This window comes from Poecile atricapillus, chromosome 9 (assembly GCF_030490865.1).
Source record: "Poecile atricapillus isolate bPoeAtr1 chromosome 9, bPoeAtr1.hap1, whole genome shotgun sequence".
Classification (NCBI taxonomy): Eukaryota; Metazoa; Chordata; class Aves; order Passeriformes; family Paridae; genus Poecile; species Poecile atricapillus.
The window spans coordinates 18704408-18847951 of record NC_081257.1 but is presented as its reverse complement, the minus strand read 5'-3'; the positions used below and the strand labels follow the sequence as shown (position 1 = coordinate 18847951).

The window sequence follows — 143544 nt, the reverse complement described above, 5'->3', positions numbered from 1 at the left end:
TGAGGAGCAGTCATCCCTGCAAGGAGAAATTGTCTCCCCCAGTTCAGCGTGGACAGGACAAGCAGTGAGGAGCTTTGGATCTGGTAAGGGGCGCTGAGGTCAGACTTGCAGGCATGGGGTAAGCCAAGGGATGGGCTGTGAAATCAGCAATGGATGTTTTTTAGAGTTAGGTGAGCATCTGTCAGGGATGGCCTAAGGAGAGTTGATTTTTGCCTCAGGGCAGAGGGATGGATGAGGTGACCTTCCAGCCTGATTTGATAGGATTTAATGCTTGTTGGGAAGGTTTTGTTTTCTTTTTTTCTCCCTAACTTGTAGGTACAGGGAGGAAAAAGCAAGACAGATCTGGTGGATTCTTGAAAGAAACTGTTTTTAATTTAGTCACCAAGAATGATCTGCAGCTGCCAGGGAAATGAAAAGCAGATTATGCAAACTCAAGACTTTCTCTAACAATGGGAGCAGTGTTATTGCAATGCATAAAGGGCTGAACAGAGAATTAGGGGTATCTATCAACTTTAATACATTTAATTTAAAAAGGAACAGGTTGCACCAACAATTTTTTTCCTACTTAATGAGACCCATTCATAAGTAGAATAACAGGATTTGCCTGTCACCCAGAGGAAATCATGGCTTGTGTATTTGTACTTTGGTGCAAAACTTGTGTTGATCGCAGTGATTTAAAACTTCTTCCAGCCCAGCTGCAGTCAGTTTGATGTCAGGATCCTTTCATCTGGAGACAGATGCACCCTTGGTAGAATCCTCAACACGTCTGTCTTTGTTCAGTCTCACAAAGTACCAGCTAAAGATTAAAAATGAAAGTATACATGGATTATTGCGTGTTACTCCTCAGAGATAGCTGCTGTGAGGTAAGATTTGACTTATCTGGTAGCAGATTGCAGAAGAATCTCTGGTGCATATGTGAATTTGGCCTTTGGCATTTCTGTTCTGCCCATGTTGGTGGGTGCTGGTTAGTGTAGGGTCAGGGACCATTGCACAGCACGGGGTGCTCCCCATGTCCTCTTCTACAGGACTGAGAGCACTGAAGAGGGAAAAGGGTTTCTGTGTCTCTTGGATGAGTGTCAGGCTGGAGGCAGGACTTGTGTCCATTCTGGTGTGTGGACAGACAGACACAGGCTGCTTCCACCGAGTTTCCCCTGCCACATTCTCTCATAAGCCTTTCTTTCATCTACCTTGATGGGCAGGCAGAGGGCAGAAAGCCAAGGAGCTCCCAGAGATGGCAGCAGGACCCTCACTGGGCCTTGGGAAGGGCTCTGCTTCTCATGTCTGCTGTACCTCACTCTGCCTGCAAGGAAAATCTCCACACTGGAATTGTGATGGATTCCCACATCTGCCCCGCTGTGTCCTTGGAGCCCTCACACATCATCAAGGAGAAAGTAAGAGCAATGACGTGAGGATAATATTCCCTGGTACAGAAGATGCCTCATTCTGGACCTCCTTGTGTTTTCAAAGATGGGGGAATAGCCTGGCCCTCAATTCACAATTAAATCTGTGCTAATTTTTAATGAAATCTAACAGAGATAGCCAAGCCTGGAGAGAAGGAAGCAACTGACAGAAATAGGTTGCTCCATGAATTAAGTGCTGTTGGGATGTGCAGCATGATGGGATTTGGAAACTGGGACCTTTTATTTACCAGAGCAACTCTTCTGAATGCACGGATGAACGCAAGCAGGTCATCATCAAGGAGGTGACAGTGACAAAGTATTGGTAAGCAAATCTGGGAAAGGAGGGCTCAGAGAGATCAAGTGTAAAAAATTTTGCATTTCTCTAGATACAGAGGTGAGGAAATGAGAAATTTGATCTTTCTATTATAATCGACATAAAGAATTACAGGGCAGCCAAAGGCCACGCAGCTAAACAAAGCTGTTCCCTTTAAGTTTATTTCAAATGTCTCTCTGCTTCAGCACTGTGTCCTTCAAGACCTTCCCTCTGTAATTGCATGTGGCAGCCTCTTTAGAGCTAGGTGCCGACTGCTGCTCCAAAACAGAAACAAAAAATAACAGGCAAGAAAGGGCATTGCAAAGTCCTTCGGAGGGGTGTTGCTCCTTTGTTTCACAGTGGGGTCAGTAAAGGGGGGGTAGGAAATGCCATTTAGTTCAGGGGCACTGCTCTGTTTGGCTTCATGACCGAGCATGGGCCAGCACTCAGCAGCTCAACCCCCATAACCACTCTCCTTCCTTGAGCTTCCACTCCAAACCCTGAGCCTGGGGGCAGCACAGCTGAGCAAGCAAAGGGCATTTGCTGCCCTGCCTCACCTGGCTGCCTGCGCAGCAAAACCGACCTTGAGGCCCAGCAGTGAGGGACCAGAGGCCTCATTCCAGGGGGATTGGCAGCAGCATGGAGCTGATCCCCCATCACTGTAATATCCTGGGCTGGGGGGGAGCCAGTGCAGAGCAAAGAGCCCCCTGAAGCTGTGGGGGGATTGCTGCCCTCCAACAGGAGCCCAGCACGGAGCAGCAAAGGCTCGTCCTGCCTCTGGCACCAGCGCTGAGGGAGATGGGCTGTGCATGGGGAACGCAGAGCAGCGCTCTCCTGCCCTTGTGGCCTCTGTGCCGTGCTCAGACAAGCTCAGACTTTCCCAGGAAGGTGTCAATCTTTTCTTTGTCATCAACAGATGTCTAAAATCCTCTGGCCCTGCATAGGTTGTGCTGATTTGCCCCTGAAATGGGTGCCAGGGAAGCGGCCTGGTGTTGGCAGCTCTGTGCAAGGAGCTCCTGGAGATGTTTGGGCAAGACGAGCTGTGGACTTGTCCCTCCCTTTTTTCCTTACAGTGAAGTGGGTGGGGTGATTTTCTCTCTGCCCCTTTTGTTTTTTCTCTTTCTGAGGCAGACGTGGGAAGAAGGCTCTTTTAGGAATTCTGGTTGCAGCATTCCTTTCTGATGTCATCAGAAATTATTAGAGCTTGCCCAAATAATCCAGTATTAACACAAAGTCAGACAAACTCCCAATATTTCTCTTGGACTTTCTTAATCCTGCTCATTCACTGAAGTTCAGCTTCAATGATTAGCACTGCTCAGCCTAAATCTTGTGTTCCTGAAGTGCTGGAAAGCCCTCAGTGCCAGAGCCTTTTTCTGCTGTTTTCCCAAGTGATTTTTCCCATATTGTACAGCAGGAGGAATGTCATATGAGGATGTTAATCCCTTTTGAGCTGTGCTCTAAACAAGTATGTGCAAAACACAGGAAAAATTAAGCAATACATTATTTTGCATTTAATTTTCCATACCTATTGTCTTGTAGCCCTGGTGGAATGCTTGACATAACACACCTCCACAGCTTGTCCACTGAACATCTGTCAGTCAGTCCTTACATTCGCTTCAGAGAATCCTCAGAGCAGAAAGTAAATTTTCTCAGACTTGCAGAATGTCACTTGCAAAAGAATGAGTCTTTTTCTGTGTTTGCCATGGTGGGAGCAGGACACTGCTGTTCTCATTCCAGTGTTCAGAATGCTGAGTGCTTCCTCATCAAGACAAAACTGTTGAGAGCAACAGCAGAGCAGCATCACTGTCAGTCCTCCGTGTTCCAAACTCAGCCCTGAAGCTCCAATCCTATTGATTTCCTTAACAGAAAGCCATCTTGATATTTTTTCCCCACTATCATCTGGATCATATTCATTGCAGAAATTCCTGCTCTCAGACCTGAAGGATTCTCACTGTCATGCTCCATCTGCTGAACCTGGCTTGTTCTGCATGCCAGCTGCATTGGATTTTCATGTTGGGAAATTCCCATCTCTGTGTCATGAGGCTGCCCTTTGAAAAGGGCTCCCTTTGAAAGGACACAGAGGCACCTGCCAGAGCAGTGCCTCCTTCTGACAGTTGATTTACAGGTTTAATGATTGAGCTTGAGCTTTTTCACTTCACAGATTAAGTTCTTCCCCAGTTGTTTCCAGATCTTTCAAAGATCTGAAAATGCAGCACCAGCTGGAAAGCTCACGTTTGCAGGACTTGTATGTAGGGTTCCTTTTGTTCTGCTGTCTCTTACTGGTGTAACAACCACACACTCTGTGTTGGAGTCCCTTCTAAGATGGGTATTAAAGGCAGGTGGTTCAGAAAGTGTCTGTATCACTTCCAGCCTTCAGGACAGAGCTGTGCAGCTTGCCTATGGTGTCCCAGGATCCCCATCCCTAACTCAGAATATGCGAATCACAATGAAACATTCATTTGGCAGTTCAGGAGCAGGTGCTGCTTTAATGGTTTGCAATAATTCCCATTCACAGAATCACAAAATTATTTGGCCTGGAAAGGACCTTCAAGGATCATCCAGTCAAACCTTCCCTGCCAACCACCTTCCATTATCCCAGGTTGCTCAAAGCATCATCCAGCCTGGCCTTGAACACTTCCAGGGATGGGGCAGCCACAGCTTCTCAGGACAACCTGTGCCAGGGCCTCACCACCCTCACAGGGAAGATTTTCTTCCCAGTATCTGATCTAAATTTAGATTCTTCTGTTTAAAATCTACACTTCCTGATGATTAGTCCCACTTATCTTTCCTGTAGCCTCCTTTAGGCACTGGAAGGGACTTTTTCTTGTATATACATAAATGCCATAGCATGATGAAAACTTCAGGGGGAAGGACTTTTCCACAGACTCCACCCCTTCAGTCTTCATTCAATTCTGTCTTTATCCAGAAAAAGAAAAAAAAAACCCAGATTGGTAAAAACAAAATAGTAAATATGTCCAAAATACTGTAATGTTTCATTTCTCAGGCCTAAAGCACATGTAAGAGTGCAGGGTGAAGGCTGCCCTCGCAGCCCTGGTGGTTCTGATCTGCTGGGGGATCACTGCGGGAACACTGGGCTGGAAGCAGTTGCTGTGGCCCCTTGGTTCCCCTCCCTTCCCTCCATCTCCAGACTGGCTGGATGCCAGCAATTAGAAACTAATTGAGAAGCTTTAAAAATGCATCTCTTCCCCATTCCTTCTGCTCTGTTTAATCCTCTCAGAATCCCAGCAGAATTCTCCACAAGGGATTTTGCACTGTGTTGGTGTTAGTGTCTGCAGTTAAAGCAGGTGTCTCAGCAGAGTGGGGCTCTTTGGGGACCTGGCAGGGACTCACTTTTCTTGCTGTTCCCTCTGCTGCTCTGTCCTCCTGGGTGCTCTCTGTTTTGGCACAAGCTGGGGTGGCACAGCGTGTCCAGGTCCAGTACCTGCATTGTTCTTGGTGGTGGGGAGACCAGGACATGGATCTGTAACGCTGGCAGGCGTTTCTGTGCTTTTCCCTGAGCTCAGTTTAATATTGAAATCTGTTGCTATTGACAGCCTGGGAATTTCCCAGCAGCAGAGAAGGTGGCTTCATCTCCTCACTGTCTTCTGGCAATTTCTGTGCATAATGCCTGGGTTGTTGCCTCCTTTGCCTGGCAGCGAGGAGCCCTGGTCAGTGACCACCACTGTACCCAGCAGTAACCAAACATGCAACACTAGAGCCAGGCAGTGCCTTGGGGAACCAGAGATCCCCCTCTGCTTTATAAGTCTTCCCCCTGACCTGTAAACCATTCATTTCTATTATTTCCAATTATTCCTTAGTTACAGATGTTTATTCCCTGCATCCAGCAGGGAGTGCAAACAGTCATCCACCCCCTCCCTTGCAATTTCTCCCCTGGCTCTGCATCTCCCTCCTGCTCACTCCATCTCCTGGCATCCTCCTGCTTTTGTCTAGGCATTCCAGGTTGCCAAGGAAGGGTCAGAAGTGTGTTGAACCATTGTTTTCATCCTCAGCCTCTGCCAATTCCATGGAGTGTGGGTCAGACCCCACGTTATTGCTGTCACAACTCTTGTGGATTTTGGAAGATTTAGCACAAGGAAGAACTTTTTGAGCACAAGCACTTCAATGCCTGGTAAGTAGGAAACAAGAAACTGCTTTGCCATTTAGACCAAGGTGCTAGCTAGGGGGGAGATGTCTGGAACAGGTTTTGAAAGCACAGAACAGGCATGGCCACCCTCATCCTTGCTCCTCCTGCAGGGTGGCTGCACGGGAGTGCCTCGGATTGTGAGGGATTGTGAGGAAGCAGCTTTGTGTCACTTTGCTTTTTCCCCTGTTTGTTCCAGTTCCCCAGCCCATTTACCAGTGGAGAACCTGTTTGCACGGCTCACCTCTGATAAAGCTCATCAAGAGATTTATGAAAGTAATGTATTAACATCATGGTCTGTCAAGTGTCAATAAGCAGAATAAAGCACTCAGACACTGCAGTTATAGAGAACCAGCAATTAAAGCATTTGATGAAAGTATTTTATGGGGGTATATATTACCATTTGGTTCAATTATTCTGCCATTAAACATTAAGAATAATTGAACCAAATGGTTCCTGATAGAAGGAATACATCTGCTCTGATGAATTCCTGCCAAAAGGCACTTGGAATCTTAGTACAAGCATTTTGTCAACCAAGATAACAGTATTTTTCTCTCCAGCTGAGGGCCTTTTGAAAGCAGGGCTTTTGAATCTTATTTATGACGTATAAATTGGCTAATTTGTTACCAATATCAAACAGCCCATAAGAATCAGGGAGTGTAATAGCTAACAAAATAGTGACAGCTTCATCACTTGCTGACTGCATGGAGTACAATATATGCTCAATTAATAGAGAGAGCAATTATCACAGAAACTGTGAGCAAGAGCTAATTATACAGAAGCCAATCAAAACCAGCCCAAAGCAAGGCAGAATCTATTTCAAGAAACCTGAGATTTATTTTTTTCCTCTTTTTGCTATTTTTGGCTTTTTTTTTTTTTTCTGATTTCCATATTTGCCCCACCTCCACTAGTGAAAAGCAGAGGTGGCACCAACAGGAAGAATAAGTCAGCCAAGTTCCTGTCCATAATGCTGTGGTTCCAATTTCCAAAAGCATAGGTTCCAATTTCTATGTGAAATAGAAAATCACAGTGTTTTGCTGTTTAATCCCATTGCAATTTTGGTGTAACAAGGGATAATAACCAAAACAGAGCTACATCCTCTGCCTAGAGCGTGAGAGACTTGCACCCAGTGACAGATGGGGACAGTTTAAAGGAGATTTAAGAGAAAATAACATAAAGATATGTATTTTGAAAATAAATTCTGTGTTCAAGGGAGTGGGAAGGGAGTGCCCTCTGGGAAGGGCAGCTTTTAATTATAGGATAAATACAGCACTTGGCTTGTTAAATTCCTGATGGTCTCTTAAATACTCAGTGGCTGCTAAAGTGAGAGGTCAATCTGCTGCTTTCACTGAAGCTGAAGGGGAAAAAAATCTATATGAAAACATGGATTTGATTGATTTTCCTTGGCCTTTATTTCCTGTAGCTCTCATACTTTGGGTAATGTTGGTCAGTCTTGGAAATATCCAAAAGTATGAAACTCTGGAGAAATAAAAAAAAAAAAGAAGAAAAAAAAGAAAAATCCCATTAGATGCAAATCATGTGAAAGGCCAAGAATTCTCCCTTGTTTCAAAAACTGAGAATATTTTGAATGATCCTGGTTATATTCAGCAAATTAATAGTCATTCCTGACCATGGGATTATTTAATTTTCCATTAATGGGGGTTTTAATTAGAAACGTTAATCTTTTACGCTATATTTAGAGACCACAAAATTAAAGATAACACAAAAAGAAAATAAAAAAACCAAACAAAAAACCAAAAAAACCCTAAACCATTGGAAATCCATTATCTGGCAGCCACAGGTAGCCTTCTGCTCAATAGAATCCTTTCTAGAATTAGTAAACAAATTGTTTTACTCACAGGTGACTGGAAAAGGGACTTGGATTTTTCCCCTCTGAGGACAATAATCTCCTGTTGAAGTACTGTGGTTGAAGATTTATTTTTGCTTTTGAAGATAAATGACCATTTGGAATGGATGTTATTCACTGAAAGTTAGGAAATAACAGTTTATACTGAAACCAAAGGAATATTGTCCTTGTTTTGATTGACTCAAATGACAAAACATGAGTTTTCCAATGGTAGGGCCAATGCCTTTTTTTTTTTTTTTCCTGGAATTTTTTGCTGTTGTTGTAATTTTGTTTCGATAAAAAGACTTTGGATGCATGAACTGTACTCAGCATATGATGTTACATTTTGGAAGCTGCTCTGTGTCCTTTATTGGAAAAGAAGCTTTTGGGTTCCGAGGGATTTCAGAGAGAGGTGGAGTCAGCAATTTTTTTTCCTCCTTTTTTTTTCTTTTTAATTTTATACTAAAGTTATTCCCTGAATTAGCTGGCTGCAAAACCCTCTAGCTCACAGCCTGCATCTTTGTGTCCATGTACTCTCTGCTTGGTGAAAAACAAGGTTGTTTACCCCTGGAAGTGATCAATGGCTCCTGCAGACCCCAGCTCAGCAAAGACATCCCACAGCAGGAAACCACTTAAGCATGTGCTTTGCTGTAAGCAAAGATGGAAGGGAGCAGTTGTGCTCCATGAACAGCAATGGAGAGGTGCTGATGGGTTTTTTTAGTTCATTTTTATCTCTGAGGGGTTTATTAGACTTCCACCTACTTCCAGCTGTATCATAGCCTGCACCCACAGAGGAGTTCATTGCTCACAGCAGCCAGGAAGAGCACCTTGTCCCCCTGGACCTGGTTCTCAGAGCTGTCACCCAGCACTGCTGCCTTAGGATTAGACCCTGGTGTTATTTTTGCTGTAGAACTGATTCTGGTAAGCTGCACCCCTGGCTTAGTGCTGGGTGGTCTGACCTGCTGGGAGCCCCCTTCAAAGCTGTGCACACTCCCCGTGCTCTGGCACACCTCAGAGCACATCCACAGGGCTCAGTGGCTCTCCCAGCCAGCTGAAAACCTGCTCCAGCTCCTGAGATGACTGGGATTTGGGGGATAGCACTAGTGCTGCCCTGTGCCTGAGCTGGCCACTGTCAGCCCTGGAGTGGCTGATCCTGCTGGCTCTGATGAGGGGGTTCTGGCTGGAGTGGGACCAGAGCTCATGGGCTCACCCCACTGCCATGGCAGGGAAGGAGCTCAGCCCCTTCAGACCTGAGCTCTGCTGTGCCCCTGGGCACCACCAGCAGATACAAAGCTGTGTGGATGGGCAGTGTTGCTCTTAAGAAAGGCACTGGGGTGCTGTGCAGGAGACCTGTCTTTTGTTCGTGGCTCCCAGCCGGTCTCCTGGGGTACTAGGACAAAACCCCTTTTTATTTCTTTGTACCTCAGCTTGCTATCTGTCAAATGACATTGGTTTCTTTTGTAAAACCCAAGGCTGAAGAGTGATATTCCTATTTACTGCTGTATGAAATTCACCATTGTTACCTTATTCAATGTCATTTTTTCCATGATTTAAAAAATACCCTTAGTGGTTGCATTTATTTTCTTCAAACCTTTAGAGCTGTGAAGCCTTTTCAGTTTTTTTGACAGCTATTTAAATCCAGCTTTTTTCAGTTGCTGGTATAAACTTCCAAAGCAGAATAATGTTGGCACACTAAGTTAAATAGTTATTGGATGCTCAATATCTTTGCACTTGCAAGTTCTCCAACAGAACTCCTCTAAACTCCAAAATGAGTTTTTCTCGGTCCATTTATGACTAATCACATTAATCCTCTTCTGTGGGTCTGATGTTGATAATGCAGCATTTCTGTTCTCTTTGTGAGACACAGATTGTCAGAGCAGCAGAGAATGGAATGGATAATAATGCTCCCAAGCATTCAGCCCCCCGCTGTACCTCTGCCAACAGAAATTCCAGGGTTGTCACAATTTGCATGGACTGCGAGGTTTGCAGTGTTGAAAGGATTGGGAAATCCTTCAGCAAAAGCAGAAACAGCTTTTCCCAAGCATTTCTTGCCTTGCCTGGTGCCTGGACACAGCTGTCCAGCAGCATTCAGCAGACAGGAGTGGCCAGGGCTGGCTCCAGGCTCCTCTGCAGGCAAAACCAAAGGAGAGGTGAGACCATAGCAGGGTTTCCTGGGCACAGAAAGGGAAGAAATGCTGTGAGCAGGGAGCAGAAGACATAAGAAGAAGAAGACTGAGTGTTATGGGGAGCTGCTGTAACAGTTCTTTTATTCCTGGTACAGCTCAGAGCTGGTCTTTGCAGCTTTCATAGCTGAGAATTTGCAAAGCAGGGACTGAATTTCATTTCTGATTGAAAATAATATTCCACCTGCACTAGGTGCTTCCCCAGATGGGAAGAACCAGACAGGGCATTTTCCTGCTCAAACCCCAGTTCATTTATCTACCTGCACGTGAGCCTCACTCTCAGCAGGCGTTAAAGCTTTGCTGGGTCAGAGCTAATGTAAAGCTCTAAGTGCTTTCCAACAAGAAGGGAACAGAATTGTTTAGTCCAGACACTCATTAGCACTGCCACCATTTGTCAAGAACATCTTGCAGCTCTCTCTGCTCCATGGTTTGCTCTGTGCATGTTTGATATTCATGTTTCCACAGACGTCCTTTGTCCTGTGGTCAAACCTCTCCCAAGGCTCAGGGCCTTGGCTGTGGGCAGCTGATTCTTTGGGTTGCCTTCTCCTATCAGGACATGAAGATGTATGCCTGATCCAGTCAAGTACTAATCAAGGCTTGAATGACTCCCAGTATCCCTCCTGTTCATTTTGAGTTGGGAATATATCAACCACAGAGCAAAACAGTGTTCCTCAGCAGTGTGTCACAATGATTGGTTGTATGGGTGTCACAGTTCTGCAAGAAATACAGTAAGTTCCGTCCTGTTGTCAGGAGTGCTGCCTCATGGGGAGGCATTTGTAACTAAAACTGTTGCTCATTTGCAGAATCTGTAAGAAGAATGAAACCTTGACTGGAAATACGCTGGAAAGCTGTCATAATAAATTTGACATAATATGCATGACATGGATGGATAGATCATCGTTTGCCAGGCCTGGCAAATAAAACTGGTGTCGTGGAGTCAGAATTACAGGGGGAGAGAAACATTGTTCTACAAGGCATGTTCCAGAGAGGAACCAAATCTGAAACAGCTATATATTTTATTTGTGCTTAAATTGAATAATAAAAAAGGCTTGCTCAGGAATCTTACTGTGCCTGGGAACACACATTGCTTTTCTTGTTCATGTGAACTTCTAAGAAAGTTTCTTACTCAGAAATAGAAGCACCTGCATTCTTTTTAATGTTACTAAAAGATATTTAAGAAGCTGGAGTAAGATACCTAAGAAAGAAAGCAGAGAATCAGCAGTGCATTGTCGTACCAGGGAGAGATTTAGGACAAGTATTTTAAATTTCACTTGAGAAGTCTTGCTCCCATTCTTGGTGCTCTTGAAAATTTCCTGGATGTCTCTGGCAAATTCTTCATTCTCTTTGGCCTGTGTTTTCAAAAGTCATCTCCAGGTTTGGTGTTTGTATTTCCAGCTTCTGGAGGACCTGTGCGAAATACATAAACTGTAAGCAGCAGTTCCACTTTGGAGTTTTGTACCCTACCTTTTATCTGTCTGCGTCTTTCAAACCAGGATTATGTCTTATTATGTGCACATGTAATTTGTAGCCCAAACCAAATCTGAAGAGTTGGATGATATATAGCATTTACAAGTATACACACTCTCACAAAAATACTGCAGTAAAATGGGTAAAAGGCATGAATTTGAATAGCTGGGAATTGCAGCTTGCAAAAAACAGACTAGAATTATGAACTTTATAGTAGAAAATAGCTATTTCCTGCTCTGGAGATTTTAGCAAAATAAATGGAATGCAGTACCACTTCTGGCACATACAGGACTTGATTTTGAAGTGGGCTGTGGTATTTACAATTTGCTTTAAGAAGCAGCTGTGGGTCCATCCCAGCCCCATCCATGACTTCCAGCTGTGAGATTTAGGGCAGCAGTTTTCCAAAGTTCTTAAGTGAACCAGGCTTCAAAGACAAATTTAAACAGTCTGTGTATTTCCTGGGAACAATTGCATCTCACAAGGGTAAGATGGGCTTTCAGCAGGCAGCTCTACGTGAACAGGGACAGCTGGAGGACAGAAAGTATTCTTCCCAGAGGAAGTACAGAAGGTATTCTTCCCTGAGGAAGGGCAGATTAATTTGGGCCCCAACAGTAAGAGATGCAAAATCTAAGCAAGCATGGAAATTGCCCTCATTAAACAGCAAAGCAATTTGCTGAGAACAAACTGCAGCTGATGACATTCGGGGAGAGGTGAGGTCACTCTTGGAGTGTTGAAAGAAGGAAAAGACTTATGGAAATGCTCAGACTCACTCTCTTTTCCCCCCTGGTGCTGGTAAGGAGCCATCAGTGCTGCCCAGCCCAGACAGAAGATCATTAATATTCCTGACTTGTGGCCCTGTGCTGCTTTGACACCAAGGAAAATGAATCAGTAAAAGAAAAGCTTGGTTTTTTCCTGTTGATTTCCACATTAGGGAACACGGTGTGAAAAGCTGTTTTTTTTTACCTTGGAGCAAAATTCTGTGGAAATGTCCAAATGTTCAGACTGTGTGTGCTCCCCTGCTCTGTGACAGGTGTCCACTCAGCTGGGTCAGGGTGGGCAGTGTGAACTCAGAGCTCCTGGCCTTCCTCACCCTCATCCCAAGGGATGAGATCACTTTTCCTGCCACAGAAGGGTCTAGGGGTGATTGTTGGGCTACCAACAAGGAATTGAGCCTGCCCTGGGAGCAGGGACTGTGACAGGAGGCAGCTGGGGACCCAGCAGGGCAAAGTCAGCAGTGTGGGGCTGGGAGGTTGAGTGAGCCACGTTGCTCAGGACATCCCCAAGGCTGCTCTCCCAGCTGCAGAGCTGCCAGCACGGTTGGTCAGGCTCCCTGGAGGGCTCTCCTGGGAGCAGGGTGAGGTGCTGAGGTGGCAGCCAGCCCTGCAGGGACAGCAGGGGCTGAGGATCTGCTGGCTGTCCAGGAGGATGGGGTCCTGCAGGCAGGAGAGAGCTGGGGACCCTTCCCTCCCCCCTGGAGATATGGTGATAGTTTTGGGATTCTGGGGGCTGTCAGCTCTGCCTTGAGTGTTTGGGAGAATGGTGCTGTCACAGGGCACACAGGGAAGGTGTGAGCAGACAAATAGCATGATGGAATTAGGTAGGTCTAGTTTCCACTTCCACACTGTGTCCAGAGTGTTTCCTCAGCCCCGGGGACAGGGAAATGGAGCCCTTGATGTGTGTCTGTCTCTGCCAGGGGAGAGACTGAGCCTTCAGCACACAGGCACCCAGTGCTTTCATGTTATTAATGCCCTGTCTCACCTCGAGTTTAATTATACTCATGGTGCAGCTCAGGACTCAGCTGGGGGAAATCACACCTTTGGAAGGGGATGCAGTCAGGAGTGGGGCTCTGCAGGGTGTGAGGGGCAGGCAAAGCTCTGCAGGATCCACCCCTCACAGCCTCCTTCCTTGTTTGTTTGAGGAAAAAGGATCTGTGTTGGCCATCAGCACCTGCCCAGACCCCAGACACCTGCCTGACAGAAGAAGGCTGACAGGAGAAGTGGATTTACAGCTTTGGAAGGTTTCATGCTGCAGGTCTCTCTCCTTACAAACCAAATTTTTGGTCTTACCAAGGGGACCAGGAAGCAGCCCATTCAGTAACTGTTTGGGAAGCCAGAAGACAGCTCCCCTTGTGCTTGGATAAAGGTCACCATCTCACCCACCAGCACGGCAGACACAGGCTCAGTGACCATGGAAAACTGGGAGAGATAAATGTTTTTGCACTCTCACCAACAAGCTGTCTGTGTGGAGATGAAGGTCACCTTGCAACAACTCAGACCAATTATCTGAAGGAGGTTAGATCTCTGTCCTCTGCCTTTATATTATTCTCATAAACTGCATTTTTGGCATCACTTAGAAGCCAGGAACATATCAAACCCGCATATGTCAAGTGCAATTGACATCAAATACCTTTCATCGAGCCCCAAGCCTCTTGGCGTCTTTTGAGCTCTGCACCCAGGAAAGTGGCTTGTCAGAGATGATTTTTCCAACTGAGGAAGCAAGTAGCATAATGAGACAGTGTAGCTTCAGCAGACACCTTCCAACAAGTTTCCCAACTGCTCAGAAACCAAAACATGAGCCTGAATAGTAATTAGCCCATGAAGAAAGCTGGGGATACAAGGAATGTATCAACTGTATTAGCAATGCATTTGTGGCCCCTCATTACCATTCTCCAGAAGCATTTCTGTCTGCGTTTCCCATTTTCAACAGCCAAGATCTTAGAATTATAGAACAGAAACACAAACCAAAAGTCCAACTGTGTCAAGTGGCACGAGCATGATCAGTGCAGGAAATTACCCAGACGTGCCAGGTGCTGTGCAGATGTGCTCAGCACTCAGGAAAGCCCTCGAGCTGCTCACAGATCTGTTGCTTCTGGGCTTCAGGAGGTATTTGATCTCCATTCAGGATGCCACCTTTCCCAGGCTGGGGCAGCACATGTGGTTAGAGAGAAATGCCCACCAGTTTGTGCACAACATGGATTTGCTCACGAGTAACTTTGTTGGGTTATTTTACATTTCTTCTCCAGAGCAATAGAGGGTGAGCAGCGACCTGGGAACATGAAGCCACCAAATACAAAAATACTGGCAAAGGTGCCAAGGACCTGGTAACGAGGAGCCTTTTCTGATGTCAGCTCTGGTTCCCCAGGTGATGGAACTGCTCTGCTGTACTGAGTTTTGAAGGGTTGCCTGTTACAAAATCTGAACTCAAGAGAGGCAGTTTGAAGAGTTGGATGCTGCTGTAAGGGACTCTCTGGGCCAACTGAATTAAGTCACCCTTGCTCTGGATAGTCATAGGTCTCACAACACCTGAACAACATAGATTACAGGTATTTTCCTTTTTTTCCTTTTATTTCCCAGCCCCCTTTTATTTTTCCTCTGAATTCACATAGTTTCAATATTCCACACTTTAGTTTTATTGCTTCTCTTCTTGTATTCTTAGATAAAGTATCAGGGGAAGAGTATCTTTCTTTCATGGTCATTTTTGAGGTTCTTTATATGGATTTATTTTCTTATTTAAGCCATGACTCAATTCCCCAAGAAGGAAAAAATACTTTCAGGACTCATCTTCTGTATATGATGTTATGAGAAATCAATCATTGCATTATCTTCTCTAATTATCTATTATCTTTATTAGCTTTTATTTTCCAAGATAAAAAATATGTATATTCATAAAAGCTCTTAGTAATGCTGGAAGATAAAGTTGGGAAAGTGAATGAGAATTGACACAATTTTCTGGACATTTTTTCCCCAGTCATTTGTGAAAATATTCATTTATATGAGTCTTCAGAAGAACTTGACTTGGAAGAGTTTTCTGTAAGGGGCAAATATCAGAAAAAATTGTATTAATTTTTAGTAATGGCACACTGGAAGCTGGGCTTCCCCAGAAAAAGTAGATTTAGTAATTAGCAGAGAAATTTGTGGATAGATTGCCTTTGAAACTGCCCAAGCCTTAGGCAAAGTCCAAAATGGCTCTGGCCTGCTCCCACCTTGCAGATGCACACAGAAACACCTTTTTCATCAGCTAACACAGAAACCCTGACTTTCCCCTGCTGCTGTGACCTGTTCATTCATCAAGCCACTAGAAGACACTTTGCCCTTGCCTTTCCCCAGCCATCAAAGGTTCTTTCTTCTCTGCTCTCCTCAAAGCCTAAAACCAGAAAGAAATTATGCATTCTCCCTAATTAATGTGGTGGTTTTTACAGAAATAATTTACATCTCCATGTCCTTCACCGCTGTGAGGTTTCTGTGCTCATTAGGTTGCTCTTTTCCTGTTGGAAATGTTTGGCTGCTGGTTCCAGTGGTGGCCAGCACTGTGCTGTGGAGTCCCAAGGGTGAGATGCTGAATTTCTAGAACTGGTGGAGTCTGGGTTTCTTCTGGGAGGAAAGGAATGGGTTGGCAAAAATCCCAGCCCTGATGCATGTCCAGGGTCACCCAGCACCTCAAACACCACCAGCAATGACTGGGGTGCCTCCCAAGTCCCTGCTGATTATTTAAAAGATTGCTTTTGTATAAAAATAACTTGTAAGATCTGACTCAAGCTGAGAGCTGCTAATAAGATGCCAAAGGAGCAATAGATTAACAGTCTAACACAGAAGTTGTCCCTACTTCATGCTGTTAGCACTGATTCATCAAGGATTGAGGTGGTAGAGCTGTAGGTCCTTTTCAGATGTGCTCAAAGCCCTTTTTCCCAGGGGATGAGAGGTGTGTCCCCTGCCCTGATACAAAATCTACAGTAAAAACCACACATTTCCTGCATCAGCCATTAAATGATCAGCGCTGTTTAAGCAACAGTTGCGTTCTGAAATTCTCCTTCAAGGACTTGTTGGATCAGTTATGTTAAAATTGCAGAGCAATAGTGTCTGTAATAGACTTGTGCTGGGAGAGTAACTTGCCCTACTAAATGTATTCATAGAAAGCTACAGCTGTAGGTTTTGCTTTTATACAGGTCAAGCAGGGGGAATCACTGCTGAATCAATGTACCTAACTCCTCCAACGCCCAAATTTACAAAGAATACATTCCTTCTAAAATTTCTATCTGCTTTTTCTTGATTCAGTCTCACCAGAGCAAATTCACATAAGGTGAGCCTCTAAAGGGACTGATTTTCTGCTCCCCTTGACTGCACAAGATATTCAAAAATTAATGAAAAAGTGACACTCGTCTGGCTTCCAGGGCATCACATTTATGTCTGCATAAATTCTCCCAGGTCAGCTCAAAACCAGTTCAGGGTTAAAATCTCATCTAGTCACCTAGATTAAAAACTAATTTCTCTAAAGTATATCCTATATTAGAGCCTTTTCATGCAAATAAATAGCCAAGGGCCTCATTCTCTCCTTCTCTATTAGTTGTGCATGTCATGAATTTGAACAGAACATTTTGTCCTGTACTCTAATTACATGCATTATAAAGAAAAATCTATTCCTTGCATACATATTATTAGGAGCAGTTCGGAGGCACCATTCCATCAGGGTGGCCGTCATGGTGGCTCATCCTGATATTGACACTTTAATCATTTTGTTTCATAGGAGATTAAAAGTCATGTGATGGCTGCTCCTCTGTGGAGCAGCCAGCGAAGCCAATTGGAGTCAATCTGTGCCTAAATGCCTTTTCTGCTCTGAAAACAGACTTGCAGTTTACAAAATATATTAGGTAATTATCATTGGCTATGAAAGAATGATAAAAAAAATTACTGGCCTGATGGCAGAGTAAATAGGGCTACTGTTAAAAAAAATAAAATAAAATAATGCTCTTGTTGCTCACAGCTGTGCTGCAGCACATGAGGACTAACTTAGTTCTTTCCTAATGTATTCATGTGCATGATCATTAGCAGCTTCAATTCCCTTCACTTTATCTCACTGGAGGAGGATGGAGCAATTGATACACCAGACAGCCACCTAACAACTATTGCAATTAAAGTTGCCTTTTATCAAAGGAAAGCATCACCTCCTTGAAAAGATGCTGAGAATTTCAATAAACATAGCAAAATATTAGACCTCTACCCTTTATTTGGGTTTACAACAGCCTGAATTAACTTGCTGAGCCAAGATGTGATTTAGCCTCTGTCTTTCAAGATGCAGCTTGGGAATAAAGAGTGTTAAGCTCTATCCATTTTTGGCTTCTCAGTGTGAGACACGATACAAGGGGTTTTTAGAGAACTGGATCATGTTCTCCAAAGATCAGTCCCCTCCAAACCATCACATGTGGGGCACCATAGATCTCCTGTTGCCTGAAAAAATGTTGATTAGAATGAAATCCCAATGGATCCTTCACCTCCCGAAGGACAGGATTGTATGTAGCATCTGAAATTCAGTGTGAAGGTAGCTCCAGGGTGAATGTGAATAACTGAACCTGCAGAAGGTGATATGGGAGGGCTGCCAGTGTCTGTGATATACAACCTGTCTGTCTACATAGCTGTTGATTGAATTTATTTTTAGTCTGGGACAGCACAAGAACCTGGTTACTTTATTTTTATTTTTTTTTTAAATCACTCAATTTAGTCTTTTTCTCTAGTATGTTTCAGACATGATAAATACCCTGTATCTTCCAATGATGACCTTAAAAGTTGAGCAAGATCAATAACTGTCCACCAAGAAATTTGTAACTTGACTCCCTTGAGTGCTTTTCCTTCGATGGAGCATCTTGAAAAGTGTAAACTAGTGTTCAGTAACTGCCTTGTTACCGTGAGAGTGTTGTATTTGAGGCCACAGATTAAGAAAAAAAAAAACCCCAAACCAATAATTGATAAAATATCTTGTCTCTGGCTGAAATTCCTCTTGGAATGGATAAAACATAAATATTTTTACCTTAAATTCCTCTTGGTGCGGTGCCAAGGTACATTTCAGAACAGAAAGGGGAATCAGAAGTGTTGAAGATTTTCACTGTGAGGGTTCATGGGGTTTTTTTGTCGTGCAGTGTCAGGTATGGATGATCCAGGGAGGCTCCTGTCCCTGTGTGTCAGCACTTGTTGTCTCTCTGAAGCCATGCTTAGCAAAGCCCACAGGAGCTGGGGAGAAGGTTTTATTGCACACTGAATGTCTTCCTGCTGGAAGAAATATTCTGCCTGCAGCTCCCAAGTATTAACCTTTCACTTGGCTAAATCAGCCAGAATTGCCTCTGTGCTGTCAATGTTTGCACACAGGAGCAGTAATTATGAGAGCAGGATCATTCCTTCTCTCTAGCAGAGTGCAGTCCTTGAGTAAATGAATTGTGATTGGGAAACAATTGGATGGTGGAGATGTTTCTAAGGAGAGCACCTTATTGGCATTATTTTCAAACTAACAGGACACATCCTTGCAGTGCAAACATTGCTTTCTTTTGCAAATGTGAAAGAGTTATTACTTACTGCTCGGTGAGAGGACAGACCTGCCACTGAGATAATGGCAACTTAGTGTTTTATTGTGAATCTTTCCACACAGACTCGCTGATGTTTATGATAGCAATTGCATAGACAACCCATTCTTCATTTCCAGTATAACTAAATTACAAGTGACAGCAATATAAAGCATGATATTTAATTGCCTCAATGAACATTGACTTCCTTGAGCACGTATTATGCACTCCCTGGCTGGCACTCTCGAGGGGTATGTGTCATTCTGAGGAGCTGCGTTTTGGGGTTCCCAGCTTGAGTCACTGGCAAGAGCCCTGACCTTCTGGAAATGCCTGTCCTGAAAGACTGGGTAAATGCTTTAAAATGAAGTCTTTTGTGGAAGGATTTGGATGCTTTCTCTATTCCCATCTCCCAGGCTGTCTGTACTTGGTGAAACCTTGGCAGGCACCAGCAAAGGGGAGCAGGCGGCGTCCCTCAAGCAGGTTTGTGAGAGCTGTTCTCCTGCTCACTGCTGCACATCCTGGTGGTGAATCCCAGGGTAGCCTGCGAATTGGGAATGTGGGGAAAGCAAAACAAAGCAAAACCAGCTAGAGGAGATGAGGAACTCTGTTGTAGGAGGTTTACAGGAGCAAATCAGCCAAGCATCTGCCACTGATTCTGTGAGAGGGTCAGAGGTTCCCTTCCCAGAGCCATTGATTTGGGCTCTGTGGAAGACCACACTGCTCCTTCAAGGATTCCCTTCTCTGAGAGCAATTCCAAGTAGCCAAAAGCACGTATAAGTGCTAAGAAATACATTTGGAAGTTTAGAAATACATTTGACCTTCTTAACCTGGAGGTCTGGGGATGCCTCTGACAATAATAATCTGCCTGTCATATCTGCAATCAGTGCAGCCAACTCCATTTTACAAATACCTCTGTAAGTCAATAAATCAGACATATCTCTTATTCATCCCAGACCCTTTAAGTCCTTCTGCAAGGAGAAATTCTCAGTATTTGGGAGCCCAAAGCATAATAAAGCCTTCAGCTGTTTTCTTTATGAACTGGAAATTACTGGAGCTATAACTTTTAAGAGAGCACTGAATTAGCTGATGTCCTAAATTATTTAAAATAATATAAAGTGTAGTGCCAGTAATTATTTTCAAATTTAAAATGACACTTTTAGAGAATGTGTTGATGATGTCTTATGTTCAGGCTGTGCATGGCATGTACCTAACACTGAGCAGTTTTAAAATTTTCAGTGGGTTCACTAAATGAATTCTAGTGTGTGTTTCTCTCTAACTATACCTGATACAAATATCTGATGTCTGTTAATCTATATCAGATAAAAACAGAAAAAAATATCTTGATTGGAAAATATTCCTATGCCAGCTTGTCCACCAAGACCTCATTAACTCTGGATACATGGTAGCCCATTTTGGCAGGTGGATATATAAGATGATTTTATTTCAAGAGTACAGAGTTCTGCAAACGTCCTCTAAGATTTGTCTGCCCTAGAGACTGAGTTAGTTTTTGATTGATTTCTAGAATTCCTGAGTTAAAGATGCTTTAAACTGATAAACCCAGTTTGTACAAACACTTGAGATCCTATTAGACACAGATGTAAAACACAAATAGTTTTAGGCTGACTGATTTGGTTTTATTGTTCACAGATTTCTACATGGAAGGGATTTGTCCTCTGCTGCATATGTGCTTGTTTCAGAGAGAACAATTTACTTCTGGCAGAATTGCTGTAGCCCTTTTTGTGTTTACTAGTGTGAAGTCCAGTCTGAGGACAGGTGAAGTGCCCAGCACTCATTATTGGAGTTACACAGTTCACCAGTGCACTGTGAAAACATTGGATGGCACTAGGAGTGCACATATTTTGTCATGAGAATGAGGCATCTAAAATCTCCTGTGTCACAGACAGTGTTCTGTTCTGACTGATGCCTTGCAGCTTTCAGACTTATTTCAGTATTTTGTAATTCAATTCTCTGGCTACTGTGTTTTCTTTTTGATTCAAAACAGGAAAGGTTAGAAAGTGGGTGGAAATTGCAAGCAGTCTGTGGGAAGAAAAATGTAGGATTTTTTTATCAGTTGGATGTAGATCCACTGATTTGTTTGATTCCTTTGGTTTAGTCAAGGTTGGGCATATCTGCTGAGGACATGTTGCTAGAATGCAAACCAAATTCACACTACAGAGATTCGTATCCAGAGAGATGTGGGCTGAGTGTGTCTGTGACAAATGTTGTCATGAGGAGGAGAAACAGAAGGAATGCACTGTGTCTGAATTCCATGAGTCTTCAAAGAGTGTTTTGACCCCAATGCTGTTTTCTTCTCCTTTTTTTGTGCTCAAAAGAACTTCATGTTTCTGCAAGAAATAATCTTAGAGAGACGAATGGATTCAACCTACTACTGAGATTTTCATCTCCACGTTCTACAGAGCAAAGAGATCATCCAGCTGCTACTCAGGAAAGTTTCTTTGATGTAAAAACTACCTGGCTAAACCTCTAAACCTGTATTTGGAGCAGTGTTGCAGGGTTTTGTCCTCAGCATTTCCCCCACTCTGAAAGTGGGGCTGCCTTAGTTGGTTTGTGGAATTAACTAAAATTAACTTTTTTTGGCAGCTGTGATGCTTCATGCCTCACTTGGCTCAGCTGCAATGTGCATGTCAGAGGCATGGTGAGGGGGAAAGCCTGGCAGAGAGACGTTGGAGGATTCATTCTTCCTTCAAATCCATCAGGCGATAAAAGATCCACATTTTTTTATGACTATCATTGGTGTGAATCTTCACATCAATAACACATTAATATTGGATGTAAGCCATGCACTGTAGGCCAGAGGTGCAGGCAGGTTATTTTTTACAGCAGAGCAATCTTGACTCTGGTTAAGTGACTGTCTGGGCTGGGTTTGAGCATCCCGAGGACAGTGCAGAGCAGCAGTTTGCTGGCAGAGTCTGATTCTGTGCATTCAGAGCCTTGGTTTCACAGTCTCAATCCTGGCAGCCCCTAGTAATTCTGCATCTGGGAAACCTCTCTCATTTTTCTTCAAGATACCAGTACCTTCAAGCAGAGAAATACACTCAGATTGGAAAACGTTATTCGTGGAAGGAACCTGCACTATACATTATCTTCTTATTGAGGAGGTAGGCCTATATTTGGTGCTGGCTAAAGCCTCTTTAAATAGACAGCAAAGGTTTCTCTTGTCATGGAGGGACATTTAGGTGTTGCTGAAACACACTTGCAGGCTTGCTGTGAGCTGAGAGGGACACTTTGGGCTAATTCTGGGGGAGAGATGTTTACGGCATCTTTGCTCTCCCTGACCAGCACAACAGATCTCAGTGTAATAAAAGCTGCCCACAGAGATGCTCCCACCACTGATCTTGGTGGGATTCTTGTCCAGTGGCCGAGTGACAAACTGGCAATGAAGAATTTTATCATCATTGTCATGGTTCTGCTTCAAGATTTATAAAGCCTTAGCTCTAGACAGACACTCAGCCCTGGCTGATGTCACTTGGCATTTATTTCTCAACATTTTCATCTGCTTGAGGACTTAAAACACTAAAATGATTTGTTCTTTGAAGTACTGACAGACTTGGTCAGGAAATCATGGCCCACACCCTAAACCCCCTCTGTGTGCCATTGCCAGTGCAGTTCTGCAGGTTATATTTTCTAAAGGTGCATCTTGGGAATGTGTTAATGCCATCATCAGAGCTCATCATAATTGGGTGTGAGTTTTGGGGGGGTTTGGTAGTTTTCAGGACCTTCTGCCAAGGCCAGAGTCCCATGGGGTGGAGTGACGTGGAAAAGCTCACAGCCTGCAGGGTCCTGTCCAAAAGGCAGAGCAAACAGGAGAGCAGAGCACAGGCACAAGGAGGCTTAACCACCTGCTAGCAGCTGGGTAACAGCAGAGCTGCAATAAAATCCCTCTTCTACTCCACTGTCCAGCCAAACCCAGCCTTCATTTCTCTGTCTCTGCACCCCAAGCTCTTTTGATATATCAGTCAGAAAAAAGCTGCTTCTTACACCCCATTTTTCTGTTAGCCTTAGTGAAAAATCACATCACACAGTTACACCTTTTGTTCACCCCCACTTTCATTTCCAGAAGAAGTAATCTTCCATCCTTAACAGAGTTAATATTTTTGCTGATGTGTTGTGGCAAGAGCCCTGACAAAACCAATTTCTTCATGTAGACCTTGAGTATAGGCTTAATGCATGTCGTGCATTGTAGGATGTGGCAACAGGTTTGATTAGCCATGACCGCTTCTCTGGGGAGCCTGTTCCACCCTCTGGATGAAAAACCTTTTCCTAATATCCAGCCTGAACCTGCCCTGACACAGCTTCATCCTGTTCCCTTGGCTCCTGTCCTGGTCTCCAGATCAGTCCCTGATCCTCCACTCCCCCTTCTGAGGAAGATGTAGTCTGATCCTTGGGACAGAATCTGGATTCTGTGAAACTTTAGGTGTGGATATGAAAGCTAGAGGTGTGGATATGAAAGCTGGAGGTGTGGATATGAAAGCTGGAGGTGTGGAAGATCCAGTGCAAAGGCTGTAAAGGAGAAGTGGAGCTTCATCAGAATAAGGCAACAGCTATGACCTGAAATCCTGGTGATTAAAGATTAATGAAGCACACTTGCTTCATTAGAAATGAAAAGGCTAAAAATTCTTACTTCTTGTTTCTTGTTTTGCTTGTTGCTTTTAGTGAAGCCAGTGGGAATTGTTCTAAATAACAGTGAGCAGCCCCAGTGTCACTGCTGCCTCCTTGGCACTGCATCATTGTCTTTGCTCTAGGGGCTCTCAGAGGACACAGGTTTTGCTGGCCACTCGGTCACTTTGATTTGTTACCCCTTAGCTGGGATCTCAGTTTCAGCTCCCAGAAGTGAGAAAGATATTTTTAAAGGTGGTATACAAGCAAATTTTGTTGGTATTTAAATATGCATGTAATTTTGACAGGGCTTTGGAAAATTTTGCTGTAGCTTACAAGTGTTATAACTTTAAAATGCCAACCTGACTGTAATTATAATGCCCCTTTCTCATGTAAGCAGCAGAGGAAAATAATTCAATTTAATAAAATCACTCACTGTTTAAACAAACGGGGGAGTAATTAAATGTAATGGATACTGTGGTTTCTGTACCAGTCTGTGGAGTCTCTAATGAAATCTGCAACTCCATCGTGAAGCCATGACAGAGTAAAAATGAAAAAAGAATAGAACAGTAGTCATTACTTTTGTGATCTTCAACAGAAATGTGCTCTGCTCCATCTGCTAGTTCTGCAGCTGTGGTTAACTAATAAACAGTATTCCCAGCGCTGCACTAACTGCATCTGATGTGGCTGGTGCACAAACAAAGATGTCTTGGCAGAATAAGGTGCTTTATGATTTGTTAAAGAAGAGCAGCCTTGTCAGTTTTAGATTCAATGGAAGCAAAGGGGAAAGTTTTGCCTTTGACATATGGAAAAATAAACAAGCCAAAAAACATTTTACTCACAATTTTCTGAAACGGTAAAACATAATATAGAGTCATAATAAGAACGTGCTTGAGGCTATGAAGGACTAACATCGGCTTTAAGAGCACCCACAAGCTCTGGTTTTCATTTTCCTTTCCATTTCCAGTGGCTCTATAGGTAAAACTAAAGACACCCCTGAAATGCTTCAGAAAATTCTCAACTTACTCCAAAACCTTTGCCTTGGGTGTCTCAGTGCTGGCAGAGAGGCCCCTGTGATCTGAAGGAAACAGAGCTGCCTTTAGCCTGTTTCCCTCTTGCTCCACACTTACAGCCTCAGAGCAGCTCCCAAAATCGTGATGCCTGTGTCCAGGAGCCTTGCTGAACTGCACACGTGAAGACCGCTGAAGGGAAAACTTCAAAAGGTAAGTTCTCTGCTACAGTGCTTCTCACAATGTCAAAATTTCTAAAGAAGTGACTATTTCTCAGAGATTTTACCTCCCCCACAGCCTTCACAGGAATCCCAAGTAACATATTATTGTAAAGTAGAATCTCTTTTCTGTTGGATCAGCTGTGTATTCTGTAGTTTAACCTTAATTCACAAAGTTTAAAACATTTGCATGTCTTGGTTCAGGGACACACCAGAAAATGCAGGTGCAAGGTTTCTCTTACTCTTGTGCAGGGATTGATATGGTTGGTTTCAAAAGTTAATTACTCTGTTGTTGTCACAGAGTTGTGCCTGAAGCATCACTGAGATTTTCTCCTCACTGGCAGATAATGTTTTGCCAAAGTGGCTGTGAGTCATGCTGGCAGCCACAGTGTTGGTTCAAGCCTGGCACAGGGTTTGAAATGCTGCTCTTTGAAATGAAAAGGAAAATGCTTCTCATACAAAACTTCTTTGTCTGAAATACTGCAGTGCTGGCAATAGGAAAACAAGGAGATGTAATTCTGCTGTCCCTTGCATTCGTTCTTCAGCCATACAAGCCCAGAGAGAGAGGATTTATGTAAGACCTAGTCTAAATGGAGATTTTGGTATTTCTTCTGAGAAAGAATGATTGTTGTCATCCTTAGAAACCAAAGCATTTACTCTGACCTAGCTACATAATGAGGCATGAATAAATATTTGTTAGTACCTGACAGAAGTGAATAAGTGGCCTTTACTGCTTTTTGTGGAAGAGGTCTAACTAAAACAGGGGACAGTGAGTGACTGAGGGAAAAGGAGGTTCTGGTGCTGGCTGTGATTGCTACACCAGCCTCAGGGCATCTGTGTCCCTCCCTGGTTGTCCGGGGCAGGACTGCCTTGAGAAAACTCTGCTGCTTTCCCTCCCGAATGCTTCATTAATCTCCAAGCCTTCAGCTGCTTACACCTGATTTTTTTTGCCTTTATGAATAGCTTTATTCAGCTCAGTGAGCCAAGACAAGTTTAGGACCCAGACCGCAGCTCTTGGGCTCTCTCTGGGTGCACAGAGCAGAGATCCCCACCAGCAGACCCTGCCTGAGGTGACAGGGCCTTAACAAATACAGATGACATTGAAATTCTGAAATTAGGAGGCAGATGGGGAGAGCTGTGTCTATAGCAAAAATAAAAAGGCAAGCTGAGACATGTTTATATTTATCCATATATAAATACCAAGATGTAAATGTATATAGATGCATGCAGCACAAGCCCACGCAGACAGTCACGTCTGGCCTCAGTTAGTTTGTAAATTGTAAGTGAACCTCAGGAGGGCCCAGCTCCTTGGTGATGGACATCCAGCAAATTCACATCAGATGAACACACAGCCCAGAGCCTTTCTTGGGACACAAAATGGAAAAGCTGAGAAAAGGAGACTGGTCCTCCTTCTCTTATGAGTTTCTCTCTTTTGATCTGTCAAATGTAAAATTACAGCTCCTCCAATTCACTTAAAGCTACCCCACAGATGAGGGTGCATTTTTGCTCCATGTGGCTCCTCTGCAGCTGTCATCTGTGCCACCCCAAAACACATCTCAGAGGATCCAGCCTTGTGTTTGTAAACAACACAGTGATAAAGCTAAACTGGAGGAATGCACAAATGAACTGTGTTCTCTTCAGCCGGGAGCTTGCTAATAACTTTCTAAAATTGTGCTCCGGCATTAATTGAATTCATAAATCCCAATCACATCCAAAGCATAACTACTGTATGCCAGAGGCTCACTTCAGTTCTTAATCACACTCTTCTGGGGAATTTTCTTGCTGCTTCTTCCTTCCCTCAGGAGCGGCCATATTTATTATTGCAGTTCAAATACCTGGAGATATTTCAGTTGAAAAGCCATATAACATCTCTCTAAGCATGTCAATACGTGTTCAGCTTAATATGAATGTCTGTACCATTCCCACTGGAGAAAAGTAAAAAAATGTCAGGAAAATATATTTAACTTGTTTCTGCACAGAAGGCTGAAGATATCTTGTACCTAAAGAATATTTAAATTCTGTTTTGTTAAGACAGGATACTTACATTATGCAGTGGAGCATCCAGGAGGTTATAGTCTCCACTAGACAATTTGCCAGACAAGAAAGATGGCTTAGTTGCAGTGTTGACAGCTTTATTCTTGTGGCTTTGGCAGAAAAATAGGCAAAAAGATTGCAGAGGCGGCAGGATAGAATACAACATGTAAGTTCAGAAAAATATTAACTGGTTGTAAAATGAGTGGGTGGATGCACTAAAGGCGGTGGCATTTCAGTTATGTAACAACTTATTGCAACATTTTTATGGCCAAATTATGCTCTTTTTCTGTACTGTAATTTTGCATCTGCTGCCCAGCTCTGGTGGAGAGGGATGAAATGTTTATTTGGAAGAGGAAAAGGGCAGTAGCAATTCATCATATTCCCCTGGATCATCCCATTGGTCTCAATGAAGATCCCCCTGAGAATTGTATTGCATTTCTAATATATTATACACTCTGATTTTACAGATCTGCTTTTATTTCCTAGAGCAGACACTTGAATAAAGCCCCTGCAAACACCCCTGACCTGAGTGTGGGTTTAGGAGCTGTAATGTGGATGCTGAATGTTGGGCACAGCAGGAGAGTGGACATGCCAATGTGGTCTCCACAGGGAAAACCAGGGGTTAATATCATCAGAATATCATCATCTTTCCTGCTGATGAAGACCAGGCAGCCTGATGCACCTCCACAGGCACATTCTTGGGCCATGCCATTCTCCTGAGCACAACAGAGCCAATTCCCTCCAGAGCCAGAGCAAATTCAGAGGTGTGTGTAGTGGTGTTGCACTGAAGGGTTCATTCTCTCATTCCACATGTGGCTCTAACCCAGCTGTTCTCAGCAGAGCCTCGTGCACATCATGAGGGACCTCCCTGGCACCACGGTCTCTATTCCAAAGAGCATTATTCTAGAATAAAAGGAAAGAAAATAAATGTGATTGCTCCCACTTCATAACTGGGAAGTGATACACATTTTCCTTTTCTTCTCCTTTTCACAAGTGTGGAGGCTTTTAGTGGAGGGCCCTTGGAGCAGCTGTAAAACTTTATGGGGAAAACTGTTTTGTCTGTTCTTCAGCTGGGGCCCCCAGAGGTGAATTTTATACACTGAATAAACAGGATCTTGGAGCACTCCATAGCCCAGTCTGCTGCGTTGTGCAATATCCAGAGGAATAATCTCTACAACCTTGGAATGAGTCTAAGTTGTTACTCCAAGTCCAAGATTTCAAGAGCCACCAGTACCAGTCCAGTCCCTTGCACCTGTCTTGGTCCCCTGGACCTTAATCTTTAGCTTCTCAGTGCATCCAGTCTGATTCTCTCAAGAACTGCCCTGGAAAAATATTTCCTGGGATAAATTAAATAGGAAAGGTTTTCCAAATAAGAAAAAATATATATGTGATTTGGAGGGGGATAATGGTGAGATAATTCAGAGTTTTGTAACTTAATTTTAAGAATTCCTTTACAATTGGATCACAGAGGTAAGTGTGGCAAACCTGAAGACCTTAGACAAGAGCAGGGGTTTAATCAGCAGGTTGCAGACATTCCTAAATCCAACAGGTGACTGCTTAGACAATCTCCTCAAAGATGTCATGTTTTTCTGTCTCAAGGATTCAAAGGTTATGTGGGAATTTATTATGGCAGGCATAGGTAAGAAATAATGGAAGAGCCAAGGCTCAGTGACCAACACAGGAGAAAATACAACCACCACCACCACGGGAAAAAGTGAACGAAATATAAACTAGGAGACCAGGGACAATTTATACTAAAACCTGAAGACTGATGAAGAAAGAAACTAAAACAGAAGCTTGAAAATTGTCAGCAGAGTAAGAGAAGATAGCAAAAACAATTCCTACAACTAGAGAGAAGGGTCTGTCTGCTTTGATGTCTTCCCTATAGCTGAGTTCCCAGGAGGGTGGGAGGCCTGCTGAGGAGACAGCTGATGGGGGATAGCTGTCTAGAAAATAGCTTAATTTTTCCCTGTGGAAAACATGGAGCTTTTTCTGCAAAACCAAAACATTTTTACAATTCAGAGAGACGAAATATTTCCAGTGTACTTTCAGTGGAAGAATTTTGGTGGGTTTGAGATAATTTTTTTGTTAAGAAAAGTCATACAAAAATGTTTTCCAAAAAATATTGACACAGCTCCTCTGGGAGCTGAGCTACTGACAGTAAATAGTGAGAAGGCAGCACAGTTCTCAAGGAGAAAGAGCACCAAAGGTCATTTTCCTGGTGCCAATCTCACTGATATCTTTGCAGCCAACCACCTGAACCAGGATTTTCTTGATTACCACTAGAATTTTATAGCCTGGATCAAACTTATTTACTGAGCTCTTCTCTGTGTTTTCTACACTAGTCTTTGCTGGTTTGGACATATTTCCATTGCATGAACATTTTATTTCCCATTTTTACCAGTATGCTGTGTGCAGTTTGGCTTACAGAAACTTGTTTTTTCAATAAAACATCTATGGAATGTTATTACCAGGCATTTAATGGAGCATTTTTACAGTGATGGAGTTTTGTCAGAAAAACAGCAATTGATTATGTCTGTGTGTAAACCTGATGGGTGTAAATACTTCTGCCCTGTCACAAAATAAAAAGAGCATTTGAACTTCTCTGTGAGGTAAACTACTCACAACAATGGATATTTTAGCAGATACATGAGCTTCAATTTCTCCATAAAAACTTCAGAAAACTTTCAGGGAATATTGGACATTTTTTCCCCTCCATTCATCTTCATGCAGCTCGAGTGCTTGCTGTGCAGTTGGTACAGCTTTTTTAGCAGTGTTCAAGACCAATTCCCATGGGACCATTTTTCCTTCAATTATTCTGTGGGTGTCCAAAGCAAAAGAGGAAAAAAACATTTTATAACCAGTGAAGGAAGCTGTGACAGAAGTACTTCTTTTCAGGTGTTATTGTGTGAGCTCGGGGATTTCACTTTTTATTCCTGTGCCTTACAAAGATTTGTTCCTTTACATGTAACTGGGACAGGTGTGCACTGCACCTCCCCTAGCTACAGTAACAGGATATGAAAAAAAACATGACAGGATAAAGTATGCTCGTGGGAGTAATTTGCCTAGCTATGCCCTAATCTAAATGAGGTTAACTGGATCTTTCATGAATTTACAGCTATTCTGAAGCTGTAAATTCTGAGATTCTGAAATTATGAGATACTCAAGGAACAGAGTAAATCCAAACAAGAAAATCTTTAGAAGCCCCCATGTGGGTCAGAAGCTTAGGCCTGCTCCCCATTCATTAAATACTTTGGTATTTAGTCTCCATATTGTAAAAATATGTGAAATAAGCAAATAAATTACACTGTAGTGTATGTTCAGAAATTTCTACATAGAGCAACACAGCACATCAGTGGAAATTGTGTATTTGTGGCTTTTCTGTACAGATATTCAGTACCTTTCTCATGTCTGCAATGGTTTTAAAGCCTAGATTTGGTTTAAAAATCCTCCAACGTTGTGCAGAGATTTCTGTGTTTTCCATGGGCCCCACCCACTGAAAGTGCTCTGCTCAGAATGTCTCTGGGTTTATCCCTCTTTTGTCTTTTTTTCTGTTTTTTTGCCTTTTTTTCTGTCATGTTATCAGCCATACCTGACATGGTTAAACCAGGATTGTCATGAAAAAAAGGCACCAGGTAAAGAGTATTTTGGGAAAAGTGGAAAGCAATGGAGGAGAGCAAAAAAAAAGGGGGTAAAAATCTTTTCTGTGCAATTCTTTCCAGGATTGTTCACTCAGAATCCTGGGGCACTGTTGCCGTGTTCGCTGCATTTTTATAGACAAAAGAGGTGATTGCACTGTGAGCTCTACAGCACTGGGAGGGTGGAGAGCTTTGGTTTCTGGGCTGTTTGTGATCCCAGCTCACGACTCAGGGGAGGCATTTTTGCTCCAATGACCTCTAAGCTGCCTTTAGTTTATTGATTGGCTAATAGGGAAAATTGATTTTTAACTAACTCACCAGTTTTTAGACCTGAACACAGTTGTCACTTCCAGTAAGGGTACTTTACTCCATCATATAAGTTGTCTCAGTCATCAATTCATTCTGGGTGCTGCAAAAGGCAGGGATGTGCCAAGAGGTTTGGCAAGGAGCCCAGACAGAGAAGACATAGCCCAGAAGAGTCCATAGATAAAATGTGTTTAATATTATGTTACGCCTGTCATACATGCTCTGGCATTGGCAGAAAGCAGCTGGCTGTGCCTCAGGGGCAGTAGGCTGAAAATAAGGAAATTCAGGGATGATCAGGGAAAGATACCAGGGGATACCAGGGATTACCAGAGCAAGAATACTGGGGAGATGTTTCTGAAGTGAAGTGTCTCACTTGCAGGTCAGACATTCCTGCCCTGAGACCTTTACAGCTGAAGTGGATAGGTAGCTGGGGATGAAATAAACAGAAATATTGGTCTGAACTGGACTTATTCCAATTTTAATATCAACAAGCTGAACTGAAAGATTTCACAGGTAGAACTGTTGCATCATATTTCATAAATGTCCTCTTGCAAGATCCAAGTTCAAGGGTTCCAAGTCTCAATTCCCTCCTTTTTCTCATCTCACCTTGGGAAGTGCCAGCCAACCTGAAGAACAGTGTGACTGACACTATTTTGGTTTCTTGTCGTTGTTTTGTTTTCTTTAAAAAAAATAATTAAAGAAAACAAAGAGTAATTTTGACTTCATCTGAAATAACCAGTTTGCCCAAAGCAGTGGATTTTTTATCTTCAGGCTGTTTAATCAAAACAAATCATTACATTTTGCAGGAAAAAATGTAATCTTGAAATAGAAAATGAAGGAGCATCAGAAATGACAAAATGAGACATGAGAAGAGCAAAGTGAAATGCATTCCATTTTTAAGAAAAACACTAGAACTGAAGATTCAAAAATTTTCAGTAACAACTTTTCTCTTTGTTAAATTGAAAATATTTCTCTGTGTCAGACCAAACTGGTGAGTAGCTTTGTGCCCTCCATTCAAACTCATTTGAAAGAAATTTTCATTTTCCAAGTGAATTTAATATATGCAATTCTTCTTTATCTGCTTCTAGGTTCAGTGTATAAACATTAATGTGTTTTAATTAACATAATGACACAAATAGCTTGGATGATTTGATTGAAGTGACTTGGTTGTTAGGATAATAGCAAACTTTGCTGGGAAGGATGCTGCTACTCTGATAAGTTCATGGAGCAGCAGCTGTGCAAAGCAACCATTTGGCATCATAAATATCCTAATTTGCAGGACCCCATCTCATATCTGGGTGTTAAAATGTTGAAATCTGTATATGATCTGGAACATACTATCACTGGATGTTAGTATGGAAATTAAAGGTTAAATTCTGCAAAAAGTTCCTTGAAATGAACAGTAAAATGTGAGTGGATGTACCAGGAACTAAAACAACAAGTACTGATTTGGGATATCCATATCCTGTAAGTGTGACTTATCTGGTGTGGCACCTCACAGATCCACAACCAGAAAGATCCCTGGGCCCTCCATCCTGGTTCAGATACTTTTGTTCCAAGCACAGACATTTCCTGACAAACAATTTTGGACAGATTTTTTCCCCCAGTACATCTGAGCTATGTCTCTGCTCGTGACAAACAAGACTGTGAGCTGACAAAAGCCAGTCTGGTGCAGTGCAACCTGGTGCCACAGATGAAAAGCAGCAGATGAAAACATCTGAATTTAATGAAATTCCTTCAGCAGGAGAACTGGGTGTCATGCAAAGATGCTGCTGGGGAAGATGGGATGTTTGAGCCTCAGTTCACGCTGGCAATGTCAGAGGGTCACAGAGATCATGGTCTAGAGAAAGGATCACGACACCTTTTCATTTATACATTGGCACATGCTGAAATTTTCATTCTTGTGTGTTTCTTTCTCCTCTTTCTTGGTCTGTCAGCTTCACAGAATTCAAATTTAAACATCCTATTGAGCTCACAGCTAGACTGCTGTTCTTCAAGAGATGGAAAGTAGAGAAAGCAACAAAGCTCTGAAGTATTCTCCTGGCTTTGGACCACATCCTAGCCTATAATTTGTGAACACAGGGGCCTGCAAATGAAGAAAAATCATATAGCAAATGTCTACAGGTAGGATGTGGTTCTATATTTACTTATAGCTGTTCTCAAATATACATGCTGGTCTCCATCATGTAAAGTGTGTAGCTCAGTGTAGCTGGCAGCATGGCAAATTTTAAAGGATGCTTTTCATTGAAAGCTGTTGATTTTGATTATATATCACAAATTTTGCTGTTGTTATATACTCTGCAGTATTCTCTGGGGGCTGTGTGGGACTGCAAATGTGTTACAAGAACGTTAAAAAGTAATGTCTTACAATTGTGTCACACAAAGGAAAACTCCAACTCATTTGCTGATAATTCTGAGAATATGTTACCTCTGAAATTGGGCATAAATGCACCTGCAATCTGCACACTTTTAGTGCTCCCTTACTCTGCAGGAATCTCTTATTTCACTGGGACTACTTGAGAATGATAACACTGATCCCTGGGTGAGGAAAAGAGCCTGATTTTACTCTGAAATATAAACATTGACCTCATCACTCCTAGATCATGCTGTAGACAGATGTGAGTTTACTAAAGGGAAGCAAACATCCAGCCCAAGACGTTCCTTTTAATCTCTCATCTACATTTCTTTCTTGCTTTTCTCTGATGTTTAAGGGTGTTTTATGCTCTTTGTGTGAAGTGTTGCCCCCTGTCAGAAGCAATCAGACATGTAATAGACTGTGGACAACTCAGCTTAGCTCATTTCTCAAGCCTCCAAAAGGCATCAAAAACCTGCTTTTTAAAAGATGTGGTGTTTACTTGCTGGTTTAGTTTGTTCTCAATAATTCATTACCTACTAATGTCTGGTGGTTTTGGTTTTTTTTTATCTTGCTTATTCTCAGTGGAGAGAGTTGGATGTTGTCTGAAGGCAATGGTTACTGTGAAGATGTGGAATAAAGACCCCATAATGGTTTAAACATTAAGGCCTGGAGTTTCAGATTTGGAGGTTTGCCACATCATTCTTTTATTTTCAGTGAAGAATATCTCTATTAAATCCATCTAAATACTCAAATGAGGAAAAAATAAATTCTTTTCTTAGACAAATATTCTTGATTTGTGATGTTTATTAGAGTTTTACGTTGAGTTTGGGTCTGCAACTTCACTTAAAGGTGCTAAATGCCATGAACTGTCTGAAGCATTACCCATGTGCTTTCTGTTAGGGGATCATCACTGTTTATTTTGTCATGTAAAGGGAAGAACAGTTTAAAATTGCATTTTACGAAAGATCATTGAACAATTTTAGTCAGGATCACTGATTAACTGGATGGTCTGCTCTTCTGAGCTCTGGTTAGTACTGACTTGAAGTTTATATAGTTCTAGGCTCTGGATCAGTATGCAAAAGTCAGAGATTTAGAAATATTCACCTAACCATGCCTATATTACACCAACCCAGCCTACATTCCTGGTGAGATCCCTGCCTTTCTCCATGGCCCAGGCCTGGGTGTAGTTTATAATAGAAATGCTGTTAAATAATTTATGTTATTTTGACCTCACCAATTTGGTAGTGTTGACTGTGCAGCATAGCTGAGCTATCAGTAAATGCTGTCCTCATACTCATATTGAAAATACATGTGTGTGTGTATACACAAGTATTTTTATTCTATGTTCTGCTTATACATGCTGTGTTTCTCATATTTTGCTCATTCCTTTCTGTTAATTATATGGCTGTTGCATTTTAGTGAACTTGTGTTTTGGCATCTTTTACAGGAACACATTTTTTTTGAGCAGTTCTTTCTCTAAAGGTTAGAACCCCTAAATCTTATTTTTCATGCCCAGTGTTCTGAATTCAGATGTACAGAGGAATACATCTCTGCTGGAGAAACACTTTAGCCATGATTTTCAGTTTTCACCTTTCTATTATTTGTCTGTTCTCATTGACACTCAGAGTCATGGCTGAAATATCTGGCATAAACAGAACAGCAGCCCCCCTGAAGTCTTTATCTTTGTTGTCTCTTTCTACCTTCAGCATTTTGATCGAGCCAGTTTATGCGTCCTGAAGGCAGAAATCCCTTATGGAAACACTTCACTTCAGCTCAGTCATAATAGGTATTGATAAAACCTCTTTTTGCCTCTCCCAGGACTCCAAGAGCCCCTGCCATTACCCAGCAGCATCTGCACGAGTTCCCCTCTCCACCACATCTGGGGTTATGCATAATGCAGGAGTGGAGCTGTGCCTGGGCTGGGTCTGCACAGGGACCCCACAGGAGCCCAGGGCAGCCCTGGGAGCCCATTAAGCAGCTGCCTGCCTTACCACTTCACAAACATTTTAGGAGGCTTTAATATCCTGAAATTAAACCTCTCTTGCTGCTCGCTGTTCTCCAAGAAACTCAACCTCGGTGGAAAATCCAAAAAAACCGCAAGTTGCAGGAATCTCCTTTCCCTGGAGCAGGAAATCTCTGTATCTGTGTAGCTCTGGAGAGTTTTGTAGGCTCACTTTTACTGGTGCTACATCAGCACTTCCCCCCTTTTGTGTTTTTGTTGTTCTAGTCTGGCATTCAAGCACTTCCTCCAGCAGATTAATTACACAGTAAATATCAAAGAGATTCCTCTAAATCCAAAGTGCATGGTTTAACCTAAAGTGAATATATAACATTCCTGCTGCATTTCTTTCTGTATACAGATGTGCTTCCCACTCAGGTTTTCAGTAGGTATAGTTTTATTTGTCATGTCAGTGCAATATTTGGACTGGGCAAAGTATATTTAGACCTTCAAGTCCAAGGTTTTTGTTACACAAGATGTAATAACATCAAAGCAACTTACACAAGAAGAACTTCACTGGATTCCTCTCTGGAGAGTAAAGGGTGCCAGGAAGTGGTTTCAGTCTGATTTAGTGAAAGGTCATACTTGTTCTTTTCTGACAAACAGAGATTTAAACTCAGTACAGAAAATTATCTCTGTTGCTCATATTAAAAACTTTTCTGTCAGAGGATGTCATGAAATCTAAATGAAAACCCAGACCACCAAAGACTGGAGCTGCAAACTGAAACAAACATCTGCTAGAACTGAAAGGACTGCTCCCATCACCTTGTCTGCAAGAACCTGTTCTCTCCTTTATTTTGAAGCCATGCATGAACCTCAAAAACAAGTCTCCCATGATTGCCCCCAAAGAGAATCTGTCTGTTTGAAGGCTGGCACGTTTTGGTTATCTGTAAACTGTGGGAGTGAACTCACAGACCCTCAAAACTCTTTATTTTCCCATTCTTCTGCAAACCATGGCCCCAGTTCAGGGTATTGACTTTGGTTTGATTTGACACAGAATTAAAGGGTGGCCAGAACAGACCAGACAATACCATCAGGTCTGCAGAAACATCATCATTAACCAAATTCCAGTTTGGCAAAATCTGCTTATTCCCCTATGGGGTCCTTGTTTCCCCCTGGAGTGTGTCTGGAGCTCACAAGATCACAGTCCTCATGCCAAATGCTTTCTGCCTCACGTAGCACCCCCTGTAACTCTTTTTTCTTGTGCCACAGGAATGCAGCTGCTCATTAATGAAACAGCTGCATTGTGGGTGAAGGGGAAGATTGCTCTGATACCACAGTGCTGAAGTTCAAGTGATATAAAGAGAGATCTTCCTGATTTACCATGCCACACAAGAGGGCAAAACCTGAAGGATTTGTTTGTAGGGGTTTGTTTCTGACACGGAAGAGCCACAGTCTTAAAATAATAAAAGTGAGTCTTGCCAAACAACCTCTAGATGGCTCTTGAGGCTTGCTTTGTCAATTAGCAAGCATGTGAAACACGTCTGCATCAGTCTAGAAAAAAATAAATTCCTATTAATCCATTACTTCTTGCAGAAGATGAAACCCTGGAGTTTTGTGCACCCAGTGGGAAAGCTTCCCTCGGTTTTATCAAAAGTAGCAAGACCCCCTCAGCTGAAGAAAGGAAAAATGTTTGTTGTCTTTCCACCCAGAAAGTCACAATTGTGGATTCCACCTGGGAATATTCTGCTGTAGTTGCTTCATATTTATTCCCTCAGGTGTGCAAATTACCACTTTTGATTTAAGCTTCTCAGCTAAAAAAAAAAAAAAAAAAAAAAAACTGCCACCTATTTCCCTAAGCAGAACTGCTTGGAATTTACCTGGTTTTCAGAAATTCTGTTTAGAGGAGTACATCCCTTTTTCATATTGCAAAGAGCATCTGGTGTTTATTGCTGGTTCACAAAGGAGTGGGGAAGTAGGGTGAGGAGGGAAGGAGGAAAAACCTGTTCACAGTTTTGAGGCAAATCACATCATATCAATCCATGCTTCATCTGAAACAAATCCTGAGTTACTTGCTGCTCAAAGTATTACTGAGCAGATCATATTGATACTTGTGATATTTGTAATCCAAAGGGCCACAAATCAAGCTGGGGGGTAAAATCTGTTAGGGACTTGGACCTCTCAGACAAGAAAACATTTGTACCCAAAAGTGCAATGCACTACTGAGAGCTCACATGCCTCCTACAGAGTCTGCTCCAGAAAAGGAATTAGATATTTCTATAAGCCAGAAGTGACAAGAGTTAGATACTTAACTTCACTACTAACTACTTTTAATTAATTTCTCTTCTGGATCAAAATTTCATCATTAAAATTCTAGGGCAGAGCAAATATTTCTTCCTCCCCTAACCAGATAAATGGTCAAAATATTGGAAAAAAAAAAACAAAAAACAACCAAACTTGCACGGATATTTAACATTTCCTTGGAAAACTTATAGTGCTTTCAAGACAGAAGTTAAAGGATGGTGCCTGCAATGAAAATATGTGTGCTTCTTCCCTTATGTAATTAGAAATGATACACTGTTTAATAACACACTGAGGTACTCCAGAACTAAGAAACAATGGGTTGCACTAACATTAATCAAGTACCACGCAGCAAAGGATTCAATGCATTCTTTGTTGCAAAGGTTAATATCTCAGTGGGTTTTAAATTAAGAAAACCTGTAAAATATTTATAAGGTTAAATACAATACAGAAGTGACCAGCAGAGACAGTTACAGTAATTTCCTATAGTTTTGGGGGAAAATATTTTTTAAAAAGTCTTTATATGTGAAATGTTCCACTTCAGTCAGAGGGACAGATCTTTGGCTGCCACTCAGCTGCTGTCCACAGTGATGGCATGTGCCTCTGACAATAATGAGGGACACACTTTTCCCCAGTGTACCTATACATTGTTTGGCACAAAATCCACATACAGGACTCTTCTTTTTTGTAAAACTTTTGAAAGGAGGGCTGTTTTTGAACAAAGAAGGATGCAGCACCACCAAACAGCCTGTGTCTGTTGTTATTTAGGGCTGAATATGCTGAACATAAGGAAACACCACAAAACATACTGATAAACTCTGATTCTGATCAAACTCATAATCTGCATGTATTTTTTGAGATATGCTTGTTCTGGATTATCTCCCAGTGTGAATACTACCCAAGCCAAGATGGGAGCAGCTATCTGTGCTTTAAACTGAAATTCATGTTGACATCAATATTTTGGCTTTATCTAAAAAGCATTGTGCCTTGCTAAAGCATGAGTTTCATTCTTTAAACAGCATACAGGATTAGCCAGCAGATGCTCACCGAGAACAGAATCTCTTTTTTTCAAACACTGGGAGAACTGTGTGCCTGGGACCAATTTATAGAAATTCACTCCACCAGAACAATTTTTTATAGGCTATATAAATAGGTATGGAAAAAAAACCCAAAAAAACAACCTCATGTAACTGCAGAGCAATAACATGACCTGCAGACTACAAGGTAATTAAATTTGAGGCTACCAAGTACAGTGTTCAAGGAATAATTTACCTCGTGGTGTGGGGAGCTGAGATGTTCTGATGTTTCTTGCTAATGCAAAATGAATAAGCACTGGGAGCTCCAACCTGCCAGGGCTAAGGAATTAAGGAGTTCCCTACCTGTATCTTTCACTCCTGAACACTTGTGATGACAATCCAATTTGGAAAGCAGCAATAACCATGTGGTAACTGTCTTTAAGAGGCACTTACTATGTCATTTTATGGTCAGTGAAATGATGGTGTAACTGATTTGAGGCAAACTGCCTTCATTGGGTGGCTGTCACCTCCACAGAGACCCCAGCACATTTTGGTGCTCATTGGTACAACTGGTTCCTGCCTTGAGCCAGGTGTAAGGGAAATGTGAAGAGCTGTTTGATAAAGGATTTAGACAAGATTTAGGCTGTGCTGTTAATTTCTAGGTGAGTAACCCAATCTCTTCCTCTCATTGCCCTCGGAAAAAAGATACTGGAAGCGAGAGTTTTAGAACATAAAGATGTGCTCCCACAAAAGGAGGAGCTGGATCAACATAGATAAATCACTCCATTTGGCAAAAGATACTTCTTGTTTTTTCACTTCTGACTTGCCTCTGGTCAGGGCTGAACGGAGAGATGATTCCAGTTAAGGTAAAATGAGGATGAAGGTGATTACACTGATTTGTTGCAATGTGCTCCTAACTCAACTACATTTCATTGATTAACTGACAATTTAAATAAACAGCAGTGCAAGCAGATGTATTTAAATAGGAAGTGTTTTTTTAAACTTAAAAATGTGGATTCTTTTTGATTGTAAATTGCTGATACCATATGTTTGCTCTGGCTACAGCAGTTGGTGCTGAAGTCACTGCTTTATGTCCACAAAACAGATGAAGTGATGTTGACTTTGACACCTGGACTCAAGAACAGCCAGTGGCCAGGTTTTTTACTCTTCCCCAAACTCAGTGAGACTTAAATGAGTTTTAAGTGCTCTGCTGGCTGCAGGTGTTTCCTGTAACTGGGGCAATGGATTTTTTAGCTTTTTCATTGTTTATGTCTTTGTCAATGTGTCCCTGAGAACAGATGAGAGCATTCAGAGCACTTCACTCCATGCAATCCTAAGGATACACTTAAGGGAGTGCTCATGAACTCCTCCCTGAAGATGAAGTGGGGCCTCTGCACATTGCAATTATTAATCTTCCACAGCTGGATGGTTTCTGCTCCAGCTTTGAACTATCACTCAGCTGTGCTGGTGGAGGCTGAGTGCCTTTCCCTAAACCTTGCAGCTGTAAATGTCAAGAATCTATAAGCCCAGGCTGCAATCTGCGGTTACTTGACAACTCTTACAATTAAAACTCAAAATAATTTTGATGTAAGTGTATCAGAAGCTCCTATGCTGAATGAGAGTATCCTTATTAGTAAAGTCAGGCAGCCTGCATTCTGAGACCTGTTCCTAGAGTCTATTTAAAAACTGGCATTTCCAATCCTATCAGTTCAAGTTCAATGATAGCTGGACATGAGCATGTGTGAGTTCCTCTTGTCATGGAAAACAATATAGAGAACTCCTCAAGGAAAAACCGACCCTCATTTCACTGTGCAGGATGCACAGAAGCACTGAAAAACCTAAAAATACTGATTGAATTGTTGCAAGGGTGCATTTCTTCTAGTCTCCTGGCAAACATGTAAACAGTGTTGTGAGAAACAAAACCCGTATTTCCAGAGGCACTAAGCTGTTCCTCAGTGTCCAGTGACAGAAACTTGACACATACTTTATATATATCTATATATAAAAAATAGAAATGTGTACATCATATCTTTTTAATCTGATGTTTGAAATTTCAAGATTTTTTTTGGTAGTGCTTGTAGAAAAATCCAGCAGCTGGCCAGCTGTCTCAGCAATGTTCTGAAGATTCCCAGCTGATACTGGAAAGGTGGGACAAAGGGAGGTTAAAGCAATGTGAAATTGCATTGCATCCCACTGGTTCCCTGGTTTCTGTTTGAGGCTACATATTGAAAGAAAAAAACATTGTTTTCTTCCTTTCCTGAAATGGGAATTTTTTTCATTTACTTCTGATTTACAGCTTAGAGGCACAGATGAGCCTGGAGCAGCCTCCTGATTAGTGGAGTTCCACAGATGAGCCTGGGAAGTTGCACCAGGGCAGAGATCAATCCCATCAAGGGGGACAGGTCTGCCAATGCTCTTTGCTTAATTTAATTTGACTAAATGAAAGTGAATTTGGGCCACTGGACAAAAAGAAAAGGAATGTTATGGCAAGGGAAGAGACACTAATTTCCTCCCCAGGAATACCAGGTCTAATTTCCTCCCCAGTAACATCACTTCTAAACATGGTGTCAGGGATGGAAAGATTCAGCAGGAGACAAAGGTAACAGAGGGTCACTTGGACAGGGTGAACTGGACACTCCTCCTGCTGCAGGGCTGCTCTGTGGGCTGTAATTTCCATCCCTCCTTTCTTTTTCTATCCCCATCCTCTGGCCCAGCTGGCAGGCACTGGCAGCATGCCAGAGGGCTGGTTCTTCCCTCCCTGGGGTCAGCACAAAATGCTTCCTCTACACAAACAAGGGCAGGTCCAGCCTCCTGAGTGAGTTGTGCTCCCTGCAGAGCTGGTCCTGCTCCAATTGCAGAGGCAATGCTGCCACACACATCTCCCTGCCCCCTCTTTCTTTTTTTTTTGTTTTGAAAAATGACAATGAATTCACACAAACCCTCAATTACAAAAGATTATGGGCTTCAATTTAGTGTGTGCTGTAAAGTTGTATTAAACGATCAAATGCTAATGAGGAGAAAGGCTCTTCTGCAGAAATAAGGAATTAGCATAAATTAATAGAGTTCCATATGTGCAAGTTTTATGGGGTAACAAAGTATCTCATCATAAAAGCATAAATATTTAATTCTTGTTGGGGCCAATACACAGCATTACAGTCAGCGCAGAAATCTGAATTAAAGCGTGGGAGGGAGCAAAGTGCTACCCCATGCAGGTTCACAGGGAGGTCACTGTCATGACTCTGCTGTTCTTTTCCTCTATTTTCCAGCTTCACAGTTTGAAGTCAGGTCCAAATGGCAAAGCAACATATGCACAGCCTTGTCTGCAGTCTGGGGAGTCCTTTGTTGGCTTCTCTTGGTGCGTTACCAAGTTCCTCAGCTCTACCCAAGAGTTTATCTGCTGGTTAACACTGGATCTTCCTGCTCCTACAGCTGAGAAAAGGCTTCAGAGGCATTTCCATGCTGCTTTTACAGCACCTTCCCTAACCATGTGGAAAAGAGCTGCTGCAGGTATAAATTGAGTTGAATTTGTGATTTACATTCAGCCTTACAGTGTATTTCACATTAATGCCGAGAATGAGTTGCTATAATTAAGATTAATTTTCCTGAGGTAAAAAGCAAGTTCAGTCCTATCTGTTACCTTCCAGAGCAGCTGTGGCACTGATTAGCTTAGGCTGCTCCAGCCACGCTCTGCACACACAGGGAAGGGTCTTTGTGCTGCTGTAATAAACATATGGGACTCCTGGGCTGGATTTTTCTTGTACAACCTGGTTTGTGGGACTCAGGAGAAAAGCATGTTCCAGTCCTGCTGTATTTCTCATGTTCTAGTGTTGCACTGCTAGAGGCATCTCTCTTCAACAGTGCAGGTGTGTCCATGGTGTGTGTTTAGTGTGTTTACTTTCTCTCCTACAATTGTCTAAACAGGTAGGTGTCTAAAGGGGCAAGTTCATTTTTACCCATAAATAACTATAGCTGTATTCAATATTTGTATATATGGATTTTGCTGTGTTCTACAACTAGGTGAAACTTTAATTCTAATCTGAAACTGCACATGTGAGTACCTGAATGCTTGATACTTGAGATAGATAATTGTGGTTTTGAGAGGAGTTTCATCTGATTATCATCTTACATTTTCCAGTAGAAATATGCAGCAAATTATTTAAATCCATGACCACAGACAGATAAGTCACCTTCCAAGTATTTTAAGTCATTAGGTCTTAATCATTTTGTTAATGGGGTTTTTACCAGTTTCCTATATGCTGGGCTTCAGGAAATAAGGGTTTTTCCTAAGTGTACCATTTTGAATTCACTTCTTCATTAATATGGTACTCCAGGGCAGGAATCCCATTAGGTTAAAGGCAAACTGGAGACTTGTCCAGCAGGGAGAAAAGGCAGTTTCTTTTGGAGCACAGTGCTGTTGTATAATTGGTGGTTATGGACCTGAAATTCCCACTCAAACCTCTCTGCTCTGGTGCATATTACATCAAGGAGAGCTAGTTTTCAGTGGCCTTAGAGATAAATTCTGGTATTTCTGGTGGTAACACAGGAAACAGCTTCTGCCTGATGGTATTTTGATTGATCTAAGTTGCTGTTCTTGGCTTCAAAGGAGGAACTGGTTTTGACTTAGCAGAAGAGAAGCCAGCTCTGATATTAATGCTGGTCAGACCATGTGTACCTGCTCACTGCCTGTTGGTTTTCTACTTCGATTTTGCCTTTTTTGAACCAGCCCTGGGCCAGGAATGTCGGTGCTGTGTCAGTGATAGCACAGTGATCTCATCATGGCCTGAATACACAGAGGTCTGGGAGAGCACGTTTGTCTTTGGGGATTTGAGATGAACTTGCTGCCAACAGACTGGTCATGTTTGCATCTTCGCCTTGCACCAGCTGAAACTAATTCAAATTAGTCCCTTTTGAGAATCATTATGTCAAGAGATCTGTCTGGATTGCCGAGCCTGGGGGGGCTCAGGAAATGCCAGTCCTGTTTGGAGCACGCTCCCGACACTTGGTGACTTTCTGCCAGGTTACGTGTTCGACAGCTGTTCTGGGGTGTGTGCTCCCAGCCACTGGCCTGACAACCATCATGAAGCCAATTACAGTCACAGGCAATTAATGTTCCCCTCCTCAGGTTCTCGTGGAAATGATAGCATAATGCAGAGGATCAGCGTGAAATCTGTGACCTTTGGAAACAGAAGCCTGAGACGGGAGCTGGGCTTGCATCTACGTCAACTGTGTCCAATTAAGCTCTTAAGGCATGGCAAGGGAGATGGAAAATTATATGTTTCGTAAAAGCAACGCAAACAATTTTTCCTCTCACTCCCAAACACAATAGCTTCCAGTTGACCTGAAAATACCAGCCCTTTCCCCACGCTCTCCCTGCATCAGTTACTCAAATCTCGTGGTTAGTCTCCTCTAACAACAGCTGCAAATTGATACAGATTTCCTGTGTTGTGCACAGGCCTGAGCCCATCCCGTTCCTCCTGCTCTGACCCGTGTGCAGGCAGCTCTGCAGGGCCAGCTCCTCCCATGGTGCAAATCAATGTGAAGCCACTGAAATGGAGAGAGATGTTTATCTGCTACCTTTGAGCTCCTTGCCCAACACAGATTTCAGCCTAACAAGGGAAGAGAAGATCCTTCCCAGGGTGATACAGCCAATTAACGTGTGTACAGCTATCCCAGGGTGGGGTTTTCTGGGGTTCTACACTCTAGAGAGAGATTGAAAACAATGAGAACTTTTAGTTTGATTTCTGGGTGACATGACTTCAACATTAGTTTTCTCCTCCTTCCCAGCTGCACCAAAATCAGGGATGTTATTCTAGCTCAAGCTGAAGTAGAGGCATCCCTTTCTGCCCTGGCTGGGTCATGGTTTTTCTATTTGCCTCTGTTTATGTGTGTGAATGGCCCCTTTCTGGAGTGGACAGGAGCAGAATTGATGTGCAGAGGTTTACCATACAGAAAGCCAACAAAGAAGTTTTAGCAAAAAACTTGGAATTCAGGGAATTGATAGCAAAGAAATTGTGTGACAGCAACACCTAGAGTTCAGATGTTTCATCTGCTTTACTCCAGATGCAGAGAATTTTTTACTTACTTTGAGAAGAGCAGGAAGCTGCTATGAAGCAAACTGGGATTTTAGGCCAAAATATTTTTCAGGATGACTGGTCTAAAATTATGTTGTCTGGATAAAGCATTCTGGAGCCTTGCCTGTGTAGTTTTAAGGTTTTTCCCACCAGGTCTCACAAAAAAAAAATGCAAACTGAGGAAACAGAAATTTCAAAATATTTTCTAAATTTCACAGCTTTCAGTTCAGCTCTGCTACTCTTAAGAATGATGGTTTTAATTTGTTGGGTTGGGTTTTTTTATTGCTTAGCATTTATCATAGGATATGTTAAATATCCTATCCTTAAATTAACCTCTGGATTGTCAGGACATAAAATACCAGGATGAGCCTTGCAAAGTAGATATTTCTGTACTGTTATCAGGATCTTCTTGAACATGAGTGTGTATTTTTGGGAGGAATCTCTGGGGTTACATAGTTTAACCTTCCCAAAAGCTTTTCCTGTGGTGTGTAAGGCTTTGCCTGCCCAGTGCAGGAGGTTTGTGGTGCTTTAGGCTTCAGGATGAGGCTGTCTAAGCCAAATGCAGAGTTGGTTGGCTGCTTCTAGCAGCCTTATGCTGAAATATTTCTCCTCTTTAATAATACAAGTGATTCCATGAGAAGGAGCCTGAACTATCAGAAAGGTCTGTTCAAGTGCCATGTGTGTGGAGGCTCACTGCAGGGTGATACATGACCCAAAAGAGACTGCCAAGAAATCCTCCCTGCACAATTCCACAAATTCAGGGCACAGGGAAGCATTTTCCCTTAAACCCAAGTGCATCCTAATTTGGCAAGCGAGTTTTGTGCTGATGATAACTGAGAAGGGGACTGAGTGAGGAAGGGAAGTTTATTTTTGTGTGCCCACAATGCTGTGATCAATGAGGTTGCAGATATTTGGAGCATGGATATTCCCACTGGAACAAGACTGGAGGCTGCTTGGTGCCCTTGGGCCACAGATGTTTGGTCCTGGTGTTGATGTCCAATATGTCCAGCTATCGAGGCAGATGGTGAGCAGCAAAATATTCCTGAACTTTTGGAAATATACCACCCTGGAGCCCAGCTAGGGAGACAGCTGAAATTGGAAAATAATGTAACAGAATATTTTATTTTTCACAAAAGATTTAAGGCTGGGAAGACTGCCATTTCTGGAAGGGCACTTTGGCTGACTTCCCCATGTTCTGCACTGCTTTGCAATGACCCTCGCTTTGCACCCCCTTCCTCTTCTAGACTGAGACAGCTTTGCACTTCATTTTGTACACTTATACACACTCACAAGCCAGCAGCCACTGATACAGACCTTGTAGCCTTATTAAATGAAAAAGTTTAGTGAAGAACTTAGCTGAGTCTTTCTACAGCAAAGGACAAAAAATAACTTTCTGCCAGAGTGAAATGTCTGCTTTCTTTGAGGTGTCCATTCAGCCAGGGGTCCATCTGTCCTCTCTCCAGCTGCAGAGGAGAAAAAAGACAAGGGAAGAACTGTAAGAACCTTGATTCATCAGAAGACTCAAAGATTTTATTTAGTTCATGAAACTGCATGGAAATCAACAGGATTTGGTTTCCATTTATTGATAGGAAAACTGTGGGTTGCCAGTATACTAAATTTTTACCTCACAATTTTCTTCAGGGCAAACATGATGGCATTTTAATACACTTATTTGTTTTGTAATTAATAGCTTTCTGGAGGGATTATTGGAGCAGTACAAGCACACTGCAATAAAACACCTCCTAGTTTCTAGAAGACGATGAAACACTCTGCTCAGAACAGATGTTTAAATATTTTACCTCTGGAGTTTAGATTTGTTAGTTTTCCCTGCAGGACAGACTTCTCCTGAGACAGAGAATTATTGCTTGAGGGGTCACACAACTGGTTTGGAATGTGTCTTAGACCTTTTTCACCTGGAACTGCAGTATTGTTTTTAAGTTTTACAGACTTTTCAAAAAATTATTCTAGAGATAATATAAACATGCACATCCATTAGATATTAGCACAGTTATGAGCTACATTTAAGCAGACCAGTGCCTTCAAAGTGCATCCTGAACATTAAAATTTTATTTGGGGCACACTGATATACATATAACTGGACTTGCTTATTTGTATCTGGGAAGGTGTTGCTGACACGAAAGGTGTTGTTTAAATAAAAGATAGAACATATAAAATTCCTGCTTTATGTTCAATGTAAACCAAATAGTTGCTAACTGCAATGACTATCAGCTATTCTTGCTACTTATTGTAATGCACAGAAGTGCTTTGCATTAAAGGATATGCTCAGTCCACTACAGAGGGATTTACATGTCTATGGAAACTTCCAATAAAAGTTAATATGCATTTGTAAAAATCAGTTTGCATAGGGATGAGACTATATTTTGAGCCTTCACCATCTGCTCTGTCCTCTAATGATGAGCCCAGCATCATAATATTCAAAATCCACTTCTTCAAATACAGCTCTACCTGAATTTCTCCTCTGTAGAGGAACTTGCCTCTGTCTTGTTTACTGAGAGCAAGGTACCCTGAACAACACTGAGAGCTGCTGTTTTTCCTTGCTGCTCTGATCCCAGGGAGCCCAAGAACTGTTGATGCAGTTGCAATATCAAAATTTAAGCATAGTGTCCCTCAAAAATGGAGCATGAATATTCACAGAGCTGCGTGTTTAAGAGCTGTGTTATGAGCAGGGCTCTGTTAATGATGTGTATTTTGCTCTGACGCTGTCAGCCTCTTTTCTTTACAGAATTACAGAACCTGCTCTGTTTTGCTGTGATTCTGATGATAATATAAGTTTAATGGCCAACTTGAAAGGGTTAGAAAGGGGAGGTTTGTTTAGCTCCTGAAACATTATAGCCTGATATTGCTGCCTGATGCCGCGCGAGAAGCAAGATCTGAGCGGCATCGTTAAAGCGCCTGCGACTAACACACAGTGACAGAAATGTTTAAATATGTATGCACACGTCAGAGAGAGCTCATCTCATTTTTACCTCTCACTCGGGATTTTATCAAGGGTGGCAAAATTGTCGGGAGGGAACAATAGTGAAAAGCAGAGCTGAAGCGAGGCAGGTGTTTGTAGAGCTCTCCCAGAGGTGCAGCGTTCCCTGCTCCCCTTGGTGAGGCAGCGCTGCAGAATGTGGGATTGCTCGAAGAGGGAAGTGTATTTTTGATGTGTTCAGAGCTGTCTGGAGGCTGTTATCTGTCATGCTGACACAGACAGAGTGATCTCCCAGAGCTGCACCGAGCACCTTTCCGAGCACATCGCTCCTGTCCCACTCAGTGATGCTGCACTTACGAGAAGTCTGGTGCTGTTCCTCCCCCCTTGCAGTGGGTTTAGGAAATGTGGAGATGAGAAACGAGGAGTAGGTGGCTCAAAGTTGCTTTGAATTTCCTGTTTGCATTTCCACTGTGAGTCCCCCCTGACCCTAGCCAAAGCAAGTGTATCACTGAAAATCTCAGGAGCACAAGTTCAGGCTGGAACAGTGGGGATTGAAGAGGTAGATGGCACATTGCATGCAAAGAAGGTGCTACTACTTTTTAATCTTCTTTTCTTTGCCTCATCTGTTAATCCAAAGGAAGCAAAGTCTCCCAGCCCTGTCCCCTGTAGGGACATGGTGATGGATTCCCAGTGACTTCCCCCAGGACTGCAGGGGAGCAAAAGCAGCCAGTGGTCAGTAAAGCTGCTCAGGTGAGTGAGAGCTCTCCAGCCAAGAACACCCAATCTCCTCTTGATTTCTGTCCCCTGGGTGTCTGCTGGATGCAGAGACCACCCTGCCAACTGCCTGGTTTGGAAATTAAATATTCAAGCCAAGAATTTTCTGAGAGCGCTAAGGGATTTAGACACACACTTTGCATTAATTTTAATGGACAATCCACCTAAATTACCTGCTGTGCTTGGGAGTGTCTCAGCTTGAGGTTTTATTTATTATTTATTGAATATTTCCTGAGTAAACAGAACTTAGTAGCACAAAGATGATCTGGCAGGAAGAACAGTCTTAAAATGTAAGCTATTATTCATGCAATTATACTGCATCACTCATTCTTTTTTATTATTGTTTGTATTACTGTAGCACCTTGAGCCCCACAATAGAGACAAAAGTCTCTCCATCTCAGCTTCTGTTTGAACACACATTAGGAGCCAAACCCCATCCTAAGAGCTTCCAATTTAAATGGATAAGGAAAAACAAACTGTGAGAAAGGCAAGTGTGGAATGAAAAAGTTTGCTTGTCCAAGGTCATCCAACAGATTGTCAGCAGAAACAGACCTAAACCCCAGGTATCTTAAACTCTTTGGACAGTTATACTCCACTTCTTCTCTTCTTCTTCAAATAAATCAGGCATGCACTAAGTCCTGCTCTCTTTCTTTTTTGCCTCTTCAGCCTTCTCATTCCCAAATCAGTTTCATTTTGGCAGGCCTAACATTACAGGGAAGAAATATGTGCAGGTTCACAACACAAAACTCACATGTTGTTGGATTTCCTTAACTGGACCCATGGAAACAGAGAGCAGCCTGACAGTTTTATAAGTCATAAATCTTTTAGCGACCTCCGCAAAGAACCAAATAAAGAATGAAATCCCAAAAATACAGCATAACAAATATGAATACTACATTCAATTTGGATCTAGTTAGTGGTTTAATTGTTTCATTCTCACCCATTATGCTGGTGTGGGGAGACTGGGTGTCATCTCTTCCTTCCTGACAGAACTTTTGTTGTTCTTACAGAATCCCCTTTACGAACAATGTCCTCCTCAATCAGGCAGTGAAACTCTTGGGGGAGAGGCCATTAACAGAGGCAGGAGGAATTGCTCCCTATACTGTCTTACAGGGCAGTCAGAAAAGAAAAATCATCCTTCCTGAGGCTCTTGCCTGCTGGTTCCTACCAAGAGAGCCCTAACCTGTTTCTGGCTGTGTGGATATATGCTGCACGTCAAGGTTTACCGTGCCTCTGGTGCTCCATGTGCAATGAGTGCCCTGCCTGGTTATCGACCTCCCTTTGCAAATGGAGCCCTGCTGAGGAGGGGGAATCCTGCCTTGTGTCCCCTCACCCCTCACAGTGCTGCTGGACGTGGGCTTCATCCTTTTCCCAGGTAGCTCAGTGACAAAGCAACTCGGCACATCCCCGTGTCACAGAGGAGGCCGTGGGCTGGGCACCTCTGCAGGCACAGCCTGGGTAAGGAACAGAGCTAAAAAGCAGGCTCAGAACGAGTGTGCAGGAACCTTTTTCTCATTTACTTGTATTTATTCCTTCTTCTGCATTCACCAGTGCAGATGTGACTGTATTTGCCCAGGATGTGCCTCAGCAGGGTGGTGATTTGGCTGCCACAATGTCAATTGAGTAACGCTAGCACATGGGCCAGGAGCCTTGTGCTCCTCCAGGGTAAAGATGTGTTCTCCCTTCTGTACAACACCCCTGTGTAAATAAAAGTTGCACATGGGCTTTTTCCTGCTCACTGGATAATGTACTCCAGGAAACAGAGGTGGTCTAATTTCTCTCTTAGGTTTCTGACAACAGTCTTCTTTGGGAATTTTCTGTGAGCTCTGTCCAAGCCTTTCTCGTGGCCACAAAGGGCATCTGTACTTGGGGAGAGCTGTGCATTACCTTCCAAGTGCAGCACAGAGCCCTTTAACCCATCCTTTTGCTGCAGGGCTGAATGAAAGGACACTCTCAAAACCTTCCTTCCATCAGCCACCTGCAGCTACAGAGTTTTCAGGGCTTTGGCTAGTGCTTTCTGATGTTATCCATTAGGAATCATGAATAACTGCCTGCTGGAGAGGTCAGATGTAATTCTTTTCACATCCACGTGCCAGAGACAAGTGCACATCAACACAGTTATTTTCTATTTCCCTCTCTGCAGATCTTGGCTGGATAGTTGAACATGTAATTCTTTGGCATCATTTGCGTGTATGTGTGCCAGGGTAAGATTTGGTACCTGAAGTTGCTTTGTTCTGTCCACTCTTTCCACACATCCTCCTGCTGTGGGATGGCACTCACCCCGTTTCATTAGCTGTGAGTGTGTTACATCTCTCAAGGAAAGGGGTGAGGTGCAGCTCTCCTGCCTCCTGACTTTGTTGTTTATTTCTAGGAAGACAATGTATTTTTAATTTCAGTTTTAAGAAGAGATGATTCATAGAAAACCTGTTTATACATCAGTGTGGAGCTGGAGGAACTAAATTAGGTAGAAAAGCTGGAAGAGAAGGACAGAAGAAAAACATTGCTGGAGGAAAAGAGCTTCCAGAGGCAAACCAGGCTCTTCCACCCCTTGGTAAGGCAGACCATAACCCTAATAAGCCATTTCTGAAGCCTCTTTTGCTTTCAGCTGACCCCTACTGTCTCTACCCTGCAGGAGACACAAAAGCTGAGGGTGTTATTACTATTCCTGAAGGCACTGGGAAATCTCAGTGCCGCACTGCAGAAACTTAATAATATATTTCCAAATATCAGTCACTGAGATCTCATTAAAGTCATTCTTTCCCAGGTCTCCACCCCATTTTCTATCAAATAGTTATTTCTTGAATTGAACAATTAATAAGTAATGGTCAGATCTGTGCTGATCTCATAATACTCCGTAAACTTTTGAAGACTATTTCAATTTATATTTCAACAGTGCCTTGGGAGAAGGTTTGGTCCTGCATAGAGACAATCTTTGGAAATGAGCAGAGTTTCATCATCAGGCAATTAAATCAGGTGACCAGCGAGAGGCAGGAAAAGGACAGAGGCTGAAAGAAGTAATAATGGCTCAAATCAAACTAATTCAACCTGGGAACTTTGCAGAACTTCTGCTGGATTAAATCTGCAGACCCCAGAAATCTGGCAGAGCTATAAGTGTTTAAAAAACCCTTCAATGCCTGCCCCTGGTGCAGGTCAGAGGAGACATGCAGGAGCAGTTCAGAAAAAAAGCTTTTTGAATAGGAGAAGTCCATAAGCTAATTAAATACTTCCAACAGTCACTTTGCTTTATCCTACAATGGATCAGCAGGAACAGGGATAACCTGAGAGCCAAAGTGCAGTGCTGGGCTCCCACCCTCCTCTCCAGCTTGCCCTCCCTGATGGCTCAGAGACAGCCTGGCTTTCAGCTCTGCTGCCAGTCTCCCTCTCTGGGGACTCTAACGATGTCCAAAAGCAGTCCCAAATCCCCAAGTTTACTTTGCTGCTTTTCCAGAATAATCCCTCATTCCTCATGGGGATGTTCCCATTCCCTAAGACTGGTGGAACCCCACAACACCTGCCAGCAACAGCTGTGCCCCTTCCAGGACAGGCTTGAGGACACAGAGGAAGGAATCCTGAGCCAGAGCATCCTGTGGGCACCTACTGCCTCACCAGCCCAGATTTCTGCCCAGTTTTACACAGGGAGAGATGCAAAATAATTGCACTGAAATGCCCACTGAACTTCTGCCTTTTCAAACAGCAGCTCAGTATTCAGGGAACCTCAGCATGAGGAATGGAACACTCTTTCCTGCTGTCTTTTTTTTTTTATTTTTTCCTGGCTGTCCCCAGGAAGAACCCATGTCACAGGGATAATCTCTCTCCCTTGGTAAGAGAATAATGTTTGGTGTCATTTCTCTCATATGCCCTGCAGGAAGCAAGAGCAGGATTTGACTCAGATAAAAGTCTCAAATGACCCTTGTAAAAGCAGGGAACCATGCTGGCTTTCAGAGTAAGAGCAGGATGGATAAAGTGCGTGTCAATACACCAGGTCCATGGATTTCAATATTTCTCTCTGGCTTACAAATCACTTTTCAGGTAGGCTCAGCACTCTGGTATAGGACAGAAATCACAGTGAGGTCATAGAAGCCAGCAATTACGAAACCCCTCTGAACTCCTGGATGGAAACACCTACTCCTTTTAAAATGTGGATGCTCAGAATGCCCTGGGTGGACGTCCTGTTTCACTTCATTGCTCTGCAGTACACAGGAGACAAAATATTGCTTTGTGTGAAATGTCTCTTTTGGAGGCTTTGTGTACCAGGAGGTGACCATCCCCAAATACTCTGGGTTTAAAAATTAACCCCTCCTGGTTTGTGTGTGCATGTGTTTGCTGTTTCTTTTACATGGAATGGAGAGATGTCTGTGCTTAATTCAAATCTCACATTGAGCCTGAGACAGGAGACATAAATCCTTTACCAGTGATAAAGAAGCCAAAATAAATGGAGTTCTAGAGAGAATACCCTGGGACTGAGGTGAGAGTGGGGCAAGGTTCACTGCTGGGACTGCTGGCCCACAGCATAAATTATGAAAGCTGTGCTCTTCCTCTACCACACACTAGATCCCACATTCTTTTTATTGTGTCCATTGTTCTCTTCATATCTTGTCCTGCCCTATATTTTTTCCTTTTTTCTAAAGCCTTGCTAAAAAAAAATTCTCAATTTTATAAGGGAAAGCAATATATGACAGTTCTATTCCAACCATTATCTCCCAAAATAAATTAGAAAAAAAATGCCTCCCTTCTGTCACACAGCAACTTCCAAACAGTTCCTAACAGCAGACAGAGTCCATAAATCATTCCTAAATTGCCTATCAGGCCACAGTTGGGCTTTTATCTCTAAAATAAAGTAGGGAGAATATATAAGGTCTATAAAGTTTAAGGACACAGTATTTACCATTGGTAATTAAAACCCAAGTGCTCTACAGCCAGCACGCTGCCACAGTGGACTCCAGGCTGATGGGAATGGGCACGGCTCCATTAGGCACAACGAGGCAAATCACATTAATTTTAGCTGAAGATTTGTCCCTTACACATCTTATTTTGCTACCAAAAGACCAGGTGGTTCTTTCCTTCCTTGCATTCTATAATCCCAAATTGATTTCAGTGGGAATACTTGAGTTACAAGGTACTGCTCAGCGTGAGTGGGGATGGTTGTACCCAGGGCCTTTGTGTGCAATAGATTTGTTTTTGAAGCCTATAAAAACAGACATTTTTCTTTACATATTCTCTTCAAGGACTATAGTGCAAATAGTTATAACTCTTCACACCATTTGCTGTTCTTTTATTTCAGTGATAATGGCAGCAAACAGAAATAGTCCTAATCATGGCATGAGATGGTGCAATTGTCTTCCTCAGGCATTCACCCCACAAAAGGGTTAAGAGAGTGTGGTGATCCCTGTCCCTTGCTGGGACACATAGCGTGCTAATGTTGGATTTCTGAAGTCACACTGCTCTGTCAGCTCTCTCCCTGTCAAGCAGGTGCCGAGTGAAAAGTTATTCAAGGATGGTGTTATGTACCCTTCATGAATTATGCATCTTAAACAAACTTACACGATCTGAAGCACTCAAGTGGAAGCCTTTTAGCTGCAAGCAGGCCACTGGAGAGCTTAGCTACAGATCTCCAATAATGGTTTAAAGCAGCTCTCTGTAGTACACTGCTCCCCTTCCCTCTTGGACTCACTGGCCCATGCTTCACTCTGTTGGCTTCTGCAGCTGCAATGGGGCTTCTGAAATCCCTGTAGGAAAAGTCCATCTCAAAACATCTTCAGTGGTTAAAAAGGCTGTGTGGCTTTGTCTTCTGATGGGCTTGGGGGAGAGGTGCTGCCTTGGCTCAGTTGTACTTTGAAAGACTGAAAAGGAGAGACAAATTCTGCCAAGGTCACTGTTTTCTTTCCCTTTCATGAAAAGATAATGAATGTTGTTTTAATATTTGCTTTCAGTGAAAGAGAATCTTGCTGTGTCTTCATTGCAGCTCTGAGCTGCAATGAAGGAAATATACTGTGTCACCTAATCAGCCTGTGACAATATTACCTGGCACTAATTAATTGCTTCCTCTTCAGAATGGATTACTTGGGTGCAAGATATGGCATTTCATTTCTGATCCTCTGATGATGTTAATGTGGTGGGAAGATGGGTGGACTGCCTACTTGCACTCCATAAATCACAGATTTTCAGCACCTGATGATCCTCAAGCAGAGAGAAAATTTAACTTTTATTTCTTTAATTCAATTTGGCTTTGTCACTCTGTGAAGCCAGGCTGGAAGAGGGCTGCTTTACCTGGACACTAAGTTATGGTTTCATTGTGGATACACCAGCAAACTTGCATTGGATGAGGGTTTATTCCACTCAGAGCTCCTCAGCCTGATATAAGGCGCTGCACAGAGAGCAGCAGCACACAGAGCAGGACCTCATAGTACAGCTTACTTCAGCCTGGCTGCAGGAGCTCCAGCCTCTGGGATTCAGGCTGTGCTGGTGTTAATCCTTCATCTGGCTTCTCCTTTAGTTCTCTTGAATTTCTTCATCCCTCTGTGCAGAGAACAGCAACACCTGCTAACCCAGGACACAGTTCATCCCAGCTGTCCCCACCCTGTGCAGTCACAGGAACTTTGCTGCTGAATTCTCGGGGGTAGAAGCAAGTCCACACTGATCCCACAGTGGCAACGTTACAGCTGCTGCCTCCAGAAGAAGCCTGGGGTGGACAATCCCTTCTCCTCAGGTGTTGGTGTTGTGATCTGAGATTTGACCAAAATCCCCCTGCTCCTGATCACCCTCTGCCCTATAAAGGCTAAAAAGAGTGGGGCCAATTTCCTTTTGCTTTCAGGTGCCTTCTCTGACCTGGGGTCTGTCATTGTTTGTGTCTTCTGGCCCTGCTTCTTCCTGCACAACGGAGCAAGAGACAAATCCTGGTGTAAAAGGTCAGATTTTAGTTTGGTTCAGTGGTGCTGTGGTTGAAGTTCTTTGGGGTCCATGTGGCTTTCAGTGGTGAGCAGTCAAGAACCCTTAGGGAGTGGCTTCCTTGGAGGAGCAGCTTTGTGGGGTCTTGAGAATACAAGTTGGAGATGTGAAACTTCATGCAAGCAGCTTTGCATATGTCTGGGAATAGAGATGTGTTCAGAATAATTCTAGTCTTTCATCACTACCTTTGAGGAACTGGTATTAGTTGGTTAAATTGTTGCATAGACTTTTTGAAGGAGCATCATTTCTATCTTGTTGAGTGTTTTGTGAACAAAATCTTCATGGGTTGTTTTGAAATTAACATGTAGTTTAAAAAAACTTTTTTCCAGACAGTGCTTTTGTTGTTGTAAAACCATAGAGCAAAGGAAAATATCCATTTTCTTTAATGGCTTGTGTTGCAGTGTGTAATTTCCACATTTTGTGCTGTGTCTGAGATGAGGTTTGTGTAAATCTGACAAAAAAGCAAGAAGGAAAAACAAGTTGAGATGCCTTAGTGCAAAAAGAATTACTTGGTTAAATCTTGCAAAACACATTGTTACTACTTACAAAATATACAAAATATTTGTACATCTACTTGTAGGGACTTTGTACTGTGCTCTGTAACAGGACTTCAGAGTAAGCAAGGCTTGTCAGCCCCTGTGAGAAAGATTTGTCTTTGGGAATCCTGGTAAAGAAAGTGGGTTTGTGTTTGAGTTTCTGCCTCCTGTATCCAACATCTGAGTGCTTGGGTCAGAGCTGAGGGGCAGGTTAGGTGGAGCAGGGCAGCAAAACAAGATTGATGAGGCCAAGGTGAGTAATTTCAAAGGATGGTGCTACAGCTCAGAATTTTAGGGTTCTGGTTTGAGAAACAAACGTTTTGGAAAACAGGATTCACTTCTTATGCTGTAAATTTGCTGGACTGGATTTGTGCTTTCCCCTTTATCCTCAGGGAGATGCAGTACTGCACTTAAAAACTGGCATTACTTATGAAAATCACAACTTATTCCCTGCCTGTGTGCACATTTAACAGACTTGTTTTTGTTTTGGGGGTCAAGGATTTTTTGGGTGCTGCACCCACAAGTGTGATGGGGACTGCTGCATTTCTGGTATAATTAACCTTTGTTATTGCAGTCTTGACTGAAGGGCATGAAGAAATTGTCTAAATGTTTATAATGAGAGTGCTGAGTGGCTGAGGAAATGCATTCTTCCACTTGCTTAACTGCATATCCAGCCTTTATGGGAACACAACTTAAAATGAAACTTTCAACAGCTTGAACAACAGTGAACGACATGGAGAGAATTCAGGTTATGGGACTCAAGATGTACCACTTTCCTCTGCATTTATTCAGTAAATCTGAGCTGGTCCAGCTGGCCAAGCAAGGGTTCCATTGCCAGCGTGTCCTTAAGAGGGGAGTGAGCTTTATTAAGTATGAATATTTTTTAAAAGAGTCAGAAGAACAAAGGAGCTCAGTTTGACCCTGTGAGATCCCCCTTTAATCAGAGCTTTGATCAGCCTTTTCCCCACAGAGCTGGAGAACATCCTCCCTGGCATGCAAGCAGGCTCCTTTTGGACTGGAGCACAGCACAGACACCCAGGGAGCAGCTGCTCTGGGGGCTCTCACTGCACCAGCTCTGCCCTTTGCTCACCCTCATTGCCATTTCTGAGCATTCACATCCTCAGACAAGGATTACAGCTGTAAAATATGTGTGAACCAAACCATTTGGATAATGAGCCTGCGAGTAGAATCCAGAGGAGTTTTTGAAATGGATTTGAAAAGTCTGATTTTCTCAACAGCAGTGGTAGTAAAAATACAAGTAAGAATTTTGGAAAGCAATTACTGCAATTATTTAAGAGTGGCAGTAAATTGGCAAGCCTTGACTTTTCTGAAAGGAATCTGCTACCCATATTGTTTACTTATAGGAGGGGGAGAGAAAGCAATGGCAGTGTTTGTCATTGTGTGACTTGGCCTCGATGTCCCTCACTGACTCCCCCACTGCTCACAGTTGTTCTGCTTTGACATTTTGCCTTGGATGCTGTTCATATCTGCTTAGCACTGGACACTTATTCAAAGGTTAAAGTCATTTCTCCAGCTGCACTTTGACCAAATTCTGTTTGGAGGCTCCAGGAGCCAGACTGTGGCCAGAGCCCCTGGTGGAATGTTTGCACCCAGGTGGGAAGCTCAGCAAACGATGGCTTTGCTGAGACCACAATTTGACCTTTTAGCTGAAAACATCGTATCTGTTCTTATTTCATCCAGCTCGTGTTCCCAGAGCTAGTTAAGTCATTATGGCAGACGTTAGAAAGCCAACCTACAGCTAAATCATCACATCAAATAAAGGGAAATTGCAATTATATAATGAAATTAAACCCCAGTCCCCGGTTACCTGGCTAATCCCATGGAACAGTGTGGGGCTGTTCCTCCCATCTCCCTTGGACATTACTGAGAGTAAGTCTGTGGTATTCTTCTGAGTGTTTCATTGGGCTTTTTCCTTCAGATAAAATTCTAATTTAAAACCAGCTATTCTAGGTTTATATGGTAAGAAAAAAAACACAAAAAAACAAATGTATCCATAAGACTGAAAAATTATTCTTAATTGTCACAAAAGGGTTTAAGTAAATTTTATTTAGTGTCCCTGGTCTAACTTGGAAGCCCTCAGTAAAACCATTCCAAAGTACCTTGTAAAACTAACTCACTGAATTGCATTAAATCTCTGAATAGAAAGTCTTATACAGAATTAGACTGGATTTAATTGAGCTTACCTTAATTCACTTTGGAAACAAAAATCAAATTATTGCTCTTTTAGTCATGAATAATGATCCCTACAAAAAAAGTAAATATGATTCAACAAATTCATTTTACGGTGTTGTCTACTTTTAATTTGGATACATTTCCCCAGTTTTGCTGCATAGACAAGCTCTACACCAAGCTGAATTTTGAATAAATCAGAAGTTATTTCATAATTTCAAGATTCAGGAAGACAAACACAGCTGACCTGAGTTATGCACGTTGGCTCTTGCATGGAGCAGGAGTTTGATCCAAATGGCCTTAAAAAAATCAGTCCCTCTCCAAAATACTGGTGTAACTGAATACACTGTGCTGTTTTTATTCCCTGTCAACTTATTTTTAGAGCAGAATTTTTTTAATGGGGTTCTTAATATTTATATTCAGGTAAAGGTAACTTTTTCTGTGTTTTCAGAATCTTTTTATTTTTAATAGAGGGATAGAAAACACATATTTATGGGGCTAAACTGGCATTCTATCATGTGATGTTAATAGCTCATCTAGGTTTTTACAGTCCTGAACTTTGTTTTAAATTTAAACAAACTTGATCTGTCAGAATAAATCTGTTTCATTATATATAATGTTTGAGCCTTAGCTTTATTTGGCTTGTACAAATAAAAAACCGAAAAAAATTTTGATAAGACCTTTAAAGTGCTCTGGGGATAACATAGTCCATTTAAATCAATAGGAAAAGAGACAGAAAATCTGGTTTCTAGAGGTTTTGGATTTACAAGAACCCTTAGGGAAGAATTTTTGGTAGTACTGTGTTGCTGAATTACAGAAGCGCTTTATAAATCTCAGCTGTTATCTCCAGTAAAGTCTCCCAGATGCTGGGTCTGATTTACCCAGACTGGCTGGATTTTACATGGATATTCCATGGACATTTCCTAGGAAAGCTGCTGAGCCCTGCCCTGCTTCACAGGGTCTCCTGGAAGGTGATGACTTTGAGTTGCTGCTTCCCAGCTGGGCTGCCTTCATATCCTCTGTCTAAACCTTTAAGCCTCTTCAGAGCTACACTGCTTACCCCTGTCAGGCACTGAAACCGTGGTTATTTGAGGTAGAAACCTGCTTCCCCTTCACCCCAACACAGAGATGTCCTTGGGTGTCAGCCCAGGCCAACTTTCACCTGGACAAGACCCTGCAATGCCCCCAGACTCACCAGTGCCACAGGACCTGCCAGGTAAATGTCAAAGTTGAACAACACCATTAGCATTTCACTGAAACACTTCGTAAGAACTAGAGAGAAATAATTAGGTTGACTTTCAGGTCTTTTGTTACTGTCTGCAAAATGACTTGGGTTGAAATGTCAGATATTGGTTGCAAACAAAAACAAAAAAAATGCCAGTTTGGGACCATGTGAGTTCTTCCTGGGGGTGCACAGTGCTTGAAGGAGGCAGAGCAAACTTTCTGTTGAAACCTGTAGCCCAATCCTTTAACCAGAACCATTCCAATTTTGTGACCTTTGAGAAAGGAGCCATCTTAAACAATACATGGAGAAATCAAGAAACCAAAGAGGACATAATTTCCTTTACTCTGTTGAAAATTATCCTTCTGTGCATCCTAGAGGATCTGGCTTGTAGGGAACCAGCCTTCTCCAACCTCCCCCTAGAAAAATCATTAAATGGTGGCTGAATGAAATAAGACACTTGATTTTTACCAGCTGAGAATTCTTTAGAGGAAGGAGAAATCTGTACTTACAATAGTCTTCCCACCAGACCTCATTTATTCCTCTCAGGGCGCACCACACCCATTTTTAGATGCATTGAGCTGATTGTCTATTTTTTAATTGCATCAGTAATATTTTATATGTGCTGAAGCAGTATTAAAATTTTAATTATTTCAACAAGCTAGTAATTTATTTTCTACCTAGCAGACAGACAGTCTCTCATGCATAAGAGTAGACAAGAAGAGTGAGAGATGCTGTATTGGACACACTTTAAGAATAAAGCACCTTCTGCAGTCCTGGAGGGTGAAGAACAGACACTTGGATGTAGTCATTGTGGTTTATTGATCCTATTAACATTATCTTGTGGTAAAATCAATGCTGGAGTTTGTCTTGCAGGAGACATGTAAATGAGAAGATGAAAAAGCATGCCAAGGCAAATGGTTTCCTGATGGAAAAAGAGATATGAAAGGAAATAATGGGAGGAAAGGGTGTGCTGGGCAAAGATAGCACTTGGGGATGGGGGAGTGAGCACAGGACCTTGCCAGGAGCTGCCCTCAGGGACGGGATGTGCACCTTGCAATTGAAATGTGCTGTGTCTGGTGAATCCCTCAGTCACACAGAGCAGTGAGAAAACCCAAAGATCTTGGACAGAAGAGACAAAAATATGAAAGGAAAATCTTGGGAATACCTTGCACTCCTTTAGAAAGGTTTTAAAGGACTTTTACAATCAGATTTTTAAGCAACTGAAATTGCAGCATTAACTTGGAATAGTTTGTTGGTTTTTTTCCCGTTGCAATTATTGAATCTTTTCTTTCTTAATATGACCAACTCTTTGCAATCACCATGAATTCATACAGTCATTTGACTGAAGGATGCTGCATTTTTAAAGGGAGCTTTAAGAACTCTAAAGGAGTACAGGATGTACCCAGGAAATGAGATCTGGAGGTAGCTCTAACAGCATCTTTACCTTTGTGTGTGGCTGCAGTAGGGCAGCATCACTCACAGACACCAGTGAAGGCTCAGGGATGCTCCCAAGCTGACAGGGCCAAAATAAATCTGTGTTCTGTGACAGCTGAGACTGAACATAATGAAACACCAGCATCCTCTACATTCATTTGGAGCAAATGGTGGTTTCTTTCTTTCAGAAGTTTGGGAGTTTTGTTCTTCACACACCAAGAAGTCCACCTCAATAACAATGTGCTCTTAATGGCCAATTAGTGAGTTTCCAAGCCACAATCCATATTACAGAATGACAAATTAGAAGTTTGGTGTGAGATCATTTTCCTTCTGCAGTACATTTAAATTAGTGTGGCTTCATTTGCTGGGCAGCTTGGTCAGATGAGCTGTCTTTGCATGAGTGAATGTATAACCATGTTGGTTTTTTTAAAGTTCATTTGATCTGTGAAATATGAACTTATCCAATTCTCTGCTCTACCAGTTCAGCCAGGTTATTAATGAAAGTTTAAATAATATTTCTGTTAGAAATTTCGGTGATGACACACAAGCTGTACATTAAATCCTCATCCTCCCAAGTACCTCTCATCAATATTTATCAAACCAGTACCTAAAAAAGAACCAAGGAAGAAGAGAAAAGTGCCCTGTCCCTGACAGCAACCAGGTACAAATGGTTAAGAACACAACAATGGGCAGGTCTAGGTGTTTTCTGATGGCTTTGGGCCAACCCTGTGTTAGGGTTTCACCAAACTGGCATCTGCACCTTTAGGAGAAAACCTGTCAGTGAGTTCCCTCTTCCCCTTTTGAATCAATTTATGTTTTTGATCTTTAAAATAGATTTTTGTCAGAAAGTTTTGAGGACATGTTCCTTAGGGTTATATTTATTTTGGTTACTTTCATACCTGCTCCCTGGTAAATCATCAGGTTCTCTAGAGTTCCTGCTTTTATGAGAAATAGGGAACAATCTTTCCTGCCTGGCTTTGATTCACCATTCATTTTAGATTTATATTGTCTCCTCACTCACTCACTTTAATTTTAGTACATAAGCAAGGAAACTCTTGTGCAGACATCCTGCCTGTGGCTCCTGGAGATGCTGATGGTCTCCAGGGTGTGTATTTAGGACCTGGAGCTGCATCCTGTTGATCCTGGAGCAAACCCTGTGCTCTGAACCTGAACCCCAGCAGGATGAGGCCATAAGCACATCTGTGTTTCAGCATCCTTCCAATATAAGACCCTCAAAACCCATCATCCAAATACCCCCCAATGACTAAACAAACAGATCTTGACTCATTAGTAAGCACAGACCTCATTGCCAGTTTAACATGAGGAGCAATTTAATTGGGACCTAGACTGCTTTGTGTAGCTTCGTTAATGTAATTGAGTAATGCATATTGATTTTTCATGGGGCCCAAATCTTCTTTTCTTCATCTTGTCTAAGGAAGCCTGTTAAGGAATTATTAATCACATTATAATTGCTTTAAGATCTATGCTCTAATTAAAACCATAAATTCTTTATTACATCTTTATTTTAATTAGACATCCAGAAAGACAATAATTTTTACAAGAAAACTCGTGCAGTCAAATTACCCCACTCAGCAATGCTTCAAAGGGTCTGTGCTTAGGACACACAGACTCCAATAGGACTTTGTAAATGAAGACATGCACGATTCCAGTCATAATCAGAGTTAGCTGTCCCCTGAATATAATTAAGTAACTTTACAAAAAGATCTTCTCTATGCAACAAAACTGGGTTCATCCACAGGAGTCAGACTTTACTTTTTCTTCTATTTTTTCTTTTGTCTTTCAAAAATGTAGGCTCTGAGAAGCATGTTCTGAAATTTTAAGAGCCTAATGAAAGGTTTAAAATATAATCCCACTGTAATGAAAATAAGCTTATTATCATAACCTCCTTCTGGTATTTTCTTTTGGGTGTCTTTGTTCCAGCTGTGATAGGTATTCTTTAGTTGCCAGAAGGAATTAAAAATAAGCATATTTCCTCATCTATGTGGAAGGACCTGGTATTTCCCTCATTTATGTTGGGAAACTAAATCCTGGAGATCAGAGTCTAGCCTAGAATTGGTGTGGTTGATTTTATGGTTTTTGAACTGTGGATCCTATGTGTCTTTTTTAGTAGAATTTGAAAATTCTTGAAAAGCAGACTCTTTCACTGTTGTTTGTTCTTTGGGTCTTTTTGTTTGTTTTTGTTTGGTTTTTCTAAAGATGAAAGTTATCTCTGTAATGTGAAATAGTACTTGAAACAGTAGTTTGAAATACTTGCTTGTCCAGAATTTACTTGGTTTGGAGTCCAGAACCAAGGTTAAAGACTCATGAGTTATGAGGTTAAAGACTCATATTCAAACATTTCTGAATATCCAGGCATGATTGAGAGTTCACCTTTATTCCAACTGGGGATAAAGTGCCTCAAAGGGTTCAAAATATTCACAGAGAAAGCCTTTTGCATTCCCCATTTGAAGGTGGTTTTGTGCCAGAAATCTTTATCCCAATTTTGCACTCTCTACCTGCCATGGGTGATTTGGTCATGACCAAATTTCTGCAGCCAGAAGAACCTGTGCCAAACAAAACATGCTTTCATCCATATTTATGGAGAAATATGCTGGTTCATTCCTTATTGCAAGGCAGATTTTCCACCGTGGCTGTGAGCAAAGCACCAGGTGTAAACTGCAGTGATGTGCTTGTAGCAGCAATGAATGGCCATAACCCATTTTCCTTGAAGGATCTGGAGTGTCTCCTTTCAAATCCCAGAGCAGCACTTCAGAGTGTGTTGCTATTTAGGCTGACAAGATCTGACTGAAAAGCCAGCTCAGAGCCTGGCAGTTGGTAAATGGTGAAAAGAAATAGCTTTATTTGCCACTAACTCCCCCACTCATCACCGGGGGAAGTCGAAGCACACAGACAGTGCACTGCCAGACACATCACTTGTCAGGTAATGTCTTAATGGTCACTTGATGCTCGTTCAGAATAGATGCAGTGAGGTGCTGCTGGAGGTTTAGTGACAGTGGCAATGAGATGTGACCCCCACCGGTGCTGCACTGCCTGCCCAGCTCAGTGGTGCCTGAGATAAATTCAGGGGCTGCAGCCCCAAGATGCTCTGTTGTGAGCTCAGACACAGAAAGAGGGACTCACAAATATTCTTGTACTGTCTCTCCTCTCTTCTGCCTTCCTTTTTGAACACCTATCACTGTTTCCCAGCGTTTTTTACACTTCTGTGTGGCTATAGCTTTAATTTAACCTCTGCTTATTTGTGGATTAAACTGCTGATGGCTTTCTCACCTCTAAGGCATGGCAGATGATGACAGAATAAACGAGGTTTAGGTGCCTCATCCTCAAAGCATTGCCTCTACCTGGAACCTGACACCAAAGCCATTGTCATGGGGACCTTTCCCTTTGTTTTAGTGCTTTTTGAATCAGGAAAGCTTGATACGGTGGAGGAAAAACATATGAATGGAAATGTTTGAAAAATGTGTACAAATTCCCTAGAAACACCTGACCTGGCAATGCATAGAGCCTCAGAAGGCTGACAGCATCAGCTTCCATCTGAGTGAGAATGAAATTCTGGGGGTGGAAGGATGCAGGAAAGCCTCGACTTGAGCTGCAGAGGACTGCCTGGCACAGGTAGGAGAGCAAATAGACCTAACAGCCTTTCCAGGAGAGCTCTCCTCTGCCTCAAACCTTGCTTTGTGAAGTTTGCAAGATAAATCTGCCCTGGCTCCCTCTTTAAAGAGTGGGAACATGATGGGGTTTCTTTTTTCAGACTTGAGTTCTGAGGTTTTGCTGAAAGCAGCTCAGCAAGTCTTCAGTAGGAATTAAGCAGACTGACTACAGGGCTGGGAGGATGTTTTAAATGCTTGGGTAGGGGAGTGAGTGCAGTAGTGAGTTGAGCTGCAGTAGGGAGTGATGTGCATCACCCAGAACCCAGTTTCAGCTCCACGTCCTCTGTGAGGGAAGGTTTGCTGAATATCTGTTTTTATTGTGGCTCCAAAGAACAGAATGTTCCATTGTCTGTAGCTTGTTCTCCTCAAACTTCTTCTAGCTTCAGTTATACAAGTAGGGGTATTGTAATTTATGAGCCTGGGTTTAATGAGATTTTTTCCCCTAAAAAAGGTCTAAGAAGGACAAGGTTTATCTTAGAGGCTGCTAACAAGCAGAGCCAAAAGGCTGAGGATGGAAAATATTAAATATCCTTAATTAGTATATTAAAATTTATTAATAGTAGCTGATTTGTAGAGACCAAAATACAAGTTGTTATGTTCCTAAGTAATTTCTCTGCTCTGATCCATGCATCCCAAATCCACCCTGTTTGCCCCCAGCCTTGTGGGATCTGTAGAAATAATCTTTGTGCAGCTGCATCCACCTGTCCTGTGATCCTTCAAAGTGGTGACTTCAGACACCCTCCCCACAGCCATGAGTGGAGATTTTAGGGTGATTTAAAATGTACCTTTCCACTCCCACAGAGTTACACTGGCTTCCAAACCCCTGACCTTGAGCAATAGCCAAAACATCCCCTCTCCCCTCCAGTTTTCTTCAGCAGGAGCCAACTTCCTTTGCCATTAGAGCTGGTTAAGCCTTCAGGGACATGAGAGTTTCTGTATTTCTTGGGAACAGTGAGACAGGGCTGAGGAAGGAATGGACTGAAGACATTTTCCCTCCATTATTACAGCTCCTGTCTGCACTATGGATCTTTATTGCACAATCTCTTCTTGTTCTGCATTCAAAATGTCTCCACAGATGTGGATGCAAATTCCACACATTACAGCAGTGTCGGGTGTTTAATATGAACAGAGAAAGCCAAGTGAAAATTGAAATCTTCAGTCCTTCAGGCATCCATTCCAGCAGCGAAACTGCTAACTGTTACAAATGCCTGTTGACAGTGCAGCTGAATTCCAGGTTTATTCCAGCAAAGAGGCAGGAGTTTTATGGCTTCTGAGAACACCCCAAAGGCTGCTTGTGGTGGCACAGCTTGATTAATATGGATTAGGAAAAACCTGGGAAGCCCCTGCTCCACCCAGCTGCAGCTGGCAGCTTTGGCTGAGGGTGGGGGCACCCAGATCATGGTGCCAACTGCTCACACAAGGTAATTTTACCTTCCCACTGATTGTCCTCAGCACCAACAGTGGGACACAGTCAGTGTGGCACTCGGGGATTAAATTGTACAGGAAGTTGTTTTAAGTGGTGTTTCTTACCTCTGTGCCAGGGAGCTTTACAAATCCTCCTCCTCACCCCTGCCATCTCCCTTCCCACCCTCTGCCTGCTGTGTGCTTTTCTCCTGATCTGACACCTGATCAGAGGCAGAATCTGCCCCTTCCTTTCTGTGTTTGCCCCTAGTGAGGCAGTAGAGGAGATGGTGAATGTTGCTCTGGTGGTGCCTTGGGGCTCCCAGCACCAGTGCAGGAGCTGCTGTGGTGATGCTCAGGACACTCAGGTACCTGCAGGGAAAGCTGTTTGTCTGTCCAGCCTGCTGTCTCCTGCACTGGAAGAGCTGTTTTAGCTGTGAAACCCCAGAATTGAGCACTCTGTGTGTGAACAAGCCCTCAGCTGTCAGTCTGGGGGGGCTTGAGATCCGTAACTACCCAATAATTTTATCACTGCCGAGGATGGGCTGCTCTGTGGAGACTGTGCTCTAGCTGAGTGAGTAACATCCAGTAAAGGCAGCGAGAGCAAGAGGCAGCCAGAGTGCAGCAAGCGTTTGGCCCATCAATTACCCCCAATTCCTCATCCAGAAAGATTAAAGGCTGTTTGTTTGCAGTTATGTGTAATGTCATGCTCTGTTTGTCATCTTATGAGCTCTCCTGGGATCACAAGACAGGCCTGAATGCTACAGTGCCACCTTTCAGAAAACAGCCTACTAAAACTAATTAATAGTGCACCCTAGTTAACACATGCAAACTTGGCATTATTAGTCTAATTAAAAGGATTTTAACAATCCCAGTTTCCTTCTCTCTCCTCCGCACAAATTCCAGCATATGCAAGTCAAGTAAATTAAACCCATTAATCACCATTGGTGCAAATGATATAGGTGCTTGTAATGCAGGCTGTCTCTGAAGAGAGGCACTAACAGACCTCGTTATGTTTAATTTCACTCCTTAGCAAAGGATAATAAATACAAATTGTAACATCACAATAAAATATTTAATTATTCACGAGTTTGGTAAGAAACATAATTAGCTCACTGGTATGTGTCTTCATTTGGGTGATAATGGATCCAATTTAGGAGCTTAACCATTGCTTGGGTAAAGGCTGAAAATGTGAGGTTTGCCAGGACATTATTGATTAAACACTGAGAGAATGAGCCCATTCCCACAATCTCCATTACCTCCTGTGGACAGAGCTGTGTGGACATCCCAGCTCAAAAGTCTGGAAATATGCCCCAGAAACTTGGAATTCTCCTGTCTGTGTACAGGTTTGGGTTGATGTGTTTAGTTTTGGACAGATAAGCAAAGCCAAGGGCTGATGATGTTTCCACAGATGATATTGGAGTAATCCCAAAGAATCCTATGTCAGTATTTTAGGCTTAATAATGCTGTGGTTTTAATGTGCTGCAGGAAGACTCTGCTCTGGGTTTTGCAGCAGGTTTGAAACTGGGGTGTTTTCATTCAGCTCCATGAGAGATGAAGCACAGTTGTCCCAAGGGGTTTAGGTCCTGCCCCATTTGCAGAGGGGGTTGGCTGGATGGAGAACACATTTTTCCTTCTGACTCCATCCCTGGACATGAGCCTGACCATGATGAAAATATCCCAGGAGCTGCTGGGGATGGGCCTGTGGCTTGCAGAGGTGGTGCTGTTGTGGTTGGGGGTGCAGGAGTTAACCTGATGTAGGAGGCACCCGAGCTGGAAACTCAGCTGCTGCTGTTTGCTCTTATGGGATCCTAATTTTATTTATTTTATGTTCTCCTTATTGCATGTATTTAGGTGACAGATGTGTGCGTTCCTTAATCTCTTTCTCATTACCCTATGAAATTGTAGCTGCATTTTGACAGCTTTCAGACAAAGATAAAAGAGGAGAGAGAAGCTTCAAACACATGGAAATGTGCAGATACCCTGGACTGGCTCCTGGTGAGGAGATCACTGAGCACAGTTAGAGGAATGAGTAAAGACTGGTGGCCTTTGAGTTCCTGGTGTGTGCCTGCAGATGTGAGGGGAAGCACTGCCCCAGCAGCCACCATCCCAGCTTTTATCATGTATCCTACAGGAGAGAAGGGAGCTTAGGAGTGGATTAATGCTCTGAACAGATTAGCTGAAAATTGTGTTTCCAATGCATTTGCCACGCACCCCTGCACTGTAACCTTTGCTTAAGAAAAGCAAAAGCCACCAGGAAGCCCAGGATGTCTGAGCACCTGCGTGATGCAGCCAGTACAATTCAAATTTCCTTTGCAAGGCAATTAACAGTGGATTGCTTGGTTTGGCAGAATAGACTGTCTTACCACAAAGGGCTTGGGAGCTTTATACCAAAATGAATAAGAACAAGGCACTGTATTTTTGCATCATCTGAGTTATTCTGCATTATTTGCTGTACCCATTTTCTTTGCCCTATCACCTTTACCCTACCTTTACCCCTTTCACCATTTCCAGTCTAAACAGATTTTCAAAGCAACCCTTAAACCATAAATTTTATTATCTTTCTAAAGAAGACATTCGAATTAGTGTAAGAGAGTGTGAATGTAATCTTGCAAGCAATGTAATAAATGTGGTGTGTTATTTCTTTCTCCACTAATTCTTCTGAGCAAGATTTACTGCCTTGGCAAGGTTTTTTTTAAATAAATTAAATATAACATGAACTAGATAGTTGTTCACACGGAGCTAGAGCTGGAGAGGCTCATTAATCACTAGTTTAAATCCCAGAGTATCCAGTCATCCTAATTAATGATTCAGTGCTGAACTTTACTCTGGCAGTGGCAGCAGCACCAGGCTATTACCCAGCTCAGCTGATAGGGACTGAGTTTTCCAGAGGAGATGGAGCAGCCCTTTGGACTGGAGAGGCTGAGCTGTTCCCTGGGCAGCTCTGCAGCCCCGTGCCAGGCAGTGCTGCCCATTGGTGATGCCAAATCAGTCCCTGCCACCAAATAACCAGGCTGGCTGCTGCAGGTTTGGGCTTTGGGGCTGAGCTCTCCACCCTGCTCCTCTGGTACAGCCACTCCTGCTCCCCAAGCAGCACCAAGCTCCCTGACACCTGGCAGGGAGGATCCTGCAGCCTAAGCTGGGCATTTCTGTCTCCAGCAGCTGCTCCAGGGACCATTTAAGTGGGAGGGGGCATATTTATGGGGATGAGGGTTTCTGGCCCCCTGGATTCCTGGGAAGCTGCTGGCTGAGAGCCTCCTCTTGGCAGAGATGCAGGAGCTCAGGAAAAAAGCCTGAGAAAGAATTTGTGGTGTCTGAGGTCCCCCCTGACTCCTGCCTGGGCTCCTGGTGCTCCATGCACAGCACCAGAGCAGCTTTTGTGCGACCAGTGCATAATTAAAGGTTGTGGAATTGAAGCTCGCTCTTGCAATAGGAAAATCATAAATCATAATCCCATTATTCAAATGAATTTACCTGCTCTTTAGGGTTCCATTTGTTCTGTATTTCATTTATCTTTGTTTCTAAGACAAATAATTCACACTGTTCCTGTGCCTTTTTTTTTTTTTTAATGTAATGTTTTAGCATGTACATTTCTTACATTCTTCACAAATTCCAGGGAAAAGATTGTCTTTTGGTTTTGTTGCAGGAGTTTATCATATATTGGCAAGAAACTCCTCTAGGAAAGTGTTTCATCTTGCCTTGGAGAATGAGGGACCCACTCAGGCCCTAGATTAGCAAAGCAACAAATTACCAACTCCTTTCCTTTTCTGCAGCCCTGCTGCCTGGAAGTTAATTAATTAGATGGTCTTGAAGGGCTGAACTTTGCTGACTTTGGGGATAGCAGAGATTTTGTTCCCCTTTTGTTTTGTTACAGGCAAATTCTTACAGGAAAAAGTGAGCTTGAACTCAGTCTCAGCACATGGAAAATCTGCATAAAATGAGTTTTGCAGTTGCATCATTATTTTAGACTTTAAGTTTTTCTCAACTGTTCTTATAATTAATTTAGCCACAAGAGCTCTTAGGGCCCTACTTGCCTAATTCTTAACATAGAATCAGGGGTTTACAGCAGAAAATAATTTTTATTCTTGTTGATTTTTAGCCTGGCTGGTGGGAGCTGGGAAATTTTAGCATATGTAATTTGAATTATTTCATGAAACATTTAACAAGAGCCTATTTCATTCTTCACTAAGGCAAGTTGATATAAGAAGGATGATGTTATGGTTAATGTAAATCATAATTATTACCAGGTGCATCACTGAGCTGGGAAATTGTGCTAAAAATGTAAGTTTTGCTCCATTTCATATTGAAAAATTACTTTGCAGCCTGACAGCCATTAATCTCTGTTACAGGAATGTTATTCTTTATTTTAGTAAATTACAGAGCTAAAGCATAACAAGGCATAAATTATCAGGCCACAGGAGTCCACTTTGCTGAGCTGGGCTCAAGCAACCCCTGGTGATGAGAAGAACCAAAGCACCCCCACCCCAGTGCTGCCCACCCTGGGGCACCTCAGCTCCACACAGAGCCAAGCCTTCAGCAGCCCTGCTCCCCAAAACTTTTCTTTTGGACATACCTAAAATGCTTTGCCAGACCAGAATTCCATCTTTGTGGCTTCCCTCTCCAGCTTCCTGGAGAGATCTGAGGGCTGGGTGCTCTTCTTCTGCTTGTTAAATCCTCTCTGAAAATAGGTTTTCCCATAAAAGAGGGCTCCAGGAAGTATTTAATCCAACACTCTAAAGCAGGATGGGATATCTGTGTTTGGTACTCAGCTCTGAAGGGGAGATGCAAAACTCAGTTGCTTTATTTGTTTCCAGGGTGTGAATTCTCTATTCCATGGTAGGAGCTTGAAGTACATCCTAACTTGTAATAAAGATGCTTTTCTAGAAGTGATTATCTCTCTGTTGGGCTTGGTGGATGGGAAGCAGCACGGGAAGTAGGGCTCTAGTAGTGCTGTGTGTAGCAAGGTCTGCTCTTCTAACAGGGAGAGAGCTCCTACAAAGGAATTTTTATCAGAAAATACCTAAACTTTCTCAGAGCAAAGTGCTGCTCACCTCAGTTTATGCCATAACATCAGAAATACAGAGTCCTAGTATTTCTGTGCTTTATAAGCGAAAGAAACAACTAAACATGAATTTCCAAGCAATGAATTATTCAATAGGAGTGTGTAGGTTTTTGAGATGATTCTCCACAAGGCTTTTCATCTGCTTCCACTGAAGTAGTTTTGGTTGACCCTGCTCTATTTACTGTGAATCCACCTTCCAGGCTACTGATTCCATGAATGGTATGAAATTCAGAATACACTTCACTTTTTTGATAGTTATGTCTTTCTGCATACAAATGATAACTCTTCCCTGCACTTTTGGCAGCTGTTCCAAATCAGTGTAATCGTTGTCACTCTTCACAGCAGTGTTTTAGAAAACAGCACAGGACTGTCCATCAGCACATCATCACCTGCCACACAACACTTAAACCTAAGGAGGTGAAACTCAGTGCCCCTCTGAAATGCATGTATCACTCATTTTTTTGGAGCTCCTTATACTCAGATCACAGCTCAAAAGCCCTGAGAGTCCCTCCAAAGCTTTTTATTGACTGTGCAAACAATATTTCTCAGAAGAATCTTTATTAAATCCACCCTCACATTTGTTCTGCACACTTCATCTTTGACAACTTCCCAGGACAGGATGGGCAGATTTGATAACATAACTGAGGGATAGACCAGAGCAAAGTCTGCCTGCCTTTAGTGACCATTTGTAATTTCAGCTGTCATCCTCAGGCTGCCAGGGAAAAGAGCTGGGCTGGACACATCGGCATCTCTGCTCTCCTCACTTGCAAAATGCAATATTGAAAGTGTTAGAAGTGCACAGCAAAGCTGAAGTGCAGCCTGTGAAAATGATGATAACAGCAAATGGGAAACCATTTAATACGAGATGTGCTGGTCAGGTTGACAGCAATGTGAGCTTCTTGCCAAGCCTGAAATGTGTGCCCTGACAGCAGAGTCAGCAGGAAAGTCCTGAGGCAGCAGATGATTCTGTTCAAAGAAATGGCTCAACAGATGCAGCTCCTGTTGCATTCAGGGTTTGCTGCAAGCATGTGACAGCAATGTGGAGCTGCCCTTTACCTTAGCAAGGCAGGAAGTGAAATTAAATACGTTTCCTTAAAGCTGGTGTTCAGCCCAAATGGTGTTCACAGGCTCATTAGGAGATAACCTGATTAAATTTTTCCCTGGCAATGCAATTCTGGGCAGCTCCCTTCAAATGATTGCTAAAAAATTATTGGCATTTTCCTTGCCTCAGCATCTGGCATATTGTTCTATAGCAAGCTTATTTCTCCTGGAAAATGTTGAAGTGAAAGTGGTTTTAGTAGGACCATTGCCTGCACCACAAACATTTCTCTATGTGCCATTTTCTGGGCTCTTAAAAGAAATGTAATGTCTCAGCCAGAAAGAACAGATGTGAGAAAATTGCAAAATGGATGCCAAGCATCATGAATTAACTCTTCTGGTCAGATGTTCAACACCCCTGGATGATTGTGTGCTCATCTAAGAGTAGAGTAAATCAATCATTATCCAGGCTTGGGTTATCTAGGTAGACCATAGGAAGCCTCTTGATTAATATGCACATCCTCACCTAGATGATGGTTAGCTCTGCAATTCATGGTTAAACTGAAGGCAGAAAGAATTGCTTTTTAATAACCTTGATAATAACCCTTCTGATAGCTCCATTTAGGCATCATTATTGAATAATAGCCTGTGCATGTCATTGAGTCACTCTGACATTAGAACAGAAAATACACAAATATCCTGGTCATGCCACTGATCAAAACAAGAGACAAATCCTCTTCTGGGGCAAATTAACACAGTTCCCCCGGTATTAACAGAATGGAGTAGAATTTCTAAACAGACACCAAGGCAAAATGATGCTTGAAATTTTGATGCAGTATGTAAAAGATTTTATAGGTTCTTTAAAAAGCCTTAATTGCCTCTCTGCTTCCATTCTGGCTCTGCAGCATCAAAACTTGTGCTCAGTGGGTTTGGGATAGACACAAAGGTCCAGATGGATGAGCACCATGAGCCACTGCAGACCACCAAGCTGTGAGGAGATAATCAGGGATATTACAGGGTGCTGAACCAAAGCTGCATGTCCCCATGATTTACAGAGCCATTTATCACAGCTGCTCTTGTGGCAAAGGAGAGCAAGTCTGGGGAGACGTGGTGTGCACACATGTACACAGAAAAAACAAAGTTGGGGTATTCCTGCAGCACTTGGAGCACCTCAGAGAGGGAGGAGCTGTGCTCATTACTGGAATGTGATGCCATCAGCTCACAAGTGCCAGCATCAGTAACACCACAGCGAGCTCCATCAGCTGCTCATTATCTGCTCCATGACATCCTGTATCTGAGCTTGCTCCCACCCTGGAACATCTCTGCTGGTTTCACTGGGAACAAGGCTGTGTCCAACACAAAGCACTCTGACACTCAGCATAACTTCAGCCATGCATGGCATGTGAAATACTCATTTCATTGAGGCTTTTGTTTGTTTGTTCTTCCATTAAACCAATTACTAGCTAGCCATTTTGTATAAAATAACACAATATGACACTAAAAGATCTGATCCATGCAAGCCCTTCATGTATAACAGCTTTGGTTTAATTTCATTTGTAGGATTAACAAACAAGCCAACCAACCTAACAGCAAAACTGGGATTAATGAAAACAAAAATGAAGGTAAATCATTGTCACCCATGTTCAAGCAGTGTTAAATTATCTAAGTTTTGTTTAAATTTTCAGCTCTGGTGGCATGAACCCAGGAGGAAATCTTCATGTCAGACAGACAGCAAAGAGAACTAAAATGATACAATCATATTACTGGCTGTTTCTGTCAAGCTACCACTCCATGGTCCCTGTCAAACTCCTTTCCCTTTTCTTTTTGTGGTAATAATGCATTTGTTATGGTACCAGCCCTGTGTGTGTGTACCCATTCCCCTGAATGGCTCCAGTATGAAGCATTTATTGTCTGAGGTGAGACCTGTGTGAGCAGCAAAAATCAGTGACAGGAGAGCAAAGAGGTGAATGTGACTCTAGAGGTACAGGGGTGTGACAGCATTCCCACTGCCTTACCATTTGTTGCCCCTCAAGATTGCTGCCAAGGAGCTTGTAAACCACTTTTCACTGCTTTGAATTTAGTGTCAGCCACTCAGAGCAGCTTTCCAAGGAGATGAGGATTGTACTCCAGTTCCAAAAGGGCAAGACAGGGAGGAGGAGAAGAGTCAGTCTGCTGAGGTTGCTCAGTATCTGCAGACCAAGCCCTTCTCTTGGATGTCTTGGGCACCAAAGGACTGCTCTGTCCTGCTGCAAAGAGTGAGCAAGAGGTGGCAAACAAAGCCAGCAAGGTGTGATGGACAGGATCAATGTTCAAATCGCTTGATCTCTCCCAGATGTATTAATCAGGGCAAGAGATAATTTTCCTGATTTAGGAAATGAATACTTGCTCAAAGTTCTGTCCTGAGTGGCTCCTCACAGGCTGTAAGGCTTGGGTGGCAAATAAGTGCTGCAGAAGAACCAGATTTTTTGAAGGAGGAATTGAAAGAGCTTTTGCAGGGTAAATATTTCTTATTGCCCTGGTTCAGAGAACTCTGTAAGGATGTACACTACTACTGCTCCTGAGCTGCCAAGTCCTTCACAACTTGCTGTGGTCTGGTGCTTTGCAAATGCCAGTGCAAAACTCCCTAAAGAAGCAAATCCCAGCCTAAGTAAATCAAAGATGTAAACTGAAAGGTGCCTATAAATCACAGCACACTTTCATAACTCCATTCATATGTGAACAATATCTGAGGGCCCCTATATTAACAAGCTGAGGTGAACAGCTCTGTGGACAAATCTGTATTAGCTGCCAAGAAAATATGATTTATCCAAAAACTCTCTAACACAGAAAACCGATGCTCTCTCCCAGGTGTTTTTTTTCCCCATCCCTACTACTTATGGCAGAAAGGAATATTCAGAGCTCTCTGGCAAGCCAATTAACTGTCAATTAGCTGGTTGATGTGCCCAGGACTGATCACTGTGCAGCTGGGCAGACTGTCACAGGCCTGGACCCAGGAGCTCACTTTCAGCACGGACCTTCCTGCCCTGCTTCCTTCTAAGTGGGTGTCAGGCTTCATCCAGGAGTAGAAACAAATTTTGGCAAAGAAGGTCCCCCTGGGTTTTGCCTTTACACTGCCCCCTCAGCCTTGTGTTTGGGTGGATTTAGAAGGATTTTTTTTCTTCTCTAAGTTTTACTTTGCCAAACTCCATGGTAGCAAGAGTGAGGAGGATTCCGGCATGAGCCCATCACTGCTTACTGGGTTGGGGATTTTGTTCTGCTACATCTGATAATGCTTACTTACATTTATTGCCAACAGTGCTGAGGCAAAAGAACACAATTTGCTGTAAAAAAACTCCAAGAATTTGTTGGGTTTTTTTTAAATAGAGTACCTCGAGTTCTTTATTTATCTTCTGTGAATACACAGTCAGAGCTTCTTCTTATGCACTGGTTCTACATTACAGATTTCTTATTCCCTATATCAGTGGCTGTTTATTCAGCTACCCTGTAGAAGGAAAAGGGATACAAACCTGCTAATATTAGCATCACAGGACCTAAATATACTCCTTTCTTGCTCCTTCTCTCTCAATGGAAGCTGACTTCTAATTTCTGAGCTTCATGCCTTCAAAAAGCCAGATGATACCCATTTGTCTGCATGCTGGCATTGTTCAATAGCTACAATAATTTTTCTCCTTCTCTAGGACTTGTTCCCCTTATATAAGGCTTTAAATTTTTCCAGTGGTTTAAACCAGTATTTGCTGCATTAATTTTTTTCCACATTTCCTAAAGCTTCTCTTTAAAGATGAAGATAAAAATGAATCCCTCTCAAGAGTGAGTGGGTGTCTTCTCTCACTGACTAATGTGATGGTTTTGAGGTGCTGATAGAGGGCAGTTAATCCTTATGGAAAAGGGAGAGATTCCCTCTACATGGGTCTACCTCAGTTTTCCCTCCCTTTCTGCAGTGTCTGATGGGGCTGTTTTGCAAAGCAGTTGTGTGGTGCCCACAGTGACTGTAAAATGCAGCTAAGTCAACAACTTGAAGCTGTGTCTGTGCATCGTTTTCAAAGCAATATTGGATTTTAAACTCTTATCTCCAGATGTTAATCCTTAATGGGAGCAAAGATGGAGCTTGGCTTCCACAACTCAATTTGTAAAATAGCAGCCACGTGTTCCCTTCATCCCCTCAGTGCTTGTATTACACAAAATGCAAAATTACAATTCCCCTGCTTAGTTTTATCTCCTATACAGTCTTCCCATTTAAAAGAGCTGTCATCCAAAAACTCATTAAGTAATGGGTTTGTCTCTTATATGAAGTCTTACTGCAAAGGGTTACAACATTCAGAGGGTTGAGTTGAAGTTTGTTATGAGTTTAAACTTGTGGTCCATTTTGACTTCTAGAGGCCAGATTCTTACCTAGCAGGGATTAGGCCACTTTTCAGTACACCCTGAGGCTGTGGTGGAATGTCCTGGCCATCCATTCCTTCTGCCCTGCTGTTTTGGGCAGCAGAGGACAACTTGTAGTCCTACTTGCAGTCATTCCATTGTGTGTCATTTTGCACGTGGCTGCAGAAAGACAAAATCCCTTTTTATTTCCATGCTTTCATTTTAGAGGATTTTCAAGTTTCAATTAGTCTGTGCAATGAGAAATGAGCACTAATGAATATGCAGGTGTCTAGTTTAGCACTACAAGGAGGAAGACCTAAAGTTCAGCCCCTCATTTGCTTGTGTGTACCTGGGGAAAAATCTCTTTTCTACCACAGTGGCAGCTGTTGGATTGGAGGGAAAATGGATTTATTAAAGGTGGTGAGCAAGAAATTTGGAGAGGATGGAAAAAACTATGCAGCACTCAAGGGGAAATGATTCATCAATCCAGTCTGCAGCTTTTGGGGGCTACAGGGAAGAGCAGTTGGATGAAGATGGTGGGTATTTAATCCATTTTCCCTCTGTGGGGCTGACAGTCCCGGTGACAGCGGTGACGGGAGCGCTGCCATCGCGGGCTCAGCGCTCTCCTCACCGTGTGCCAGACAGGACATCTGCTCCAGCTGGATGGGAGGCACAAACCTCTCACTGCCATTCTCCCTGCATTGGTTTCCTTTAGGTAAGATCTGAATTTCCCCCAGTTTCTCCAGGGCCTGGGGAAGCTCCGGGGAAGGCAGAAGGAGGCACATCTGGAGTGGTGCAGCAGCTGGGAAATGCCCAATGCTGCAGAGGATGGTGGTATCGTGTGAATGGCTGTGACCTTTTCAGTATTCCAGATTTTGATTGATTGGTCATTTCCTCTCTTTCCCATGCTGTAAACACGGGAGCTGTGAAATAGGTGGCCAAAATAAACACAGACTTACATAGGCTAGGACAAATTTATATTGAATATATGAGAGAGAAAATTTTGCTAACTCATTCTACCCATAAAAATTATAAAGAGGAAAGAAAGTGACATAAAATCAATGCATTTCCATGACAAAGATCATTATGAGAAGAGAAAATATAGTCCCATACTAACTTCTTCTCATTACTGTTCTAAGATTTATCATGTCAGGTGCAATGTGCAAGGGAGGAAAGGAAAACCTTCCTTGCCCTTACCTTAAAAAAAAAAAAAAAACAATAGACAAAGTAAGCCAAACCATCTTCATCCTGTCCAGTGAGCACATATTTTCTCAAGCCTCAGAAGGGGCATGATTAACTCAAAGGTGTGACTTTGAGGAGCCCTTCCAGGCTGGATGCTCCAGGGCAGGGCAGGTCACCCCCTGGAAGAAAGGTGCTGCTTGAGGGCTTGACCAGATGAAGGAAAGCCCAGTTAACACCCCTTAGCTGGTGGGAACAGGACTTGGAGTGGGAAAGAACTGATGGAGAAAAAAACCCAAAAAACCAGACCTGAGTTGCTGAGAGCTGGGAAAGGGAATTGCCATGTTGAGGCCAGCCCCAGGGTCAGTCTGGCTGCTGCATTTCACCTGCAGTTCTCATTCTCATCTCAGCTTTAGCACAGCAACAAGTCGAGGACAGCAGCCCAAAGCTGCCTTTGCAGATGGGCTCGTTGCTGCATTTGCCATGCAAGCCCACAGCTCTGGCTCTGAGGAGCCATTCCAGAGTCTGGTCTCATCCTCTCATGCACTGCTCCTTGTGTACTGCTGAACAGATGCAGTTCATTTTGGAGCTGACATCTGGTGCTGTCAGAGTACATAACTGGTGCTGATTTGCAATGCCAGCTGAATACTCTGACCTTTTTGGCGCATTTATAAGAGATGATAGTTTGTGTGTGCTCTATGGATACACCAGGCAGTGTGTGCTGCTTGTGTTTGTTTGCAGGGATGACAAGGAAGAGGTAAATGCACAACACAAACCCTGTCAGATCTGGCCAGAGTGAAATCTCACTGGTCAGCTGAAGAAGGGAAGAGATGACAGATAAATGGAGGGTGTAATGCCCTGGTAAACACGGGCATTTCCTCAAATCAGAATTACAAATGTTGCTTCTCAATTCAGTCTTCTCCTTATCCATGCAAATAACATTCCCAGCCATCTCCTCTTACCTTAGCACAGAAATACTCTCATGCTTTAATAAGATATTGCCTTCATCGTCCCAAAATCTGGGAGAGCACTATGAGGCATCACTGAGGCTAGAACAAAAATTCAGGGATAACCATACTTCACATCATAAAATGAATCCTGAGCTATCTTTGAAATCTAACCTAGCATGACTTGAGTGGGAATTTTATTTAGGGCAGTGCAGCACCCTGTAGCAAGAACAGCTCCAGTCTGGAAGTAGGGACTCTCAGGACAGGTTAGGCTTGCTTTCCCATACATTTTTCTGGGATTTATATTGTTGTATGGCTGTAGTTGATTAAGGTTTTTGGTTTGCTTATTTTGTCTCAGTTTTGTGGTGTGGCCAGATTGGGACCCAGAGAATGGAGAGAGGCTTTTTTAGGGATAAACTTTGCTTTACTTGGCTGTTAGCATCCAACTCTCACCTACCCCAAAGCCTGTTGGCACAGGGAAATGTAGGATCTAACTCAGCTCTCAGCTGAGAAGGGCACCTGGTGCACTTGTGAAATGTGAAATGAAGAGGGAGGGGGGAGAGGCCAGGACCTCTCCTCCTCAGATCCTCGGTGTCACACCCTGCTGGGAAGGAGTTGTGCATCCTCAGCTCTGCTTTGAACTTGCCCTGTGTTTTGAATTGCATCAAGTGGTGGAAATCTGAGTGATCACAGGCCTGGGATGGAACAGCACAGCAGCTTCCACAGTGTCAGTGCAGATAAAAGTGAGGAACAAATGTTTAACTGCTGAGAGGCTTGAGCACTAAGTGACATGGTTACGAGAGAATTGAACACAGCTCTCCAAAGCCACCAGTTAGAGCATCCTTCCTCCATTACAGAATCAGGATCTCATACCTGTTATGCTTGGGTCCTTGAGCCTAAAAGAGACACAGTGTATTTCTTGCAATGGCCTTGAGATCTGTGTCTAAAAGTCAGAAGTAAAAAGCTCTCTCCTTACAAAACTTGCTCAGAAAAATCGAATTTTAAATGAGGCATTCGTTCAGGAGTGGGACTAATAGAAGCTGACTTCTTCCAGTTGTACTCTGCAGTTTGATTTTCTGGTGCCAGGAAGGAGCAGGCTCCAGGTGAACATTTTCCAGGGCTTGGGATGCTGATAACATCTTTTCCTGTGTGGATTCCTCCATATCTGAGTAAAGATGAGGTATGGCTGCAGCCTTTCCACCAGTGAGAATGGCAGTGTCTGGTTTTCATGACAGCCAGGGAATCTCAGCTGCCTTTAAAACTGTTGTTCCCTTCCAAATATTGTGCAGCCCCATGGATTAAAAAATTACCCATGAGGAGCAGACAAAGAGGCATAGAGGTAAGTGGAGTATGAGTGTGTGAACCTCCCTTGCTTTGGAAAATAGGCTAAAAAAATAATAACATGCAGAAGCCTTGTTATTATCCCAGCTGAACAGTCCTCCCTGGCATATTCTATTAAGTCACTTCTGTTTCACTTAGGTTTTGCATTACTGGCTCTTCTTTCCACAAATGACCTTTTTCATACCAGCCTCTGTAAAACTATTGCCATTCTTCATTTAGAAATTTGCTCAAGTGTGTTTGCAGAAGCCCTAGACTCCTTTTCTGATGAATCATCCCTTTTTGGGGAAAGGAGTAAAAAATTATGTTACTGACCTTTCTTTACATTTAACAGGATTTTTTGCAAGTTGAATATCTTGCCATCAACTCTAGATAAGAATAGGTCCTCCTGTTCTGTGTCAGTGTTTATTCAGCCATTTCTCAGGTACATCTCTAATGGTATTTATAGCACAGCATCTTTTCTGGGAAAACCTCACTTTATCATTCCACATAAAGCATAACTGAGAAACTGAAAGAATGTTATTACAGCATTTAAGAGGACAAGGATAAGTTAATAGAGTGAAGCACTTGGTTTCCTACATTTTGATGAGAGAGAACAAAATCCATCCTTTATTCAGCCATAATACAGTTGTTTTTGCAGCTTTTGGGGTGTAAACTCAGATTTACTCTCTCAGGGCACCACTGTGTTCCCACACAGCAGGGAGGGAGCAGGGCTCTGATGGCCAGCAGTGATGAATTAATTGAATATCTTGCTGCTCTACACCACAATGGCCATAGGAGAGAACAGGAAGAAAACAAGGTTTAGCTTGACCTCCCTGTTTTTATACAAAAGGTTGGCTCAATGTACACAAAACACTTGCTATGTGCAGTTGTTATTTCCTGCCCCAGAAGTGTTACTTATTACTTAGGTCATGAAGACTTTTTGGTGTAGGATTTTAACTGCTGCATGAAAAATCTATTAAATCTTTACCACTAAACTGTTTTTTGCAACCACCCAGTCACCTACCCTTGCAAAGCAGTACCTAAGCCTTGGTAATACTGATGCTCACCAGTGCCTTGTGATCCCATGGTATGTCCTAAGGGCAGATGAATAAAATCATGCAACTGCAAGGAGTTCATCCAGAAGCTCTTGTTCAAGCCCAGCACATCATTTTTTGTGCCTGTCAAGGTCTACAAGAGCAAAGCTATAGCTGGTGATTTCCATCTTTCTGAGGTGGCACTTTACAGATTTAGGAGATCATGTCCAATTTCAACTTGCTTCCTTCTTTAAAACCTGGCTCCTGGAAGTTGCCCCAGTTACATCTTGTGCTGGGATCATGGCAGACATCTCGTGGGCTCCCTGCTCTCCATGAACCACCTCTGTCCATCCCTGTTGTGTGTCCACAGTGGGTTTTTGCTCTCTCAGCATCCAGCTCGAGCCTCACAGCACTGAGACATCTGAGCCAGGGAGCTGAGGCACCACATTCAGCTATTCCACCTAATGCTCTGCTGTTGCATATAGGTAAAACCTTACAAAAGGAAGGCTTTGTAAAACAGTGGCTCAGGCCTGTTACTTTGGCTAAGTAAAAGGGGACTGTGGCAGAGTGACTCAGCTGAATTAGAATTAAAAACAAGTTCTGTCACCATGATGTGCTCACATCGTGGTGTATGGTGGTTGGTTGAATAATGTTTGTTATGATTTTAAACTATGGAACTGATAAAGGCCTAACTGCTTTAAAAGGCCACATTTTTGCCATAAAGCAGCTCTCCTTTGCACCCGCCTGGGGATTCTGAGTCGCTTCAGACCCTCACCCACACTCTGCTGCTCCAGCTGAGAAATACCTTGTGCTGCAGCCCTTTCCATACCACAATTCCCACCCAAATTTCCCACTGCAAAGCTGCCACTGTTGGTGCTGCAGCTGATTGAGAGCCCCAGGAGCAGGGAAGTGGCACCAAGGAGCCCTGCTCAGCTGAGCAGCACGTAGGTGTGCACAAGGACTGGCTCAGCCTGGGCTGTCAAAAGCCACAGCTGACTCCAAACAAATCTCTCTCGTTCTCCCTCCTTGTTCCATGCACTAAATAAAAATAAATCCTCCAAGGACCCCCAGAACATTGAGGCTGAGCGTGTTCCTGTTTGCTCGGAGCGTATCAGGCTGTTGTTCTTCCTGGCTAATCAGATAGAGCGGAAACTAAAACAATCTAAATTTGTTGTTCCGTTTTATTCTATACACAGTCACTGCTTCTCATTTGCTTCTAAATAGCTGCATAAATACACATTAAATGCAGTGACATCTCTTTTGGGACTCGGTCCAGTGTTTCCTGGTTAATTTCTCACTTTGAACGAGATTGGCTTCTCAGATACTGTCACACTTCTTGTAAACTCCTCTGTATAAGGGATATTGTAATGCTGGGCTCATCCTTGTCCTCTGCAGGCATAAGGGGGTTGGTGGCAGTGAATGTGCAAGAGTAGCACGTGCCCACATACCATGTGTGGAAGCAGAAAAGAGCTCTCACTCTGGGCAGACATGAAGGTTATTTGGGACTGCCACTTCTTGCATTGTTCACCCAGCCTTCTTCTCTCCTTCCAGTCTGACTCTCAAGCTCTCACCCCAGTTTGCAGGAGTCACTTTGGGTTGGTGGTTTGTGGTTCCTGCAGAGCTGCTGGCTCCTCTTTCAGTCTGGTTTCCATCACCCAAAACATGTGCTGTCACTTTTGGCTTTTCAAAGAGCCTTCCTGCCCATCACAAACCTAATGGCACTTCAGGCTTTCAAGACTGAGGTAGATACAGGTCTTGGAATCTGAATTTTTGACTGACCAGTAACTCTCCCTCCAGTATAAAAGGATACTTTGATGCTGTTTACACTGACTGCCACCTCTAGAAAACTGAGCACTGCAATCTCTGCAGAATTCATAAACTGATTTTGGCCACCTTCCAGTGCTTTCTGAATTTGTTTCCCAGCAATGGGCAGGAGTAGGAATGTTCTCAGCCCCTGAGGACAGTGGATTTCAAATTCACCCTTTCAGACAGCTGCACAGAGTTATTATATATATATTATATTATTCCCAGAGCAGCAGGGACCTCAGGCAGGCACATCCCCTGGGGGCTGACACATTTGGCCAGCTCAGAGCTGGAGGAGACTGAGCCCACATCTGTCCCCAGTGCACCACTCAGTCACATTGGTTGTTTAGCTTTCATTCTGAGTTTCTTTCATTTTGGTGGAGAATCACAAGAGCAGTCTCATCAGTTTAAGCCAACCCACGGGTAGGTTTTTGCAGCATGGCACAATGAAAACTGATGTATGTTTTCTCATGAAGGGCTGTAAGTAGTTAAAAATATCTATTGCAGTTTAACCATTTCTAACAGTGAGTGTCCAAAACACGTGTGCATGTTGTGAGATCCACATAAGCAGAGATTTGGTAAAGAACTGGGACAAATCCTGAGGGTGAGCACAGCTCTGCCCAAGACAAACATGGAACTGAGGTGCTGCAACACCTGTGAAGCTGAAGGCCAGGCCTTGGCATTTCACATCTTTTGGTATGCCACGTGCTCCTCACATCTACAGCACAATTTGTCACAGCTGGTTACATCCACACATCATGTTCAATGCATTTCCCAGGCACAAAATGAAAGATGATCAGAGAAGTTCTGAAATACCTGACACGGGGAAAGTGGGAGATTAATTGCAGCATTAAGGCTGAGTGTGGAACAGAGAGGGAGCTGGAAGAGCTCTGCTCCAGGGGAAGCATCTGCAGAGTTGCTCCTTGTGGAGGGCCACTGTGTACCAATTTGACATTTTTTGGTTATTGAGCAGTGTGATATCACTGCCCCCAGCATCCCCAGTGGAAAAATGAACAGGAGTGGAGGATGGATGCCCACCAGCCCTGCCCTGAGCCCATAGAGGAGTGCTGGGCTTGTCCTGCTGCCCACTGCCTCCAATCTCAGAGACCATGCAGCAGCCTGGGATGGGAGAACCCTTGTAGAAAAGCAAAATATCCTTCTCTTTCGCCTGTTTTTATCCACCCCCTCCCAGATCCGTATCTTAGGATGAAAAATGTCAGGCACAGCATTAAGATAGTCATCTCTCAGCAGATGGGAGTCGGGAGGGAAACAAAACTCCAAAAGTTTATAGCAGAGGATGGTATAAAAAAGCAGCTAAACCAAAGCAAACAGTCTCGGGGACAGAGAAACTTCGGGATCACACTCTGTCGGCAGGAAAATGCACATTCCTGCTGTGGGCTGATTAAGCACAGCCAAGCCGGAAAGTTTTGGAGGTGGGAAGGGCCAGGGAGGAGCAGGGACACGGCAAAGCGGAGCGGGAGGGCTGTGAGCATCCTGCGGGGCAAGGCTGATCTCTAGCGGCGCTCTGCGGCTCCAAACTCGCCCAGATTATTCTGTTTCACTTTTAAATAACAGCAGAATGTGTTTCCTCCTGCCGTGTTTGCAGCACTCCGTGCATCTCTTGGAGCAGCGCTCCTCTAGAGCACTGGGCTTCTTGACAAAGTTTGTTCAGATAAAAAAGGAAAACGTTGATTTTCGATCTTTCCAGAATTTTTCAAGTCGTTGTTCAAAGCGATTGCTTCTCTTTATTCTCTGCTGAATACTTGTTTATTTAATTCCCTGTCATGTCCAATCTAGTTCCTCCTATGACTGATAGAAGGAGAAAAGGTGGAGAAAGGAGAAGTAAAAGCCAGACTTGATGTAATTTTCTTTTGTTTTAAATGGTTTCCTTCCCAGTTCCAACAAAAATAAGAGATGGCCCTCCATGCATAATATTTTCAGGGCTGTTAACAAACGGAAAAAAAATAAAAAGATATTATTTCTTTGGAATAAAAAGGACAACAGACAATACAGTTCCACGTTAAGCAAAGTGCACACTTGTGCCATCAGCAAAGGGGTTCCTGTTTAAATGAGCACCAGTGAGTGCCTGGTTTGAGCTTTCTTGTTTCTAAATCAGTCCCTGAAAAGGCAGCTGGGAAATACAGGTGCCTTTTAGCCACCACTTCTAGGAATTAGGAGGAAAGAAGGAATCCAAAGCACATTTTAAAATAGACCAAAATTATAAGTACTATGTACTTTGAAGGGCTATATAGTGTAAGATTTTTCAGGCAAGTCATGTCCCTCTGGGCTGTGATGTACAACCTAAACCCACTAATTTTATCTTAAATTGTGACTTATAGTGAAGATGCTCTTGCTTTGTCAGTCCCTGTACATGTTTGTGTTCTACAGAATTCTGACAAGTCACAAAAACAGAAACCACACATTCAGAGCACCACTTACATGGTTCTGTGTGCTCACACCCCCTTTATATAGGAGCTTTATTTTATTAGCTGCAAAAATCCACAGCCCTGCTGTATATTTTGCATATTTCATTAGCAATTGCTAATTAATAACATTTGCTGATGAGCATTGCCTAAGTCTAGACAGAAGAGCCTACAAACTTCTGAAAATTATTTCAACCATCACTGTCCTTTGAAACGGGCCATTATTTTTCCAGATAAAGCATAATCTTGCCTTCATTAATGAAGATATGATTAAGAATATTTTGAATAGATCTAGCACAGCCTATCACATACTTTTCATCCCAAGTGGTTTCCATTCTGCCTCTAGAGCAGCCAATAAAAGTCCTGCAGCAAGCTGCTGTCATCTGTATGAATCTTTAGGCTGATTCATGCCTCTCTCTCTGGCAGCACGGGGCTGACACACCCTGCTCCTCCTGGCATTAAGGAGAAGCAGTGAACAGCTTTGCAGCTGAGGAAGGCACGTGTAGAAAATGCCTCTTGCTGAGTCTTGCTGGGGAATCCTCCTCATTCAGCTGCACTCACAGCTCCAGAGGCCAAGGGTCCATTTGGCACAGGCAAGCACAGAAGAAGGAAAGAACTGCCCTACTTCCATGCTCTTCTGGGCTTTTCCATGGGGTGAGTGATATTTCCCATGCAGGGTTTGTTTTCCCCCTGCAGGGCAGGCAGGACAGGCTCTGCTTCACCTTGAAGGGGGCACCAAAGTGGCTCTTTCTCCTCTGTCCCCCATCCAGGTAAGGCTACTGTACTCCCTCATTTGGAGGTCACAGTGATGGAAGACACACTTAAAGCCTACTTATTTATATAAATATTTATATAGCTGCTGCAGAGCATTGGAGTATTACTTGCTACAGGCTCCTGCTTTTCTACATTTTCCCACCCATACTGAAGTCATAATGTCAAGGCCTGCTTGTTAAAGTAGGATGTCTGGCAAGTGCAGAATACAACCTGTTAGGTGAGAGTATGAAGGTCCCAAGTGCTGCTCTGCAGCTCTAGAGAGCAGAGAGAGGGTAGGAGCCACCAGCCCAGCAGAGTGTGGGGCTCATGGATGTGCAGAAAAGCTGCAGCTGAAGCAATAATGGATCACAGACAAGGACCCAGTGATGTCTCAGCAACAACAGGATGTTGCTAGAGGCACTGGAAAGCTCTAGAAACAGCCTGCACAGGTAGGACTGTGTGTCACACATATATCTGGTATCTGTTGTCTGCCTGCAGCATGTGCACAGCTGTGTGTGCCATGTTCAGACACATCTGCACATCTGGATGTTCTGCACACTGGCCAGAGGTGTCCTAACTCGATACCTGGGGCCTGGGCTCATGGCTCAAAATGACACTGAGGCAAAATCTGGTGCAGGCCATGTGCCTGGTGCTGCCTCCAGCTGCCCAAGCTTTGTCCCCTCCTGCCCTGCCTCTCTGAGCCCACATTCACATTTCTGTTCACATCACACAAAGCAGGAGCAAAGGCTGCTGCTCTCAGCAGTGCCCACAAACTGAGGGTGTTGAGGGCAAAGCCCTGCTCAGCTCATGTCCTCACTGTCATTTCTCACAGGTAATGGCTGCTGCTAAATCAGCCCCAAATCGGTTCTCCAAACTGTGCTTAACTGCTTACATGCTTAGAAGTAAACCACGTTTAGCTGCCTTTAACGCTTTTCCATCTTTATTTTTATGCATTAAGATCAATTTCATGAACTTTCCTAGGTAAGATGATTGCCATCGGCAGGAAGAATGTAGTAAATTAATTATAGATGTGTGTTAAATTACTTTCATTACCACTCTGAGTTCTGGGAGGGAGTTGTGTGAGCAGGATGACTGATGAAACAGTGTTTTTACATATTCCCCCGGTAATGGATATTTTTACTTGGCTGCCAGTGTTGTTGCTCAGCTCAGAGAAGCTGGAATTACACATTTCAGAAAATGGAGGTTCACTCTAAAATTGATCTCCAAGGATTGCCAGAAAACGGTGGCTGAGACAGACTGGCTGGAACACAAGCTGTCTGTTCAGGGCCTTGGGATGCACAAAGGTGAACTGAGGGAGGATTCATCCTGTTTACATCAGACACACCCAAATCCAAGGGAGTCACTTGAATTTGGGGTGCTGTTCCTACACACTGGCAAAGGTGTAACAGCCAAGACAAAGCTCAACAGGAGTGGAAAGTTATTTTCCATATTCACCTTATAATAACCTTGGTGCAGGGTATTTTCTAGGGATTAATGGCCAGGCCAGTTTAATAGCTCTCTGCTGAACTTCAGGCTATCAACTTTTCACAGTGTATCATTAATCCCTGGAAAATATCTAGGTTCATAGCAGATATGAGTGAAAAATAATACACATGTGAAGGTAAGTATAGTGTTATATATACTGGGATTGGTGAAGGTAAGTGTTTAATCATGTCCTGGCCCTAATTGCTAACTCCAGATGCACTTCAGAATACAAGTAAATGAGGTACAGCTTAGTTACACTGTAATTACAAAGAAGCTTCGTTGCACTTCTATTTATATGGTGTATAATTACTACCTTCCCTGGCTGAAAGCTGAAATCATAATATCATTGTTCCTCATGTTTCATATTAAAATGTGCTACAGAGTACTGTATTTTGAAGGATTTCTGTAACAGGTAAGTCAGAGGACAAATACATACTCAGTAAGTTAATTCAATTTATTTCTAGCCACTGCACTCACAATCTCTTTTTACTAAAAAACCAAAAAGTCTAAAGAAATAAGAACTACAAATCAACATACATCATGTTGATCATGTCCAAGGTCATGAGCTGTGAACAAAGCTTATTACATGGTTTGTCCTGCCTGGAAAAGTGGAGCCCAGACATGGAGAGCAACCTGTGTTCCCTCCCCAGTCCCTGGCTGGGGTCTGGGGGTGGTGCTGAAAAGAGCTCCTTTCTCACTTCCCTTTGCCACCTCTGGGATCAAAGATGCACAGTCAAAGGTGCTTTGAGGATCCCTTCTGATACCAGATTTGAGTGACTCAGTCTTTTAACACATCAATCCAGACATCACAGAGGAATGCAGCCCCTGCATCCCAGCCTTCAGCAGGTGGATTTTCCCTTCCAGCTGGCAGAGCAATGCTGGATGTGCCTGTAGGCATGTGCACACAACGTAGGGATATCTCAGAAGTCTGAAGCACATCACAGAGATTTCCCTGCCCACGCTGCCTCTGCAGGAGCAGAGCTGTGGAGGTTTCCATTAGACTTGCAGAAGTGCCAAAAAACCCTCCACAGTCTGCTGGGAGAATAATTAGAGTTGGCAAGTTTGCTCAATAAGCACTTCTTATACATAGTATTAATGGGTGATAGGTAGAGTCTGTGGTTTTTTCACTTAATAATGCATGGAACCTCCTAGATATTCTAAGGATCTCTCCCTGGAGTTGTGCTTTGTGATCACAGGCACAACTAATGGTTGGGACTGATTACATACTGATTAAAACTGCCTAAGAATCTCATCTGTCCAGGAAGGAAGTGCCAGGCTCTGCAGCAGGAGGCAAGTGCTTGTCCCTGTTTCATTTCAATCATACCCATTCATCTGAAAGACTCTGCTTTGCACATCAAACAGGATCCAGGACTCATAAGGAATCTGATGTGTCAGAATTAGACCTTGAAGCTGACATCTTTGGTGAATTAGTATCTTCCCCTTCTTGGAAGCCAATGGATCTGACCAGGAAAGTGTAGAAGCACATTCTTGTTTGGTGCCTGTCCCAAAGAACAGTGTTGCCATGGGAGGTGGGAATTTCTTCATGTGACACATTTTGTTGGGATACCTTTGCACCCAGCAGAAAGAAGTCAAAAAAACTCTGGAGAGCCTGTGGGAAGCCTGTGTTTCCCTGTGTCTCTCTTTCCATGGATTTAGTCTGACATGAAAAATGACAAATTCATGGGCTGGGGAGTTGGAGCATGGGCTGGACCATTCAGAGGTGACAATGCTGCGAGGTGGGCAGCACCAGCTGAGGTGTTTACACCTTTAGACTGTCAGATACTTTGTCTGAAGTAGATCCACACTTTGGCTCCTAAGGGCAGAGTGCAGGACTCTGTCCTGTGTGTGCATTGAGGGACATCCCTGTCCTTTCCAGCATAAGATACATTGGCAATGGCTCTATTTCCTTCTTATCCCTCCTAAAATCTGGGCTTGTATGCCTTGATAGGTGAGACATAAAACAGACCTGTGTTCACCAAAAGGCTTTGAACTCTACACTGGCCTGCTGGGATTGCCTCCAGCCTTTGCCCCAGCATGGGCTGGGAAACACAAACTCAGCCACCTGCAGGCTTCTGATGGGACATTAACAGGCCTTTGCACAAATGTCATCACAGGGTCACACCTTGACCAGCCAGGGCTCTGCAGGACAAAGGCTGTACAGTGTATAAAAGGGAATTTTGTGATGCAGTTACTGGTGACAGCAGGGTCTCGACCACAGTGACACACAACACCCCATTTACCCATGGATGTTCATATTTCTGGTGTCAGGATGTAAATGAGCCTCTTTCCAAATCCAAACTAAAGCACAGCAATACTTTAGTGAGTGTCAGAGCAGACAGCAAATCAAATCTGTGTTTCTGAGCCGTGCTGCCATCGTGGGAAGCTTTGCTGACAGTTATGAATGTCACTCATCACAACGCCCTCACACAGTTCTGATAAGTCTAAATAATACTATTTTATAGACAATGTCACTGTCACTGCAGAGGGCACGAAAGTCATCTTTTAAATTCATTCCAGATGTAATCTGAATGCACCTGTACTGTCTACGAGGCATTTTCTGAACACAGCCAAATAAATCTGATGTCAGCTGCCATGGGAACTGTCCTTCTGAATAATCTCCTGTGTCGTCTAAAATGATTGCATATTTCAAACATAGAGGTTGGCACTTCATTTGTTTGTTTGCTTGCTTACTAATTTTTAACGCAGTTACAACCAAGTTGCCTCTGTTCATTTGTGGTTCCAGACTTCTCGAGTCTCCTTGTGTGTTTTCTACTTTCTTTCTGTTTAAATGATGTTTATGTGCGGGGCAAAGCAGCACCTGGCCCAAGGTGTGATGGCAGAAAATGTCCCCTTCTGGTAGCATGGCACTCCATCATGTGGCACAGTCACTGCTCCAACATTCTTTTAAAAAGGGAGGAAGTTGTACAAATTTTGCCACACCAAAGTAGCGAAATATTTGAATTCTACCTCCATGCCTTTGCATTTGGAAAGCTAAATATAGAGAGGGTAGAAGTGAGGGGAACTGTAAACAAAAAATGAGTACATGGGATAAATCTAAATCAAATCTGTGGTACTTGTCACACCTCCCCATCAAGCACCACTTTTCTTCTTTTGTGGTTGTTGGGAATGATGGGTCAGCATCCAAATCAGACTCTTGATGAAGTCTGAGCAGCCCTGGAAACAATGGGCAATTGCTTCTAATAAGGTCACAAGCTAATGAAATACGAAAAAAAAGTCTCATAACTGCACTCCAAAGAAAGTGTTTTCAATCATTCCTGCACATCTGATATCCCAAATATCCCCCATGTGCCTAGCACGAATATTTATGGCACAACACTCACACCTCTTGACTTGCTTTCACAGGTGCTTTCCAACCTAAATAAATATGAATATTGTGTTCAATTTGGCACATAAATCACTAAATTAGATGCACAGGCAGCTTCTACTCCGACACAAGAGGTTTTTGTAATGGTTATTTCATATTGCACTCGTCATTTTTAATAACTGAAAACGTTCTTAGGAAAGTTTGAGAGCTTTCCAAGAAAGGATTACAGCTTGAGTCTGCAAGGTGTTGAATTAGTAGGATTTGAGTCAAGGAAGCATTTCTAGTGCTTATAAGTACAGAGTTATTTGGCATTGCTTTGCTGCAGTGATTAGTGGGATGTCATGATCAGAGGTTTGGGTGTAAAGTGGCAGCAGGAGCAGGTAAAAGAGTCAGACCACCCACCACTGAAAACCAGCCATAATCACCAAAATTGTCTTAAAATAATCTGGCTTCCTACCTGACAGAAATAGTGCCATAATCTTAAAAGGCAGTGTAAGTTTCTTTGACAGTAGGTTAAATGAAGTAGCTGCCTCATGTTAGAATTCCAAAGCCTTAAAGACCTACTTATCCAATGAAACATTTTTTACCCTCAGGGGAAGTTTAACAAAGGCATCTTTTCCAGAGGATTTTCACAGATAGCTGAACAGAATGCCTTTTTATTAAAGATTTTATCTGTATTAACAAAGTTTTATGACCTAAAAAGCTTGCTTGGGGTTTCTGAGAGATGAAGAGCCTGAGTATCAGCTGTGTAAGGACAGCTGGGGATCTGGGTCATTGCACTGAGGATTAATTGATACAACCTGGTGGAAAGGTACGAAAATATCTTGTCAGGTCCTTGCCAGGTCATTCTGCACTGCTTTCAGTCCCCTGGGCCCACACAACCAGAGGTGTGAGTCAGGCTGGCCCAGACCACCAAAGATGGCAAAGGAATCCAAATCAACAAGAACATGAGGTTGTGACCAAGAGTTGTGTGACCATGTGCACAAAGCCGGGACTGGAAACCCTCTGAGAATAAACTCCTTACTGGATCAAAAGGCTGCATTACACAAACTGGAAAATGCAAACTCATTTGGTTTTTTAAAATAGTTTTATTAAGTATATGACAGAAGGCACATTGGAAAATATTCACCACCTTCTATTAATGCCTTTTTTAATGAAATATCATAGATATATTTGACAGAAATAAAGGGTATGAAAAACAAGCACTGAAGGCCTAATTATTTCATATAGATTTTGGTTTTTTCAGAGAAAATACAAGTTATAACATAAGGCTAAAATTTATGTCCTACTGAAGTCAAAGACCACTATTCTTCAAAAAAACAAAAGAATTCACAGAAAAGGTTTTGTACAAGAAGATATGAATGATCTAATTTTAAGAGTACAGTGTATTCATTAAAGTGTTTTTACAAGCCTTTCTTCATATTGTGTACACAAGTGACAAGAAAATACAGTTCTTCAAAGACAAAACCATGAAAAAATATGATCTGATCACATATGGATAGTGTTGAAGTAAAGAAAATGGAGAACTAACCTTTGGACTAGTTTTAGCTTTGGATTTGAGTGATCTGCCTGAAAAGTCCTTGTTTTTTATCCAATCAAATCCATGAAATTCCACAGAAGTCTGATGATTCAACTGCATGACGCCACGCTCAGCATCCACGGCTCTTGGGCATAAAATACATCAGAGTGCAGATCTTCCCAGATCAAAATTACCACCACAGGACGGTAAAGACTCTAAGTGGTCTCAGCTCCACCTCTGCATCTCCAGCCTGGGTAAACTTCACTCAATGCAGCAGGGTGGCACGAGGCCAGCAGTGCCAGCAGCAGGGAGCTGCCCACTCCAGCCCAAACAAGGGGGAGGCAGCTGGGTTTGGAGTCCCTCCAGGATGGATGCAACTGAAACCAGGTTAGAAAAATCACGGCACAAGGTCCCAGCTGTGAGTCAAGCGTTCATAATCACTAATGCTGAGTAGAGTGAAGCCCACAGTGAGTGGAGTGCACTGCAGAGAGAGCTGTGCTCTGCTACCTGTTGTATTCCCTGTTTTCTAGCAAGGCAATGCCTGTGCTCAGCAGGGCTTTTAGGCAGCTAACTCAGGGCAGAGGGTTCCATTTCAGCTCTGGCACACCTAAGCTTTATTCATTGATGCAATGATGCCCAAAGCTCCTCTGTGCTTCAGTTGTTCATTTGTACAATTAATTAATGGTGGCAACGCTTACTGTCTCACCAGGGTGTTGTAAAGAAAAAGCTTACTAGAAATGGTAAGGCACACAGAAATTGGATAATAAAGACTTTGTAACCTACTAGGAAAAAATTTCATTTGCACTGTTCAAATGTAGGACAAGGGTTAAGTTTAAGATTAAATTTCTGCCCTGCACAGACAAAGCACCTGAAGAAGGACTCCTGCCTCATGTCAGCCTCGTCCTGGCCTCCTGCAAAACATAACCTTACCCTTTTCTCTGGGAAATGAGGAATATCTAAAGGAAAATCTTGCAGGACCTTTGGTAAGCAAGTGGATACTGCAGTGTCCCAGCATTTTATAAGAATCAGGACCTGTTTCTGTTCTAGTCTTCTCCTACAACAAAGAAGAGGAGGATGCACATGGCAGAGAATAGAGTAGAATTTTAAAACCTAGTATGATTTCACAGGTGGTGCTCACTTGAGCAACCCAGAAGTCATTTCCCATCCTGCCCACAAGAACAGGTAGAAACTTAATTTGTGCCATTCATTTCCTTCTTTACTCCTGCTCCCTTCTCTTTCAAAGGTTCCAGCTCAGGCCCATCCTGTGTGGAGTCTTTGTTCCAAATTTTTTTGTCCTCATTTTCTGTCCTTACAGATTTAGGCTCCTCTTCTTTTGTCTTTCTTTCCTTCTCCTCTTTGGCAAGCATACGATAATTATAATAATTCATGATGAACAGAAAGGTTCCTGCCAGGACCATCACAGATCCACATTTAATGAACATATATTTATAGTCCCCAAAGGTATCAATAAGAATTCCTGTAAAAAAAAAAAAAAAAAAAGGGAAATTTAGAGATTAAGGCAAGGGTATTGTGTTTTCAGATCCTGTATATCAAGGAGCACCTTTGTGGCTTTAGGATGAAACATTCTCTGAACTTCTGGTCTCTTCCACAAACACCCAAAGCCTGCAAATCCTGAACAGGTGTTGCACTACACAGCTGTGGGTAGCTGACATTGGTACAGGTAATGCTCTGATAATTTGCACAGTTCAGTAGAAGAGGATAGAATCTACACTGCAAAGTCTGGACTTTTCCAGCACACCTATTTTTTCCATGCTAAACTACTCCTCTGGTCCCAGAGCCTGCACAGAGCCTGCAGGCAGCCTCTCCACTGACTCCAGTGATCAGCTGCAAGGATGCCCATTTGGCTTGGCAGTCAAAAAGCAGCATCTTTTGGGAAGACTTTCATGAGAAGGCACCTTCCCCACTGGGTCTCATCTCAGGCTCTTGGCAAAGACCCTGTGATTTATTCCACCACGGGTCACCCACCAGCATTAGAGGGCACTCAGCTTTTGGTCACAGCTGCCCTTTCTGCAGTTACACTCATGATCTAAAGAGGAAAGGGCACAGCGTGAAACTGGAAAACATTAGTTCCAGGGAAAGCAAAGATGATGCTGTCAATGTCAGATAATTTCAATGCCAAGACAAATGTGACAGGTTCCTCTCAAAGGTTAATGCCTCTGCCACAGAGTTACAGAGTAATTGAAGAGAGACAGCTTAATTGAAATGTCACCGTTCTCCATTATGTCAAAATGTAATGCAAATCTTATTGGGATTATGATCCTGAGCATTAATTCTCATTTACTGGACAACACAGACCATTCTTAACATCCCAAATCCTAATAAAGTAAGACCCACTCCTAACCTGGCCTTCACAGTACAGACAATCTTCCCTGAAACTGCCCCATCATCCATCTCTGACGTTTTGGAATATGTTCTCCTCAAAAGGAGGGACCTTTAATTACTTCCCAATTGACCCTTAATGTTGAAAAGCTGCTGATTAATTATCCCACTGCATTGCACTAACAGGGGTTTTTTATGGTCACCAAATAGATTTCCTGACCACAAAAATAATAATTTTTAACTGGTTTTGGTCAGTGTTTTTTCCTGAATCATCCCCAGCTGACTTGGTACAGCATTTTCACGGCACTGTGTTTTTCATGCTACTGGTGAAACATCAACCAAATGCTAATTGCAACAATTTTTCCATTTCTGCTCATCAGGATGACCTAGAGGTCTCCTAAATAGGTTTCAATGAGAGTTTTAATGAGTAGAGTATTGGAAAATTCAACAGTAGGATAGTCTTGCCTCTTCTCCTTTGAGAATAAGATAAAGTCATAAAACACACTGGGAACAATTTACTTAGTTCATTAAAGCAGAACCCTGCAGTAGGTTATTAAAATGCCAAAGAACCAATAAATTTGCTGCTTATTAAAATGGTGGGGAAAACCCTACAAAACTAATATTACTGATTATTACACAGAACTGTTTTAGCCTCATTAGCAGTCTCTAGTCATTAACTTAATCTCCCACACAGAAAATTATATAATTCAGAAAATGGTCATTTTAAAATTGTATTTTCTTTTGTTTGTCATTAATTAAATAATGAATCTCTAAGCAAGAGGATACAGCTGCTTCTGTCACACTGTATGAGCTACCCAGTAATATAAAGAATTAAACAGCTCTGCAGAATGTGTCAGATGAAGCATTACCCAGATTTGAGTTTTGAATCCAGGAAAAGGGTTCAAACTGCAAAAGGAGCACATGCTATAGAGGGAATATTAAGGTTTTAAAACACAGGAGATCATTGCCCTTACTTAACTTTAGATGACTGAAAGTCCTCCTGGAAACTCAGTATTGTCCACATGGGCAATACTTTGTGAGCTCTGCCTTTTGATATTTCAAACCATGGTATCCAAAATAAACCTTTTTTAAAATTCTTTTTAGAATAGACTTAAATCCTTCAGCTGCATTAAGATGACTGAAATTCTTTAGTGGTGTATTCAGAGCCTTAGAGACAAACAGCAAGGTTTGAGTCAACAAGAGGCTTTCATAGAACTGTTGTGTTTTACTTAAATTGGGGAGGACTCCAGCCTGTTGCAAAAGGAGGAGTCTCCAGGAGGAGCTGTCTGAAATGCAAGGTTCCTGGTGTTGTAGGAAGCCCCACTCTGCTAATTCAGTTCAAGTGTTTGAAGGGATCCAGGATTAAAAGGTGGCTCTCCAAGACTCACTTCAACTGGAGGACTACACAGAAAGGCAGAAAGAGGAAACACTGGAGGAGACATCCTTTGCTGTCCAGTTACTAGTGGACAAAAGGTGGTTGTGAAGCAGAGAAAGCACATTTGGAATAATTTCCCCCACACTGTGCTTGCAAAAGCCTGAATGCCAGTGGCAGCAGAGGAGGAAAGCACACTCACCTCCAATAGGTGGTCCCAGCAGTATCGTGCAGCACTCGGCGATGGTGACGAGCCCGACGGCGCTCGTGAAGCGGGCAGCTCCCACCAGGTCCATCAGCGTCTCGAAGAGCATGGCACACACCATGCCAAAGGCCAAGCCAAAGAAGCTGGAGTACACAATGAGCCCTGTGTAGCTGGAGGCCAGCGGGCACAGGAGGTGGCAGGCGCCGTTGAAAGCAATGGCGAAGCTGAAGAAGTACTGGATCCTTGGCCTCACCCACTTGCTGTTGGCAACGATGCCGGTGGTGGGGCGAGCAACCATGTCCACAATAGCAAGGATGGAAAGCAGGAAAGCAGCTGAATATTCATCGATGCCCGTGTGCTTTGCATAAGGTGCCAGGAAAACGATGGGGGCAAAGAAGCCCAGGAACATGAGCACGTTTCCAATCAGGTAAATCAAGAACCCTCTGTGTTTAAAGAGGGAAAAATCAAGGTACTGATTGATTTTTTCAAAGCAGTCCTTTCCTCCTTCCTCTTCTGCTCTGTTCTCCATGGGGCCATCTTCAGTGATCTTTCCTTTCAGAGCTTCCTTCGCTTCCTCAGTCACCTGGGTTTTGACCAGTGCTGTGCCTGCCCCGATGGGTCTGAAGAGAGCTCCTGCCACACAGCAGTTTAATAAAATTGCCCCAAGAATTAAAAAGCTGCCCCTCCAGCCAAAACTGTCAAAAAGGAACTGGTTGAGAGGTGCCAGGGTGCAAAGCATCACGGGGCTCCCTGCCATAGCAAGGCCATTGGCAATGGGTCTTCTCTTCAAGAAGTATTTCCCTATGATTATCACTGATGGCTGAAGGTTGAGAGCAAGGCCAAATCCTGAAAAACAGGTCAGATAAACAAAAGGAAGATTTGAAACCCATTTCTCCTCAGCTCATTGTTTGAGGAAATTGACAGTCAGCTGGTTCACTGGTGGCTCTTCATCGCCATAATCTGGATGCAAACGCTGCTCAGGGTGTCTCTGAGTTCTGGCTGCCACATTTGGGTACCCAGAACCCAGAAACACCCTTTCAGTCAGAGAACCCCCTTTCTTTTGCACTGCAAATCTCTTGGGTGGCAAAACTAGCACCAAGAGTTTGCTTCAGAGTGCACCAACACTATTCCCTCACAGAATGCTGGTGGGTTCTGTCCAGAGGCAGTGGCCTTGCTGAGGGAGAGGATGGATCTGTTTTTAAAAAATGGCAACTCCCAGTTTGAGGAAGGTTGTTTCAGCTTAGACAGTGTCAACCACCAAAGTGTATCCATTCAGGGCTGGCCTCCCCTTCCAAGGGCACCCAACTCTGCTGCCAGGCAGCCAGACCTGCAGAGAAAATAACATCACCCTCCTGAGCCACGACTGATGTGGTGCTGTGAGCAATTCAGGTCTGATGCCAAAGATTAAGAGGTCTGCAAGTACACAGCAAAACATCTACTGAGGATGCTAATGGCACAGGACCCTAGAGTGTTTCTTTTAATTAGAATTTATTTTTATTGCATTTAGATATATAAATGCCATTATAAATCTGCTAATTCAGTTGGCCAGCTTTTCCTGCACAGGTGGAATCTGCAGGCAGAGATACCAAATGCTGTGATGGTCTCAGTGTTCTGTGGTTCTGTTTGAGGGCACAGCCATGTAAAACCGTGGAATCACACAATCAATAAGGTTGGAAAAGACCCCCAAGACCATGGAGTCCAACCTTTGACCAATCACCACCTTATGACCTAGACCAGAGCACTGATTGCCACATCCAGCTTTTTCTTGAACAGTTCCAAGGATGGTGAATCCACCACCTCCCTGGGAAGCCCATTCCAATAATCACCTTTTCAGTGAAAAAAAAATCTACCTGATGTTCAGCAATTCTTCCTGATGCCCAACATCAATAATCAATAATTAAACATCAATAATATTTTTAAGCATTTCTTTGATGTGCAGTATTTTCATAAAAAGTTCATTTTTCAGAACTCCATCAAAATGGCATTTAAAAATCATGCCACATATTTTCCACTCCATCATCCAGGAAAGAATGAGCCACATTAGAACAAAGCAGAAATATAATCCTTGAAGTGATTATATCAGAGAACATGAATCCTGAAAATAGGGTCATGCAGATTTTTTCTTGTTCATTAGTCGATATAATTAGTTTGTTTAACTGTGCAGTACATAATTAGGCATATTGCTTTACAGAAGAGAATTTACAAAGGTCAAGGTCCTCAAAATTAATTAAGGAACACTATCATTAGTCACTGATAGAGTAGAATCCAACTGATGCAGCAGAATCCAGCCAATGCTGGATAGCTTCAGTTTAAATGGGTTTGCAAAATTATGATGTTTTCCAAGTCTAAAGTTTTGGGTTTTTTTTAATTACTTTGAAGTTTACAACATTAAAAACAAATTGAAATGGCTCCATATTAAAATAAATTTGGATACAAAAACATTCTCAGCATGAACTTTTTTAGATAGTCCATATCTTAGGCAGGGCACATCTTTGGGAAGTGCAGCCTGCTTGTAATGCATATAGGGCCAAATTCAGTGGGGACCTGGGAGCCACAGAGGAAAACCACAGCCCTGGTTAGAGAACACCCTTGAATAGTGCTGAAATATAGAAATGTATCTTTTTCCACCTGAGAAGATGCAGCACAGCAGGTGAGAGTTTGCATTAATTCCCCATTTCCCAGGCTGGTTGTTAAGGAAAGAAATTGAACCATCATTTCCACAGGGTCATTTTTGGTAGGGACACACTACATGTCTTCCAAAGGAGGAAAATCAGACTGGATGCCAGCTACCCACTTAAACAATAATCATCTCTAATTTTTTTTATTATGTGAACATTAATTTACCAGTCAGACAAATCTAATTTAATATTACCTCATGCTCTTCCCATTAATTAAATTTGGAGAGTTTCAAATTGAATAACTGGAATTTCAATTTACTTTAAGCTTTTGGCTGACTTTAGTAGGAAATATTTACATCCATTTTACTGCAGTTTTCAGAAACTACAGCAGCTTTTCCATAGCTGGAATTGTTACTCAATAACCACATTTTCTCCCCAGGGATATGACAGAGAGGTCTGTCAGTGGTGTTGCAAGAGCAGAAGCGAACCTGTGCCAGAGGGAGTGTCCTTTGCTGGAATAAATACATTTCACTCATATTAGAAGGAAATAAGTGGTGCTACAGGACTCAGCTGTGTAGTTATTGATCTTGTTCTTACTTTATTGGCAAGGAACAATCAGACCAGGTATTTCAGTGCTCAACATTTACAGCCATGGCAAAGACTCTACTCTCATTAGCCCACATGCCTCACCCAAAATCCCATTTTATTTCATGGCAGTCTAATTGGTGCAGATTGAACTAAACTCTCACCAGTCGTTACTACCTTGCAATTAGCTTTGGAATTTGCTGCTTCTACCTCAGACTTCAGAAGAGGTTGCATGTTGAAACACCTATTTAATGCATCCAGGCTGGCATCTGTCCAGGTGGACAGCTTGCAAACCCCATTTCTTTTTCTAAGAGCTGCAGGGAAACAAATGGGAAGGAGCTGTGGGGTTTCCAGTGCATGCAAAGTGCCATCAAGGACAGAGCAGCCTCCACCAGCAGAGCCTGGCTCCTGCTCTGCATGCAAATGGAAACAGGCATAATCAAGTCAGCAACTGAGATTGCCGTGTCTAATCCCTCCACTGCAAACAGATACTTCCTGCTCTGCTCCTCTGAAGAGATTTCTATTAATATGCCAAAGGCACAGAACTGTAGCAGGAACCTCCTCGTACCAAGACCTTGTTTTTACCTCCATCCCTGTGATTTACATGAGCACAGGCTTTTACATCAGTCTGTTTTCTTTCCAGGCTAGTAGGAAGGAGGCTAGAAAAGTGTGATGTTTACAGGTTGCTCTACAGCTACTGCAAATCCCCTTTACAAAAGCCTCTCTCCTCGTGCAGCAGCGCTGTCGCAGCCGCGTGACGGGCAGGCGGCTTCATAATTGCCCTTGAATGCTTCCATGTTAGGTCTGACCAGCAAAAATACTTCAAGCTTAATTAGAGGCATCCAGCATGTTAACAGGCTTACAAGCATCTTTCCTTCTCTGTCAAATTAATATTCCTTCCCCAGCACACACCCTGTGCCTGGAGATGATGGGTTATCAGCCAACACCTCACCCACACGGCTGCCCTTGTTCAGCAAGCAGCAGGGGAAGATGCACACAAAAGATGAGCTCTGCTCAGAGGAAACAGCACTGCAGACAAAGAGATGTGGGTGTTTCAGCCCTGTACCTCGGGGCTGGCACGAGGGTCACCTGTGAGCGCTGCCCACACTGACAGCTCTCTGTGCTGGGTGATGGACCAGACTTGCAGACACATTCAGGGACCGAGCAAGAGCAAGGTCTTTATCAATCCCAGGTCCACTGGGGTTATGCACAGAATTCCCTCCTGACACCTTTTAGCTTTAGAAAATCTAAAAACATCTAAAACACCTAGGTGCCTTCCTACAGCCCTGTTTCTTGCCTCAGTCCTTCTGCTCACCAAAATTCATGGAATATTTTTAGCAAAGGATTTATGGTTTCCATATGCTAATCCATCATTAGTCAACTGAGAATCACAGAATGGTTTAGTTTGGAAGGGACTTTGAAACCCATCCCATTCCAGCTCCCTTGCCATGGGCACGGACACCTTCCAGTACCCCAGGCTGCTCCAAGCCCATCCAGCCTGGCCTTGGACACTTCCAGGGATGGGGCAGCCAAAGCTTCTCTGTGCCAGGGCCTCCCAACCCTCACAATAAAGAATTCCTTCCTTATATCTAATCTAAACTGCCCTCTGTCAGTTGAAAGTTATTCCCCCTTGTCCTGTCACTTTCCCCCTTTGCCTTCCTAGAGGAAATTTGTTTAGCAGGAAGCTCTGCAAACTTATGCATTAAGAAATATGGGAGACATTGGTTATTTTTATTTCCCATCACTTTGTTCCTGGAGTCTGTTTCCAGGAATCTGCAAGGTTTATTCATCCAAGAATAACACAGTTTCATTTAATTACAGTGACAGTCCTTAGGAAAAGTAAGGTTTAAAAGAGGGAATCCTACACGGGGATTTATTCACTCCTGTACAGAGTTAATAAAGGAATATTGATATAGAAGAACAGGGTGACAAACTTTCTGTCCCAATTTACTTTCCTAGTGGCTGGTTTCATTGATTTTAAATGTTGAGCTCACATTTTCACATTCAGAAAGCAGCAACACTTAATGCATCTGCAGAGAGATTGGGAACATTCATTAAATCATACACCTGGCAACCTCAAAAGCCAATTTTGAACTCATTGTGTCTTGTTTTCAAGCAGATGTCCTAGCTGCACTGGAATAAACTTTGGCTGTACCTAATCCAAAATAATAAAACAAAAATACTTACAATTAAGCATCTATACTCACACAGGTGGAGAGCTCTAATCCATCTACCTTTAAAAGCAATAACCTGGCACCTGCAGGCCTTAAAGATGCTGGACTGAGCCTATGCCTCATTCTGCTTGAGTTTCCAATATGGAATTTCATATTTCAATATAGGCAGTTCAAATTGGAACTTCAAGAAGGAAACACAGGGGTTTTTTTTCACAATAAGGTAATTGTTGCCATTTTCAGTCAACTCCAGCAGTTCTTATTTTCAGATAAAGGACTTCCTCACATCACAAGTAAACTGAAGCAAACCCCTGAAATCTCATCTCGTGTATCTCACAGAGGGAAGATAACACACAGTAAAATAGGAACAAGGGTGCTTTCTTTATTGTCACACTTGTACCCAGAAGGACTTGCCATGCCCAGGACAGAGCACAGTCAACATGGGTTTGCTTCAGGGGGAGCTGAGGGCACTGATGGCCATTCCCAGCAGCTGGCCCAGAGCACGGAGCTGCAGAGATGTCATGGGGTAGGCACAGCCCTGCCTGGATCCCACGTGCCATGTCCAGCCAGGAGCACCACACTGGGCAGGGAACTTCACTCTGCTAAAGAACTCTTTCCTAAAGTTCACCTGCATAAGGTGGGCCTTGATAAGGAGGGCCTTTGTCCCACCAGATTTTTATCTCAGCAGGTTTTTCTCTCACCAGCTTCCCATTGTGTTTGTGCTGGTGCACACACTGCCCAGGTGTGGAAGCCCCAGGCCATCAGAAGGGAGCCTCTCACGTGGAGGGGAAGGAGATGCTTTGTTCTCACCTGTGATGAAGCCCACACAGATGTAGAGCTGCAGGATGCTGGTGCAGAAGGCAGCTGAGATCATCCCCACACCACACAGGAGCCCCCCAAACATGACCACGGGGCGGCTGCCATAGCGGTTCACCAGAATGCTGCTGATGGGACCTGGAGAAAGAGGGCAAAAGGGACCCTGAGGTCACATCTTTCAACAGAAGGCATGTTTGACACAAAACAGGTAAAGCTCTGCAGTATCAATGGCCCTGAGTGCTGCTGACTGCTCCTAGGGTGAGTTCAGGGAGAAAATGGAAAAGCAGAGATCTTCCACGTGGAGATGGCAGAATGTCCAGTGCCACGGGTGTGTAGTCAGTGACAGCTCCTGCCCCCAGGAGTTACAAGTGTCACCAGAGAAGGCAAACAGCAACAACAAATGGTGTGAACACAGGATCCCAGCTGGATCAGGAGCTTCCTGATGTATGATGATGTTAAACTATATACTCAAAGTGGTGGCTCATATTGCGAGGCTGATATCACAAACGCTGTTGCATTTTTAATTCCTCTATTTAATGCAATTCCAATACTGCTGACCAGGACCAAAGCTTCAGCAGAACACTGTTAATTAAATCTTAATAGCAGTCCATGCAGGTAGAAAAGATTTGGGATGATGGATTAGCCAGAGCTCAAAAGAACCAGTTTGGACTTGCATTTATGCAAAGAGGAGGTTCAGGGCAGTGCAAAATTATGAAAGAGGGAAATGGCTTGACAAAAACTGTGCACACTGAAACAAAGCATTGAAATCTGAGGAAGTGAGAACAGTAAAAATCAGAATCACAGTATGATATCTATTGGAAGGACTTTGATGGTACCTCAGGACCAACCTGCTCAAAGAAAAGCCAGGTCTGAAGTTAGAACAGACTGAGAAGTCAGAACTAGAGAAGGCAAGCTGAAGGGGAAAGAGCAGTCCAGAAGTCCAAGTCATAAGATGTAAAGAAAAAATTCTGTATTACTCAAAAATCCTAAATCAAAATTCTTCAAATGTCATACTGGAAATGAAGAAAGGGAATACAGGCAGATTTAATATCTGAACTTACCTGGCTGTTTGTGGTGCTACTCATCATACAGTAGTGGTGTTTCAGAGCCCAGTGTTCTTGTTTGCCTTCATTCCAGCCACTTCCCCCACCACCCACACATACAATACTGCAAACAGGTATTTTAAACTCACAGACATCTCTGAAGAGTTTGGCTGTGGGACCTACCTCACCACAGAGCCATGGCAGAATATTTATCTTTGCTTAAATAATCTCAGCCAGAAATAGCTCCAAGAGCTCTCTCCAGACCCTGAAAACCACAGCACTCCTGATCACAGGAATGAAACCCAGAAACCACAACACTCCCTCAGCGTGGCTGACAGCATCCAAACGAGTTCTCAGTTGTTATAATGTGCAAGAATAGAAAACAGTAGGTATGGCTGGTTTCATCTGGGGAATGAAGCCCATAGAAATACTTTCCACCAGATGTGTGAAGTCAAAACACTCATAAATGAAATGCACACAAGCACAGTCTCAACAACATCCCTGTAACTGTGATCTGGTCCCATCAAATGCACCATTCAATTAGAATATCTGTGTGTGTATAATTACATGGAGAGTTTTTCTGCTAATCCTTTAACTGGATTCACACACATGCATCCTTTTGCTGCAAGGAGCACTACAGAATTCAGTGAGAAGTTCTGTGGAAAGGGATACATATTTCAGATTAGTGAGAAAGAGACACCCTTCTGTCTGAGCTTCCCCTGGTTGGGGCCTGCACTTGCACCATGCTTGAGCTGGTCTCAGCACATCCTGTAATCCAATAGATCGAGACAGTGTTCTCAGAAAGGCACCAACATATTCATCTGCAGCCTAAGGGCATCCAATTCTTGCATTTTTCAATTTTCCACATGTCCACATTTCTGCAGAATCAATCTAATTACTCAGCTAAGAAAATGTGGTTTCAATTACCTTCACCCACTGGCAGAGGGCTTCCACCCTATAGGATGCTGGGCCATGGAGCAAAGCATTTCAAGCCCACAATACTCCTAAGGCTCCTCTCCTGCTCTGACCTGGGACAGCCACCATGGAGAGAAGCCCCTGCTGTGAGAGGAAAACCAGGACTGCTCACATATGTCCCACTCTCTCAGCATCCAGTTTAGGAGAAAGGAAATGAGGATTATTGTATTGGCTTCACCCATCAGGAAGGATGGGTTTGGACCATGACAGCAGATAATGAACTGGAAGGGACTGAGAGTAGGAAACATTCACCCAGCTATCAGGACAGCCCAGGGAAGAGGCTGAAGCAGAGGAAAATAAATGTTTGTATCCCAACTACTGGCTTTACAAATGAGAGCAGCCTTTGTGTGTCCCTGGGGACACTCCATGTGTGCTGTGCCCTCAGCCACATCCCAGCTCCTCAGCAAACACTTATTAAGCCAGGAGAATGAAACTTTTCGCCTTTCTTGTCGTGTGTGATCTCTCAGCAATGTTTTACATGAGGTCTGTGTTACCTTCAGCAGCCTTCATCTGTTGCAACCAGAACTATCAGTTTTACAACAGGAAAATCAGACCCATGGCTGCCAGCCTGGATGGGAGAGCTGTGCTCTCAAGGGTGTCACCTGCCTGGGCTGGGCTGAGCTCACAGGGAACTGTGACAAAATTCAGAAGCACAGAAGCCTTTCTGCTTCACAGCCTGAAAGATTCCAGACCTAGCAGGAAAACCTTGACTTTCATGAGACACCAAAAAATCCAACCCAGAGCCTCAAACAGTTGGGAAACCAAATTTCCTTGAGTTGTTGCTCAAAGGCTGAAGGGTTTGTCACAGTCCTGAGCAGACCTTTCAAAGGCATTGAAGCAAATGTAAAATCACATTCCCAAAATTACTTCCACTTAAGTCATTTGTACCTACAGAAACATCCACAGGCTTTAGCTGAGCAGCCTTTCAAAATCTGTCCCATTTCTGGGCAGAAAGTGGCACATGCAATCTGTCACATTTGGGATCTGGGCACACTTCAGCTCCCAGCCCTGCCAGCCTGGGCAGGTGACAGAGCACACGCAGACCCCTCACCCTGCCCAGGTGTCCAGAGCAATCAGCATCACACCCAGCAGCTCTGAGTGCACCCTCCTGCCCTGCTCTGCCCCATGCCACCTGCACGGTATTTCTTGAGGGGAAAAAGTTCATTAAACGTCAAACATTAGATAAGTTTACCAGCAGCATTGTGGGGTAGCTTCAGAAAACATTAAATAGCTCAAGTCGGGGAGGAGGACAGGAGAAGAGGGAACACAAAGCCAGCACTGCAGTTGTGGGAAATGAGAAACACAATTACTGCTATGCTTGCAGCTATTGCACAAATTAAAAGCGTGACAGGCCCTGGCAGCACGGTGGAATTGAAAAGCAGGACCTGTCATTTACCAGTTACTCAGCTGGCATGGAAAGAATAAAGATACTGTATATTAGCACAGAGAAAGCATTTACAGTAACAGTGTGTGCAGCTTGGATCCCAAGGCCCCTTTAGCTGCTAAAACCTGCCTGGTGAAATGAGCAGGAACCACAGGCTCCCTGTCCTGGCATCCAAATGAAGCCATTGCTCCCTCCTGCAAGGAGAAGCTAAGAGGAGTCAGGGTGATTTCTGCTTCTTAATTTACAGCATCAGGTGAGAACAGGGCAAGGGAAACAGCTGGCAAAGCTCTCAGAAAGTGCCATTTACCCAGCTTGACCTTGCAGGAGCAGCCACACAAACGCTGTGCAAGTCCCTGAAAAGTCAGGGCAAGGAGCAAAAGCCATCCCAGCTGCTGAGAATGTCCCTGGTGTGCTGAGGCTGCTCAGGGAGCAGGGCAGTCAGGGCTGTCCCCACCACCAGCACAGCACTGCAACTCCTCATGATGAAATCAGAAGCATCATTTAATTAACCCCTTGCACCCCAGTTCATTCCAGTGACAAGAATGCTGACATTAGGGTGGTGTTTCGGTGCAGGAAGGGATGGCATTCCCTCCCAACCACCCAGCCACATGGCAGCCCCTTCCATGACCCAGTGACTTCCTCCCTTCCAATGAACTTCCAGCCATGGCCATCTTTTGTCATCCACTGCAGGGGGACAGCACAGGACAGCAGAGGACACGGTGGGGATGCTGTGCCTCCTCCTGCTGCTGGCTTCACTCAGAGCTGTGCCTGTGGCTCTGCACCTCCCCTGGCTCACAGGGACACTCTCCATCGTCTCCATCAGCCCATGGCAAGAGCAAGGAATGCCTGCTCAGAAGTGCTGCACTTTACACCCCAAACCCTTGCAGAGCTTGGTTGAGGCTTTCACTTCTGCCTGCAGTAAAACTCTGCAGCCTGGAGGGCAACAATTTGCACCAAATATCCCCAAAAGATGTAGCTGGGATCATGGAGCCCCTGGATGACTGATGAAATATATTAGCCCATATAAATCATGCTGGTTTAGTGCCTGTCCTGTTTAAAGCCTCTCTTTTCTCATACCTGTGGCAGGTTTCCATTCTTTGTTAGTTGGTACATGAAAGGCCATGTCAAAGAGGCTGCTCTTGGTGGCAAGAGAAACACAGAGACTCACCAGTGGGGAATGCAGCAAGTCTGAACTCATTTGTTAGCTTGTCCAATTACTTTTCACCTTGAGTTTTGTGTTTGCAGAAGTGAAAAGGACCCTGAAGAGGAGACTGTAAAACCGTAAAGAAGAAGCAAAATACCCTGGACTCTCCTCTCTTCTCCTCCACAAAGCCAGGCCACCTTGTCATTCATTCTTTTTGAGTCACTGAACTATGATCCAGAGAGGATCATAATGCAGAGCTGGCATATAACAAGAAATATCAATCCAGACTGGCTTAAACTCTTGCAAGTATGACAGTGCTCAAAAACTAGACACCTGAATTGCCTTCCTGTTTTCCTCAGCAAGCCTTATGAATTTTTTATGAGCTGCAAAACTTCCAGTGCCGGTGTGAAACACTGATGTATTTCTATTAGGGACTAAAACATTCTTCTCTCCCACACCTCTGACCCTGTGTGTATATATATCCCTTATTTGTAAGGTTTGGTTTGTCATTTTTATTTTTTTTTTAACTTAACCTGGTACTAATAGTAACAGTGTTCCTCCTTTCTGGAGGAACTTGTGCTGGATGAATTTCTGCTGCAATATTTCTCTGCAGGGCTTTCAGATAAGCAGCTAAGAGCTGAGGCCCTGAAAATCTGTAACCCAGAGGCTTCCAGCAATGTGGGTTTTTTTCCAGGTTTCACAACACTGACCTTCTGACAGTGTAAAGTGGCACAGAGCCAGTGCAAATGTTCTAGGTCTGCTGGTCAGACCATTTGATGGCCACACAGGTGATAAAACAACAACACTAAAATCCTCAACTGCCCAGACCACAGGGCTGGAAGGTTTGAGATCCCCACTGCCCCAATGGCTGGGGCTGCAGCTCAGCTCTTCTGCTTTTGCACAGTGATGAGTGGCTCTAAAGAGCTGCTCCTGCACAGGGACATTGGTCAGCACCAAAAGAACTGCCCAGATAGTTAATATTTTCCATACTATTGTGAAAATACAAATAGGAGCTCAGCATGCCATGATTGCCACTGCCTGTGGGGAGTCACTGGGGACATAAGAAGGAGTGCAACGTACTCAGAGGAGAGGGAAAGGGGGGGAAATCGTTTATACTAATGGAACAAAGTCTATTACTACACCAGTAGTAAAACAACGACAGGAGCAGGCCTGCAATTTCCTCAGTAATAATCTCATTCCCTCTGTGGAATAACAACACTGCCTTGGGCTTCATAATTTATCCACCAGGGTAGCAGCCCATGGTAACAGAGCAACCTACTCATTACCCCCCCAAGGAAAACAAGTGTCCCCACGTTATTAACGTGCTGCCAGAACCCAGCAGCCTCTGGAGACAGGGGGCACACACAGCCTGAAAGGGAGGCAGCCAGAGAAAACACGGGGCCCAGCTGCAAACCTGGGGGGAAAGGGATGAGAGGGTTAAAAGCTGCAGCCTTTCACTCCTTGTCATGCCAGAAGAGGCTTGGATAGCTCATGTTTTTAAGTGTTTGTGGCACCAGGGTGTGGAGAACTGCTGCTCACCCTTGGTAACTGAGCCCTGCTCCTGCTTGCTCCAGGTCACACTGGAGAATATCTGGTGGTACCTGCTCATAATGAAGCCTAATAATTATTGGCCTCACCTGCATGGGCTGAGGATCCCACAGACACCAGCCCTTCCTCAGGATGGCCACACACCCAGGCCAAGTGGCAGCGAACACACGCCCCAGCTGACAACCACAGTCTCAAATACTCCTCTGACAGACCTGACAGAGCAGCTTCCAAAGACCTGTCCACACCTAAATCACCCTGATGCCTTCTATTAGTGTTGCTTTGCATTGAAAATAATCGATCTTAAATAAGGGGGCTGAAATCCAGCACATGCCACAGCAGCTTCAACAGCTAACCTGGCCCCAGAGATGCTGCATTTGCTTCCACATAGGTGAAGAAACCAGTTCATTTTAGGGGATAATGGCTGCAGCTTCAGCACAAACCCTGTGAGGTGATGCATAAGCCAAGCATGGGAGAAATTATCTGGACACACATTATTCACTCATCAAACTGGTCAGTCCTGTGGTGCTGGGTCTCCTGGGCAGGACTGGCACTGTATTCAGCTGGGAAGGTAGTGAGGGAAAGGATCCACTGCAGCAGCCAGGCTGCAGCAATCCTCCCTCCCCTGCACCCCAGGCATGCCCTTGGGAACACAGGGACCCTGACCTCCCATCAGAAATACTTACATTTGCCACAGCAGCAACCTGATGTTAAAAAAAAAAAAGAAAGAAAGAAAGAAAGAAAGAAAGAAAGAAAGAAGAAGAAAAACAAAGCAGACAAGGCCCAAGCTTCAGAAAGACAAAGTGTTCTCTTCCTAATCCAGCAGTCTTATCTGATCAGTGCTCTGGCATTTCAATTTCCAGATAACCCAGCTTGGATGCTGCTCCTGGGGGGCACGGAGGAGCCACAGGCCAGCAGCTCCCAAACTGGGGCTGTGGCCAAGGTCCTTTGTGTCACTTCGTGTTTAGGCAATTAAATAACCTCTCCTGCAAAGGGACAGCACTCAGTGGTTTCCCCAGCTGCAGGTTTGGATCTCACCACGCAGCAGATCACAGCTGCTCACCTCCACAAGGTCATGACATCACGGTGTTTGAGCTGCTCTCACAGATCTCTTTAGCTTCCTTTTGCCTGGCCAGGGCCACTGGCTTCGATCCCTTCCACCCCTGGAAGCCCAGCTGCAGAACAGGAGTTCCTGTGCAGCTGGAACATCCATTCCTAGAGGAACATGCTGCTCCAAAAGCAGCCCTGGGAAGCCCTGCATGACTTGACCAAGAGATCCCTGGAGAGCCCATCCAGGGGCAGAAGAGCTGCAATGCTCTGGGGGAAGAATCTTTCACATGTTTGAATTCCACTTGTTGGGAATGGATTATAACTTACTCCTTGGCTTAACACCATTAACAAGCCCCCAGCCAAAACTCTTCCTTCTTCCTAGTTCTTTTTAATCTTGGTTTTTATTAAGTCTATCACATCTCTCTTGCTGCTGCCTGGTGACCTTGGTAGCTCCATTGAAGGGCAAAATGATAAAGCTTTGTGACCAAGTCCACCAACACAGAAATATTTCACCTGAACCTATAGTGCTATTATTGCTCTTAAGTAGAACAGAGCTATTTAAAAAATAAAAAATACAAGCCCATACGTGGTGACCTTGCAGAGCTGGAGTGCTCTCTGAGAGTCAGGAGAAGTATATAAATCTGCAGCACCATTCATTACAGAAATCAAACCATTCCTCATCCAGCTTTCTTATCAAAACTTAGGATTCTAATGGTGCTGCTACCCCCAAGGGTTGCCCCTGCATGGAAGATGTCTTGTTCCCACAGGATGGGGAGGCTGATTGAGGGGGACTCCAAGAGCTGGGGAGGGTAAGGAAAAAGGTGAATCCAGCATCAGGCAGCTCCAGGGAGCACCTGCCAGGGCCTGGGCCAGGATAGCAGGATGCTGGATATCCACAGCACTCTGAATAAACAGAATAATCCTCCTCCTTTTGTTTCAGCCTCCACAAAACACCCAGGTGGAAAAGCACATGCCTAGGGAAATCCTGGTGAAAGCCCCACTGGAGAATGAATATTTGTTGAACCAGCAGTAGAGAGCTGACACAGGAGAACATAACCTTGTCCTTGAAAAAACTCACCTCCCTCCTGTGCCTCAGTTTCCCCCTGTAGTGCTTCACAGCTATTTGAGAGCAACTGAGATGGGTGGAGAGCCCTGGGTGGGGTCTTCCGGAGGCAGAGAAGGTTTTGACAGAGTTTGGACCAGAGCAGGAGAGAACATTGGCAGCTTTGATTAAGTTAAAAACTGCAGAATCCAACTCATTACTAATATAGCTTTACACCACTGCATGTTGTAAGGTGCTTTCTAAACCTGTCACTGCAATTTATCATGCTAGCAGTATAATAAAATACAGCTATAAAATTTTGGATTAAATGTTCAAGGTCAGTGGTGGACTTTCAGCTTCCCTATCTCTTCCTTGCTGCTTTAGCAAATGCTCTATTAAGCACTTACAAGCTCTGGGAGAAAGTTTTTTAGGATAAAAGATTTAGTTGTGGAGCATTTCTGGAATTAAATCTTCAGATAATTTGACCTTCACCAAATTACAAACCAGTAAATAATAAGGTTGGTTTCAGGTGGAGACTTTTTCACCAAAAACACTCTAATTTTTCTTGTATTGGCAAAATGTGGCTCTCTGATGCTGTCTTTGTAAAATAGACAGATGGCAATTCCTTAATTTTAATGGAAATTTGGATGTGTTAGAGCAGTACCCTGGAGATTTTAGGGAGAGTTTTACAGCAGGCTATAGCAAGACTGAGACAAGACTCCACTGCAGTACATTCTGAATAAAAACAATGCATGGTGCTGATGCCATGAGCCTGAGCTTTTAATGTATTAAAGGGCAACAGAAGCAGCAGATATTTACACCTACAAGCTGTATACAAACATGCACAGCAATCACAAAAGAGTGAAATTCTTCAAAATTACTAAAAAGGAGCTCTGATGTCTCCTGGTGTAGCCCCAGGTATTGGAGCTGAGCAGCTGAAATGACTTTGCAGGAGGATCTGCTCTCTGAGCCCCCCTTGGATGATTCCTGTTATTCCATTATAAAGATGAAGGAAGCATTTGGTCACACTCACCATTAAAAAAAATTAAAAAAAGAAGATGCAGATGCTGTCCTAGAATTAAATTGTTTTCTCTATTCTGGCACATGCCAGGAGGCTGGCTCATTGTTCAAGCTCTAACAGTTGGCCATGATAAAATATATTACTTCTTCCCAGGATCCTTACCTGTCTTACAGCCTTACAGGAGACCATAAGAGCTACAAGAACATTACTGCTATTAAATTAGTGGCATCACTATTTCTTATTTTTAGCATGTTTGACTGTTTCCCCTGATGCTGAATAGGGCAACTAATTTACCAGCAAATTAATACTGCTTATCTTTTCTTTCCTGAGAGCTCCACTGCCTCCTGCTTTCCCTGGCTAATGGCTATCCCCAGGGACACATCTGTGGCCCAGCCTGAAATGTGTCAGCCTTAAAAGTGGGACAAGGGCAGCTCAGTTGTGTGAACCTGGCACCACCACACAGCCCAAATCAGGAGGTGCAAAGGCCAAAGGCTTTTGGCTTTGCAATGAAACTGCTTCCTAAATAAAACTCATCCCTGTACGTGAGGCAAAACCTGGGGAATCTTGGTCTTGTGTTGGCACAGCAAATAGTGCCCAAGAAGGCAGCTTGCAGAAAGAAGCCCTGCCCAGGGCATCTGGCAGCATGATGGGAACCCTGTGGAGCTCCACATTTTGGGACATTTGCTGTGTCCTCTTCACCCCCAGAGCCTGTTACCTGGGTGCTCAGGTGCAGCTGAAAGCACCTTTAGGGAAGGATGATGCCACGGCCCTTGGTCCCTTATAGAATCAGAGAATCATTAAGGTTGGAAAAGACCTCTAAGATCATTGATCAGATCCTTTTTCCTTTTTGTTTTTTCCCATACATCAAAGATTCTGCTCTGTAATATCTTTCTCATTTAAAACAAGAAATGAGGTCTTCACCCATGACAAGAAAAATAAGAAAAGTAGAAACATTGTAAAACAAATCCTTCTTTATCAGATTGATAGGGCTTCAGCCTGTGGGATTTGGTCAGGGAAAAGCAATGTTCCCTCATGCTCCTCACTCTCAAAGCTCCCAGTGTGCCCTCTGCAATTGGAAATGTGGAATTGCTGAACAGGAGCTCTCTGGCAAGAGCTACAAGTACCCCATCATAAAGTCCAGGCTATCCACTTTACTGCACAGTAATCTGTTTTACTACTGGTATTATAGTGACAGAATTGTTTTCTGCAACCTAGTTCAGATTAAGAAACTGGGGGGATAAGACACATTAACTTCTGTAATATATATTGCCAGAGCCTCAGCTGGTATAAAACAGCTTCCTGGGGGAATTCAGCAGAAAGTGAAGGGCAGAAACAGTCCTGGCTGCTGATTTTCAGTTTTAGTCTGAAAAACTAGAATTCCTTCGGTGCTACAAGCAAAGCCTCAGGTGGTCACTGTAAATCTGCATCCATGCTGTCAAAATCAACAGTTTCTCCAGTGGAGATCTGGGTTAGTTCATGTATTTTCAGAAAATAAGTTTCATTTGCATTATTTATGAGATGTAAACATGAGCTCTGTTACAGTGTAAGCAGCACTGTCCAAAAACAAGTCCTTAGACCAACGAGAACAAGGAAACAAGGCACTGTGTCAACAAAAGCTGTGGTCAGTGAAAACATCGGCCTCTGCCAGGGCACTGGGCAGCTCCTGGGGCTGGAGGGAGCTGGGATGGGTCAGTCCTCACAGGGATTTCCCTCCACAGCCCATCCCTGACAGCAGCAAATGCCCTGCTGTCCTCTCCAGCCCCCCCAGGGACATGTGCCTGATGCTTCGTGCAGGAGATGCTCAGTGGAATTGCATCACCTGCACCTCCACACAGCCTGACCATTCTGCCCCATGTGGGAAAGGAAGGGAAGGGATGGATGTGCTGTGGCAATAATCATCTGGTTTGGTAGCTCTGCTAGTTACTCAAGAGTATGTTGAAACCTTGGTGTTTTTAGAATTTCTTTTTTTGGGAAGATTAGCAAAAATCCAGTGTTAACCTGTTCTCTAGCTTTTCAGCAGAGTAAATTAAGCCTTGCATCCTCACAGTTCTAACTGTGCTGCCTCAGAGCAAAACCTGGCCAGCTCAGAGGAGCTGTCCTTTACTGAGAATTTCCAAATCACTGGGATCATTCAGGTCTGGTATTAAATGCCCAGTTAATCAAAGCAGAGGTGTTAAATACACTCTCGGGCACCCGTGTTCCATTGACTCCACGCCTTGTCTGCAGCCACTGAGCCAGCCAGCACCTCAGCTGGGGTCACAGGGAGGATCCAACAGGCATCATTCTGACTCCAGAGCAGAGGAGGGGAGGGCTGGTAACTGCACATACCTGAGCAGCTGCAAGGCAAGTGACTGCACAAAGGTACAGTCACCTGCAATCGAGTTGTATCATCCCCCACAGCACTGTGTAATAGCATTAGGGAGGGCGAAGTTAAAGCTCCTGCAAAAAGGCAGGAGATGTTCAGTTAATTGGGATAAAAGTCCACTGCAACATCCCAGGTACAGAGCACACAGCACTGATTGGAGCACTTGGAGAGACAGAGAAGAAGGTGGGTTGGAAAAGGAGCAGCTGGAAAGAGGCAGAGGCAATCAGAGCAGCATTTCACCTGCTCCAGCACCAGCTCATTGGCCATGAGCTGAACCCCAAGAGGCTCAAGCTCCCCATCTGAATCCCTGTGAGCAACTTGAGGTGCTGGCAGGGGCAGGGTTAATCTGCAGAGCTTGTTCCTCACTTGGTCATCGTCAGGCACAAAGCATCTCTTCCATACCAGGGGAAAGGACAACATTTTTTCATTGGAAAAAATGAAAAAAGAGCTGCCAACAATTCACAGAGGCATCCAGGGAGCCCACAGGTAAATACTTTGGCACATTTATTGCAGTTAAATGGGACATCCAATGGGACAAGCAGGGGATTTCTCTTTCTAAATCACTGCCTGGGTTCTGCCCTCTAAGTGCTCCATTTGTGGGTTCTTGTACAGGAGCTCAGCTTTTGCAGAGCTGTAGGACCAAGTCTGGGTTACAACAGGGTGGATTACAATAGGTTCTGACTCAACCTTGCTTCCACCTTACAAACTTATACAAAGCAACTTTATTTTCATTAGCAACTGTGCTTTTTAAAAAGCACTACAGTGCACTACTAAGGAAATAAAATAAAATAAAAAAAAAACCTTTGTAAAAACAAAGATTATTTTCAGGATCTCTTTAATAGACAGGATAAATATTGATGAAGCTTCCTGCAATTGCAGAGTGGGGTTCCTGTCCACCTCCAGGTGAAGATTTAATCAGCCCATGTATTTCATTCAGTCATGAAAGTGATATTGAAATAATAAAAAAGAGCAAAGTTACATGCACTGCTTTACAACTGATAAGAACGACTGGCGATTTCATTGCTGTGATTATCAACTGCCACAATAAACAAGCAGCTATTTCATTTATTATTCTACTCCACACCCCTCTCTGGCTGGAACCCAGACCTAGTTATTTCACACCAGCCTATTCTCAGGGCTTTTCCCTTGATGCCCATAGAAAGTTTTCATAGGTAATCTTCTGATTTCTGGGTAGGAGCCCCTCAGGCTCCACATATGACTTGGCTGCCTAAACAAATATTTGGAAACATGATCGGAAAGTAAATCTGTGGATGGTGCCCGTGCAGTTGGACACTGTGGCTGCTCTTCCTCTACTCTGGCCCAGGGTGGGGATTTTTGGCACAGTCCTGCTCCTGCAGCCCACCAGGGTCACTCACCTGCACCATACGTCGTGGCCAGCATGATGGAGGAGACCCATGCGATCTCGCTATAGGATGTGCCAAAGAAATCCTGGATTTCTTTGAAGAAGATGGCCAAGCCTTTGGGGAAGGCGTAGGCGAAGCCGATGGAAATGAAGGCGCCGAAAACCACCACCCACCCCCAGCCACCATCCGGCGGGCCGGGGGCTGGCCCTGCCTCGGCGGGGGCCGGCATGGCCGGGTGGGCTCACACTCCCCGGGGAGCCCTGGAATACAAAGGGTGGGGTTGGGGGGTCAGTCCTGGGATGCTGCTCCCCTGGACCCCAGTTCTGAGATTCTGCTCCCTTGGACCCCTGTCCTGAGATGCTTCTCCCTTGGACCCCAGTCCTGAGATTCTATTCCTTTGGACCCCAGTTCTGAGATTCTATTCCTTTGGACCCCAGTTCTGAGATTCTGCTCCCTTGGACCCCAGTTCTCAGATGCTACTCCCTTGGACCCCAGTTCTGAGATTCTGCTCCCTTGGACCCCCAGTCCCGGGATGCTGCTTCTCCAGACCCCAGTTCTGGAGTGCTGCTCCTCAAACATCCTGAGATGCTGCTCCTCTGGACCCCCAGTGCCAGGATGCTGCTCCTCCAGACCCCAGTTCTGAGATTCTGCTCCCTTGGACCCCGGTTCTGAGATTCTATTCCTTTGGACCCCCAGTTCTGAGATGCTGCTCCCCTGGACCCCTCGTCCCAAGATACTGCTCCCCACATCCGTAGTCCTGCGATTCTGCTCCCCTGGCCCCCCATTCCCAGGATGCCGCTCCTCCAGACCCCAGTTCTGAGATGCTACTGCCTTGGACCCCAGTCCTGAGATTTTGCTGCCTTGGACCCCAGTTCTGAGATATTGCTGCCCTGAACCCCCAGTCCCGGGATGCCGCTCCTCCAGACCCCAGATCTGAGATTCCGCTCCCCTGGCCCCCAGTCCCGGGTTCCCCCTGCCCTCCTGCCCCCGTCACCTCCGTCCAGGCGAGTCCCGTGTGCCGGGGCGCCCACCCGGAGCCGCCGCCGCTGTGCCGGGGCAGAAATGCCACGTGTAAGCGGGGAAAACCAGAAACTGCGGCTCCGACCCGCTGCTCCGCCCCCCCGCTGCCTGCCGAGCCCCCGGGACACCTTGGGACATGGTGGGACACTGGTGGGACACCTCGGAACACTGGTGGGACACTGGCAGGACCCAGCTGCGGAGCGCGGCTCGGCCCGGCCCGGGGGACACGCTCCAAACCCCCCCGGCAGGCACATCCCTCACTCCAGCACCCTGTCCCCTCGCGTTCCATCACCAGCACCCCTCGCGGGCATTAATTAAACCACCCGCAGTTACTTAAATGCAAATTGTTCATTTTTACTTCCCCTGTGTTTCCACCTGCATCCCTCCTCTTTCCCGTGCTAAATCCCAGCTCTTTTCTCCTCCATTCCAAGTTGTTTGCTGCTGTCCTGCCCCTGGACCACACCATCGTTATAAAAAATAAAAAAAAAATAAAAAAGAGAGTGATATTTTTACACGGGTGGATGCTGATAGGACAAGAGGGAACAGTTTTAAACTGCAAGAGGGGAGACCTAGATTAGATATTGGGAGCAAATTCTTCACTGTGAGCGTGACGGGGCATTGGCACAGGCTGCCCAGAGAACCTCTGGATGCCCCATCCTTGGAAGTGTTCAAGGACGGGGCTTGGAGCAACCTGGGATAGGGGAAAGTGGCAGGGGAGTTAGAACAGCATGGGCTCTGAAGTCCCTTCCAACCCAATTCAGAATTCTGTGATTCCCTGATCATTGCAGACTTCTGGCCCCTGCTCACGTTCACCAGTTTGCTGTGTATTCTAGTTTTCACATGGAGCTCTGGTTGGGAAAACATGAAGCAGTGTTTGCTCTGGCTGGGAAGGGGCAGTTTCAGCACAGACCTTGTATCTTGGGCAACCTTGCCTCCCCCTGGCTGAGCTAACAGCCCCGTCCATGTCCCATTTTTCTACTTGCACCATGAAGCAACTGAGAGGGGGAAAGAATCAGGGCCTTGCTCTGCTGTAATCTGGCACAGTTAATCTGGAGCTTTAAAATCTCCTCACAACACAACTGTAAAATGTTTTATTACTGCCATTTCTTTCTTCCTATAAAACTGAGTAAACTCAAAATGACCAGAAACCTTTACTCTCAGCATGGTGATTTGGAGAGTTTTATTTTGGTACAGCCCTGACCCTTTATGCTGTGAGGATACCAGCATTCAGCTGTCTCAGCAGCTACTTTCTGTGTTCTGTTAAAAATCAAAAATAAGATCAAAACAGAATAAACACACCTAAGACTGAACTTGACACATCCTTAGCATCAGCATGGAAGGTGGGAGGACAGACAGAAAGCCCAGGGAGCAGAGGAATGAAGAAGCAGGTACAACTTCAGCCAAGGAAGCTGCAACAACTCTCAGCTGGAAGATGAGAATTTCCTTCTCCCGAGCTCCTAAATTGTGTGTCATGCTAAAGAATGGCCCCTGCAGCCAGCCCCAGCAGGGCACCTCTGGGTAAACTTCCACACAAACTCGTGGCAAACTCAGAACTAGAGCAGGAAACCAGTTGCAGCAGGTGATGTTGGGGGCAAACAAATGATTTCTAAAGATGTCTAAATGTGGTAATTGTTTGCACTGCTGTTGCTGCTCTGAGGAGAAGCTCACAAGCAAAGCAGAACAGCCCGAGGGCAGAGGGTGGGACTGACACTGAAATCCTGGGCTCACTGGGTCAGAAAGGACCTCCTTGCAATTTGGGAGTCTTGGGCTCCTCTCAGAGCAGCTGCCTGTGCTCTCTTCTCCTTGTCAGGACCTCTCCTGGGAGCAGGCTCTGCTTTCTCATCCACTGACAGCAGACACTTCCTGGAGGGCAGGTTTTTTAATTTGCTGGCAAGCAGCAACAAAATTGATTAAAATTGCAAAATACCTTTTCAAATGACTCATTTCCCTATCACGGTATTCCATGTAAATAAGTGACTGCCATTGTAATTCCCAGTGCTCTGCTCCAGAGCTGTTCAAATAAGAGTGGAAGCCAGGAAAAGGAGCAAAGCAGAATCTGAAACTCTTCCTCTTCCCCCATTGTCCAGCCTTCACAAAGATTGCTGTGACAGTTCCCAGGTCATCATTTTTTAATCAAATGAACTAACAGCTTTTACTTATTGAAGCCCAAGGTTTGATGAGCAATATTTAAAATCATAGAATCACAAAATGTCTTGGGAGGACAGGGACCAACGCCCTGCCATGGGCAGGGACACATTCCACCAAACCAGGTTGTTCCAAGCCCCATCCAACCTGGACTTGAACATTTCCAGGGGAGAGGCAGACACAGTTTCCCCAGGCAACATATGCCAGGGCCTCACTTCACTTCATATAATGGAGCACATAAGCTCCCCCCAAAAAAGTGACTAGTGAGGACAACTTGAGTGTTTTTTCTTGTCTTGGAAAAAGAAAAAAAACAGGATTGGGGAAAAACCCCTGGGCCCCCTCAAGAATCAAAAACATCTCTATTTATTTTCAGTGAACCACTTGGGTATTTGGAAATAATTTTATTAAATGCCTTTTATGCAAAGTAGTTTGTAGCAGCCAAAGGTAAGAGCTGCATCTCTATAACTCCAACAGAGTTTTTCCTTCATTGAATCTTTGCAAGTCAATTAAAGTCTTTAGAAACTGCTTCCACATTAAATAAGAAAAATCCATACCTAGCTCACCTGCTTGAAAACAGCATCTGGTAAATGCCAAAAGAGGTACCTCTGCACTTCTTTAAAGGGCCTTCAGTGGCACACCCCATTTCTTAAAACTGCACTATTGTCATGTTCCATTTGATCATAAAATGCAGCAGTAGTGAAATTCCATCCATAACCACAGTTAAAATGGAGCTCCTGAATTCATGGATGAGAATATAGGCAGCAATTTTCTGCAAAACCAAAGGGCTGGACCCATGTGATATCATCACTGGAAGATGAGAATTCCCTTCTCCAGAAATGTTAAATTGGGCGCCATTCTAAAGAACATCCCCTGCACTTGCCTTGTGTGACCTGTCTTAGGAGAGAGACATGCTCAAAAACCAGGCCCATTTATTAATGTTCCTAATAACATTCTGAACTCTTTCCAAGGGATCAACCCATACAGATACAGAGTAATACTTCAGAGTAGATTTCAAGTCACCAAAATTCTTGGCTCTGGACTCCAACCAATGCCACCACAAAAGACCATCTGTGGGACAAAGCATCTCTTCCCTCCCCAGTGAGCACAGTTACCCTTGTACCTTGTGCTCTCCCCACCACTGAGCATGACCAGGCTGATAAAACACATTCCTCAGTGTTTAGCCACAAGGCTCCAGCATTCAGGGATTTACCACTAATATTTTCATGCCTGGGTTTTTAATTAAAGGGAACCTAACTCTGGCTGGTGGCTCCTGAGCAGCAGGAGGGGTGCAGGCATCACCTGAGCAGAATGTTCCAAGTGGCATCAAACATGGTCAGTCCACATCCCCTGACATCTCTGTGGCTATTTGGAGGGGGGGAAATTTAATTTCCATGCAGCCTCTTTGCTGCTGTGTGAGAGGATCTGCTGCAGGCAGAGCCACCAGCCCCTCACCCCCTGCACCTGGTGAGGGGGTGACACTGCACAGAGCCAAGTGACATCAGTGCTGCCACCAAAACCACCGGGGACACTGGCAGAGCCTCCTGGCTTTGTTTTTCACTGAGTAATATGGTTTACAAGGGGGTCAAGGAGAGGTCAAAATAGAAAGTTATGAAATGTCAAACTTGCATTTTGCTAAACCCCGGTATTAATAGCATGAAGTGCAGACAGGCAGAGAGATTCATGACATGAAGTAAGTTTCTCCAGAGCCAGGAAACCTCTCAGACAGCCCCAACCCTGTGTCTGTGCCATCAAATCATCAGCTAGGTGCATGAAGCATCACTGCAGGATGTGCTGGTTTCCTGGAGAAAACAGAATTAACCAAGCAGTAACATCACTTCTTCTGTTTTTCCCCTTGATGCAGGAGTTTAATCAGCAGCTCAAACCAAAACATTCTTGATGGTAAAAAGATGGTGACAATTAATCTAGATCTAATAACTGGAATGTTTTCACTGGGGAATTAAAACAAATTAGTCTTTTGCTATTGCATCTTTGTCTCATTTACATTTTAATCCCAGAAGGATCTTCCTCTGTTATATTTGGAAAATTACTGCAGAGAAAGGGAAAAAACAACATGGTTGAAGAGCTCAGAGATGCATCAAGAATTTAGCTATTAACTTTTATGGTAGAAATCTGGTAATGGCAAATCCTAAATGGCTGAAAATGAGGAGAAATACTGTGTTTTTTTCCAAACACTGCTGAATGCAGAGCCTAAAGGCATTTAAGATTGTGCACACAAAGACAGGCAAACAAACAGCTGGGGCAGGAGGTTGTGTTGAAGGTGTAATTACACATTAGCCAGAGCACAGCAGGTCACTCTTTCATTTGTACTGAAAGTAAAGGGGACTCCACTGGTGACAGTGTGTGCAGAGGGAAACCTCTGCCTTCCCCACCCTGTGGCTCTCCAGCTCCAGGCTCAAGCTTTGTGCTGTGAGGTTTTACTACAGGATAACGAGTCCATACATTTTTGGTCAAAAATAATGAATAAAGACTGTAGTGTTGCCAAAGTAGAATCAGTGTGGTACCAAACTTATCCCAGCCTGTCTTACCCACCTGGCCTGCCTCTGATTTCTGGTGGAAATATTGTGAGGGTTTCCTTACTCCCTTCAGTGAAAAGGAACCAGGTTAGCAAAGATCTGCAGCTTAGAGTGCCAAAACTAATCTGGTGAATTGTGACACATCTGGCCCCTCCACAGGCACCATCTCCAAGGCATGGCCCTCAGCAGCTGTGGCACATCTGGGTCCAGAAAACCTCTGCTGTCTCCAGCCCTCTTCCAAGTAAACCCCCAAGTAGCTGTCAACAGGGCAGCAAAAGGATCAGCTGCCTCAAGAGTACTTCATCAAGCTAGAGAGCTTTAGACTTCATTAAACCCTCCTGATGTTTGAGAGAGGAGAGATGTTGCAGGGTCACCATGAAGAGTGATTCCCACTCCAGAGCAGCACAAACCTGCACAATGTTAACTGATCCTCAGCTGAGGGTCAGTGCCCTGGGGACAGGGGGATGTCACAGCAGTTTCCAAGTAGTCTCTGGAACACCACTGTTTGCAGATCATAGTACTCTTAGCCATTACATAATGCAGGCAAGTTCCAAAAAAATTAACCCCACCGCACCCAAGTTTTAAGATAATGGAGGAATATTCAATTATAAGTATAGAAAAATATCACTAAGAAGCAGCTGGGGCTTTGGTATGGGTTTTGGCTGCCCACCAAATAAAATTGTGACAAATGATTGTAACTCCACGAGGTATCTCCTCTAGACATGAGTTTCCCCAAGAACTCTCTCTCTAGGGCTGCAGTGTTTAGGGCTGCTGTTTGCTGCATGTTTGTAGAACACCTTTGATCTGCTTCAAGGACAAGGAATGGTCCGAGCAGTCTCAGCTGGCACCACAGTGCTTGTCACCAGCGAGGCTCTAGGCACTGTGAGAGAGCAGGTGAGAAGCAGGACAACAGGACCAAGTCTGCAGCTCCTTGGAACACAACCAGCTCCTCCTGGTGGGGTGGAGGAAGCCAGGAAGTTCTTTATTACCTTTCAGATTCAGTAAAAAGCTGGGATATGGAAACAAGAGACAGAAATAAAGCTGGCAGGAGCTGAGAGCACACATCACAGGGTGCAGAGAGCTGTGTGTAACATCCCTGTGCCCTTAACAGGGCGTGATGCAGCACAGGATTGCTGGGGGTAAACTCAGCCAGGCTCCTGGGCCTGAATTCTCTGTGCTGCTTTGCCCTTCTGGCTGACCATTGTCCAGAAGGATCAAGCATTAACTTCCAAGGTCTGACACAGAGAGTTCTTGAGGAACTTGCTGAACTTCTGACACTGTACATCCCTGTTACCCCACAAGAACAGAAGGAGGAGGCTTTTTGGTCCAAGTGTAGTGTTTACTCCAGCCTGCTGTGATCCCAGGCTTACAGACTGACCTTCCCAAGAGCCCCCCAAGTTCCACAGAAATGATTCCTTGTAAGACATGCTTCAAAGGGGGATCCAGGTGACATTTACAGGGCACTCCATTACTTCCCATTCCTGAAGACCTTTGGGGAAGCCCCCCTTCCCAAAATGCTTGAGGCTGAAATTTGCCAGGCTTCTACTGCTACCATTCAGCAGGTCAAACTCAGCAGCTGAAAGATGAAATCCTGGCTCCACTAAAGGTGATGGCAAGATGCCTGATGACTTCAGTGCAGCCCAGGCTTTAACCAAAAATTATATTCAATGTTTGTTGAAGCTTTTAATATTTTTTTCTTCTATTTACTCTAGTGCAGGCTGTCCTATACAGCTGTTTTATATATAGATAGATGCAGCTTTTCTGAATATGCACAATAAAAGCTGGGGTTTGAAGGGAACCCCTGCATTCCTTCAACCACTCTGGGCAGGCTTTGTTGGTGCTTTCCTCCTTCCTCAAACACAGCATGCAGCTTCACTGGATGCCACAGAATTGCTGTAGGCTTATGCTGCTATAGCTGAAAGGTAGATCAAACTGAGTATTCAATTACTTATGCACTCAAAGGTATTTATTCCCTGAGATGAAACTCCTAAGTCTGTTATTATTGCCATTCCCTCTTCCATTACTATTAGCATGCTGCTGCTTTCAGATCTATGAGATGTCAACACCAGTTACTGGCAGCAAAACTGAAAGATGAGAACATGACAGGGAAATGTTCAGAATTATGAATCATGTGCAAAAACAGATGAGACACTTGATCTTCCTTAATTCTAGAAGAGTACACAGGGATTTTTCCTTCGGATTTATATTTTTTCCAAGATCTATTTCAGATGCTGCAGTGATTTAAAAGTTGAGTGAGGTGAAAAGCAACAGGTACTGTCTAGGGGACAAACCCCCAGAGAGGAAAGGTGCTCTTGGAGCAATGAACACAGGTGTTTGTGAAAGGGACAGGACCCCCTATCAGCACTGAGTTCTCGGCCCAAAGTCTGAGTGAATATAAATGCAATGCTGAAAAGTCAACTTGATTCACAGCATCTCAAGTTTTCCTGCTTGTGCTGCACCCTTCCTTCTGTTGCAGGTGGCATCTGGGAAACTCAGGCAGTTGCACACACAGCTGTAGTTTATAATAACAGCTCTGCAGCAAGATGGTGTCATAAAAGTCTGTATTTAAAGATGGGAAGATCAGTGGTGAAGCCACAAGTCTGGTACAGTAATAACTTCTTCCTCCATCAATACTGTAGCCAGAAGCTCCCTTGCTGTCCTCTCTTTCCATCCAGATGTCAAGGGCCCTCGCTCAGGGAATGTGGAGAATAAAAAGCCAGAAATCCCAACCACTCTGAGACATGTTCAGTGTCTGGTGCTCAGTTTCAGACATCCAGCTTACAGAGGGCCCTGAGCAGCCACCCTAAGGAAATGAACCTCTAAATGAATCTCTCTTCAGCCTCTCCCTCTGTCAGCCCTTCTCAGCTCCTGACACAAAACCACCAGAGCCAAACAGCAGCCAGAGGATACACAGCCACTGTTTCAAGGGGAAGTCAGTGTTCAGTAGAGCTGCTGATTTATTCCCCCTGGAAGTGAACCCTTCTGTCCATCTGCAGTAGAGAGTACAGCCCAAAGAGCTCAGGGAATCTGCCTCACTGACAGTCTGATCCACTCCAGCCAGACCTGAAAAGGCTCTTTCTGCAAGCAGCTCATCCCTCACACCTTTCTGGTCACACACATCTCCTTTCACCTTAATCCATCCCACACCAACTCCTTTATTTATTGCCATGTAAAACCAGTTCCTAAAGTACACAGTGTACTGTGACAGTGTGCCTTCTGCACACAGGGTGTATCCCTGATCCTTGCAATGAGGGAGCCAGGAAGCCTCCAAACCACCCTGTCCTGAAGGCGAGAGGGTACCAAGAAGATCCCACCATCTACAAAATTATTTGTAATAATCTTCCCCAAAGAGTGTCAGTGACTTTTTTTAGGAAGAATACAGGTTTGGGTAGATGTGAGGCTGCTCACACTTGGGTGGCTATTCTTGTGTTCTTAAGGATTAATCCTTTTACCTTTCACCCTCACCAAACCAGCTCAGAACCGACAGGATCTGCTAAGAGCCCAGGAATAACTGCACCTCACAGGCATCAGCAGCCTAAACCAGATGATCTCTACTAACCATTAACAGCAAGATTAAACAGCTACTCAGATCAAAGTGGCACACTGATAACCTGGAGATGTCCCCCAGGGAACACCCATTTGATGATTTCATTATAAGGATAGTAAATACCTTCCCACAACAGCAACTTTTGCATCCAAGGTACAGGTACCCAGTGAACATTTTAATTTGAAGAAACTGGTGAATGTATTTGTTCTTTTAGGAAGACTCTGCAGAGAAAAGTCTAAAACATGATCCCTTACTTAATTGAAGCAAGATTTTAGCAACAGATTTAGGGAAAAATATATTTTAATGCTGTCTCAAGATATACATGCACATATTCCATGTCTGTACATCAGCAAATCTTGGGGTTTGAGTTTCAGTGGCTTCTCTGCAATCATGAGTACAAGTTACACATTTTGGTTTCAAAAGGAGAGACAAGAATAGGAACAGAACAAAAGACCAAGTATACTGAAATAAGTGCCCAGACTCACATAATTCCAAGCCTCCCCACTCCCATGCACAGCAAGGATTTCTGATGAAAAAAATAATTGATTACTTCATATATGTTGGCAATAAAAAACTCAGCACTACTGGTTTTCTCAGTTTTCTCACTTCTCATGAAAACAGAAAGCCAGATTTAGAGTTAGCACTTTCCAGGAACTTTCTCAAATAAATACATTCTCCCCTTTTGGTGTAGAGATCAGATATTCTCTTTCCAAAGGAAGACACAGCCTTGCTTCACTTACCTCCTCCGTAGGTTGTAGCACACATGATGGATGTTGTCCAGGCAATCTGGCTGTAGGAGATGTTGAAAACAGCCTGGATCTCTTTAAAGTAGATTGTGAAAGCTTTAGGAAAGGTAAATGCAAACCCAATTGAGATGGAGGCTCCAAACACCACTGCCCAGCCCCATCCACCATCGGGGGGGACATAGCCCAGGTCTGAAAGGACTGGAGGAGCCATGGTCAGAGCAGATTCCAGAGCAAGCCCTGCTTCCTGGTGTCCTGCAGAGCAGAGGAGAGGTGTGTTGTACAGAATGATCATAACATGTGGTCAGGCATCATTTTAAAGCACATTAAAATAATTTAGAGGTAGAGAATCACCCACTCTTGAAGCCTTAATCCTTTTTCTGCCTTTTAACAGTTCTATCGTTCAATTTTAACACAACCAAGATCACCCTTCCCTCTCCAATAACCCTGTCCAGCTCTTCCACTTGTATTTTAAATACATACCCTCAAAATACTCCTATGGCCTCCATGTCCAGGAACAGATCTCAGTCCCAGATGAAGTCAGTGCCTCCACTTTCTGTTCTCCACCTCATCCAGCCTGTGGCTCTGTGTCCCACCTTGGGAGATGGCTTCTGGAGGTTACTCCTGTCACAGTCCCTCTGGAGAGAACCCAGCACTGTGGCTGCACCTTTTTTTAGGGTGAATCCTTCATTGTGTGCTTTTCAGATGTGGGTGGAAGTCCTTATGATTTCAGGTTATTCCTGATTAAAAGAATAATCCTCATGATGTAAGCAGCAGGTGAACAGCCCCACAGAGGGCCCAGCTCCCCTGTTCTGCAGGGGGACAGGGCTCTTTCGGCTGTTGCTTTCCTCAAACCAACAACCACACTGAGAAACTGTTTGCAAAGGGGCTGAAGTTCCTTCCTACTTCTGGGCAGCAATTCCACTCCTGCCTGATGCCTGCCAGGTTACCAGATTATGCTCAGGAACAACACAGATCAAAGAGGGCATTCACTTTTTTGCATTCTTCCCATTTTCCCTGGTCATTAAAATAAAATGAGGATAAAAAGAAAAATAAGTAAAACATACATGTCTTTTCTGTGAATCTTTCAGATACATCAGTGATGAGTTTTGGAATCCCTTTGCAAAATTGTCAGACCTCCACTGAAAACTTTTAGTCCTCTCCTGAAAAATAATTTTGGATTTTTGTTCTTATCATAGCCTTTCTTCACTGTCTTTTTTTTACTAGAGACCAAGACCATTCATCTCCATTCATTTTTAATTGAAGGAAATTTATGTAAACTCATGTTCAGTGCTCTAAAGGCATCAGTGCTGGTTCTGGAGGTCCTCAAAGGGTGAGAGGTTACACTGGAAGAGGATCACCACACACCTGACATCCTCACCCTGACCCCTGGGCATCCACTCCCAGGCTCTGTGGAGTCACGGTCAGTTCCAATCTAACAGGACAGAGACTGCTCCACACACAGCTCCAGGATCTGATCCACTGAGACCCACGAGAGGATTCACTGCCACTTACACAGAATCACAGAATGGTTTGGGCTGGAAGGGACCTTAAGGATCACCCAGCTCCAGCCCCTTTTCAAGGATTTCACTGGAACATGAGAGGAACTCGACTGTAACTAGAAAAATCTCAGGGCTTCCTGAGATTTCCTTGCTGTTTCAAGAGATGCCCAAGTCTTTTACAATAAAATGATAAATATTAAGGAAAATACCATGTTACACTATGAGGGATGCTCTGTTTTGATTTCAGGATCAAGCAAGACTGTACTTGTGAAGTTTCTCTTGCTCTGATATTAGGTAATAAAGTGGTCTGATAGATATTCATGAAACATTATTTTTCCCTTACAGGCATCCACAGTATATGGAACATTCTGATGGAGAGTCTGTTATACCCCATCAACTAAGTCTTCCTTTAAAAGAATAATTTTCTTTTAGAATTACATTAACCATACTTTATGTTGGGTGGGATTTTAAAAGGAAAACCCAAGTTAAAAAGTAATAGTGGTGATGCTGGAATGCCTGTTGAAGTTTAAGAGATCTTATTACTAATCAAATTGCATTTCATTGCACTGCTTCTTTCATTTATGGTTATTCTACTCAGTTTAGGCCATCAAAATATTATGGACAATACCAAGCTCCCAAAACTACTGACATATACTAGTGGTTCTGAAATCAGGCAAAATAAAACTGATTAAGGGGTGGTTAGAGTGAGGACACATTTCCTTATTTAACATTATTTTTGGTATTCACAATCTACCAAAATTTAGGATATGCAAAATTCTCAGGCCCCTCAAATTCAAATTTTTTTGGTAGTCCTTTAAGAAGGTTGAGCCTGAACTATCTATATGGGATTAAAAAGAAAGACTATTTTTTATTGCCAATTCTAAAACTATAACCAATTTTATACCACCTTTAGAAGTCTTACATGATGAATATAGTTGTACATTTAATTAGATCTTTTGTTTAATGAGAGATATATTGAGAAGACATTAGCATAAAATCAGATTATGGTATCAGATCATTGTCCAGCTTTTTTACATCAAGGCAAATTAATACAGAAAACCAAAGAGAGGAACCAAAGTTAAATGAAAATGTACTGTACAGTCAAAAATAAAAATCACACCAGCTGACTCTTACTTCCTCAACTGTAAAACAAGGCTTCCAGAGGAGGATTTAGGGGAAACCAATTTTAGGATTATAAAATTTGGGATTATTTTTAGAGGGTTTAATAGCCTGAGCAATCAGCAGGCAGTGATGTGATACAGTCCCAGTCTCCTGTGGTTTGTGAGACATCAGCACTAAGGAGGGCCCAGGACCATTCTCCCATGGGCATTACCCCTTCTGTTACCACCCTCTTAACCACAACTTTGTAGTTTTAAAGCAAGAGTTGTCTTTGACTGGCACAGATCTACTTGTCAGCTCTCTCATTTTACCCCTATTTCCTTTTTTGTGAAGTTAAAAGTCTGGATGTGCCATTTCTCCACTTACCATTCCCCATAGGCTTCCTGCTTAATTCCTGTTAGTTTCTTTAGACTTATTCTTTAGACAGGTATTCTGGATCTTTTCAACACTATACTTCAATCCTCTTCAGGAATGTCAGGACACTAACAACTTGGAAATAAAGGAATTCCAGATCTCTTTCACAATCAAAGCCCTTACATCTCAATCCAGTTGATATTTACCCTCTTCTTTCCTTGATTTATTGAACTACTGTCTTTTGGAACCGACACATACAATCACAATCTTCATTCTGTAACCCAGATCAACTGGGGACTACTCTTGCATTGTACAATTATTTTTCTACACCACTCATTTTATTTGGTTGGGGCTGGGTTTTTTTGCTAAATGAGAGCACCATGAAAAATCAAACCTGAATCTAATGAAGCTTCTCCTGCTGATCCAAGGACTCCATGGGGCCAAGATTCCCTCAACCCAGGCAGGCCAGCACACACAAACACTCCCTGACCGCTGTCCGAGGGGCTGCTCCCTGTGTGACCGAGGCAGGCACTGCTCCGGCTCCCATCCCTTGGGAATGCCGGCTCCTGCCCCCACTGGAGCCACCTGCTCGCTTTTAAAGCCATCTGCTGACCCCATGGCCCACCCCAGACACAGCTGAGATCAAAGGTTGAGATCAGAGGCTCTACTCTCAGAGGTAAAGCCTTCCTGGAGCTTGGAACACCACCTGAACACCCAAAGGCTCCTGTATCTCACATTAACTCCTCTTGGTCACCCTTCATCTGCCCTGGAAAAAAATCCAGGGCAAACTCTCCATTTGCTGTGCTTGGAATGCTGGCATGTCTCAGCTCCCTGTGAGTGTTGATAAATTATTTGTCAGATATCACTTTTCCTTGTACATATTAACTTATTCTTGCCTTGCAATGTGTTTTTGCAGGCTCTGCTCCCACTCTCATCCAGGGAAATTTGCATCGTGAGGTTTTTGCCCATCCTGGTACAGGCATCCTCTTCTTCTGCCTGAAGTTCTCCTGCTTGACTTCTGGCTCACCCAAAATCCTGTGTCAGATTGATTTCACCCAAGGAATGAAGGAGTTGACAAGCCACAGCAACACTTATCAAGGAGTAAATGTCACCCTGGAGTGAGGGGAAAAGATACAGAAAATTCCTGAATATTTTACAGTAACCAAGCAGTTGACTTGGAGTATTAAACAAGCAATGTCCACTACATGAGTCCATGCTTTGTAAAGGTTAACATAACCCAATTTCAGTAGGAATGTTTCCACCAGACTTATGTTGCAAATCCCCATTTGGGGGATTTAGAACATTCCCCTGCTGCGTTTATAATCTCAACGCTGCAATGCACTACTGAAGCACAAAAAGAAATTCAAAAAAACCTGATTTTATGTGAGCCAGGGAAATGTTTTCATCCAATCTGAGTAGAAAATTCATCAGAAAGGTAAATGGAGAAAGAAAAATTATTCATCCAAGTTAACTTTGCCAGTCAGCATCACCTGTAACCCGTATTTCCTGCCCTGTAGCCACATGCAGTCATCCACACTCCTCCATATGGTCCCAGCAGAAATATCTTCCTTGCAAGCACACAAGAAATGCCCAAACTCACACACAAGTTCCCAGTTTGCATTAGCACAAAAGGCTGCAAATGGTGCTCTCCCAGCCAGCTCAGATGTTCTTCTCACACCACAGGACAAACAATCCCCATTTACAAAGATTTACTACCAGGCAGTTGTAACAGCTTGATAAAAAAGTCTCCAGTGGTCAAAAGACAGCAAGACAAATATTGGGGAGAAATCTATTGAGGGTTATTAAACACAGAGATGCCACCTCTGGCACTGCAGATGGCAAATTGCTGGAACTTGGGGAATGCTGACAGGCAGCTCCATGCATGTGTCTTTAGGCACCCACCATTAGTTCAGTCAGGGAGAGAATTCCAATTGCACGTTCCTTGGGCTGATCCATCTTGTGGCCCAGCTCTTTCTGCCTCACCAGTCATGGCTCCTACCAGTTATGCTCTCTAAAAATGTTTTACAGCTAGAAAGACAACAAGCATATATGGTGCTTTTTCTGTCTTCCAAAATGAGTAAATCCTTAAAGGCAGTTATAGCTGCTGTGAGGATTCATCACAGATTGTTGGAGATGCATGTGGTTCTCTGTGCTCCACCCCATGGGAGGACAGCAGGAGCTGCCTGTTGAGGAGAATGCAACCACACCAGACCTAGAGTTCATGGGAGTCACTTATTCCTAAAGGTGCAGTGTTGGAAGAATGCTATTGTAAAAAAGAATGGCATTGCAAGAGTTGAAATTCCTTTAGACTTTCAGAATAAACTTCCAAAGAGGTACTTTCTATTTTGCTTGTGGATACTTAACAGTGCCCTTGGCACTGAGCCAATTTAGACTGGTGCTTTACCAAATCAAAATATGGATTTGCCTTTGTTAGATATTGTCCCTCCTTCCATCTCTGTGTTAACAGCAATTGCCTAATTTATAAATGTTTTTGCTGATAGTTACTGGGCTGTGACCATTTCTAGTGCACTTCAGACATAATAGCAATTCATACTATTGAGAGTGCTCTCCAAAATCACTTTGGAAAATCTTGGACACGCCCCTTGCAGCTGAGATGGGTAAAAGCAGCAGAAACTCTCCTTTTCTATTTCTTTGGCCTGTGAAAAATTGAAACTTGAATGACTAATCCAATGGCTCTTTCTTCTTAACATTTCCTCTCCATTTATTAGTTTTGATATAAAATGGGGTATAACTTTTACTTGAGAAAAATAAAATGTAAATTTGCAGAGTAAAGACAATTTCAACACTTCATTTATTGGCTGTTGGAGAAGGTTAATTTGATATTCACCAAATATTACTGCCCCTGAGACTCTCAGAAGCTACAAAGAAATCTGTTACTGAAGGAATATGAACTGAATCAAAATGGAAGGGTTTAAAGTAATTCAGAATTTATCTGCAAATCTTTTTCTGCAACTGATGTGTCACATACCATCCTGACTTCAAAATAATTTCATAACTGAGTTTATAGATAATCAAAAATTAGATATGTATTATTAAATAAAAGGATCAAAAGCTGGCATGAAGTGAGCATACAGTTCACAGTTCTTAACTTGGGCTGGACATTGCCACTTCTGTGTGACAGCGAGGGCTGCAAAGCAGAGTTCATGTGCAGATCTAAGGAGACACAGGAGCACAGAGGGCATTCCTTAAATAGATATATTTGGTACCATTTTGGTTGATGTTTTACAGGTATTGTTGCGTTGCTGGCACTCAGTGACACTTTAAGGTCTAAATACGCACATACCATGCGCAAATTGTGGAGCTGACCTGTTAACAGACAGCAGCTTGAGGTTATTTGGCCACAACCTCCAGTCCTGTTACCCTGGCGTGGCTTTGAGACCAGGCTGTGCCCTGGATCACAGCCACACAAGGAGGGAGGGCAGAGAAGAAAGCTGTGACACACTTGCATCAATTTACACAGATGTCCTTCCTTCCCTGGGAAGGGCTCCCCATCACCCAGGTACTACAAAGAGGAGGGCATCATGCTTTACCTATTTCTCTTTTGTTCCTCTTCGGGCAGATCTAGTGTTCCTTCTTCACTCAAATCTTGTGATATGCAGGAATTCACCTCATCCTTCAAAAACAGTCAAACCCAGCCAAATGTTCTCCAAGTGGGGATTTTTAGCACTTTTTCCATAGGGAAATACAATATTCAGGATTTTGTACATGTGCTCGATCACTCTCACTCTACTCACCACCCCCCAACTCCTCAGGTGGTGGCTGCTTTAAATTGCATTTTGTAGAGGGCTAAAGCTTGCAAAGATGTAGAGTCTGTACAGGATTTGTGTCCTACTGGTTGGTTAAAAAACAGAGACCCCCACCAGCACCTTCTGAAAGGGAAAGCTGATAAACACCTTTGTGGTACTTCAGAAATTCCTCTTGGAGAGACATTAGAAATCAGTTGGTTTTGCTTCTCCTACTTGTTAAGTAACTTGATAACATAATCTTTGTAATAGTTAATAAATACCTGCCTTTCACAGTGGATATTTGCATCATTAATTGTGTAAAACACAAAAATCAGCAGTGAGGCATGGGAACCTTAGGGAGATACTGATGGGGGAGGTTCCAGCTTTGTTGGTCTCACTCTTCCATCTTTGAGAGGCCCAGAGGGGAGAGCATGCTGCAAAGAGATAAAGAGAAAGCAACAGCTGGATGGTTATTTCCCCACCTCTTGGCTGCACACCAGTGCCAAGCTGTGAGATACTCCTCTACCTGCAGCATGCTCTGCCCAGCTTTGGGGCACAAACACAGTGGGAAACTTCATTTAAGTAATGCTACTTTGTTTTAGGGGGTGTGCAGGAGTTTGTGTGTTCCTGTCCTTCAGCAGACGCTTCCAAAATACTCATTTCCAAAAGGATGTAGGAAAGGAAAAACATGCCCAGCAAGTAACTCCACCCCCAATGTGCAGATGGAAAGAATCTCTCAAGGGCCCAGATACTTCCCTCTTCAAAAAAATACATTGGAATTTACTTTAGTATCCAAAGAAGGAAAATCCTTATTGACACTTACGAGGATAATCATTTGTAAACCTGTGGCTCCCTCAGCTCTCTCAGGGTGCTGGGAAATTCAGTGTGAAGGGGTTGGGGTTTTCCAACAAACAGCCTTCTCAGGCTGGAAAGCCCCACTTGACATTCCTGCTGGGATGCCAGCTGCAGACAAAGGCATGAAGAAAGGGAAGGGAAAGACCCTGCTGCATGTGTGTAAACAAATGAGAAGTTACACCTGAACAGCCACAAGGAATGAGACAAATGAACAAAGCATCTTCCACCTTAAAAAAAAAAAAAAAAAAGGACATTACACACAGGTGAGGTACAAGTGCAGAAATAGAAGAACCGAACAAACATCAAAAATATATTGGATTAATTTTCAGAAATTTACTAAAATGCACACAGATTTGTCACAAAAACAGTTGAACTCCACTGTATTTCAACAATAGGTTTATTTTAAGAAACATAACATGACATCAAGTAAAAATGCAAAATTGTGCAATTATGGCAAAATGTTTAAAAATCCACACATTTGCCCTCATAGGACTACAGTACTTCTTACTAACATACCTGAGCACTGAATGTTGGATGCCACTTCTCAACAGCCTCGCGAACAGGGAGCTCTTGGATCTCTTGTAGAACATACACACACTGCATGTCTGGTGCACCAAAACTGCTCTGAGTTATTCTAAATTTCATTGATGGAAGCAAGTGGAAATTACAAAATGTTTCCTTCTAAAGTAACTAATAATTTTGGAAGAGATTTACACTCACCTAAGTTCTTACAACACCAGAAATTCATTTCATAAAGGGAAATAAATGAATGCAAAAAAAATTCCAAATGAGCAAAATGTACAGATTACTGTTCAAATATTATCAGTACCTTTGGTGCAATTATTTTTTTTTTTTTGTGCTGTGCAAGTTTACTTAAGCCTGACTCTAAAGCAAAACTTTACCAGGAATCTGACTTTCAGCATAACGTAGAAGCATTTAAGAATTGGCAAAATGTCACAGCTACATTACTGTCTCAACAAACTCCTCATGCAAAAGATTTAGTATATTCTACTCCCACAGCAAGTTCCAGGATTTAGCTTTCAAACACATGACAGACTTGGATCACACCCTCAGTTTGAATGGTTAAACAGAATGGAGATCTTTGTACTTTAGTGCAGATAAACAAAATTAACAAACCTACTGCAGAATTAACCACAGCATATTGTACTTTATACATCACATGACCAGTCAACTGCTAACTCAATTCTATTTCATAGTTTCAAGTAATATATTGAAATTTGTTCTACTAAATAAATATAGATTGTCAAAAAGCAGCAAGAAATCTTGTAAATATTCAACCAAGCTCAAAAAAAAAAAACCAAAAAAAACCAAAAGAAAAAGAAAAACAAACAAAGAAACAAGGAAAAAGTTACATAACACTTTGCAAAAATAAAAGGTCTTACACACAAATGCAACACTGTTAGGGAGGGTGCTTCAGAAAGCTTGCAGCTAGAGGCCTACAACAGCGCAGAGAGCTAGCCAAGGACTAAGGATCATCAGTTAAAAATTAAATTAGTTGTACTTTTCAGAAAACCCCTTATTCTTGGCTATGCATACATATATCCAGAAGAAAACTAACAAAGAAACAATACACCTCAACACTGTTGGAAAATGCAGTCTTAGCGAGAATTGCCAAATTCAAGAAAAATAAAAAAACAAAATGCAGGTGCTCGCATTGGAAGAAGAGTTTGGTGAATCTCTGGAAGATGAGGTATGTAATGCAAAGAGGCATTTTTATTTTGCTTTTCATTTCACAGTTTTTTGTTTGTTTTTGCCTCTCAAACATTTTTGTGCAAGAATTAATAAATAGAACCAGGTGAGTATTTTCATGTATTAGGAAGATTCCATTTGGGAACAGGAAGACCACATAGTAAACAAACATTATCCAAATCCTCAGCCATGCCAGGGGGATAAACAATGAGCTAAATATTTGGCTGACTGAAATATCACCTGTTAAGCCAGATAATGGTAAGCACTTCCAGCCAGTGATGGCCAATGCCACGTCAAGTTAACTGGTTTACTTAGGTCAACAGGAAAAAACTGGAATGAGTAAGCTAACTTAAAGCTCTACAAGAAGTAGAGCTGTAAGAAACCCGGTAAATTACAGCTGATGCAAGATTTAGGAGTCCTCTTTTCCCTTTTAAATCCAATTCTCACTACTGAAGTAGAGGCTGAACTTTGAACTTACTTTCTAAAAATAAGTTAAATGTTAAATACATAAAGAAAAGTGTTGCAATATATTCCTTATTCTGTATTTCCCCTAAGATTATTTAAGCCATGGACGCTTATTGTTAATTTTGCTTTAATACGCTGGATAATGCTGACAGCTCAGTAGTGCAATTTTTCACATTATACAGCAGAAGGAAATAGAAGATAGTTGGGGGCTTGACTGCAAAGAGAAAAGGAAAACAATTTGCAAAGTTAAACCACACTTCTCCAAATCACCAGAGCACATGCCAACTCTGCACATAGCATTGTACTGTAGTGGAGACAGAATGAACACTCCACACAAAGAGGAAAAATAAAAGAATCAGTATTATTAAGGCCATATCCTGTCACCATTCTGTGCAAGAACACCACTGCAGTAAAAATGTTATGTTAGAAAAGACAATCTGATGACAGGACAGGGCCTGAAGACAGACAAACACTCCATGAAAAATAACAGGCTGTCTTAAACAGTAGCAGAAGGCTGGCCCAGTTCAGACAAACAAGTATTAAAAATGTACTAGCACCATCAACTTTTGGGTTAAAGCCCTTTACGGGGTGAAAAAAAAGATTTTAATCAGTGTTAAAAAAAAAAAAAGTTTTTACAGCACTACACCTATGTGGCAAAAAACAGGTGTTGGGTTTTTTTCCTCACCATCATTAAGCTCAATCTCAACAAAAATCCACAGACAGGAACTGGTACAACAATAAGAACAGGCCTCCATCTGGGGCAAAGGTACTCCACAATCCAATTCTGACTTGAGTTTTTTTTTCCCAAATTGCAGTGCACAAACAACATCACAAACATCTTAGACATCAAAAACAGTACAAAAAGAAGAGATCATTAAGAATCAGGTTCTACCATTCCTCTCTATGTACTTTCAATCTAAATTAAGAACAAAAAAAAAGCAACAAAACTTAGTGATATTGCCTCAAATTTTACCCGTATTAAAAAAAAAAAAAGAGAAAAAGAAGAAAAGTCACTTCAACACATCTTGGACATCCTTAACTATTAATGCTAGATTTTCTTTCACTGTAGTGCATAGTTATCCTGGCTCTTCCACTTAATTTGCTTTTACCACAAAAAAAACTCTTTAGTATGACATGATTAAGTGTCTACCAGAAAAAAAATGCTGATAATTGCACTTTGTAACCTCCTTCTCATTTCCCAGGAAAATATCAGTAAATATGAAACTGAACGAACAATTCCCTCCCCGGACTGCAACCTTTAAAGAGCACCCATCCCCATATACAAAAAACTGTCTGTTTTATCTTACAATAAATACTGACAGAATTTCTTTGTTTTCTTTTAAGACATGTTTTCTCTAGCATCAAATTACCACTGAAATCACTAAGGCCTGTTACTGAGAAAAAAGAAAAAAAAGGAAAAAAAAAAAAGAATTTAAATAACTTTCTGAAGACACTGCGGATACAATTTAGCAACAACACATTCAAAATGCCGGCCTAAATCCCAGAGCCTGTCTGGAGTCTCGTAGACTTTCTGCCATTGGTCAGTGACTTCATCGTACTGGTAGAGTGAATTCTTCCTGCTGGTTCTGAAAACGTGCTCTTCAACAGTGACTTGAGTAGCTCTGACAAAGAGATGGAGTTTGTTTTTGAGGAGAACAAGTTTTATGTATGGGTTGATGGACTGGTCGCACGGGAAGTCTTTTTTTCGAGTCCATTTGTTCTGTTCGATGTCGTAGGCCTCGACGGTGAACATGCGCTGATGGTTCCCACAGGTGCCAGCTATGTAGTAGATGGAGTCGTTGTACACTGTTGCCAAGCCTTGGATTCTAGGCACAGTCATCGGGGTTAGAAATCCCCAGTAATCCTTCTGAGGATCGTAGCAAAGGAAAAACTCCCCTGGAAAGAGAGAGGAAAAATAAAATATAACTTGTGCTTTGTTTCCAGGCCAATAGCTCTGTGGCAATTGTGCCCTCAGGTACGTTCTTCCACAGACAGAAATGCTCTAAGTTTTCTAGAGCCTGGATCCCAAAACAAACACCCCAGCACCATCAACTGCTTTCCTTTTAGTGCTTTACAAAAACATTAATAGCATGACTAACACCTACTTTGAATCTCTGTTTCAGCTGAAGCAGAGGGAATTTGAAGCACAACAGAAACCCACTTTACACAGTTTCTAGGTATCCTTTAGTACTTCTAAAACGTGCTTATTAATTTGGGACAAAGCCTTTTAAGATTTTTTAAGATTCCAGTCTTGAAATGCCTGAAGTACATTTGTTTCACTCTTTAACATTCTCACAATGTGCCATCTGCAGATGGGAGTCTCACAATTATTTGCTCAGGTTTAGCAGATTTCAAACCCTGAATTCTGTCTTATACTACACACAGATTTTGAAGCTGCTGGTATCAGGTGGCTGGGTTACACATTTAGGCTGATTTGCTTAAAAGGAGGCCAGGTGAAAACTTGCATGAAACTACCCATTCACAGTTAGGTTTGTGGTTAGGTTATAAAATACCTCTGATGCTCCGTGCACAGAGCAGCAGCTACAGACTGCAGATAAAGGAAGTTCAGATGACCAAAAACTCATGCCCTGTACATTTCATGAAAAGAACATGGATAAAGACCACCTTGACTTTGGTAAAGTCCAGTGGGAGAAAGGCATAACATCTGCCAAATACTAGCATAATTCAAATCATGATTTCACATGGCTATCTTAAGAATTTTAACCAAGCTGATTTGTGACCAAGCAACCTCAAGTATAACAAAGAATACAGAAGTGAAACAGTAAAATTGGTGGAACAGAGTTTAGGAGATTAATTCTTACAGTTAATACTAATTTTGATTATTCAGTTTTGTTCCACAGTGCAATCTCCTGGGACTGACACTTGCATTCCATAGGCATTTTCAGTCTCATCAATTCTTATTGACTACTTTGGAGTTTTTCCTAGAAAAATGCCTAAAAGCTAACCTCTTTCTGCTACAGCACAACTCAGTCAAGGTTTTTTTCCTAGGCATCCATAAAACTACTCTAGAATTTGCTGGTTAGCACAGGAAGTATTTATTTATACAAGCAGTCAGTTGTCACTTAAAGCACTGAAGCACAGTATCAGCAGCTAAAATTTGTGAACAAGGTGCAGTCTTATTCTAGAGGTTATAATAGTATCATCCACTTTTTATCAGTTCTAAGAAACATTAAAGGAACAAATACTAAGTTCAGTATTCTTCAGCATTCCTTTCTAACCACCTAAAGCAGAGATTTAGAGAACTTTTTAGCATAACAGAACTATTTAAAGCCACAACCAACATGATACAGAAACAATGGAAAAAGAAAACTGCAAGTCACATGGAAGATCACGAATGCAAAGTCAAGAAATAATGTTGACTTCTTCTTGTAAGTAATAAGGATCTAACAGTATTCTCTATCCTGTTTCTTCCCTGTGGTCCAGCTTTGTATGGAAGTGACCCAAGTAGGAGCTGGCGTGCATCCAAGACCCTAACTTGTGCAGGTGTTTACAGAGGTGGCCCTCAGCAAAACAAAACTGGGACACCTCCCCCTCCTTCCTTCTTTCCACTTTGGGGGTCCTTTACCACAGCCTCAGACCAATCTCAGCATTTTCCAGTGTGCACAAAATGTAAAGGCAGTACTGAAATTACTGACCAAAGAAACAGAGTTAACAAAGAAAGATGCTTTATCTCTTCCTAGTTTCTAAGATGACTTCAGAAAGCAGGGTAGGGCAGGAAATGAAGACTTAGAAGTCATTCATCAACTTTTACAAGTCACCAAGAATAAAGACACCAGGAATTTTCTCAGCTTTAGCCAAGTAAAATACAAAGTGCTTTTTCATAGGACAGTGTCCTTTCTTCTGTGTTAGTGCATTTCACCACGTAAAGATTAAAGAATTTTCAGAGTTAAGTTTAATACTGTATTGTTGACTCAGAATACCACAAAAAATGCCATCTGTACAGTAACTCAGTATTACAACTTAGTGACACATTCCCAGGGCACGAGAATGCAAGGCAGCAACCTCCCCCTTCCTAGCTCCCTCTGCCCCCCCATTGCCCAAGGGGTTTTTCCAAATTGCTTAAGAAAACACAGACAGTCAGAACAAACAATCCCCACTTCCAATAAAACACCACAGAGCCAGTCAAATCACCTTACCCTGTAAAACATAGATGCTATCCTTATACTCCACAGCACTGTGGAACTCCATTGCTACGGGCATGGGACACACAGCTGTCCAGCAGTCCTCCCGGCTGTCATAGCACTCCACAGACTTGAGGGAGTTCCGCCCGTCTCCTTCATAAACTCTCCCCCCGATGGCGTACAGCTTCCCACAGCAGTGAACCAACTTGCAGCCTATTCTGGCCCGCAGCAAAGGAGCCTTCGGAATCCACCTATTGCCAGCGTGATCATACATCCAAAAATCACTCTCTGCTCGGTGGTCGATGGAGACCTCGCTGCTGCTCGGCCTGTAACCACCCGCAATGTAAATATCGTTATCAGGAGACACGAGAATTCCCACCTCCCTCAAGTCATTTGGTGGCTTGCATAGTTTAAACACTCTCCCTGTGACCGAATCTAAACAAGGCACTGTTTGCTTCTTTCCTGAGTGTTTGTGGGCAGCATCAAAGCATATGATCATTTCCGAAGCGGTCATTCCAAGCCGTTGTGTGTAGCCATTGGCACTGGGTTGTCCCTTTTGTACACAGCTTTTGGCCATCGCCTGTGCAAACACGGGAGGGATTTTCTCTAAAAATGTCTCATCCAACAGAGGCATACGGATGCATTTGGCAAATATTTCTGGAAGGTGCACTTCTCTCTTATTTTGTTCATGCTCAAACCACCTTATAATGCTCTCATAAACGTGTTCTTCTTTATCTACATTTAAATCATCACTGTTGAGGATACTTATCAGTTGGTCTTTTCTCAACTGAAGAAACTCTTGCTCTTTGGTGACACTCAGAAACTTCTTGCGAATGTAGTCTTGTGACCGGTCTTTGAGTTCCTGATGACCATAGTGATCAGCAAAGATGAACACCCCAATGGAGTTCTGTGGGTCCAAATGACTGATCATGTATTTAGCACACTGGTCTTGTATGGAAGGGATCTGGAAGATACTGGCTGCAGTGAACAAAGCTTGAACGTTGGCCTCTGTCAGCACTACTCTGGAGGTATATGCATAGTTCAACACTAAATGCATCGACTCTGCTTCCACACCAACGATCCGAACTTCCTTCTGGGTACTCTCGGTAAGGCCGCTCGTGAACATCGATCTGCAAAACAAAAATATCCAGCAGTTTGCCTGTAATTACCTTTAACCACAGGCATGAATTTAAATATATTGTACAGCTAGTCCCAATGTGTTTGCCCCTCCATCAGCATAAATACATTTATCACAAGTGTTAACTTTCCTCTTGAGGTACCTAAATTTAAGATCATTTCTACACTTACTGAAACAAAAGTGGAACTTCTTGCTTAATTATCTCACTAAACCTATGTTAAAAATCATTGAGTTTATAAGCAAAGTTCTTGACATATCCAAGTCTTTGCATTCAACTTTCAACAGGTTATTTCACATGCACACTAGTATAGCACACTAAAATATGTAACTTGAAAAGAAAACAAGTAGTTTCAATATGCTCTTACTGTATCTCTGATACCCTCAGTACAGGGGGCAGTTTTGCCTGGTTTAAAATTGTGTGACATTTTCTCCAATGAAACTTACCTCTGAGAAACAGACACTGATAATTCACTGACCTTAAGAGAACCATAATCTTTACTTGCTAGGTGCACTGTATTATCTATAAATACACGGAACTTATTTTCATTAAATGAAAATTCAAACAATCATACCTACACTAATATTCTATCTGCTTTGATCACCACTAGAACAATGGACAGTTGTACCTGAAATAAGGACTGATTGCAGCAAGAACATTCCTATGACAGGAGAATGTTTTCCCATGATCCACTTCCACCACAATATCTGTCAGCTGTCCTTCATCATACATGGTCTTCAGCTGTTGGAGAATACTACAAGCATGGAAGGGGTCCATTCCACTGCTGACTTGGTTTGAGGGAGGAACTCCATTCAGTGTTTGTGAAAACTGACTTGGTTCTACAAAGCAAAATTAAAACTTTAACAGAAAACAACCAACAACAAAAAAGCCTCCAAAAAAATTCATACACGTGCCAAATACCCACGCATGACCAAGAATTGGCACAAATTGATATTCCATACTTCCTCAGCATCATCATCCATCAACAGCAAGCCAAACATTGTCAAGGGTGAATAAATGTATAAAGATACCTCAATACTTTTTTTTTCCTTTTCACAATGTACGTCAGTTCCCATTCAACTATAAAGTTTATACCCCTGTAAACTATAAAGTTTATACCCATTACGGAAAACAATACAAATACTTTATACAACTAGAAATCAAATCAAGAAACACAACACTTATTGATCTTTAAAATGAAAAGGGACACAGAGAAATGAAATAAGTCCCCAACCTAACACTGCCATCACACAGGCCTGTATGCAAATATTTGACTTCACACTGAAACAGGAACTGGCTCCTGCCTTACAAAAGTAATGGTTGGAGCAGAGACTCATGAAGAAACGGCCCCACAATAAGTCTGCTGGGCAGCAAACTTAAACACATAAATTTGTACACACGGTTACATGTTCTCTCTACGAATAAAACAGAATTATAATTTGAAATTTCTCAGGTGTGAAGGAGCTTATATATCACTGTGGAAACATATTTAGTAGAGCATATGCTGCTAAATAACATGTGATAAGCCTAATGAAGTAATTCCCAAAGTGAAAATTGAGCAATAGCTCAAGCACAAAAATCTGTTTCGTAATAGCACCAACATTTTTACGCAACAACAACAAAGGAGAGCTCAAAAGAAAAACATTAGGTGGCAAGAGCTGCAAATCGGGTAAAGCTGCTGACTGCAACAGAGCGCTTTCAACAAAATTTGGGCAACACAAAGGGGCAAAGAGGAGACAGAGCACACCCATTTTCATAGAAGCCTTTCATCAACTCCACTCCCCTCTCCCGGCTGCGGCCCCTCACACAGCAGGGGGGTCCCTCATGGGACAGCCTCCTTCCACCCTAACACAGCACACTGCCTCGCACACCCCCTCTCCCACACAGCCCCCGCTCAGCTCTCCCCTCACGCCATCACCTCCTACACCCGAGCACCGCTGCCCCTCCCAGGGACCCCTCCCGGCCCGGGCACCCCCGAGCCCCCTCACACGGTGGTCCCCTAAGTACAGGCCCGAACCTTCTCATCGACACCCCTCAACACACAGGCCCCGATACCCTTCACCAGGATCCCCCCCTCTCGCACCGAGCATTCCCCCGTCGCCCCGCACCGACCTCCCAGCGCTGCCATCCTGGGCCCCGCTCGGGCAGCGGCTCCGGGGGCGGCCCGGCAGGAAATGTCACCGCGCCGCTTCCCCCGCTCACCGCCGGCAGCGCACCCCGCAGCATCAACAACACCGATTGGCCACTGCCCCCACCGCCTGCCGGGATATGTAGTGCGGGCCGGCCGCCTCCAGCGCGCGGGGCCTGCCGGGAGTTAGAGTCCCTCCGGAGCGGGATGCCTGGGAGTTGTAGTTCTCCGGGGGAGGCGGGCCCTGCCGGTCGCGTAGCAACGAGGCGGCGGCGCCTCCGGGCGAGCCGCCATTTTGGGCTCACGGGTAGGGCCTTGTAGGGAGCGTCAGCGCCTTGTCCCGGCGTTTTGGAGCCTGTTCACTCCTCAGCAGTGACACCCGGCAGAAATGGCCTGTCCAGAGGAGTAAAGTACCCGCTCCGCTCCCAATCCCTGCAGTTCCCCTGTCCGTGCTGAGCTATGGCTGCTGCGGCAAACCCTCGCTGAGGGGAGCGGAGGTGGCTGCCCAGCCGAGCTGGTGCCACCGTCACTGCTGAAACCCGGCAGAAAGGGGCACAGAAATCCTGCCAGCGTCCTAATGCTGCAAGGATGTCTCAGGGGCAGGAAAGCAGCTGTGAGACCCATAGCCGTGCAAAGTTGACTTGACCTTTAAAAGAAACCAATAGTAGGATACTTGGTCCGAAAGCTTATGACACCAGGAATATTCTTAATTTTTCCAGGGTTGGTAGCCCCAGCATGCTGTGGGCAGCCGGATCAGCCCTACCTGTCTCACAGAGCTGCTGAATGACAGCGGCACACAAATGACCATTTTTGCTGCCCCTGACCCTTAATGTTACAAAGCGCACTGCTCTCTCCATCCTAAAGGTCAAGTGGATGATAGTCACGAGGTTTGCCAGTTTTTTGTGGAAATCAGCCACTGGACTCATTCTTGGGAACTGGGTCACTATCAGGCATTTGCTGTGGAGGAGGTTTTGAGGTTTTTTCTTTGAAACAATTAACAAAGAAATAATGGAAGCATTGCAAAATTGTGTATATTGTTCCTGGTTTTACACAAAATAGACTTAATACAACTTCACAGCTTTTAGCTGGGAAGTTTTGTTCAGAAAAAAAAACAAAACCAATTTGAATAATATTTTTAAATTAATTTCCCATTAACTCTCAGAAATGAGTAGCCTGAGTAAATGAGCACTTCTCTAAAGCAGGTGGATTTAAAGGCAGTGCCACCCCACTGGTTTTACTTTTGCTTGCAAGGCACAGCCTTCCCCTCACTCAGCAATTATCAGTGGTGTCCAGGCTGCTCCGATGATAATGCTGCACAACGCAGGAGTGATGGAGACTCTGATGAAGGAGTTGTAAAAGAAAATAGAACTTCACGTCTGCAAATCGATTCTGCAGTTTTCCAATTTCCCCATTCAGCAATGGCACAGCCTGTGAAATTGTCCCTAGAAATCTAAAACGAAGGGATGGAGGATTCCTCTACTCTTACCCTTTAGCAAATGACATTGCCTGATACAGTTCATTTCCTTCAGTGTGGGCACGTAGGCCAGCCTGGATTAGTGTTAAAATGCAGAAGCCAAATGTAGAATGTTTTTTAATACAGATCCTGCACTGAACTGGCACTTTGGAGCGTGAGCCTTTCTTGAAATAGCTTACCTTTGTATGGGTTTTGGTGAAGCAAGTAAATTGCCATACAAACAGGTTTAGATGTGCTTTAAGAGGTATCGATAGCAGCACTTTTGCTAAGGCTGAAGTCTTTCTCAAGTGGAATAACACCATCACCCTCTCCCTGTCCTGGAAACCTCCCCTAGCACTCTGAGGATGTA

At 43.4% G+C, this 143544-nt stretch overlaps 2 protein-coding genes across 4 annotated transcripts; both read right to left on the bottom strand.

The window, feature by feature from the left end:
* Positions 1–91069: 91069 nt before the first annotated feature.
* LOC131582011 (monocarboxylate transporter 2-like) lies at positions 91070–128113 on the bottom strand. Of its 2 annotated transcripts, XM_058844762.1 has the most exons (6): positions 127934–128113; positions 125048–125304; positions 124562–124819; positions 101637–101780; positions 95450–96298; positions 91070–93012 (listed from the first exon to the last, which is right to left on the bottom strand). In XM_058844762.1, exons 3-6 carry the CDS (start codon positions 124776–124778, stop codon positions 92726–92728), a joined length of 1497 nt encoding a protein of 498 aa, XP_058700745.1. In that variant the 5' UTR covers positions 124779–124819; positions 125048–125304; positions 127934–128113; the 3' UTR covers positions 91070–92725. The 2 variants fall into 2 exon arrangements, with proteins under 2 accessions (XP_058700745.1, XP_058700744.1); XM_058844761.1 differs by lacking the exons at positions 124562–124819; positions 125048–125304; positions 127934–128113 and adding exons at positions 114588–114835; positions 115570–116031.
* A 4406-nt stretch (positions 128114–132519) lies between these two features.
* Positions 132520–141825, bottom strand: KBTBD8 (kelch repeat and BTB domain containing 8). Of its 2 annotated transcripts, none has more exons than XM_058844758.1 (4): positions 141706–141825; positions 140222–140432; positions 138473–139587; positions 132520–136211 (listed from the first exon to the last, which is right to left on the bottom strand). In XM_058844758.1, exons 1-4 carry the CDS (start codon positions 141719–141721, stop codon positions 135748–135750), a joined length of 1806 nt encoding a protein of 601 aa, XP_058700741.1. In that variant the 5' UTR covers positions 141722–141825; the 3' UTR covers positions 132520–135747. The 2 variants fall into 2 exon arrangements, with proteins under 2 accessions (XP_058700741.1, XP_058700742.1); XM_058844759.1 differs by having other exon boundaries at positions 141677–141800.
* Positions 141826–143544: the final 1719 nt, after the last annotated feature.

Bases quoted from the DNA above. Each gene is read 5' to 3' on its own strand.
- LOC131582011 (XM_058844762.1), bottom strand. From the start codon at position 124,778: ATGGCTCCTCCAGTCCTTTCAGACCTGGGCTATGTCCCCCCCGATGGT. The intron at 101,781-124,561 runs GTAAGTGAAGCA...CTCTTTCTCCAG, and splicing joins TGCTACAACCTACGGAGGAG to GTCCCATCAGCAGCATTCTG. The intron at 96,299-101,636 runs GTGAGAACAAAG...CCTGTTTTTCAG, and splicing joins CTGTGTGGGCTTCATCACAG to GATTTGGCCTTGCTCTCAAC.
- KBTBD8 (XM_058844758.1), bottom strand. The intron at 139,588-140,221 runs GTACAACTGTCC...TTTGTTTTGCAG, and splicing joins GCAATCAGTCCTTATTTCAG to ATCGATGTTCACGAGCGGCC. The intron at 136,212-138,472 runs GTAAGGTGATTT...CTCTCTTTCCAG, and splicing joins TAGCATCTATGTTTTACAGG to GGGAGTTTTTCCTTTGCTAC.